General features: G+C 36.9%; 3 protein-coding genes and 1 long non-coding RNA gene across 5 annotated transcripts in view; 3 read left to right on the top strand and 1 right to left on the bottom strand.

The window, feature by feature from the left end:
• LOC148188768 (uncharacterized) overlaps positions 1 to 14,814 on the top strand; it is an 18,538-nt gene extending 3,724 nt beyond the window's left edge. Inside the window, exon 3 of the long non-coding RNA XR_015777343.1 lies at positions 14,287 to 14,814. This is a non-coding gene — a long non-coding RNA (uncharacterized LOC148188768). The remainder of the gene's footprint in view (positions 1 to 14,286) is intronic.
• A 17,834-nt stretch (positions 14,815 to 32,648) lies between these two features.
• Positions 32,649 to 92,691, top strand: ttll10 (tubulin tyrosine ligase-like family, member 10). Of its 2 annotated transcripts, XM_088082452.1 has the most exons (13): positions 32,649 to 32,983; positions 34,126 to 34,461; positions 34,627 to 34,783; positions 35,207 to 35,325; positions 35,583 to 35,703; positions 37,225 to 37,310; positions 39,055 to 39,241; positions 39,415 to 39,586; positions 40,460 to 40,600; positions 90,860 to 90,976; positions 91,054 to 91,147; positions 91,355 to 91,935; positions 92,479 to 92,691. In XM_088082452.1, the coding sequence occupies exons 2-12, from the start codon at positions 34,131 to 34,133 to the stop codon at positions 91,933 to 91,935; spliced, it is 2,106 nt and encodes a 701-aa protein (XP_087938578.1). In that variant the 5' UTR covers positions 32,649 to 32,983; positions 34,126 to 34,130; the 3' UTR covers positions 92,479 to 92,691. The 2 variants fall into 2 exon arrangements, with proteins under 2 accessions (XP_087938578.1, XP_087938577.1); XM_088082451.1 differs by lacking the exon at positions 32,649 to 32,983 and having other exon boundaries at positions 33,753 to 34,461.
• Positions 92,692 to 92,976: 285 nt separating this feature from the next.
• LOC121947098 (putative pleckstrin homology domain-containing family N member 1) lies at positions 92,977 to 103,457 on the top strand. Its single transcript, XM_042492000.2, has 11 exons — positions 92,977 to 93,449; positions 96,096 to 96,210; positions 97,627 to 97,773; positions 98,068 to 98,154; positions 99,351 to 99,438; positions 99,526 to 99,662; positions 99,765 to 99,911; positions 100,955 to 101,041; positions 101,322 to 101,397; positions 101,508 to 101,584; positions 102,933 to 103,457. The coding sequence occupies exons 1-11, from the start codon at positions 93,355 to 93,357 to the stop codon at positions 103,056 to 103,058; spliced, it is 1,182 nt and encodes a 393-aa protein (XP_042347934.1). The 5' UTR covers positions 92,977 to 93,354; the 3' UTR covers positions 103,059 to 103,457.
• Positions 103,458 to 103,459: 2 nt separating this feature from the next.
• Positions 103,460 to 141,894, bottom strand: arhgef19 (Rho guanine nucleotide exchange factor 19). The gene is made up of 16 exons (XM_042492001.2): positions 141,546 to 141,894; positions 114,801 to 115,503; positions 114,210 to 114,701; positions 113,313 to 113,445; positions 113,144 to 113,229; positions 112,799 to 113,055; positions 111,415 to 111,575; positions 111,171 to 111,323; positions 110,733 to 110,862; positions 110,478 to 110,552; positions 110,296 to 110,385; positions 110,032 to 110,195; positions 108,371 to 108,529; positions 108,199 to 108,278; positions 108,008 to 108,112; positions 103,460 to 106,324 (listed from the first exon to the last, which is right to left on the bottom strand). Exons 2-16 carry the CDS (start codon positions 115,480 to 115,482, stop codon positions 106,170 to 106,172), a joined length of 2,922 nt encoding a protein of 973 aa, XP_042347935.1. The 5' UTR covers positions 115,483 to 115,503; positions 141,546 to 141,894; the 3' UTR covers positions 103,460 to 106,169.
• Positions 141,895 to 144,179: the final 2,285 nt, after the last annotated feature.

Here is a 144,179-nt window from a genome sequence, read left to right as displayed (position 1 = left end):
CTTCAGGCAAAGACAGACTTTGACTTTCAATATCAGACAGGGATTTTCTCTTCACCTGCATGGTGAAACTTTGCTTCTACTGAATACCTGGACTTATTATTCCATGCATGGTAATTTTTCAACCATTACTCACCAAATTATTGTCCTAAATATGAAATAGTCATGTTGGGGGATCTGAACACCTATTAGCATTAAAACAGTAATGTTTGGATTGTCTTAGCATCATTTTAAGACATCCGCCTGCTGTGATATTACAATTAGTACTTGTGTAATGATTAAAATGGTTAACTAGTTTATCTGTTCTCTGACTTTACGGGTGCTACCGAGTCATTTCTTCTACTTCCTTGAAATCATGCATCAGCCAAACAGTGCAGCAAGTTCTTACTGAATGTTAGTTTGACTTCATGTCCGTCCAAAAACATAAGTCTTTTTTGTCACGGACATTACTGTAAAGGGAACATGAGTTTTTTTTGCCAACAAAAAAAGGTGAAGCTTAGTGACTTCTAGGAGCAATAATACATGCTATCCCAGCTCCAAAGCTGCAGTCCAGTGGTAACAGGCTATATATTGTTGAACACACGAAGAAATAAAAGTGCAAACATTAGACCATATGGTTTTATAAGTAGTAAGGTATTTAGGAGCCTTACCCCAACTGGAAAACTCTGGCAAAGTAGCTGTCAACAAATTTGGGTGGCTAGCAGGTCAAAGGTCCAAAAGTGTGCAGCCTATGTTGTCCACATTATTGAAGCCTTTTTTTGAAGCCTTTTTTTAAAAAAAATATTTTATATTTTATTGAAGCCACCCTTTTTGAAGCTAGGCATTTTGGCTGTCACCATCTTGTATTTTTTGAGCCAGAAGTGACACGCCATGACCATATTAAGCCGAATTATATCAAGAATTATAAATAAAGAATTCACTGCCTGTTGGCAACAGTTGTTGTGAATGGGGAAAACGTGTCCTCACAACCTCACAGTGTGGATTTATACTTAGGTAATTAATATGGAGCTTTCTGACTCCAAAATCCATGGTGCCGGTGAAAAACAACATCTTATTCTGGGCAGAGACTCTTACTACAGTTGAATCATTATAAATTAGCAATTAATTAGAGCATAAGTGTCATACGCTGTTACCTAGTGCCCACATGAATTAGTGTTTAACTATGTATGAGTGATTTAGGATTATGGTGGAATGGTAACTGTTTCATTCTCAGTGGGTATCTGAGCAATTAATATGATGAGGTGTTGGTTTGGTCTGGAGAGTGTGACAGATTTTTGAACTATAATATCTTTCCTAAATTTGTGTTGATAGAGGTTTCGAGGGAGGTGGTGGGGGTGGGGGTGGGGTTGTTGCTGTTGCTTTTGCTGGATGAGAAATTGGTTGTATGTTGAGATAGACTATAGTTCCACCTGTACAACAGCTTTTAAAACCTTCATCATCATTTTTACATGTTTATATATGATAAATGAACATGATATAGCCTGCCACTGAGGAAGTTACTTCCAGTGTTTGTGTTAAGTTAGACTAACATGTTCTGTGCACTGGACACACAGAGATGAAAGTGATATCTTCTGACGCAGGGCAGGACAACAAACATGGGTATTTCCCTAAAAGTTAGACTGTCCCTTTAAAGTGTGGAGCCTGTCTCAGGACCGGAAGAAACGCCTAGCAACACAGGGAACACTGTTGAGTGCTGTGTGTGTTACACACCTTCCATATAAATAATACATGGATGACATTATGTGAATAGGTCTGATTACTTGAATAATGTTTTATGACGATAACAGTTCTGACCTGTTGGGAGACATTACGTGCACACACACATTTGCACACACATCTTCCTTTGAAGTGTGTGTGTGTATGTTGGCGTGGTCTCTGTCTGCGGTTCCCCCCACATGAATAGAGCCGGGCCCTGTGCAGTCGACAGCTGTCTCCTTTGAACGCCCAAAGACAAAAGGCCCTAAATCCAGCGACCTCCTGCTTTCATGTGTTCATCTGATACCGCTCTTCCTCACCTTACTGTCACTGCGTTCAGCTCTGTGGCCCGAGGCTGCGGTGTGTTACCACATTCAACCTCTGGAGTCCGTGGGTTAATTTGCTGCCTTAGAATGTTTCCAAGAGAGAAAGAAAAAGAAAAAAAAAGAAGTTTTCATCAAGAACAAAGTATGGTTGTGTTAGAAATAAGCAATACTACAAAATGCCTCTTAGCTACTGGTGTTAAAGCTGGTGGATTTGGCGCTCTGTAGATATAAACTTTAACTAACCGTAATATCCACTCCAATACAAAAAACAGCTAATAAACAGACAGTCAAGGTGTCTGCTTTCTCGTGATGTAAAAAGATTATTTCCTTGACATATTTCCCTTTTTTTTCCTCAGAAAATTCATAAGAAAATTATGATCTTTTATATATTATACACAGGAAAAACACAATGGCAAGCATAAAGAATGGTTTGCTCTGCTTTTTAGTATATATTAGACATCTTGTTTTCAGTTTCTGTAAGTCAGAGTGAGTGGCTACATGTGGGCATGTGACCGACTGCACAGTGGTGATGGGTCATGGATGTATCATGAGAACTGAATACAGCGCTGGAAGCTGGAACATGCATTGCTATGAAAGTTGCTCAGTTGAAGCCAAAAACAGCTTGATGTCTGCAGTATGAAATGATCTGTGTCCTCTGCATCGTGGGGCCCATAGAGCCTGTGCATTATAGAATTACAGCTGATGAGCAGCTAACGTCCAGTTTAGCCCTCTGATAACTTGAATGGGGATAAAAATGATGATCTACATTTTATATCCAAAGGGTCAAAGGTCAATTTAACTGTGACATCAGTGTTCCGCAAAAAAAATTTTCAGGCCATTATTTAAGTCATATCTCATGGATAGAAGGGGAGAAATATATGAGTCAGATACTGAACTGGTGACACTCATGTTGGATTTCCATCTTAAAACTGTGCTGATTGCACATAGTTTCTGTGCTGCCGGAAGGGGAATGTGAACAAATTTTTGTCATGGGCCTCGTGACCGGTTCATCTGGCTCTGGCAGTGAGACTTTGTAATCGGTACAGTTTTTTTTCTTTTAGTTAAAGCACTGTTTCTTCAGCTGAATCTACTGAATTCCTCGGTGAAGATGAAGCAACTGGCAGTGAATGATTTAAAGAAAGTTTTTGTTTTGGCTCAAGCTACAAAGATACTCTGAAACAAATCTTCACCTCTCTTTGCCTCCCATACACCTCATGCCCTCTGAGGGAAAAAAAACATAGATGAAAGCTAAAAATAGTATATTCGAAAGAAGACCGGGGAGTCTAGGTGGTGTGTGTGATAACCCATGCGGCTGGCTCTCTGTGTGTCCAACTGCCTCCCATTCACTGAGGGTAATTAGAAAAACCTCAGGGCAGGATTGGCTGTGTGTGTGTGTGTGTGTGTGTGTGTGTGTGTGTGTGTGTGTGTGTGTGTGTGTGTGCGTGCGTGCGTGCGTGCGTGCGTGCGTGCGTGTGTGTTTGTGTGTGCGCGTGTGTGTGTATGTGTGTTTATCCTGTGCATAAGGAGGCTGAGGCCCAACACTGTACCAGGCAAAGGTTTCCACCGGCCTGTTCTTGCATAACTCAGTGAGTGATAACAACGGTGAATTCCTCTCAACACACATCACAGCTGCCAACATCTTTGCCTTTGGTTTTTTCCCCGAGTTCACGTTTAAATACAGTCTGTCCCTGAGCGGGAGAGTATAAGTTGCAGATTCTCTTGCAGTCTGCTTTGTCTTGAAGAGATGGAGAGATTGGGTTATCTTCCAGGGCGCAGGTCATGTTCATCAAGAGGTAGGTCAGGGGTTAAAGCTGAAGGTGTTCCCGCATCTATTGTGTCTTTACCCTTTAACCTGATGGAAAGCAGGCTGGAAATAGAGCTGGGGTGTTTGACTCGTGAGAAATGCAAAGGCAGTGGCTTTGCTGGCAAACTCTGCTCATATTTTATCTTCAAGGAGGTGGTATGAAGTGGAGTTGGAGGTATTATGAAGAGATAAAGATAGATTGCGTGAGTGCATTTGCTAAATTTAAGCTGTTTGTATGCAGCACTAGATGTGTCTTGTGCTCTTGTGGCTGCAGTCTTCTGGGATGTTGACTTAAAACCTTTTCAACACGTACATCTTCAGTGTACACTCTGCCAAAATGTCACCTCTACCTGCACCTTCAACACTTCGTTACCCATCACTTACCCGTCAACAGCTGGTCTCCATGGCTCCTGTTCTCCCATAGGCTCTCTCGGGACCGTGTCGCTCTTAGCTGCTTCTCTATGATTGGCTGGAAGGACCAGATGAACCTAATGTCTGGAGACTACAATGTTGACAGAGCGGCGCCCAAATCCAAAGGGTGTGTTTGGAGGGTTGTAAAACTGTGGCTGAGCTTTGAGACAGCCGCTGTGCTGAATGTGTTAATGTGTAGCTTTCTTACAGTGACAGTTCTGTGCAGCACAGAGACTCAGATAATGTTTAGGCCGGTGGACTTTGGCAGATTTCATTCTGTTGTATGAATCAAGAGGATATGCGTATCAGTCATTTACTTGCATACTGACCCGTATGATTTCAAAGCAGATTCCAGTAAGAGTCTGGGTCATTGCTGATGTGGGGATTTTTCAGACTGGGTTGCTTTTTGTTTTAACAGGATTTAGCTTCAGCCTTACTTCCACCTCCCCTCAATTATCTGTTTTATCTGTAGTTTATGACGAAAGCAAGCTTTTATCCATTTGGTGCACATTAAAGGTGCAGTATGTAATTCTAGAAAAAGTCGATTGTTGAGACTCATTCCCAGGTTGTCAAATACTAGGGGCATTGACTCGAGTCACATGACTTGGATGGCTTTAGACTTGATTTAAGAAAATCAAAAAAAGACATACAACTCTACTTGGATTTGATGACCAGTGACTGATGACTTCACTTAAATTTGAGCCTTTTGACCTGAAAATACCTTATACCTTCCCCCTAGCAAAATTATTCCACAAATCGATCAGTTCATTTTCTGAATCAAGTAAATCCGATTTCAAAGCAAGAATGGCGGACTCCAAACCATGACTTGGTCCCACCTCTGTCAAATGGCAACAATATGGGATGGTGGTTCGGTCCGACCATCGACCCAAGGTTGTTGACATTTGACGACCTGGGCATGAGACTCAGCAAACAAACATCTTCTCCAGAAGTGCATACTAAATCTTCAAACTCAGATCTGGTGCTCATCAGAATTCCGGTGACATAATTTCACAACAGAGTGTAATCAGTGTAGCGGCAAATTGAGATTCCTGTAAAATATCAACCCAACAACCTTTTTCACCATTTACAGTTGAGGAACCTGGACATGTTCGCATGAGGAACAAAGGCTACAGATGTGACCGAAGTCATTAACTTTATCTCCATAGATAAGACACGCAGCACGTTCACCTGAAGCGTTACATAAGCCAGTCAATAAGCAGCCAGTGACACTTTCATTTCAGAGTAACTTTCAGGTTTACCGTAATAACCTTAATAATTAAGAATCTTAACACTTCCTGCTTTTTAGAATCTCTTTTCTGATTATCTGTGTTGAATCAATGGGCAGGTTGGAGACCTTGGTATCTTCCTGCACACCTCACTGCTTATGTCAGATGTATATTTTGGCTGTGGACAGCATTACCGAGGACAATAAATTTCTCTGAGCTATAAATCTCTTTTAATTGCAACCTTTTTACATTGCTCTGCAGAAATTTACTGGCAAGAGACAGTGATGAGAAACAAAGCTTTCATGAAGGCTTTATATGCTGAGGTCCTGCAGAAACATAAAACACTTAGAACAGCAAACAGTAGTTTTGGGTAGAGTGTGATGAATGTACAGTGTGTTCCAACACACGCGAGTGTTTTCCCTGAACCAGAATTACAAAAAGGAAATAATTATTGTGGCATATAATCAGTAATAGACAAAAATCAACTACTGATATGCAGTGTGTAACGTGCTGTTAGCAGGATTAGCAAAAAGTTGCATGAAATTTGAGAAAAAAAGGCAACAAAAAAAGCAACAAAAGTAAAAGTAAAAAAAAACCCAAAAAACAAAACAAACAAATGGCCCACAGCTAACTTTCCTTGTCACCTTTTACAATTTTTTTATTGCATTTTCTGGACATTTCTTGTCAAGTTGCGTATAGCCTTTTTCCTGTTTTCAAAAGAAACCCAACCAGTTTTCTCAGGTTCCAGAGGTTTAAATGCTTGTGAATGGCATTTAAATGCAGCAAAACAAATCTGATGTCACTTTAGGTCCTCAACTGCTAACTACTATTGCAGAACATGGAGGTTGTAATGGGAGTTTCTCTGTGTAGCAAACTCACTAAAGAAGAGTTTTTTCTTACTTGGCCTTTTTTGTATGCTCTTTTTGGGGAGTGGATTGCTTTACAAAAAAAGGGATGTTGTTTTACAGTAAAAGGTTGCTGGAAAATTTGTTCTGACATGCTTGTTGATTTCCATTAAACAAATGATGCAGGAAGAGCTGGGTAGAGTTCTGGAAAATGCAGTCGTATGGAAATTACACTCAGGTATTGCTTTTTATTTGACAATGATGCATTGAGTTTTAAAACGCTACTCTCATGTTTAACTAGATTATATTTGTGTGACTTCAGGTTTTCTTAAGACACTTCTGCTATGGTCTTTCATTTAGTTTTTGTCTCGGCTGTCTCACCCTGACACACACAGAGGAGGTGGAGGAGGGCTGTGCCTCCACCTTGGTAACTGGTCCCAGTGGGCCACCTCCTTGCTGTACCTTCACCTGAACCCTTCCTCCCCAGGGAGCCTCCACATCACAAACACATCTTGCATCATTAGCAGGACCTGCTGTTATCCTGCAGCCAGACCCCCATGATACACTCTGTGGGAGAGATCAGTCAACGCTATATACACAGTGAATGTACTGTACATTTACAGAAGAGACGTAGCTGTGCATTGAAAGTAGTGACATTACGTTAGGAATTAACAGAAATGGTAATAACTGTATTAGAATGAGGTCAAATATTTATCATACTGAGGGTTACACTGATATTTACTCCCTATATGATTTAAATGGTGTTTGAGAGGATATTTAATGCTGACAAGAATACAAATGTGCCAAGATCACAGATTCACTTTTATTTTGAAAAATATTCAATTCGTCATATAACCCTTAAGGAATCCCATATCAATCCAGTCCAAACTTCTCATTCATGTTCTATTTCATGTCCCATTATGGAGTTTGCTCTGAAGATGGCCACCTCGTTCAAGTTTTCAGAATCTTCAGAATCACAAAAAAGTGGCTGAATTTGAAAATACAACCTCTCCTGCACCATGGAAATAAACATGCTTCATACAGTAACCCAGTCCTACCTATACATTGATTCATTTAATCCTATTTTATTGTACAGCTGTGTGCAGTGCATTTAGTCAGCCCCTCCTTGTCCTGCTCTTTCTCTCGGTATATCAGAGCACAAATAAGACAAGAGTTAGCTAGTTAGCTACACTACACACTCCATTTGCCTCACTCCTTGATGCTGTGAACTGCTTTCCTGGATGATAAGGGCAGCAGCTTTGAAGACGGACCCTTAGTCTGGGGCTGTACCAGATCAAAATCTGCCTTTGCAATCCCAGCTGTAGGTCAAAGCGGGCTGGCGGCAAGCAGCTGTGCCTCCTGTGTAACGGCAGCAGCATAAGTTTGCTGATCTGGTGGGGAGTTGGTGCGTACCGGTTCCCCTGATGCTGGCTGAATTGAAGCTTCTTTTGCTGCTCGCTATGAAGAACCAGCTTGTTTAAACTCGTTAAATACTGCCGCTTTCTTCTTGGCGTCCGCATGATATGCCTCTCGATGGCCTCACTGCTGCGCCAGCCTGATACGCGAATGGTCGGCGTCACCAGAGAACGCCTCATGTGCGCGTGATCAGCCTGTTTTCACTCTGAACTCATCTAATAGCACGGCTCTGCTTTCGGCATACAAGCGTGACGCCAAAAGCCACCTTCTGTGTCCAACTGGAACGTGGCTGGCAGCTGGCCAGAAGGAACAGATTTCTGGTCCCATTGTTTCCTAATTATATAACTCTATTACTTATAATTTAATGACTAAATTCACAAATGTACTATTTACCCGAGTGATTATCAGCTGTACAGCTTCAGAGAATGATGCTTCCCGTTCTGAATGATTTGAGGAGGCTCGTGCAATGAGCACTCACCTTCTGTTGGTGCCATTCAACATTTGTCATGCCCGGATGAATTTAACACATAAAGCATATTCCCAGCATGCTAATGCCTCAGTAAACACATTACACAGTGAGCTAATTACATAAGACCAAATAGAAAGTCTTTTGGAGGAAACAGGCAGGTGTGTTTGGAGATGGGACGCTATCATAGCACCTCATAATGCCTTCAAACTGAACACACACAAACCATTTAAAGCTTCGACAATGCCAAATGTTGCCACGAGGCAGACGAGGCTGACATGCTTTTTAAAGTAAAGCACAATGAATGATGACCTTGAGGTCAGCATTTACGCTCATTTCCTAAACAAACTTCAACGTCTCGACTGTGAATGAGTGAAACTTGAACCAGGCGGCAGCTCTGCAGCTGTGTTTGACAGGCAACAGTAGTCACACTTTAGAAGGTGTGTGAGCGTGTGAGTGACTGCATGTGTAGGTTAAAGACAGGAATCCATTTGGAGACCCTGAACTTAACCAACAAAAAACTGCCTCACATCGATTTGTACTGTGACAGTCATTGTAAAAAGAAGCTGTTTTAACTTAATAAAAACAAGTGTCCGGGCTGAGTTGAATTTTTAAGTTGGATGAATTTGAGAAGACAAGTTGAATCATTACAAAATAACTTCAATTGGTCTTTCTCAGAGTCAGTCTTATAGCAGCTTGGATACTCCCTTTTTACGAGGTAGAGCAACTAGTTTTATCATTGTATTTGTGCACTTTTCCAGGGAACATTATGGCTGAGTTTTTTTTTTTCTTTTTTACCTGCTACATGACGTCTATCTTTGTAGTGTGTGGTTGCCTCCAGCTTCACTGTGTGCTCATTGAGATTTGCCAAGTCATAATGCAGTTGGTTATAAAGGTTTGGATTGACCGTTATTGAATTTTTCATGAAAGGATGCATTGACTTTATTGATTAACTTAATTAATTTAAAAACACCAAAAAGGTTGCTCTGTTGCATGGCAATGCTTCTGGAGCAAAGTGGTATTCATGTGAATCCTTTTTACACAGATCTGTACTTTTCCATGATGGAGGGCTGCATAGATAAGTAGAAACAAAAAAATTATAGCAGACAGTGTTAAAAATTAACCAATCACCTACAGCCTACAAAAATGTAAAAAAAAACTGACTTTACACAAAGAAGTCTTTCTACTATATCTTGTCAAAAATAGCATAAAAAGTCATACAATACTATGTTGTCCAAAATGGCACAAAAAAATCATACCATGGCATGCCATCCAAAGTTGCATAAAAAATCCATAGTATAGTTTGTTGTCCAAATTGTCATATAGAAGTCATAATATAGTGTGTGGAACGGGCCCTAGTAGATTTTTTTCTGTACACAATCCTTTTGTGCAATTTCTTTAAATTGAGTTGTATTAAACAGCAGCTTCAAAGTAGTGTAACAGTGTGGAGACTGTATGGAGGTCTGGGTGATGGATAAGTGTTTGTCTTCAACAGCATCATCCTGAATCACATCCTGTTTAAAGATTAGGTGTCAGAGAGGATGTTTTTCTGAATCAACAAACTTATGACTAACTTTCCTTAAAGGGACAGTTAACCCCAGAATCAGAAACTATTTTTTTTCCCTCTTACCTGTCGTGCTATTATATGTATTTTTTTCTTTTTGAGTGAACTTTGTGGCATTTTATTGATCATGTATGGGTTTCATTTATCTTTTTCCTTGTCAACGATGTCAAACTGAATACAGCAGCAGTTTGTTTCTAAATCAGCAGATGAGCCAAACAGGTGTGTTGTGGAATAAGATGCACTAATAATTGGTATGCCTCACTCTGCTTCTCTATGGCAACTGCCCCATTGGAGATTATGGGATACAGCCGCGCCATCCACACACACCATCCCGCCCTAAATCCTTCGGGGCCAATTACCTGCTGCTGGTGGCAGGCCACAAGTCAGAGCACGGCTGTGGCTGCCAGACCGCGTGTGTGCACGCTGCTCCCTTGGTGATTCTCTGGCTTTATGAAAAGAATTGAAGCTTGTTTCTTCTCACAAAACAGGCAGGGATAAAAGTTCAGCATACAAATTTAAATATTGTAAAGCTGAAAAAGTCAAAAAGCTAAAAGAGTTATGTATTCGATATGTTCATTATTTACTTTAAAGTGGTGAGGGGGCTTTGCTGCCGGGGCGGACTGGAAGCTAATTGGCGAGAGACTTGGTAGAAATCAGTGGTTGAGTGCTGATCAGTGTAATGAGGGGCCTTTAAAAATCACACCTGGGCTAAGTCCTCCAATTTCCTCTAAGACAATGTAAATCTCTGTAATTATCCCATAGTCACCTGAGCAGCAGGCAGACCAAGGAGGCAGGTGGATAAAACAACAAAACCGACAGATGCTACATATGGAGTGATAAGGTCTCTAATTTCAGAAACCCTACAAGAGTTGCAGCTATTCTTGATTTTGAACTGTGTTTATGGCCATTCACACACTGTGGAAATATTGTCATTCATAATTCCTCTCTTATGAATGTGTTATAACGCACAGACTATTATTCGAGATCACTTTTATGGGCTGTGTGTTTGACTGTACAAGGCGCTTATTTACGACAACACTGGTGAAATGTTGGTTAAAGGGAGACACTACAGGTATAGGGTGAAACTTTTACCTACCAGATATCACCATACACCTTCCCAGCTGATTACTTAGACAGAGATAATTATTTGTATTTCAAATTTTCTAAAACTTTATTTTTAAATATGCAAATTAGGTATTATCTTATTTAATATGCAGACTTTTCCAACACAGAAATCTGAACTTTGGATGAAGCCAGTTTCAAAATTCTTGTTAAATTTTGCTGACATTTTAGAAGGTTTTATCAGGAATTTGGAATTTATCACTCCATAAATTAAACAGTCAGTAGCCATTAAAAAAAACAAAACAAAACATTTTTTGCAAGTTTTTAGACATAAAATGATATATAAATAAGGCTATGAATAGTATATATACAAACCCCTCTGTAAAAACCTTTAGAATATTAATATAAAACTGAAAAGTTTGGTATATATAATTGTTGCTACAGTAGAGATTTCTGGCTCAGAGTATAAGAAAAAACTGCCTTGTCATATGGCCTTTAAAGAATTCCATACATTTTTAGACAAAAAATAAGACACTGCAGGTGAAGAGGGTAAAACGTTTTAGCTTACAGATATCACCATAAAATTTCCCTGGATAACTGCTCACATTAATGCAAATTTATATATATTTTAAAATATTACTACGTTTTCTGACATGTTATGTTAAAATATGCAAAGTAGGCAATATGTAATCAAATATACATTTTTTAATACATTTTCAGAACAGAAATCTCAACAAAAATAAACACCTGTTTGTATTTATTGAAGCAACACCCCAAATCTCAAAATTCACAGGTGCCTGAATAAAATAATTTCCCCTGAAATGTCTTCCTGCTTATTTTTTTTTAAAATATTGCAATACATAAAATATTCCTGATACTATACCAGAGAGGTAGAAGTTGAAGCTACGGGTTATACGTGCCCAGCAGCAGTACGGCACGGTATTACTTAAGATCATTCTGGTCCTGAGACTTTTTTGTTTTTCTGTTATCTTTGATGTGTCTCTGTCCTGTGGGTGTTCTGCCTTAATTCAGACTTGTTTTTGTCTTGTGGATCTGAGTGTTCAGACTTATCGTGGACTCTAATTAACGGTGTCAGCGCAGTTAATAGGCAGGGTTTGTTGTGAACTATCACAAAAAAATGGAACATTACAATAGTGCAATATGCAAGCACATAGGGAGGTTTGTTGGTGACTGAAAAATTGAGCTGAATTTGAGATTAGCTCATGATGCTGTGTGCTACATGTTAACTTACAGATAAAGCCCTGGATGCTTTACATTACTGCCGACCAATATTTCAAATGATGCCTTCTGTTTTACGCATTTCCTCTCTTGCTGCACCGTCTCATTTTAGTTTTGTATGAAAATCATCTGACAGAGAGGTGTAACTTGCTTATATATAATATTTTTACTGTTGAGTGTGGATCAAAAACTCCATACTGTGGTAAATGAAGAATCTGGCACACTGTTAATCACTTGTAGTCACTTTAATGACAATGTTTTGGTACTCAGACCTTCATCAGGAATATGTGTGCTGTTTTCAGATGAAGGTCCAAAGTAATGAGCAGGTTATTTAGTTCCTTCTCTCTGATACTTCAGAAAGCACCGACTGACTTGAAAAGTCTTAACTTTGTCAGTTGAGTTAAATGATTAATTCATCACTGTTTGTTTTATGAGTAAGCTGCGCTCACTTAGACTCTCTTGTGCTTTACGAAGACTTATTGTGCCCTCCAAGGTCACCCCTTGTGTGTATTGTGATTTTCAGTTGGCTGAGCACCATAAAAGCTACATCATGGCATCAGTTAGAGGCCTGGGGGAAGATACACCACCTTGGATACTGAATGCAGATTAGCAAAGGCTACATGGAAATGGTCTGCAACAGCACACAAGGAAATATAAAACAAACATGAGTCATTGTTTTCATTTTCTCAGTTGACACGCTGTGGCAGTTATCCAGACTGTGAGACACACAACTGCTGTGCTGCTTTAGAGCAAGTGACGTTTTACTTCTTAGAGGTTTGTCTCATCGTTAAATCCCCATGATGTCTGATACTGTAGGAACATCCAGTACCCAGACCCATTTCTTATCACTGTGTATCTGTAAAGACATAAAGCCAAGAGCTAAAGCTGTGAGAGGTGAGTCAGGGAAAGGTCCATTAAACATCTCAGGCCAAATTACAAACTGGGACAGAAAGTATGCCTTTATAACAAAGGAACCTAAGAGCTTCAGAGGGGTATGAGTAGGTTTTTAAGGAGAAACAATCTATTATCCCCCCAGATTACCATTTGTATTTTAATTACCCACTCTGAGGTATGTTGCAGTGATGAGGAAAACTTAGTTTTTTGTGCATGCCTCTGTTGAACTCCAAAGAATCCAAAAAAAATGAAGAACATTCTTGATGAATCAAAGTCATAGGGGTCCACGATAAACAACAGCAAATCTATATCAAAACATTTGTTTACATACTCTCACACAACTTGTGCAGTATAATCCAAGTCACATTTATCCAGTCATATGGAAAGGCAGGTTTATTTATGTAGCACCTTTTAGACACAAGGCGCTTCAAAGTGCTTATGCTCAGTACTTCCCCAACAGACAGCCTTTTCTGACAGAACACTGAACTGAAAGTGAAAGTTCTATATGGTACATGTATGGACCTGCACTTGTATAGCACTTTTCTAGTCATTTTTTGTTCATTTAAAGTGCTTTCACACTACAAGTCACAGCAACACATTTATACACTGCTGGCCGAGTCTACTGTACAACATGTCACCTGCTACTCAGTTTCTTTCATACATTCACAACCATAAGGAGCAATTTGGGGTTTGGTATCGTGCACAAGGGTACTTCAACTTGTTGTCTGTAGGAGCTGGGGATTGAACCACCAACCCTCCAATAAGAGGATGACCTGCTCTACCACTGAGCCACAGCCACCCCCTTCAAAACCAGTCTTGAGTGGCAAAAACAGTATTTTGCATTGCTGAACATGAGAGCAGGTGAACAAGAGAGCAGCTGGCCTTCCTCTGCATTGAACAGTTAGCTTGTTTTTTTTTTTTGTGTGACTTTGGTGAATCCAAAGTAAACACCAAAATCGCTAAATAACACTAATGAACTTATTGAGGCAGCAGTAGATCAACAACTCCTGTGTTCAGAGGTTGAATGACTATTTTTGTCAATTGAGTCTGGGATTGCATAGAGTATAGGTTAAGTTTTACTTTTGGTTCAGTTCATGATTTTTCTGTTTTGGATTCTTCGTTCACTGACGGAATGGAAGAAAAATCAAGTTCCCTTAACATATTCAACATATCATAGAGTTGTGGGTTCTCAAACACAACTTGAGAGCACATAACAATGCTATGACGACAGCAGCCCATGCAGATGCAGCAAGCTTGTAACTCCTCAGAATCCTTGCTATATTTTTCTGTTTTTTTCAACACCATGGCCCCTTCTGCTGAAGCACAACTTTTCTTTGATAGAGAATTACTTATCAACATCGGGAAAGTTGTGTGGAGTTTGGATTGAATGCAGCAGACTGCGAGACCCCACCAACGGCACACGCTGAGCGGCCAGTCAGACCTGAGGGGTGAAACAAAACCGAAAGCGCCGGACGGTGAGGAGGAGGAGAGCCGGCATCAGGGTGAGGCTGACCCGACTTGGACCAGGGGCTGTTCCTCTACCAAGCCTTCTTCTGGCTAATGTCCGGTTGCAGGAGAATAAAGTGGATGAGATGTGATTGAGACTCACTCAGCAAAAGGAGATCAGAGATTGCTCTGCGCACATCTTCACGGAGACATGGGTCACCCCTAACATCCCAGATCAAGCTATTGCACTGGATAGACGGACCTTGTTGGGAGCCATTAGGATACAAGACATCACCAAGCAACCAGACGGAATCTTCATAGTAGCTGCTGATTTTAATCAACTCATCCCTCAGCTCCAAAGACGTAGCAGGATCAAAGTTTTTTGAACAGTTTAAAAAATGACTAATAAATCTACCTTCTACCTTCTTCTTCCACAAATTACTATATTGTGCACGCATATTATTTCCCCTCAATGACACCTGGCTGTGTAATTTTAAAGCGGTTATTACTTGCTCTGTGTTAGCAGGTGGGAGTTTGAGCATGTGCATGCAAGCAAATGTATTTGTCTCTGTGTGTTTGTTGTCTGAGGCTGTTGGGTCAGCGCTGCTGATGGATGTCCTTACATCCTGACTTGCGTGACTGGCCAGCCAGATAGCCATCAGTACCCAAATAAGTTCAGCTCAGGTCCCTGCGCTTCACTCCAAACCTCATTTGGTTTGCAAATTAAAGGCCCTAAACAAAGCAAACCTTTCAGAGTAGAGCAATTTACTAACTGCTCTCTTTGAAGTGACCGAGCTTCACTCAGGTGTGACATGGTGAAAGACAAAAAAAGAAAGAAAAAAAAAACAGCTAATGAGTTATATTTAATGCTTAAGTGCAGACTTTCTGTCTATTTTTTTAGCTTTTTTTCCTACACAGAATCAGCTCATGGCCCACATGACAGAACTGAGGGTTAAAACACAGAGCTTATTTGTATCTTAAAATGTAAGATGTTTGATTGTTGGATAATGAGTGATTTGATTGTAGTTTGGGTCAGTATTACATAGAATACTGCTTGTTTAACTCAAACAATTGCCTTCTTCCATCTTTGCCAGCGTAGTTCTGCAGCAACCTGCGCCACGCCCCTGCTGAAACAGGATACGGCTCTGGCATTGTCCTCATTGTTGAGAGACTAATCCCGACAATTACACTTCGAGACCGAAAGTGGCTGCCCTGCCCCGCATCCAGCCAAGCCAGGCTTTGGATCAGGCCCCTGTTTGCCCCTGGGGGCCAGGAGCCCCTCCAGCCCCCCGTTGTCACTGCTCCCCCATCTCCCACTCCTCAAACTGCTGGTGTGTCTTACTCCAGTTTTACTCACCTGCACTTTGTTCACCTGCTGCTCTCGCTGTAACTCAGCCGGCTTATTGTCGGGACAAAAAAAGGTGTGTGGACATAAAGAGAGGCATGAGAGCAAAGGGCAGGTATTTCAGGTTATGGCGGGCTTATGCAGCTGAGAAGTAGGCAAAGGTTTACGCATGTGATAATACCTCACAGATGCATGTTTTTGAATACCTGGCCTTTGCAGTGTGTCAGCCAGATGATTTATTTTCCCTGCTTTGGACAGGATGGGTGTGTTCGGCAGTTGAGGATGATGGTGGTTTATCTGTTGTCTGTCTGTTCTAATAGGAACAGAGGAGGTTGTTCCCACAGAAGCCTGAGCTGACATCATAAAAAACACACAACAAGGCACCTGGGGGCTGATGGGGAGGGCGGAGGTGAGCGAACCGGTGAGGTGGGAGTCGAGGGGGTTGGGGGGGGTTCATCATCTCTATCACCATTGGCTAAAGACAGCATGGCGGACACACCTGTGGGCGCCAGAGGCTAAAGAGATTGGCTGCGACCTGAAAATTACACCTGTGGGGGAAAAGGGGAGGAGGGGGGGTCAGGCTACATGTAAACCAAGCCCTTTACAAATTCAGCCTCTGTCTCCTCGAGGAGCTTAACCGCCTAACACCGCAGACGAGAGCTCCTGGAAAAAAAAAAAACAAGTTCTACTCGGGCAGCAGGAAGAGAGCTGACGCGCTTCAAACTGGTTGGTTTTGTTCCGGGGTTTGGCTCTTCCCTTCGACTCTACGGCTGCATCTACCTGAAAGGGACGGCTCTTTTTTTTTTTTTTTTTTTTCTTCTTCTTCTCTTCCTAACCGCCACTCCAGAGGTCGACTGTCCTTCACCAAGAGCAGGAAAGAGGAAGACTAGCCAACGGGGCGTCAAGAGCCCTCACACAATGATGCCTCTTGTCTTGGGTTTCTGGCTCGGTGACCACACCTGGGAAAGACTGGGTAAATTCACAAAGGTGATCTCTTCTTTGTCTTCCACCTTTAAGACTTGAACTGTCGTCACAACCTGTTGCTCAGCGACGGTAGAGTTAAAACTTTAAGGGACATTTGTTCAGCGGGCTCAGATCAGGAAATGTGCGGCAAACAAATTAGGTCATCATGCGAAGCCCTCCGCAATTGTGTGCCGACATAGGAGGGTCTAGGTAGTTTCGATGGGAAGCGAAAATAATGCGTATCGAATTCCAGCTCCTTTTAACCGGAGAGAAAGAGGAGGAAACAATAGAAGCCAACGCTCATTCCTAAACTGGATAGACCAGTTGGGGCAGGTAAAGGCAAACTGCCAGACTTGTCAAAGGATATGAAGACGGAGGCTGACTCCTTCATTTAGAGCATTAAAATGTGCTTTACAAGGACACATCCACGGTATGAAACTGCTTTACAAATTAATATTCAAATAGTTATACCTGATTAGTTTGTTTAGTGTTAACTTAAATGAGTTTACAACTCATTTGGCAACTTTTCTCTACAACCTGTTGAACTGTAAAGCCTCAGCTAATCTTTTAAGATACTCTCTAGAGTTTTCTTTGGCTTTTGCTTCTTTTATGGTGATTTAAGGTAGAGATATGGTAGAATAATGCTTGTTTCATCTGCTTTTGAAATGAAAAAAAAGGAAGTCATAGGAAGTGGCTGTGTATTGGACGTAAAATGTCTGCTCATCCATTTCCCTTACCATGAGGTTTGGTTAGGACACACGGCAGCACTGGACTTATCAGAGCAGATCATTTCAGCTAGATAAAAGGCATATATTATGAAGTTTTCTAGCTTTTAAGGTGTTTTTAAGTGGATAAGGACTGTTGCAGTCTGGGAAGGAGAGGGGAAAATGGAGGGAAAATGTCGACGGCATATTGTACAGCGGCGGCTGCAGCGCGAGGTGGAGGGTTGTGATTGGTTGGAAAGAGCAACATTTGTGCATTTCTTTCATGCACCTGAATAGCTGCGAGTCACATGAGTGCTGGTTGCTCTCTGCCAGTGTATGGCAGCAAGGCAGCAGGGCGGGAAGTACAGAGTTAGAGTTTCGACAGATTCACTGATATGGAAGACAGATGAAACGGTGGGCTGATTTTATGTTGTTTGGTCATGTTTAAATAACCGGTCTGAAATAGAAGCAGGCCTCATCACCTCATGGGGGTGAGAGGTTAGGTTAAAGCTGCAGTTTGATTAAGCTGACTCACTGCATTGTGAGTCAGGGCCATTTAATTTAAAGTTAATGCTGTGCTAATGTTTTTAGAATACTCAGGAGGCTAGGGTTTGGGTTAGGGTCAGGGTCAGGGCAACATTAAATCAATAATGTACATAATAGTAATATTATATTTTGTGCCTCCAGGGAGATGACAAATTATTTATAGCAGTATGAAAAACATTTTTTTTTTTTTACAGATTTGACTTTTATACTTATTTTGTTCATTAATATTTTATTGAACTTTTTTTTACTTAAACAGTGTCACCTATGGTTATTAAATCAGATGACTCATACATATAAATATAAAGCAATAAATCACAATATAATAATAATAATAACAATAATAATAAAAATAATGATAATATTAAAAATTACATAAAAATATACAAGCAATTAAAAAATAATAATCTAACAAAAAACCCTACAAAATAAATATATTCCTACATCCTTTTTATACTATATATATATATATATATATATATATATATATATATATATATATATATATTTAATAAACACAACCTACTTGCAAAAGTAACCTGTTAATAATAGGTAGGGGTAATCTAAATTAAGATATGTAAAAAGAACTGAGAAGAAAAGGAAAAGTCCCTTTTGATAATCAAATTTGTTGAATATTTTACTGCCTCATTTGAAATATTCAAAGCAGGAAGGTGAAAGTACACTCAACTTAAGGGAGGAGGAGTTACAAGCTCTAAAACGACAAATGTAAATCACTGACTATATATTTAGAAATGCAGCCAGGTAGCAGCAGTAGCACATGGATGATAACCAGATCGTGGCCTTAAACATCACGGTTACTAGGCCGCCCCCTCGGTAGTCTGAAGGCCCAATTAGGTGGCGCTGAGATAAGGCTCCGTAGTTAAATAAGGTTTTGGGTTTCCCCGCCATTGTTTTCTCACAAAGACAGCAACTATTGATTAAGGGCCAGGCCAGTTTACCTATCGGGCTGTTGACTTCACAGTGGAGTCACATTCCAGCACAGAGGGCAGAGTTACCTGATCACGCCTCACTTCCAACAGGCAGAAAGCGTGGGCAGCCGTAGGCAGTTAAGACTCCCACTGCACCTTGTACAACAACAGGGCAAAGCGGTTTTTAACCACAAGGCAACAGCAGAAGAAGCATTTTGACAAACTGAAGTTTGCTGGACGTAGCTGGTCAGATATTCAGAGAGGTAACACAGGAAACTCTGATCAGGTATTTTGACTACTTGTTTCTACCCCCTGAATTTTCTGGGCTAATCTTTTTTTCACTCTTTCTTTCTTTTTCTCTCTCTCTCTCTCTCTCTTTTGCTCTTTTCTTCCTCAGAGGGCCTGCAGCACTGGTTTATAATGGTGATGATTAACTAAATAGAGTCTGGGAGAGCAGGTCTGCTTGGCTTTCTCATTTCATGGGGGCCTGACTGACCGGGAGGAAGACGCAGCGTTCTCAGGCAGAGGGGTGGAAATTCAAGATCTTTTTCTCTCTCTTTCTTTCTTTTTTTTCAGCCCCCTCCCTCCAAACGCTTTCCTTTGGTTTTGTTACATTCTTTCCTTGGGGTGCCTTTCATGACGGTAAGGTTACAGGTGCATTCTCCATTTTCCTTCTCCACCTTCTTTCCCTGAACTTTTCCCCTCCCTTATACTCGTCCCCCCCCCCCACACTCTCTCTCCCTCTCGTGCTCTACTTTTGCATTGCTTGCAGGATGACTGGAAACCTGTTCTTTCTAAACACAATAATGTCTCATCCTTTCATTTGGGCTTCTGTTCTGAGAGAAATGTAGTCACTTTGCAAAAGATTTTTAAAAAAAATGGGCTGATTTACTTACAATCAAATCTTTGTTGAAAAAAAGGGGAACTCTCCAATGTAGTAGAAGTATGTTGTATAATGTGACAACATATAAAGTACAGTCACTATTTATTTCTAAATTATGGACTTAGATGTTTTTTTTTGGTTTAATTTCAAGACTAATGATGTTCTTTAAATTGTCAGTATGAGGTGTGAGGATTTCATGCGGTATACCTGTGAATGATCCACGTTATTCAGTAAACGAGGGCTGTTTCAGTGACCTTCCGCACACACGGCGTTGACTCAGGTCGAGCCGAGCAGCATTCCATCAGCCTTTCATCACTCAGCAAACACAAAGACAACGGCCTGAGAGGTCCACCAACGGAAAACAGAACAAAAAAAAAATTGGCTTTTCCTTTCTTCCATTCCATAAAACATCTGTTGAAACAGACTTGACAACGCGGCTTTATTAGAGACGGAAGAGTATGTTGCAATGTTAAAGAAAAAAAAACATTCTGCCAGGTTATGATGAAACAGAAACAGCTCCCCGAGGCTGACGTGCTTTTGACTTTGTAAGTGAATGTGTGCGAAGTGCAGTGTTTGAAATTAGTAACCGCTATGTATTGTGTGAAAAGCAGGCCTCCCAACCTTGCCGTGCCATAGATTTAGACTAGTCGGAACAGGTTTGGGCAATCATTAACAACTACTGTGGCCCAGTCTTCTGTGACAGCGAGTTAAAGCCACAACCATAATAAGGCTTTAGGAGTTATACTATGGAGGTGCTCTCGCCAAATATGGACTTCCCGACTCCTATTTACAATGCTATTTTTGGGTTATGCATGTCTCAGCTTTAGTTCCAACTAGACATTTTAGGCTATATTTTGTGTCATATACTTACTTATTTTGCGCTTACACATATATATATATTTACTTCAATAATTTAAGGTTAAGTTCCCCTTTTTCTTTTAAACAAAGGTATTACTGTTAACTACTTAATTTATTCATTCATTAACCTTTAATAACTGGCACTGATCTCACAATAACTAAAGATATCACAAACCCTGTATCAGTGTAGTAGTGAGATGTTGAGGTGATTATCTCCATCTTACGAGGCAGCATTGGATATCATCACTTTCTCTAATACTGCCTGGTAATGATGATGATAGTCATCTGCGGACTGCAAGCAGCTTTAGCAACATTAGCATCAACGTGCTCTGGGCCCGGGCCCTCGATCAGCTCAAGCAGCAGCAGAAATGGCTCTCAGGATCCATCTTACCTGACAGTGCTGGATTGTACTAATGTTGTTCTAACACTGTCTGGTAACGATGTTTCCCGGGGGACTCTGTGGTCTTCGGTGATAGTTGCTCATCAACCCCCAGAAAATGAGAATGACTGTTGTAAGACTCGTTAGATGTTAAAGGGTAAATAACCAGGGTTGGCTCTGTGTTCTGGGGTGGCTAAATATTTGTTTGGTATCTTACTCTGAAGGAAACTTACTGAGAAAGCTTACTTTTGTTTGCCAGACACCGGTCTTTGCAGATGCCTAAGGCTGCATGTATGTCAGTCACGAAAAAAAAAGGTCACAGATGATGTCAGACAAGGCATTAGTTTGAGTAAATATACCTTTTCATTCATGTCTGAGCCTTTTATTTTGAAAACAGCTTGAGATTGTTGAAGGAGAAATGAAAAAGAGGAGGTCTTTTATGCAGTAATGGCTCTAAAGGTCAGCTTTTATGTTTCTTTTTTTAACTTCTTTACCAACTTCCCTGTCCTTCTTTTTTTTTTTACTTTTATGGCAAACCCACCCCACCCAAGTTAAAGAATAGCAGTTGGTTGACGGTTCCACCGGTCCTGCAGGGCCCTATTTCCCTGTTCCCTCCCCTGAACAGCATTGGTCTTTGTGCTGTGTAGCAGTGATTGGTTCGACTAGCCTTACCTGCGTGGCACATCCTGAAACTGACACGAGCTCACCTGAGAGTGCTTTAATGCTAGAAAACAGAGCAGCAGACGATATGGCCTCCTCCCAGATTTTATCCACAAAAAGACAACCAAAACGAAATGAAGACTCTACAACAAATTATGATTATAAACTTTTTTACCGAACTAAAGACAGTTCTCATCAGTGTCAGAAATTCAATGTGAGTTTAATGGGTAAAGCTTTCAAACAGACTTGAGAAACAGGCAAATAATAGACATGGAGCAAGCAGAGACCTAGTGTTTGTTTAAGGAGGGAGAATTACCCCGCAAATATTGAGCCGCACCTTTATTTGCCCACCCAGCTCCATTATCCAAGCCACAGAAACATGAAATAGCTTTTTTTTTTTCCTTCTTTCTCTCTCAGGTTGTCCCTTTCCTTTGTGTTGGCGTCACATATTTGTGTATTCATGTAAAAAAAACCCACTGGAACAGAAAAAAATTTACCGAGCTTACTTTTGCTTCATGCCTCGGTCCATTTTCTCTATTCTTTTCTCTGCATGCTTGACTGATTTAATTGTATGAATGAATGTGTAAAATCTGTAATTGCAACAAAAAGAACTGCTCTTTTCAGCCCGTTTTCTGCTGCACTGCTCTGTTCCCTCCAGCTTTGCTCTTCCTCTTTGCACAGGTGAAAGCTCAGAGGTCATCCTTCCAGGCCTGTTGATAGGCGTCTTACCAGACATGGTTAGATGTAATTATTGGTGTCTAATACTGTCTGGTAATGCCGTCCATTAAATGGCATTACCTTCTGCTCTCTTACTCCCCCCTCTCTCGCTCTCGTGCATCTGGCATGCAGTGTATTATTGACAAAGGGCAGTTGCACATCATCATATTTATAGCTTTGACAGATGGGCTGAATGGTGATGACTATGGAACTATGATCCTTGCACTGGAAGATTGATTGATTTCTTGGGGTTTCTTCCACGTGACTTGAGTCAAAGTTTCTCCGATGAGCGGCAGTCCAGGATATTTCAGGTTTTCTTGATGAATGCTTTGCTGAAAATGAGTTTCTATGAGGAATGTTAATGTGAATGCCATGTATATAAAAAAAAAAAAAATTAAAGAAACTGCTGACTTTATCTGTTGAAAGATCTGCTTTCTTCCTCTTACCGCAATAACTGAATTCCTTCTGGGGACTTGGCTTTTTTCCAGGTACAGTGGAACAATGCACACAGTTTTTGAGACTTCATTATCTATGACACACTCTGTACATAATGTTAACTGTATGTACTGTGATATGATTTTAATCAAATGTAAAAGAAAAGAGTCAATAAAGTGGGATGAAATTGAAAATGTTTTTCTCGTCATTTGTTCATTTTAAGTACATCTTCAGAACCATTTTTTGAAAACATTTTATTCAGATCTCTGCTGTGCTGGCCCTTTGTAGCAGTTCCTCTGGTCATTGTAAACTCTTCCCTCGGCCAGACCGGAATGCCGAGCCCCAGTCAGGTGTGGATCAAGTTACTGCTGAACAGAGCTTCTTTTTAAATGCCTCAATTTACCCATGAGGTCCCCCCATCAGCTAAGCCCTCATTGTGTCCCAGTCTATGGCAGGACACAGTAGGCCTGCTTGATAAACTGAGAAGCACAAGGTGTGTTTTCACCACCAGGTCCTAGGTGACTTACAGTACGCTGCTTTTGCCTGCTGAAATCTATATGCTTAGTCTATATGGTCATTTACAGATTAACCGTCGAAGGCTTTATTTATATTTTAGCACTGTTTTCCCCATATCTCCTTCTCTCTCTCACACACACAGCCAATAGTATGGTGTTTAATTAGGCCTGTTAGCTCAGGGGTTCAGTTTGCCAGTTAAACGCAGCTCTGATTTTATCAGTTGGAACACAAACACAAAAACCATTTAGCCGTTTAACATAACCGGCCTCAGGCCTCATTGATCTCCCACGCTGGGGAGGCTCAGTCACATTCTTCCCTTTTCACAAAGAGTTTGAAATGAAATGTATTGTACTCCATGTTGTTGTGATTTCTTTTGATTTGTCAAGCACTTTATGGGAAATGTGTTCAGTAAAATCCAGCAATCTGTTCTTTAGCTACACCAAACATTATAGCCTATTAGCATTGTTTCATGCTAGTAGGCCATCAAATGACAAACAAACTCTACATGTTGTTAGCTATGTGGGGAAAATGGACTAAAGAAAATTTTAAGTTTGATATCTACCTTAAGTTGTAACAGATTGTGTCTTTCTCCTAAGTTTCCACTTGTCTTTAAACCATCAAGATTTCCAGGTGATTGAAATGGTTTTCTGTAACAGCCTATACCAATAAAAATCCAAATCCTGAGAGAAGGACAAAGGCCTACTTAATCATTAATCTCTAGCATTTCACAGCAAACTTTTGCAGTACTGTGATAAAAAGACACACAATAGCAACTATTTAAGGGAAACCACATTGCGGAGAAACATTATTTTGATTAATTATTCTGTATGTAGGCCTCTATAATGTGTATAATGTGTTTACAAGACCTTTTCCACCAAAGATATTTTCACGTCACCATTGAAAAAAAAAACAAAACAAAACCCTAAAAGACAAAAACCCAAAAAGCATTTAGTAACAGGATAGTTTTGTTGTTGTGCTGTCACGCTGTGATGGCCCGCTAGGATACTTGATTATAACAAAGCCATCATTAACACTAGTAGTAGCACCTGTGATTTCCCTTCTATAACAAGTGAAAATTCATGCATTGAAAAGGACATAAGTGAGTTTTACATTTTAGTATTTTTCCAGTACCGATAAAAGATGTATGTTATTGGGCCACAAACACCAGGTGGGCAGCCATCTTGAACATAGGTGATGTCTCCATGTGAAAAAAAGCACCAAACTATAGACTAATAATAAAAAGTTAAGAAAAAAAAGATTAAAAAAAAAAAGTAAAGTAAAAAACAGAATTAGTATAAATTAAATTTAAACAACTCTGAAATGTATGAATTTAATGATAATATGATTAAAACAGTAAAATAAGCAAAACTAAAAACAAACAAACAAACAAACAAAAAGGTTTATTCATCAGTGATCCTACGAACACTGGCTGGTAGGTATCACTAACTAGATGGCTTATTGTACTTAACTAGCATTAGATAACTAGATAACATAAGATAAGATGATCCTTTATTAGTCCGGCAGTGGGGAAATTCGCAATGTTACAGCAGCTATGAGGTACAGTATAAGCAGCAAAAGACCAATACAATAGTAAAAAAAAAATTTCCAAATATATATAATAAAAAACAAGGTGTCATATATATATATATATATATATATATATATATATATATATAAGAAAATATGTACAACAATTACAGATGGAGGTAATTGCACTCGAGAAATTGCACTATTGGTATAAGCATTGACTATTGCCAGGATGAACTGGCAACAGAATCAACTATCAACTAGAATCATTGCAAATTGTTATTTCAAACATTTCTTTTATTTTGACTATCCATAAATTAATTACCCTAAAAGTAACCTCTCAACCCTGGGTCTGGGTTGGTTCTCAGGTTGTTGTTTACTTTGTGATAAATGCGATTTTACTCTGCAGCAGAGAAAGACACTGAAGTTTAAACACAAATTTAAAATAAGCACTGTGCAGTAACAAGGACTGTTATTAGTTACTTCCCCCCTTGGTGACGTCACACCACTGAATCACATTCCTGACTGGCAGAGAGCCTGTAGAGGATTCCTGCACTGGTCTGTGCATGCTTAGTGCAGCCGGACCAGATTCCTGCACTGCTACCAGTTGTGGATGAGGAGATTCACTTTACTGGGCTTGCCACATGGGGTGGAACAGGAGCACAGCAGAAGCTAAACGGCTGTGATATACCCACAGTGCTGACGAACAGTACATCTGAGGAGCTGTCACATGCAGGGAGCTCCTTTAACAGTCAGTCATAGAGGAGTGGAGGTGAAGTTAGGGCTGAAGCTTTGCAGGTTTATTCATCCCACTGATATTTGTTTTCCATTGTATTCTTCTCATTCTGACTTTTTATGAGCAGTGGGTAGACACAGTGCAGCCCCCTTTACTAATACCTAAGTAACTAATACTTACTAATACTCTTGAAGCACAGCAAGAACCTGTCATGGTGCTATTATATGTCAGGGGATGGCCAGACGGCACCTGCTGCGTCACTTGAGAATGTGACTGGATGGAACCTGTTGTGTCAGCGTAAAAAATGGCAGGACAGCATCAGGTTGAAGCACAGCATGTAATATAAGGACTGCAAAGTTCCTGTAGGATGGTTGGTAGTGGCAGTGGATGAATCCAACAAACCACAGACTTCCATGCAGGAGTCCAGTGTTTGCTTCCTGTCTAAATATGATGCTTTTTTCTTCTTCTACACCTTACAATCTGCCTCCTTCCCCATATACTAACCATCTGTGACTTTGTTCCCTAAACGTAGCATCTACCATCCAACACAACACATCCAGCATGTGTGTTTGTTTTCATCCCGGTGTTGCCTTAACATAACCATGTGTAGCGTACTCCCACCACGTGCATGTGTTGACGTTACAGTAGCAGTGGCATCTCAGAATGTAAACAGCAAACACAGAAGGATACCTAGGGCGCAGACGTCCACTGCAATTTGTGACGAGAAGAATGTGTTGGGATGGCTGAGGGGACAGCTAGTCCCATAATCTGGGTTGTATAACTCATGTAACAAAGTTGTTGGCAGTTAGTAAGTTTTACGTTTCATTTTCACACACACAGAAATTATTCTGGTTAAATTTCAATTTCAATTTCAATTTTTTTGACCCTGTAACATGTAGTTAACTTGTCTACTTAAGCTATAAATTGCTTTACTTTACATTTAACTGGTAGCACTGGAATAATGGAAAATGCTAAACCACTTGATTAGACATGTCTTGCCAAATATAGTTTGACTTTCGTCCTCTGGCAAATTTGGTGCATTAGTTTTGTGTTATTATTAGATATAAAGACTGGCAGGGTGATATACTAAAGCTCCGCTAATGTACACAAACAAACACAGGAACATGTGAGGCATTTGCACTCTCAGCAGTATATTTCTAATATGCTCCTAATGTCATCTTAAACAGGTCTGTCTGCAGAGTTATGTGCTGGTAAATTTCCACAGCAGCTGAATGGATTCACCTCAGATACTCTGTTACACTCAGACACATAAGCACGGAAATGTCACTGCGTGGCTCTGATTGGTAGTTAAACAGAGAGTGAATGCATGGGAATGAACGAAGGCGTGCTCATGATGAATGATGGGTGAACTGATAAGGGTGGACTATTTGTGTCACTGATATTGATTCCTCTCCAACTCTGTACTGATATGTTAAGAATTTCACCTGACCGACTTGACTGATTTCTGAAGTACTGACTGGTGTAGGGGCCCCAGCACTTGTTGCACCAAGCGCTTCTTCCTTGGTTGGTTTATTTTAAGGCTTTGCAATCCTGGGGCAACTCTCTCTTTTCTGTTGTGCTCTTGCGTAAGTGTACTATTGATGAGTCATTTTCCACTTCAGAATCAGGTGGTATTCCTCATGTGTCTTTTCATAACTGTAGAGGGTGTAACCAACAAACAGAATGATTTTAATCCAGGAGGCTGCCATCTGTACGCATCACGTACATGTCTCCCAGAGTAACCGCAGAGGCTCAGCTGGGTGGAACTAAGGCAGCTTTTCTCCACAATCATCACCCAGTGATGAAAGTGCGAAATACCAATGCTTCATGGAGTACAGTCTTTATTTAGATTATTTTTACATTATGTATATCACATAAAACACATTTTTTCCACAATGTTAAGCAACTTGGAAGTGATTTTCATGTATAATTACAGCAGGGTTAAAATAATACTGTTCTCTTTTCATATCTGACCCTAAACAACTGTTTATCTGGTTACAGAAATTTGCGTATGGGATTTACATGTTCCCATGTTAAAGCCAGTCTCGGTGAAATCCGATGTCTTTGTGTCTCCATCTTGCATTTGTCACCAGTGGGAGTGAGTGAGTACAGACCCTGGGAACAAAATGTCGCCCCCAACTGCAACAGCCCCCTCTGCTTTCCCAGTGTAATTCTGTAAGGAAAATCATGAATAGCGGGCGAGAGAGAGACCCTATTGAGACGAGCCTTTCTTTACATCGAAACTTAACTCCGTTCCTTCCACTATAACACCTTGACAAGGAGAATCCCTCCAAATAATAGGTTGTGTAGGGACACCATTGCTGCAGGCTGCATCCCTGTAATTGCTGAGCACTTCCTGGTGCAGGGAGGCAGTTGAGATGACATGGGAATGGGCGAGTCTCCAAAGCCGAACACTATGGAGTAACCGCCCTGAGACAGACAGGCACATACACACGTACTTCTTGTCTAATGATATATTCGTTTTTATTAATAACATTTTCATGTAACTCAGTATGTATATTTTGTTTCTGATAGAACACATTACCCTGTTTGTGTAAATTCTTACATATATTTTTTCCCAATTGTCTTGGGAATTGGGATTTGGAGGATCGATATACTGTGCTATGCCATTTATTTTGTGTGTCAGCATTTTGTGTGCGGTTTGTTTAGAGTATATAGGAAAAGAATTGGCCTCTTAGAATGAGCAGTAGTAGTTGTCTTGGATGAACAGACAATGAGAAGAGCACCACCTGCAGAAACTCAAAGAAAACAAAAGGAAAGTTAATTTAACCCCTTAAAAACCTTGGCTTGATTTCTTTCAAAAACTTGGGGAGAAAGCAATAAGCAACAAAAGAAGAAATGACCACATAACTAAAAAATTGTAAATTTATAAATGTGGAAATAAATAAATCAGTAAATAAAATTTAAAAAAAGGTTGCACAAATTAGGTTTAAATTCTTGTGAAAGGTGTCTGAAAGCAGCAAAAGAAAAGTGATGCAGCTACAGTTTTCAAAGGGTTAAAAAGTGTCACACTTTGGCCGAGATCAAATCCAAAAAGCAAGTTATTAATTAACATTTTAATTGTGAAATACGTCACACAAAAAAGGGAACATTCATTCAAACATTCAAACCTTTGTTTGATCCTCAAACGTACAGATAGCAACCTAAAATACACAAGCATACACACATTATTCTCACACACGCACACAGCCTCTTGGCAGATGGTGAACCACGAGGTCGACAAGGCTGTAAAACAAGCCCGTTCTCTTTGTCCACCTACGCAACACTTTGCACAGTGTGTCTATCAGATGGCGGCTCTTTATCAAGGTGTGGCTGACACTGGCTCCACACAAAGCTCGGTTAAACAGGAATATGGGAGGCCCGTTTCTAATAACTGGGGTGCTGTGGCTGCACTGGCATCACTGCCGAGAAGCTCTCTCTTATCGCTGCCAGTGTGTGTAAATGACTTCACTGACTGTCTGCTGTCTGCTGCTTCCTTCTAGTAAATGTAGTCATGCGTGAAATGTGTAACAGCATACTGTGGGGTGTGATGTCATGTACAGTTTGCATAACTTTATTATGAACCATGTTGTTCATAGTTTTTTTTTTTTTTTGGGGATTGCGAAAGTTAAAATCTGACTGTTTGTGGTTGTACCAGTTCAATGCCTCAGGACATAAACACCATTTCCCCATCTTTTATAACTGTAGAGTTTGACTGACCTGCTTTAAACACATTCTAAATTGTCTTAATACACTCTAAATGTGCGCTCAGACTACAGGTGTTAAGTGTATGCGTCACTCCTGGTTACCCTACTGTGTGTATAATTATATGGTTGCATGGATGCCGGGTCTAAGATGCACCCGCCCCTGTCAATTATCAGACTGTTGGGAGGAAGAGAGGAGATTATGCATAATTGTCAACCATGGCTCGGCCTGGGTGTTTCCTCCTGAGTCAAATCACTGAGACCGAAAGGTGATAAGTGGATTTGCCATGTGAGCAGACAAACACTATGTTGCTCAACTGCATACCTGCCACTGGATATGGCTCTAGACAATATGATTTATGCTAATGACTGCAATTAAAAATAATTATTTCAAAAATTACTCAGATGGATGAATTAATGTTAAAAATGCTTTGGTGCTCACACAATGTAAAATCTGACAAGCTGATTTTACTTAATTCTACTTAAAAATGTAATAGTAAAATATAATATATCTGTTAAAAGTAATATATCTGCTAATCATTATTTAGATTTACTTTATGTGAATGAAATAGTAAAATTTACTCATTCATTTTGTTATAGTCACTTAATTTTGGGAAGTTGTTGCAACTTAAACATGAAAAGTTCAATTAAATCAATCTTTCTAAGTTTTAGCAACTTTAGTAATTATATATATATTATATATATAGTATATTGTGCTATATATCTGTATTCTGCTGGTTGCATACTAGTCAATCATATTTGTATATTCTGAAGCATTTTACCAAAACAGAACTTCAGATCTCCTCACTTCATCATTGGCAAAATCCTCCTTGTCATGACCAAGTTAAGTCAGATGAACATGGTTTACTTAAGATACTAAAACTTAGAACAAGTTAATTTCACTTGTCAATTTCAAGTTGCAGCAACTTCACAAAATTAAGTAAATACAGCTAGGTTTCTTAAACTTAATAATTATTATATTTATTTTCCTTTTTCGTGCAGTGGGGCTCCAAGACTATTTTATGTAAGGTCAACTTGTCAGATTTTACAGTGAAGTAAATAAAATATATAAAATAATGTCTGGAGGCTTTCGGTTTCATCAATGTTCAAGTTAAGTTACAGCTTCAACCTTGTCTCATTCCTTACGGGGCGTACCCACCAAACGCGATAAAAATTATTTCATTGCGCCTCAAATGAAATTGCGTCGCGCTGGACGCTCCAGTTTTGACGCTCGTACAAAAACCCCAAAATGGGACTCGACGCGCGACGAAATTGCACCGCGCGTCGAGCCCGCCCAAACAACAACATTTCTTCCGCCATTTCATTCTCTCGTTGACGATCGCTGCACTGCACCTGCTCTGGAGAAGTTCCCAGCGTCGTCTGCGGGCTAGGCGCCGACGTCGGTTTTGGGTGCATGCTACCCTACGGAGGCGGCGTGAGCTTGGCGAGTTCCACCGTCTCCTGCAACAAGGGACAGGAACTGTCGTACAGCTCTGGGTGAGCGGTGACGGCGACGATAAGCTGCTCCTCCATTGTTTCTGGCAGTTTGATTAGATTTTGCGAGGGAACACCAGGACGTCCATACGTCAGCACGTCGATGACGATCTCAACGCTGATAGGCTGTCGCGGCGCGTCTTCACGCGACGACGCCGCAAAAGTTCAATTATTTCAACTCGAGCGTCCAACGTGTCCAACGCGCCGCGCAATCGCGTCCATCGTGTCGCCCGGCAATGAGGCGTGAAATCGCGTCTTTGCATTGACTTTGTATGTAATCTTGAGGCGCGATCATTTTTAATCGCGTTTGGTGGGTACGCACCGTTAGTCTTTTAATACCCCTGCTTGATCAGTCAAACACGGACAAAACAGCTATCCATTGGAGGCGATTTTAAATGCCACCATTCAACAGCAAAATAGGAGCTCGAAAGTCTCTATTGTGCTGGCGGAAATGGCAATGGATGGATCCAACAAACACTGCACCTTCAACTGGGAGCCTGGTGTTTACTTACCGTATGAATGTCAAGCCGAATTTAGAGATTTTTTCTTAATGTAACCATGTGCTTTTGTTGCATAAACCTAATCATGTGCTTTTCTTGTGTAAACCTAATCACGTGTTTGTTGCATGAGGAAATAAATGTAAATAAAAGACGTTTTCTTAATGTTCTGTTTTTTTAAAAAAAAAAATTACACTGTATCCATCTTACAAGCAGAAACTGTACATTTCCTGTGAACATGGAGGTGTATTTTGAGAAGACCCAATACATTTAAAGGACAAATTGACATAGCAGCCCAGAACGTCAGCAATACAACACCCAGGGTACCTAGCGCGATATAACTATGTCAACAGTCAACAGAACATGCAGCAATATGTAACAAGTTGGATGTGAGAATATGTTCACAGCTCAACTTATTTTGTATATTAAAGGTTAGAAGGTAGAACTTATCTTGAGATCTACTTGTAATTGTATTCATAATCCAAAACTTTCTTATCCTAAATCGTTGTTACCGCAGTTTGTCACATTTTGCCACTTGGCATCTTCTGTGTGCATTGATTACATTTCAGGTATCCCTCTGCATCTGCTGTTTATGTTCCAGGATGGCACTTCCATTATGTCAACAAATGCACATGGCTGGTTGGACGGATGGTTATAATTAGACAACATAAGGACATGGCAACCAACGCTGGAACGTCAACACAGGAGGTTATGATTAGGCAGCTAGGACATGGATGATTAGGATTAGGGAAAGGAGGCACATGGTAAAGTGTAGAAAAAACCCCGTCACATTTAGACGGGAAGCAAACACCAGACCCCTGCATGAAAGTCCAGTGTTTGTTAGATCCATCCACTACCCCTCCCACCTGCCCTATAGGTGCCCTTTCGCTCCTTATATCAAGTCGTTACCGGCAGCGTTTCCACCTATGACGCTGCAAACTTATGCCAAAAGAACGATCAAAGCGACAGTATTGTAAGAGTACGGAATGAAAATGGGCTGAACAATCCATTCATTTTTTCAAATAATTATTACCCCCTGCTACATTTTTCCAACCAAATCTGAAAGAGAACATAACTTTTCTAGTTTGCATAGATTAATAACTGTTCAGGCTTCTGTGTTGGTGTGAAAATGGAACTTCAAATATGAGGCAACATAAGAAACAACCAGTATGAAATGTAAGGTGGATATCTTCTTTTACTTCTTCTCTTCTGTGTCAGGAAATAATACCCCTGAAAACTGGCAAATCCATTTTGATTGACAGTCTGCTCTCAAGTTACCATAGGGCTCACACAACAGAGGCTTACAGGCAATTAATATTGAATGAAGTTAAACTTAGACGTGGGGTAGGTGTGGGATACATAATCTTGAGTTTGTCTTGAGCTGCTGCTGTTGTAAGATTCAATCTACGAGCAGCAACTGTTGCTAAGGGTCCCATTACCCGAGTAACCGGTGATTGTTTACATTGATTTAGTGGCTTTTCTTACTTGCAGTGTGACAGACTATGGCTAATGTCAGTGGGCTGAACTGCTGACAGACCTTGTAAATTCACCTCTGTCTAGCCTGTGCTTCAGTCTGTGGGTTTGCTGTTTGTCTGGGCTTTGCCGTTGGACTACAAGGTTGAGCGCACATGGCAGGAGAAGAACAGGCTGAGTAGGTTTTCATGGAGTCTGGCTGTCCTTGTGTCTGACGCTGGAGTTGCAGGTAACCCCCCTTTTGCTTCTAAATATAGCTGAAAGTCATAGTTTGGCTTCTGTCCTCCAATAGAAAATGCTTCATTTGTTTCGAGATGTGCATTTTCTTCACACTTCAAAAACAAGGCTAAAGTCTCAAGCTGCTAAGAAGTGCAAGCTAGAGGAAAGGTCATTAAATTGAAATGGCACCATGAAGTAGGAAATTTTACAGCAGTTTTATTTTTTGATTGTGCAAGATTTCTACGTTTCAGTCTGATGGTATTGCGAGAGGAAAGGGAACACATCTGGGAACTAAAACTAGTGGCCAAAGGGATTGTCAAGTGCAAAGGTTGAACTGGGGGTGTTAGACAAAAGGTAATAGGGTCTCAATAATCATTAGCAAATTTCTCTACATTCATCTGCACATTTTCACAGCACTCGAGCCATCAGTCAACATATCTTTTTCACTGTAAGAAAGAATGGATTGACAGCTTGATTGATACCTAGGCCCTGCTAGAGTTGCAGAAATAATGTATTCCATATGATGCTTAGAATTCCAATAATCAGCATGTGTCTACACTGTGTGTGGCACCATGCTTACATGCTAAAAATGATGTTTAGCAGGTACATTTAATGTCTTTGCATACTAACATCTGCTAATTGGCCCAGTTCCGCAGACATTTCTTTGTGAACATTTGAGAAATTTTGATCCGATGGTGGTGCTAGATATTGTGCTATATTATCTACTACACATTGAGATATTTCACTAGATAGGTGGAAACACTGGCACAAGAGGAAAATCAGGGGATCATGAAAGTAATTAAGATTCATCTTGCAGGGACCATGAATGCCTGTAAGACATTTCATGGCAATCCATCCAATAGTTGTTGACATTCTTTAGTCTGAGCAAAAGTGGCGGACCGACTGATCAACAGACTAACAAAGCCATCCCTAGTGTTACAGTGTCAGCACTGATTATGAAAATGATATCATATGTATAGTATGTTTTCCTTTAAACCCCACCAAATTATCTGTGTACTCTGACTCAAAAAAAAGAAAAAAGAAAAAAGGAAAAAAAATAATAAAAAAAATCCTAGTCTCCATTTCTGACTCCAGTGTCACTGCAAACCAAATAACGAGTCCACCCGTCCTTCCATGTTGGAATGTCTGTAGCCATCATGAGCGATCTGCAGCAGCACAAGGTCATGTCATCTGCGTGCTGGGTGGAGCCCTGCGGCAATGGCAAGGCAGAGGAGACTGGACAGGAGAAGCAACAAGGGGAAGAAGTGGAGAAGGAGGAAGTGGTGGTTCCCTGTGAGGACAACCAGCCTTCGGCAGGCCAGAGACAGGAGGAGCCACGGCCTTCATCACCTGACCATAGTGGCATGCAGGAAGTGACATCAGAAGGTGGACTGGAGCAGGTCCAGAGGGAGGAGACGCAGACTCGAAAGAAGAGAAAGAGGTTTTCCCACATGACTGTCAACCAGGAAAGCCTGAAGAGAGGGTCAGGTGTGTGTAGGGAAGAGTGGATAATCAAGTGTGATATAATTTATTCTTTTCATATGCTGAGCCTTTACTGCAGTATAACAAAATACAGTTCATCAACATAATTTACATGTACACAGTGATAAAGCAAATGTGTTTGTGATTTCTGTGTGTTTGTGCATGTGAAAGTATCAGGTGCTGGCCCGGTGGAGCGATACCTCCGGAGGTCTTTCCCCAGGGGCTTGTCGACCTGCGCGTACCCAGTCAGGGACATGCAGCGGCAGGTAGAGGAGCCCCGGGGGCCTGGACCTTTCTACTTCTTTGGAGGAGCCAATGGGGCTGAAATGTAAGTAGAGAAATATAAAATAAAGGACATGAAAAGTATAAAATATATTTTGGATTTTGGGTTTTTAAAAAGATGTGATCATATCTGGAGTTAATTTATCTAATTGATAGATAGGAAGCTTAAAGGGATCAGGAATCAATCAAAAATACATATTTTACAGGACAAGTAAAAAGTAGTAAAAAGGGAAAATGCTTCTGCTTCTGTTTGGATCTTCTTGAGATGACTTTTTCCAACTACAAAAGCATTTTATTAGCCACATGATTTTACTGAATACATAATCTCCATTCAGTCCACTGATGTGTTGGCTTCCACCGCGGCATCCACTGTTTGAATGGATCCTCCGGCAAAAAGGGCATGTGACCACTGATTGTTGTGTCATTAGAGCAGCAGTGTGACTGATTTCCTTTGGGACTTTTCCTTTAGAGTGAGCGGTTACTGTGAGGGCAGAGGATGGAAGAGGATTTACAACAAGCACAGGGAGGATTTCAAACTCAAGTGGTGTGAGACCAAATCACCAGCCAACTACTGTAACTTCAAAGAAGGTCCAGTACTTCATTAATCACAAGACATAATCTGGGCACTGTATTCTACTTTAGTCTGTAACAATGTACCACAATGGTTCCTGTCCTAGGAAAATGCCATAGAAAATGAAGGAAAATCTGAAATCTGTATCTTAGAAAACATAATCAATGTTTAATTTCTTGTTTCATTTTGGTCCTCATTTTTCTTTCATTAGTTTTTTTTTGCCATCCAATCACAGAGAGAAAACCTAAAATCCTCATGTGCTGGTTTTTCCCAGGTGACCAGCTAGTGTACCAGATTCCCAACAACAAGGTGCTCACGACGAAGATCGGCCTCCTCAGCAGTCTGCGGGAGTACGAGCGAATCAGCAGCAAAGTCAACCATGGCCGAGGACTGAGGTTTTGTGTGTTAAAAGCAGACAGCTATAACAGCTATATCCTTTACAGGATTTATAGTTGTGTCTCAAATCTCTTAGCAACAATCTGGTGCCAACATGGAGGTTCAATAGAGGCCCAGCTCTGTAAATACTGATTGAAAGACACATCAGCCTGATACTATTTAATAAACACGGTCTAATGGCATAATCTGAAATCAGACCTTCAACCTGAATCACACAAGTGTGGTATTGAGCATTATTTATGTCATTTATGTAGACTATTTCAGTGGTTAATGATTGACAGTAAATGAGTACCTCTTGCATTATGATTCTTTTAATCAAAATATGAAATGTCTGGTAAAGATGAATAAATCTTGAATATAAAGGCTGTCCTTTTACGGGATGGGGTATACAAAGTACTATGTATATTGAAATATTTTAGGAAGAATATGCATTTAACATGTTTGTAAGGCTTCAAGGATGCACTGAATGTAAAAAAGGGGAAGAAAACTTCAGAATACAGTAGTAAGGAAAAAGGGAAAGGGGAAAAAAGAATGAGTGACAAATAATAAAACAAGATAAAAACATAGCAAAAATACAAATAAGATAAAATAATATAAAAGTTTTTATACCTTTTTTCTGATATAGGCACTGAATGTCCAGGATAGATATAATACACACACATAACAAATACCACAAAGCATTTGTGTATAGACTGTATGTTTATTTATATACATGCAGTACATACATATAGCTAATTTATACAGTATTCCAATGACAAGTAATGTTCCAGACATTGGATTTAATGTACTGTTAACAGTTTTCTCACACTGTGCAAGCAGGCATCACTTAAAATAGTTGATTAGCCCTCTACAGCAAGTTATTGAAATACCTGTTATGTTTATGTGATTATAAATATTTGAAGTTTGACTTATCTATGATTTCCTACAAAAATTTCCTATAGAAATTCTTATCCTTTGGTTAAAAAAAAGCTGAAAAATGTATTTTCATGTTAGATAAATATGCAATACATATAATGGACCATACTGGTAGAAATTAAATACTGTTTCAATTCATTTGCAACATGTTACTTTTTGGAATTTCCCAAATAATTGATTTTGATTCCTGATTGTGTTTGTTCTTTCATTCTTATGGAAAAGCTGTTTTCATAGATATAAAATCTGCTCGATGTCAGTTTCTCACGGTGAACATTATGACTGGGATTTAAAATTGATCTACATTAACAGTAAAAATGTTGTACCACTCAAGGACAACGCAAACATTAATCGCAAACATGATGACTAATGCATTGGGTAATCAAACTCAAATTAGTTCTCATACTGTAGTTTAATATAACATAGAAAAATATTTTTGTCTGAAAGGTACGCAATTACACATGTACAACCACAGATTGGGCATCAGGAATCTAGGATGTTCATTTTTAGAATACAAAATGTTATTTTCTCCGGCAGTTTCAATTTTCAGTGTGTGACACAGGCAAGTTCAAACAGCTGACAGCTTGATCTTGTGTTGTTCTTCACAGGAGGCTGAAAATGGAAGAGTTTATTCCTGCTACCTTCCGCATGGATGTGAGGGAAGAGAGGGAGGCTTTCTTTGCCCAGCAGGAAGGTAAAATACCCAAACATCTCAACTCCATTAACCTCTGACAGTAGTACTACATCAGCAGCATCAACACAATACTGGTTCAGCTGGATTTCTGTTTATTTAGAGGGTTAAGATAAGATCAATCAAACTTGACCTCTCATTCATTCAGTAATACAAAGAAACAATAGATTATGCTTGGTGGTGTTAAGACAACTGTTGCCTTGGCGACTGTTTAATCAAGAGGTTAAGGACGTTGGAAAAATAATGCACTTCACCTCCCATAAGGCCCTGATTAAATCACCAGGGGAACATGCTGTTACCATAGAGATGAGTCAGCAGAGGGCAGGGCTGAGACACAAACACGAGGAGAGACGCTCAGCAGGATCTGGATGTAGAACAACTGGACAGGACTGAGACAAATAAAACAACTTTGATATTAAAATTGATTAACATTTTTCCTCAATTTTAAGGACTGGAGATGAAACGATCCCAAGGTTTCTGTATTGTTTGAATTGATACAGATAGGTGGTGTGCAGGTTTTGACAAACATGGTTATCACAAAGTAAACAGGAGAAAGACACAGACAGCTGGCTGAGATCTCTGGGTGATGGACGAATCTGTGGAGAAAAGAGAAGAGAACGGATCAGAATACAGTTATAGGAGAATAAAAGAGTATTTTGAGCATCAACCACTTAATTGAATTCCTTTTGGTTTGGTTGTGCCTTTCTGCATCATTTTATGGTGTTAATGTCTTATATTTGGCCAAAATAAAAGTCTGATGCCACTTCCATGTTATTATTATTGGGAGAGACATATACACATATTCTAAATATTGTGGCGGACATGTCCTCCTCCTAAATCTACACCTTGGACGTGACATCAGTGGTAGACAAAATATTGAGACCCGCTAAGAGTTGTAATATTTCAAAGTGAGAATATTGCGTAACAAAATAAGTCAAGTACAGCTAGAGTACTCATCATACAGTAAAATATTTATATAATTTGATCGATAATAATGCAACGTATTTAATAGTTTGATCGATTTAAATGTTTATGTTCAAAGCAAGTATTAGCTACAGGCATCATATTAATGGAGTAATGTTTCTGTCCAAATTGTAGTAGGGCAGCATACAGTCGCAGAAAATGGAGATACTCAAATAAAGTACATAGGATTTGTAACACCCACAAATGTAATTACAGCCCACAACAATAATAAACCACATGTTATACAGATCTGCACCTTTAATGTAATAATCCAACAAATGTAAAAACAAATAGAAGTTTCCCACAAATGTAATAGCAGTTGCCAACTACAAACATAATATGTAAATTGTCCCAAAAAGACATGTATATGGCATCCAGAAAAGACATCTATTTGACACACAGAAATGACATGTATATGACATACAGAAAAGAAATCTGTATGTCGTCCGGAAAGGCCATGTATATTAGGTCCAGAGGAGAATTCTGACGTACAGAAAAGACATCTATATGACGTACAGAAAAGACATCATCAGTACGTCCTGAAAATACTTCTCTATACATCCTGAAAATACCTCTATACCAAAAAAACATCTTCACGATGTCCTGAAAACACCTTTATACCACATCCAGAAAAGACATTTATACTGTGTCATACTGTATGCCAGACACAACCCGAGAAATCAAATTCACTTAATCTCTAAACTAAGTAGGACAATTCTTTTCATACCTATATCTGTTATTAGTTTGTTGATGTACCTGACTATAACTTTACCACTGCTGCCAGGTGTGAGCAACGATGAGAGTCACATGTGGATCTGTAAGCCCACGGGTCTGAACCAGGGCAGAGGGATCTTTCTGCTGAAGAACCAGGAGGACGTAGCTGCTTTCAGACTGAAGCTGCAGCACAAGGAGGACAGCCACGCCAACAGGAAGATGCACCACCGCCAGCCTCAGGCTCGCATTGTCCAACAGTGGGTGAACATGTAATACTAATGGGTTGTTAAAATAATTATCATGACACATTTTTATGTCTCCAAAAAGGCAACATCTTCTTGTTGACATGTGAGAAAATTGCAATTTCTTAGAGGAACTTGAATGTTGCTATTAAAATTGTCTTGAAGGTAAACTGACATTTTTCCTTCAGTTACATCCAGAGTCCGCTGCTCCTGAGAGGGAAAAAGTTTGACGTGCGCTCTTACCTGCTGATCGCCTGCACTGCACCTTACATGGTCTTCTTTCGCCACGGATATGTGCGACTGACCTGTGACCTCTACGACCCCAGCTCCGACAACCTTTCTGCTCACTTGACCAATCAGGTACACCTAATACTGTACAGACACTGCCATATCCAGGGTTAAGTAAAAGGAAATGTTCAAGGGATAATTTCACAGTCTGTGAGACCTTTTTGCAACCCCTTGCCCTTATGAGCATTAGAACAGTTTTTGCTTGCTGTAATAACTCCCTGTTTTCATACTGTCTTTTAAAAGGTGACTTTCAAATTTTATATATGAAAGTTTTAGATCAGGACAGAAATCACTGTGTTTAAGGGGGGAGTTTAACCCTTTGAAACCTCGACATCAGTTTTCTCAGGCCAGCAACAAGGGCCACAGATACGCCTTTGCCTTTCATGACCATTTAAAACTTTTCATATACATGTATGTATGTATGTGTGTGTGTGTGTGTGTGTGTGTGTGTGTGTGTGTGTGTGTGTGTGTGTGTGTTTGTTTGTTTTTTTTACTTTTATTTATTTATTGATTTATCTTTTGGTGAATTCAAGGTTTTTTCTTCTAAGTTTTGGGTATTTTTTTGTTAAGTGGTTCATTGCCCTCTCCATGTTTTTTGATTAGCTTAGGTTTCGAAGGGTTTAAGTCTGTCATTCATTCACTAGCTTAAAACAAAGATTCAGATTTTGATACTTTAACTCTCATTAGAGAATATTTCATGAGCATGTTAATTGTTAAAGCTATTTAAAGGCACGTAACACGTGCCTGCGTAAACTCACATTTAACAAAAATTAAAAACAAAATCATTCATGATAATGTTTGACAGACATTTGCTTCCAAACCCTCTTTGCAATGAGTTGTTTCCAGAGAGGCTGAATAAGTCAAGCCTTAGCTTTAGCACTAACTGTCTCTCTGCTCTTGCTGACTGCTTCATGTGTCTCTGATCCCCCTGCTGTCTCTCTCCAGTACATGCAGAAGAAGAACCCTCTGTACAGCCAGTTAAAGGAAGATACTGTGTGGTCCATTGAGAGCTTCAACACCTACGTCAACGACAGGTTTCAGGTTGCCAAGGGTCTGCCCAGGGACTGGGTGCTGGGCGCCTTCGCAGTAAGTGCTGCTGTGTGTTGTAGCTCTTGGGGACCAATTACCATTATAATGATGATAGTTGGTGCTTGCAGCTAATTGAGACAGTGGTTAGGCTTGGATGATCTCATTCCTGTCTGAGGATACATTGTGTTATTATACTATATCTTTACCAATAGCACTATTTACAGTGTTTGCAAACTGTGAAATGTTCTTATTTGAATCATTTCTCAGTTGTATCTGTTTAAATCTTAAAAAAGGCCTTAAAATGTTAAAGTATCGTATGTAAAAGGCGATTCAAAGTCATGACATAGCATGTGGGAAAATATCATTAAAAATGTTAGTGTAGCATGAATAAACAACTACAAGAACAAAAAATAGTATACCATATCATAAAAACAGCATAGTATAGTATTACCAAAAAGGTGAAAGTTTAAATATTTAGAATAAAAGTCTTACCATAACATGCCAAAACAGTCATATATACTATGTTGAAAGATAGTAATATTATAACAGAAAAATTAATGAAAAAGTTATGCTATGAAAAAAAGTGTAAAAAAAAAAAAAAAGCCATAGTATATGATATGTCAAAAGGAAGTCATAACATACTGTGTGGAAAAAAATTTCAATTATTACATATTTAAAAAAATAATGATAATAGTCATAGTATATGTAGGTAGGGTAAAGTGTGTCTGTGTAGCATATCACGCTATAGCATGTTGTTTGAAATACCATAAAAAAATCTTAGTATCGTATGTCGTCCAAAATAGCATAAAAAAAACATAGTATGTTGTCCAATATCGCAAAAAAAGTAATAGTTTATTATATCCTCAACAATGGCATAAAAGACGTCAAGCGCAATATTTAATCTGAAATAGCAAGACAAAGTCATATTAAGAATGAATGTATCCTCATTTCAAATTTGTAAAAACAAAACATATTAAAGCAGACAAGCCTAACAGCAACTGTAATAAACAAATGAAAACAAAACAAAAAAACAGCCTTAAATACTAGATACTTAAACTTAAATATCACGTAGTTGAAAAGAAGAAGGAAAGGTTGAAAGAAGTGCACACTTGTTCATTCCTACCTGTATGTTTACATTCGCATTCTTCATACTCAAACCTATGAGCAACACCTATCCCAGTTTTATATACAATCCAATAGGGCTATCCTAGTTCTTTAAACTACCTTTTCCAATATAAACAGCTATCCTCTTTTTATACACCATACAAGATAAACACCAACATCAGCAAATAATTCCATTAGCAATTAAAGTGACAACGTTTAATCAGTTAGCTAGTCAGTTAAAAAGAAGAAGCAACAGGAGCAGGATCTTGGACATTTGTATTTAATGGTTTTAATAGTGGTAATGCCACCGCCCCTGTCCACCAGGTGGCTCTATAATCAACAAAATCTTTAGAAGTTATCCATGTATTTCTTGAGAAAAGTTTAATCATACATCTTTTTGAAGTGGATAATATTTGTATTCAGTTTTAGGTCCTTCTCCAAACTGTTCAGCCATTAGACTGATATGCACAATACTTATTCTTCATTGTTGTATGAATGCTGAGTTTTTAAAATTGTGCTCTCCTCTCAAATTATAACTTCCCTCTCTCTCTTGGAAAGTTTTGGATATTATATTATATATTATATTGCCAGCAAGTGAGATATTTCTTGCCTTAAACATTGTCTCTGTATTCTTAAATTTGACCCGATCCATACATTTCAAGGTTTGTGATTTTATAAACAGTGCGGAACTGTGGTCTTGATAGTGTACATTGTCAACTGATCTTATGGCTTGTTTCTGTAGTATGCATAAACAGGTCTACGAAAGGATGTAGTCTGAAATAGCATAAAAAAGTCATATTATCATATGTCTTCCAAAATAGCATGAAAATGTCAACCTTTATTATGTGAAAATGTTTAAATGGGGGGGGGGCGGGAAGCTGAAACAACTTATTGCACGAAGAGACATGCTATAGTATACAGTATTGAAAAGACATCTAAAAACTGTCAAAAAAAAAGAAAATAGAATGGTGAAAAAATGACCAAAATAGAATGCCAAAAATGTCAAATGTCCAAAAAACTGCTAAAAACCACTCAGTACAGGTGAGCGTGGCATGTTATAAAATACAGTGTTGAAAACACATCCAAAAACAGCCTAGAAACCCACAAAGTACGATGTAGAAGAACTGACCAAAAAAGCAGGGCTATAGTGGGGCAAAAATGTCAAAATTTGACATGTCCTACAAAGAGCTGAAAACCACTTAGTATAGCAGGTAGAGGCATGTTATAGTGCAGTGTTGAAAAAAAATCCCAAAAATGTCCGACAACCCATAAAATAGCAAGTTGACAAACTGACCAAAAAATCAAGGCAATAGTATGGCAAAAATGTCAAAATTTGACATGTCCTAAAAACAGTTGAAAACCACTTAGTATAGCAGGTAGAGGCATATTACAGTATTCAGTGTTGAAAAATAAAATCAAAAAAGGCCCAAAGACCTATAAAATGGCATATTGAAAAACTGACCAAAAAAGCAAGGCTATAGTATGGCAAGAATGTCAAAATTTGTCCTAAAATATATCGTAAAAACAGCTGAAAACCACTTAGTATAGCAGGTAAAAGCATGTTACAGTATTCAGTGTTGAAAAAACATCCAAAAACAGCGAAAAAACCCATTAAATAGCATGTTGAAAAACTGACCAAAAAAGCAAAAATGTCAAAATTTGACATGTCCTAAAAACAGTTGAAAACCACGTAGTATAGTAGGTAGAGGCATGTTATAGTATACAGTGTTGAAAAAATATCCAAAATCTGCCTAAAAACCCATTAAACAGTATGTTGAAAAACTGACCAAAAAAGCAAGGCTATAGTATGGCAAAAATGTCAAAATTTCACATGTCCTAAAACAGTTGAAAACCACTTAGTATAGCAGGTAGAGGCATATTACAGTATTCAGTCTTGAAAAAAAATCCAAAAAATGTCCGACAACCCATAAAATAGCATGTTGAAAAACTGACCAAAGAAACAAGACAATAGTATGGCAAAAATGTCAAAATTTGACATGCCCTAAAAACAGTTGAAAACCACTTAGTATAGCAGGAAGAGGCATGTTATAGTACACAGTGTTGAAAAAACATCCAAAAATGGCCCAAAAACCTATAAAATGGCATGTTGAAAAACTGGCCAAAAAAGCAAGGCTATAGTATGGCAAAAATGTCAAAATTTGACATGTCCTAAAAACAGTTGAAAACCACTTAATATAGAAAGTAGAGGCATGTTATAATATTCAGTGTTAAAAAAAACATCAAAGAAAGGCCCAAAAACCTATAAAATGGCATGTTGAAAAACTGACCAAAAAAGCAAGGCTATAGTATGGCAAAAATGTCAAAATTTGACATGCCCTAAAAACAGTTGAAAACCACTTAGTATAGCAGGAAGAGGCATGTTATAGTACACAGTGTTAAAAAAAACATCAAAGAAAGGCTCAAAAACCTATAAAATGGCATGTTGAAAAACTGACCAAAAAAGCAAGGCTATAGTATGGCAAAAATGTCAAAATTTGACATGTCCTCAAAACAGTTGAAAACCACTTAATATAGAAAGTAGAGGCATGTTATAGTATTCAGTGTTAAAAAAACATCAAAGAAAGGCCCAAAAACCTATAAAATGGCATGTTGAAAAACTGACCAAAAAAGCAAGGCTATAGTATGGCAAAAATGTCAAAATTTGACATGTCCTAAAAACAGTTGAAAACCACTTAATATAGAAAGGAGAGGCATGTTATAGTATTCAGTGTTAAAAAAACATCAAAGAAAGGCCCAAAAACCTATAAAATGGCATGTTGAAAAACTGACCAAAAAAGCAAGGCTATAGTATGGCAAAAATTTCAAAATTTGACATGTCCTAAAAACAGTTGAAAACCACTTAGTATAGAAAGTAGAGGCATATTATAGTACACAGTGTTAAAAAACATCCAAAAATGGACCAAAAACCTATAAAATGGCATGTTGAAAAACTGACCAAAAAAGCAAGGCTATAGTATGGCAAAAATGTCAAAATTTGACATGTCCTAAAAACAGTTGAAAACCACTTAATATAGAAAGTAGAGGCATGTTATAGTATTCAGTGTTAAAAAAACATCAAAGAAAGGCCCAAAAACCTATAAAATGGCATGTTGAAAAACTGACCAAAAAAGCAAGGCTATAGTATGGCAAAATGTCAAAATTTGACATGTCCTAAAACAGTTGAAAACCACTTAATATAGAAAGTAGAAGCATATTATAGAACACAGTGTAAAAAAAACATCAAAGAATGGCCACAAAACCTATAAAATGGCATGTTGAAAAACTGACCAAAAAAGCAAGGCTATAGTATGGCAAAAATGTCAAAATTTGACATGTCCTAAAAACAGTTGAAAACCACTTAATATAGAAAGTAGAGGCATGTTATAGTACACAGTGTTAAAAAAACATCCAAAAATGGCCCAAAAACCTATAAAATGGCATGTTGAAAAACTGACCAAAAAAGCAAGGCTATAGTATGGCAAAAATGTCAAAATTTGACATGTCCTAAAAACAGTTGAAAACCACGTAGTATAGTAGGTAGAGGCATGTTATAGTATACAGTGTTGAAAAAAAAACATCAAAAATGGCCTAAAACCTATAAAATGGCATGTTGAAAAACTGACCAAAAAAGCAAGGCTATAGTATGGCAAAAATGTCAAAATTTGACATGTCCTAAAACAGTTGAAAACCACTTAGTATAGAAAGTAGAGGCATATTACAGTATTCAGTCTTAAAAAACATCAAAAAAGGTCCAAAAACCCATAAAATAGCATGTTGAAAAACTGACCAAAGAAACAAAATTTTGGCAAAAATGTCAAAATTTGACATGCCCTAAAAACAGTTGAAAACCACTTAGTATAGCAGGAAGAGGCATGTTATAGTACACAGTGTTGAAAAACATCAAAGAAATGGCCCAAAAACCTATAAAATGGCATGTTGAAAAACTGACCAAAAAGCAAGGCTATAGTATGGCAAAAATGTCAAAATTTGACATGTCCTAAAAACAGTTGAAAACCACTTAATATAGAAAGTAGAGGCATGTTATAGTATTCAGTGTTAAAAAAACATCAAAGAAAGGCCCAAAAACCTATAAAATGGCATGTTGAAAAACTGACCAAAAAAGCAAGGCTATAGTATGGCAAAAATGTCAAAATTTGACATGCCCTAAAAACAGTTGAAAACCACTTAGTATAGCAGGAAGAGGCATGTTATAGTACACAGTGTTGAAAAAACATCCAAAAATGGCCCAAAAACCTATAAAATGGCATGTTGAAAAACTGACCAAAAAAGCAAGGCTATAGTATGGCAAAAATGTCAAAATTTGACATGTCCTAAAAACAGTTCAAAACCACTTAGTATAGCAGGAAGAGGCATGTTATAGTACACAGTGTTAAAAAACATCAAAAATGGCCCAAAACCTATAAAATGGCATGTTGAAAACTGACCAAAAAGCAAGGCTATAGTATGGCAAAAATGTCAAAATTTGACATGTCCTAAAAACAGTTGAAAACCACTTAGTATAGCAGGAAGAGGCATGTTATAGTACACAGTGTTGAAAAAACATCCAAAAATGGCCCAAAACCAAAAAATTGGCATGTTGAAAACTTGACCAAAAAGCAAGGCTATAGTATGGCAAAAATGTCAAAATTTGACATGTCCTAAAAACAGTTGAAAACCACTCAGTATAGAAAGTAGAGGCATATTATAGTATTCAGTGTCAAAAAAAAACATCAAAGAATGGCCCAAAAACCTATAAAATGGCATGGTGAAAAACTGACCAAAAAAGCAAGGCTATAGTATGGCAAAAATGTCAAAATTTGACATGTCCTAAAACCAGTTGAAAACCACTTAATATAGAAAGTAGAGGCATGTTATAGTATTCAGTGTTAAAAAACATCAAAGAAAGGCCCAAAACCTATAAAATGGCATGTTGAAAAACTGACCAAAAAAGCAAGGCTATAGTATGGCAAAAATGTCAAAATTTGACATGTCCTAAAAACAGTTGAAAACCACTTAGTATAGCAGGAAGAGGCATGTTATAGTACACAGTGTTGAAAAACATCAAAAATGGACCAAAAACCTATAAAATGGCATGGTGAAAAACTGACCAAAAAAGCAAAGCTATAGTATGGCAAAAATGTCAAAATTTGACATGTCCTAAAAACAGTTGAAAACCACTTAATATAGAAAGTAGAGGCATGTTATAGTATTCAGTGTTAAAAAAAACATCAAAGAAAGGCCCAAAAACCTATAAAATGGCATGTTGAAAAACTGACCAAAAAAGCAAGGCTATAGTATGGCAAAAATGTCAAAATTTGACATGCCCTAAAAACAGTTGAAAACCACTTAGTATAGCAGGAAGAGGCATGTTATAGTACACAGTGTTAAAAAAAACATCAAAGAATGGCCCCAAAACCTATAAAATGGCATGTTGAAAAACTGACCAAAAAAGCAAGGCTATAGTATGGCAAAAATGTCAAAATTTGACATGTCCTAAAAACAGTTGAAAACCACTTAGTATAGAAGGAAGGGGCATGTTATAGTACACAGTGTTGAAAAAACATCCAAAAATGGCCCAAAACCTATAAAATGGCATGTTGAAAAACTGACCAAAAAAGCAAGGCTATAGTATGGCAAAAATGTCAAAATTTGACATGTCCTAAAAACAGTTGAAAACCACTTAGTATAGAAAGTAGAGGCATATTATAGTACACAGTGTTAAAAAAAACATCAAAGAATGGCCCCAAAACCTATAAAATGGCATGTTGAAAAACTGACCAAAAAAGCAAGGCTATAGTATGGCAAAAATGTCAAAATTTGACATGTCCTAAAACAGTTGAAAACCACTTAATATAGAAAGTAGAGGCATGTTATAGTATTCAGTGTTAAAAAACATCAAAGAAAGGCCCAAAAACCTATAAAATGGCATGTTGAAAAACTGACCAAAAAAGCAAGGCTATAGTATGGCAAAAATGTCAAAATTTGACATGTCCTAAAAACAGTTGAAAACCACTTAGTATAGAAAGTAGAAGCATATTATAGTACACAGTGTTAAAAAAAAACATCAAAGAATGGCCCCAAAACCTATAAAATGGCATGGTGAAAAACTGACCAAAAAAGCAAGGCTATAGTATGGCAAAAATGTCAAAATTTGACATGTCCTAAAAACAGTTGAAAACCACTTAATATAGAAAGTAGAGGCATGTTATAGTATTCAGTGTTAAAAAAACATCAAAGAAAGGCCCAAAAACCTATAAAATGGCATGTTGAAAAACTGACCAAAAAAGCAAGGCTATAGTATGGCAAAAATGTCAAAATTTGACATGTCCTAAAAACAGTTGAAAACCACTTAGTATAGCAGGAAGAGGCATGTTATAGTACACAGTGTTTAAAAAACATCCAAAAATGGCCCAAAAACCTATAAAATGGCATGCTGAAAAACTGACCAAAAAGCAAGGCTATAGTATGGCAAAAATGTCAAAATTTGACATGTCCTAAAAACAGTTGAAAACCACTTAGTATAGCAGGAAGAGGCATGTTATAGTACACAGTGTTAAAAAACATCAAAGAATGGCCCAAAACCTATAAAATGGCATGTTGAAAAACTGACCAAAAAGCAAGGCTATAGTATGGCAAAAATGTCAAAATTTGACATGTCATAAAAACAGTTGAAAACCACTTAATATAGAAAGTAGAGGCATGTTATAGTATTCAGTGTTAAAAAAAACATCAAAGAAAGGCCCAAAAACCTATAAAATGGCATGTTGAAAAACTGACCAAAAAAGCAAGGCTATAGTATGGCAAAAATGTCAAAATTTGACATGTCCTAAAAACAGTTGAAAACCACTTAATATAGAAAGTAGAGGCATGTTATAGTATTCAGTGTTAAAAAAACATCAAATAATGGCACAAAGACCTATAAAATGGCATGTTGAAAAACTGACCAAAAAGCAAGGCTATAGTATGGCAAAATGTCAAAATTTGACATGTCCTAAAAACAGTTGAAAACCACTTAGTATAGAAAGTAGAGGCATGTTATAGTACACAGTGTTGAAAAAACATCAAAGAATGGCCCAAAACCTATAAAATGGCATGTTGAAAACTGACCAAAAAGCAAGGCTATAGTATGGCAAAATGTCAAAATTTGACATGTCCTAAAAACAGTTGAAAACCACTTAGTATAGAAAGTAGAGGCATATTATAGTACACAGTGTTAAAAAAACATCAAAGAAAGGCTCAAAACCTATAAAATGGCATGGTGAAAAACTGACCAAAAAAGCAAGGCTATAGTATGGCAAAAATGTCAAAATTTGACATGTCCTAAAAACAGTTGAAAACCACTTAATATAGAAAGTAGAGGCATGTTATAGTACACAGTGTTGAAAAAACATCCAAAAATGGCCCAAAAACCTATAAAATGGCATGTTGAAAAACTGACCAAAAAAGCAAGGCTATAGTATGGCAAAAATGTCAAAATTTGACATGTCCTAAAAACAGTTGAAAACCACTTAGTATAGAAGGAAGAGGCATGTTATAGTACACAGTGTTGAAAAAACATCAAAGAATGGCCCCAAAACCTATAAAATGGCATGTTGAAAAACTGACCAAAAAAGCAAGGCTATAGTATGGCAAAAATGTCAAAATTTGACATGTCCTAAAAACAGTTGAAAACCACTTAATATAGAAAGTAGAGGCATGTTATAGTATTCAGTGTTAAAAAAACATCAAAGAAAGGACAAAAAACCAAAAAAATGGCAGGTTGAAAAACTGACCAAAAAGCAAGGCTATAGTATGGCAAAATGTCAAAATTTGACATGTCCTAAAAACAGTTGAAAACCACTTAATATAGAAAGTAGAGGCATATTATAGTAATCAGTGTAAAAAAAACATCAAAGAAAGGCCCAAAAACCTATAAAATGGCATGTTGAAAAACTGACCAAAAAAGCAAGGCTATAGTATGGCAAAAATGTCAAAATTTGACATGTCCTAAAAACAGTTGAAAACCACTTAATATAGAAAGTAGAGGCATGTTATAGTATTCAGTGTTAAAAAAATATCAAAGAAAGGCCCAAAAACCTATAAAATGGCATGTTGAAAAACTGACCAAAAAAGCAAGGCTATAGTATGGCAAAAATGTCAAAATTTGACATGTCCTAAAAACAGTTGAAAACCACTTAGTATAGCAGGAAGAGGCATGTTATAGTACACAGTGTTGAAAAAACATCCAAAAATGGCCCAAAAACCTATAAAATGGCATGTTGAAAAACTGACCAAAAAAGCAAGGCTATAGTATGGCAAAAATGTCAAAATTTGACATGTCCTAAAAACAGTTGAAAACCACTTAGTATAGAAAGTAGAGGCATATTATAGTACACAGTGTTAAAAAAAACATCAAAGAATGGCCCCAAAACCTATAAAATGGCATGGTGAAAAACTGACCAAAAAAGCAAGGCTATAGTATGGCAAAAATGTCAAAATTTGACATGTCCTAAAAACAGTTGAAAACCACTTAGTATAGCAGGAAGAGGCATGTTATAGTACACAGTGTTGAAAAAACATCAAAAAATGGCCCAAAAACCTATAAAATGGCATGTTGAAAAACTGACCAAAAAAGCAAGGCTATAGTATGGCAAAAATGTCAAAATTTGACATGTCCTAAAAACAGTTGAAAACCACTTAATATAGAAAGTAGAGGCATATTATAGTATTCAGTGTTAAAAAAACATCAAAGAAAGGCCCAAAAACCTATAAAATGGCATGTTGAAAAACTGACCAAAAAAGCAAGGCTATAGTATGGCAAAAATGTCAAAATTTGACATGTCCTAAAAACAGTTGAAAACCACTTAATATAGAAAGTAGAGGCATGTTATAGTATTCAGTGTTAAAAAAACATCAAAGAAAGGCCCCAAAACCTATAAAATGGCATGTTGAAAAACTGACCAAAAAAGCAAGGCTATAGTATGGCAAAAATGTCAAAATTTGACATGTCCTAAAAACAGTTGAAAACCACTTAATATAGAAAGTAGAGGCATGTTATAGTATTCAGTGTTAAAAAAAACATCAAAGAAAGGCTAAAAAACCTATAAAATGGCATGTTGAAAAACTGACTAAAAAAAAGCAAGGCTATAGTATGGCAAAAATGTCAAAATTTGACATGTCCTAAAAACAGTTGAAAACCACTTAATATAGAAAGTAGAGGCATGTTATAGTATTCAGTGTTAAAAAACATCAAAGAAAGGCCCAAAACCTATAAAATGGCATGTTGAAAAACTGACCAAAAAAGCAAGGCTATAGTATGGCAAAAATGTCAAAATTTGACATGTCCTAAAAACAGTTGAAAACCACTTAATATAGAAAGTAGAGGCATGTTATAGTATTCAGTGTTAAAAAAACATCAAAGAAAGGCCCAAAAACCTATAAAATGGCATGTTGAAAAACTGACCAAAAAAGCAAGGCTATAGTATGGCAAAAATGTCAAAATTTGACATGTCCTAAAAACAGTTGAAAACCACTTAATATAGAAAGTAGAGGCATGTTATAGTATTCAGTGTTAAAAAACAACAAAGAAAGGCCCCAAAACCTATAAAATGGCATGTTGAAAAACTGACCAAAAAAGCAAGGCTATAGTATGGCAAAAATGTCAAAATTTGACATGTCCTAAAAACAGTTGAAAACCACTTAATATAGAAAGTAGAGGCATGTTATAGTATTCAGTGTTAAAAAAATATCAAAGAAAGGCCCAAAAACCTATAAAATGGCATGTTGAAAAACTGACCAAAAAAGCAAGGCTATAGTATGGCAAAAATGTCAAAATTTGACATGTCCTAAAAACAGTTGAAAACCACTTAGTATAGCAGGAAGAGGCATGTTATAGTATTCAGTGTTGAAAAAACATCAAAGAATGGCCCCAAAACCTATAAAATGGCATGTTGAAAAACTGACCAAAAAAGCAAGGCTATAGTATGGCAAAAATGTCAAAATTTGACATGTCCTAAAAACAGTTGAAAACCACTTAGTATAGCAGGTAGAGGCATGTTATAGTATTCAGTGTTAAAAAACATCAAAAATGGACCAAAACCTATAAAATGGCATGTTGAAAACTGACCAAAAAGCAAGGCTATAGTATGGCAAAAATGTCAAAATTTGACATGTCCTAAAAACAGTTGAAAACCACTTAATATAGAAAGTAGAGGCATGTTATAGTATTCAGTGTTAAAAACATCAAAGAAAGGCCCAAAACCTATAAAATGGCATGTTGAAAAACTGACCAAAAAAGCAAAGGCTATAGTATGGCAAAAATGTCAAAATTTGACATGTCCTAAAAACAGTTGAAAACCACTTAATATAGAAAGTAGAGGCATGTTATAGTATTCAGTGTTAAAAAACATCAAAGAAAGGCCCAAAAACCTATAAAATGGCATGTTGAAAAACTGACCAAAAAAGCAAGGCTATAGTATGGCAAAAATGTCAAAATTTGACATGTCCTAAAAACAGTTGAAAACCACTTAGTATAGCAGGAAGAGGCATGTTATAGTACACAGTGTTAAAAAAACATCCAAAAATGGCCCAAAAACCTATAAAATGGCATGTTGAAAAACTGACCAAAAAAGCAAGGCTATAGTATGGCAAAAATGTCAAAATTTGACATGTCCTAAAAACAGTTGAAAACCACTTAGTATAGCAGGAAGAGGCATGTTATAGTACACAGTGTTGAAAAAACATCCAAAAATGGCCCAAAAACCTATAAAATGGCATGTTGAAAAACTGACCAAAAAAGCAAGGCTATAGTATGGCAAAATGTCAAAATTTGACATGTCCTAAAAACAGTTGAAAACCACTTAATATAGAAAGTAGAGGCATGTTATAGTATTCAGTGTTAAAAAAACATCAAAGAAAGGCCCAAAAACCTATAAAATGGCATGTTGAAAAACTGACCAAAAAAGCAAGGCTATAGTATGGCAAAAATGTCAAAATTTGACATGTCCTAAAAACAGTTGAAAACCACTTAATATAGAAAGTAGAGGCATGTTATAGTATTCAGTGTTAAAAAAAACATCAAAGAAAGGCTCAAAAACCTATAAAATGGCATGTTGAAAAACTGACCAAAAAAGCAAGGCTATAGTATGGCAAAAATGTCAAAATTTGACATGTCCTAAAAACAGTTGAAAACCACTCAGTATAGCAGGAAGAGGCATGTTATAGTACACAGTGTTGAAAAAACATCCAAAAATGGCCCAAAAACCTATAAAATGGCATGTTGAAAAACTGACCAAAAAAGCAAGGCTATAGTATGGCAAAAATGTCAAAATTTGACATGTCCTAAAAACAGTTGAAAACCACTTAATATAGAAAGTAGAGGCATGTTATAGTATTCAGTGTTAAAAAAACATCAAAGAAAGGCCCAAAAACCTATAAAATGGCATGTTGAAAAACTGACCAAAAAAGCAAGGCTATAGTATGGCAAAAATGTCAAAATTTGACATGTCCTAAAAACAGTTGAAAACCACTTAATATAGAAAGTAGAGGCATGTTATAGTATTCAGTGTTAAAAAAACATCAAAGAAAGGCCCAAAAACCTATAAAATGGCATGTTGAAAAACTGACCAAAAAAGCAAGGCTATAGTATGGCAAAAATGTCAAAATTTGACATGTCCTAAAAACAGTTGAAAACCACTTAATATAGAAAGTAGAGGCATGTTATAGTATTCAGTGTTAAAAAAACATCAAAGAAAGGCCCAAAAACCTATAAAATGGCATGTTGAAAAACTGACCAAAAAAGCAAGGCTATAGTATGGCAAAAATGTCAAAATTTGACATGTCTTAAAAACAGTTGAAAACCACTCAGTATAGCAGGAAGAGGCATGTTATCGTACACAGTGTTGAAAAAAAAAACAAAAATGGACCAAAAACCTATAAAATGGCATGTTGAAAAACTGACCAAAAAAGCAAGGCTATAGTATGGCAAAAATGTCAAAATTTGACATGTCCTAAAAACAGTTGAAAACCACTCAGTATAGCAGGAAGAGGCATGTTATAGTACACAGTGTTGAAAAAACATCCAAAAATGGACCAAAAACCTATAAAATGGCATGTTGAAAAACTGACAAAAAAAAGCAAGGCTATAGTATGGCAAAAATTTCAAAATTTGACATGTCCTAAAAACAGTTGAAAACCACTTAATATAGAAAGTAGAGGCATGTTATAGTATTCAGTGTTAAAAAAACATCAAAGAAAGGCCCAAAAACCTATAAAATGGCATGTTGAAAAACTGACCAAAAAAGCAAGGCTATAGTATGGCAAAAATGTCAAAATTTGACATGTCCTAAAACAGTTGAAAACCACTTAATATAGAAAGTAGAGGCATGTTATAGTATTCAGTGTTAAAAAAATATCAAAGAAAGGCCCAAAAACCTATAAAATGGCATGTTGAAAAACTGACCAAAAAAGCAAGGCTATAGTATGGCAAAAATGTCAAAATTTGACATGTCCTAAAAACAGTTGAAAACCACTTAATATAGAAAGTAGAGGCATGTTATAGTATTCAGTGTTAAAAAAATATCAAAGAAAGGCCCAAAATCCTATAAAATGGCATGTTGAAAAACTGACCAAAAAAGCAAGGCTATAGTATGGCAAAAATGTCAAAATTTGACATGTCCTAAAAACAGTTGAAAACCACTTAATATAGAAAGTAGAGGCATGTTATAGTATTCAGTGTTAAAAAACACATCAAAGAAAGGCCCAAAAACCTATAAAATGGCATGTTGAAAAACTGACCAAAAAGCAAGGCTATAGTATGGCAAAAATGTCAAAATTTGACATGTCCTAAAAACAGTTGAAAACCACTTAATATAGAAAGTAGAGGCATGTTATAGTATTCAGTGTTAAAAAAACATCAAAGAAAGGCCCAAAAACCTATAAAATGGCATGTTGAAAAACTGACCAAAAAAGCAAGGCTATAGTATGGCAAAAATGTCAAAATTTGACATGTCCTAAAAACAGTTGAAAACCACTCAGTATAGCAGGAAGAGGCATGTTATAGTACACAGTGTTGAAAAAAAAACAAAAATGGACCAAAAACCTATAAAATGGCATGTTGAAAAACTGACCAAAAAAGCAAGGCTATAGTATGGCAAAAATGTCAAAATTTGACATGTCCTAAAAACAGTAGAAAACAACATAATATAGAAAGAAGAGGAATGTCATAGTATTCAGTGTTAAAAAACATCAAAGAAAGGCCCAAAACCTATAAAATAGCATGTTGAAAAACTGACCAAAAAGCAAGGCTATAGTATGGCAAAAATGTCAAAATTTGACATGTCCTAAAAACAGTTGAAAACCACTTAATATAGAAAGTAGAGGCATGTTATAGTATTCAGTGTTAAAAAAAATAACAAAGAAAGGCCCAAAAAACTAAAAAATGGCATGTTGAAAAACTGACCAAAAAAGCAAAGGCTATAGTATGGCAAAAATGTCAAAATTTGACATGTCCTAAAAACAGTTGAAAACCACTTAATATAGAAAGTAGAGGCATGTTATAGTATTCAGTGTTAAAAAAATACCAAAGAAAGGCCCAAAAACCTATAAAATGGCATGTTGAAAAACTGACCAAAAAAGCAAGGCTATAGTATGGCAAAAATGTCAAAATTTGACATGTCCTAAAAACAGTTGAAAACCACTTAGTATAGCAGGAAAAGGCATGTTAAAGTACACAGTGTTGAAAAAACATCCAAAAATGGCCCAAAACCTATAAAATGGCATGTTGAAAAACTGACCAAAAAAGCAAGGCTATAGTATGGCAAAAATGTCAAAATTTGACATGTCCTAAAAACAGTTGAAAACCACTTAGTATAGAAAGTAGAGGCATATTATAGTACACAGTGTTAAAAAAAAACATAAAAGAATGGCGAAAACCTATAAAATGGCATGTTGAAAAACTGACCAAAAAAGCAAGGTTATAGTATGGCAAAAATGTCAAAATTTGACATGTCCTAAAAACAGTTGAAAACCACTTAATATAGAAAGTAGAGGCATGTTATAGTATTCAGTGTTAAAAAACATCAAAGAAAGGCCAAAACCTATAAAATGGCATGTTGAAAAACTGACCAAAAAAGCAAGGCTATAGTATGGCAAAAATGTCAAAATTTGACATGTCCTAAAAACAGTTGAAAACCACTTAATATAGAAAGTAGAGGCATGTTATAGTATTCAGTGTTAAAAAAATATCAAAGAAAGGCCCAAAAACCTATAAAATGGCATGTTGAAAAACTGACCAAAAAAGCAAGGCTATAGTATGGCAAAAATGTCAAAATTTGACATGTCCTAAAAACAGTTGAAAACCACTTAGTATAGCAGGAAGAGGCATGTTATAGTACACAGTGTTGAAAAAACATCCAAAAATGGCCCAAAAACCTATAAAATGGCATGTTGAAAAACTGACCAAAAAAGCAAGGCTATAGTATGGCAAAAATGTCAAAATTTGACATGTCCTAAAAACAGTTGAAAACCACTTAGTATAGAAAGTAGAGGCATATTATAGTACACAGTGTTAAAAAAAAACATCAAAGAAAGGCCCCAAAACCTATAAAATGGCATGTTGAAAAACTGACCAAAAAAGCAAGGCTATAGTATGGCAAAAATGTCAAAATTTGACATGTCCTAAAAACAGTTGAAAACCACTTAATATAGAAAGTAGAGGCATGTTATAGTATTCAGTGTTAAAAAAAAACATCAAAGAAAGGCTCAAAAACCTATAAAATGGCATGTTGAAAAACTGACCAAAAAAGCAAGGCTATAGTATGGCAAAAATGTCAAAATTTGACATGTCCTAAAAACAGTTGAAAACCACTTAATATAGAAAGTAGAGGCATGTTATAGTATTCAGTGTTAAAAAAACATCAAAGAAAGGCCCAAAAACCTATAAAATGGCATGTTGAAAAACTGACCAAAAAAGCAAGGCTATAGTATGGCAAAAATGTCAAAATTTGACATGTCCTAAAAACAGTTGAAAACCACTTAGTATAGAAAGTAGAGGCATATTATAGTACACAGTGTTAAAAAAAACATCAAAGAATGGCCCCAAAACCTATAAAATGGCATGTTGAAAAACTGACCAAAAAAGCAAGGCTATAGTATGGCAAAAATGTCAAAATTTGACATGTCCTAAAAACAGTTGAAAACCACTTAATATAGAAAGTAGAGGCATGTTATAGTATTCAGTGTTAAAAAAAACATCAAAGAAAGGCTCAAAAACCTATAAAATGGCATGTTGAAAAACTGACCAAAAAAGCAAGGCTATAGTATGGCAAAAATGTCAAAATTTGACATGTCCTAAAAACAGTTGAAAACCACTCGGTATAGCAGGAAGAGGCATGTTATAGTACACAGTGTTGAAAAAACATCCAAAAATGGCCCAAAAACCTATAAAATGGCATGTTGAAAAACTGACCAAAAAAGAAAGGCTATAGTATGGCAAAAATGTCAAAATTTGACACGTCCTAAAAACAGTTGAAAACCACTTAATATAGAAAGTAGAGGCATGTTATAGTATTCAGTGTTAAAAAAAAACATCAAAGAAAGGCCCAAAACCTATAAAATGGCATGTTGAAAAACTGACCAAAAAAGCAAGGCTATAGTATGGCAAAAATGTCAAAATTTGACATGTCCTAAAAACAGTTGAAAACCACTTAATATAGAAAGTAGAGGCATGTTATAGTATTCAGTGTTAAAAAAACATCAAAGAAAGGCCCAAAAACCTATAAAATGGCGTGCTGAAAACCTCACCACAAAAGCAAGGCTATAGTATGGCAAAAATGTCAAAATTTGACATGTCCTAAAAACAGTTGAAAACCACTTAATATAGAAAGTAGAGGCATGTTATAGTACACAGTGTTGAAAAAACATCCAAAAATGGACCAAAACCTATAAAATGGCATGTTGAAAAACTGACCAAAAAAGCAAGGCTATAGTATGGCAAAAATTTCAAAATTTGACATGTCCTAAAAACAGTTGAAAACCACTTAGTATAGAAAGTAGAGGCATATTATAGTATTCAGTGTTAAAAAAACATCAAAGAAAGGCCAAAACCTATAAAATGGCATGTTGAAAAACTGACCAAAAAAGCAAGGCTATAGTATGGCAAAAATGTCAAAATTTGACATGTCCTAAAAACAGTTGAAAACCACTTAATATAGAAAGTAGAGGCATGTTATAGTATTCAGTGTTAAAAACACATCAAAGAAAGGCCCAAAAACCTATAAAATGGCATGTTGAAAAACTGACCAAAAAAGCAAGGCTATAGTATGGCGAAAATGTCAAAATTTGACATGTCCTAAAAACAGTTGAAAACCACTTAATATAGAAAGTAGAGGCATGTTATAGTATTCAGTGTTAAAAAAACATCAAAGAAAGGCCCAAAAACCTATAAAATGGCATGTTGAAAAACTGACCAAAAAAGCAAGGCTATAGTATGGCAAAATGTCAAAATTTGACATGTCCTAAAAACAGTTGAAAACCACTTAATATAGAAAGTAGAGGCATATTATAGTATTCAGTGTTAAAAAAACATCAAAGAAAGGCCCAAAACCTATAAAATGGCATGTTGAAAAACTGACCAAAAAAGCAAGGCTATAGTATGGCAAAAATGTCAAAATTTGACATGTCCTAAAACAGTTGAAAACCACTTAATATAGAAAGTAGAGGCATGTTATAGTATTCAGTGTTAAAAAAACATCAAAGAAAGGCCCCAAAACCTATAAAATGGCATGTTGAAAAACTGACCAAAAAAGCAAAGCTATAGTATGGCAAAAATGTCAAAATTTGACATGTCCTAAAACAGTTGAAAACCACTTAATATAGAAAGTAGAGGCATGTTATAGTATTCAGTGTTAAAAAACATCAAAGAAAGGCCCAAAACCTATAAAATGGCATGTTGAAAAACTGACCAAAAAAGCAAGGCTATAGTATGGCAAAAATGTCAAAATTTGACATGTCCTAAAAACAGTTGAAAACCACTTAATATAGAAAGTAGAGGCATGTTATAGTATTCAGTGTTAAAAAAAACATCAAAGAAAGGCCCAAAAACCTATAAAATAGCATGTTGAAAAACTGACCAAAAAAGCAAGGCTATAGTATGGCAAAAATGTCAAAATTTGACATGTCCTAAAAACAGTTGAAAACCACTTAATATAGAAAGTAGAGGCATGTTATAGTATTCAGTGTTAAAAAACATCAAAGAAAGGCCCAAAAACCTATAAAATGGCATGTTGAAAAACTGACCAAAAAAGCAAGGCTATAGTATGGCAAAAATGTCAAAATTTGACATGTCCTAAAAACAGTTGAAAACCACTTAATATAGAAAGTAGAGGCATGTTATAGTATTCAGTGTTAAAAAAATATCAAAGAAAGGCCCAAAAACCTATAAAATGGCATGTTGAAAAACTGACCAAAAAAGCAAGGCTATAGTATGGCAAAAATGTCAAAATTTGACATGTCCTAAAAACAGTTGAAAACCACTTAGTATAGCAGGAAGAGGCATGTTATAGTACACAGTGTTGAAAAAACATCCAAAAATGGCCCAAAAACCTATAAAATGGCATGTTGAAAAACTGACCAAAAAAGCAAGGCTATAGTATGGCAAAAATGTCAAAATTTGACATGTCCTAAAAACAGTTGAAAACCACTTAGTATAGAAAGTAGAGGCATATTATAGTACACAGTGTTAAAAAAAACATCAAAGAATGGCCCCAAAACCTATAAAATGGCATGTTGAAAAACTGACCAAAAAAGCAAGGCTATAGTATGGCAAAAATGTCAAAATTTGACATGTCCTAAAAACAGTTGAAAACCACTTAATATAGAAAGTAGAGGCATGTTATAGTATTCAGTGTTAAAAAAACATCAAAGAAAGGCCCAAAAACCTATAAAATGGCATGTTGAAAAACTGACCAAAAAAGCAAGGCTATAGTATGGCAAAAATGTCAAAATTTGACATGTCTTAAAAACAGTTGAAAACCACTCAGTATAGCAGGAAGAGGCATGTTATCGTACACAGTGTTGAAAAAAAAAACAAAAATGGACCAAAAACCTATAAAATGGCATGTTGAAAAACTGACCAAAAAAGCAAGGCTATAGTATGGCAAAAATGTCAAAATTTGACATGTCCTAAAAACAGTTGAAAACCACTTAAGATAGAAAGTAGAGGCATATTATAGTATTCAGTGTTAAAAAAAACATCAAAGAAAGGCCCAAAAACCTATAAAATGGCATGTTGAAAAACTGACCAAAAAAGCAAGGCTATAGTATGGCAAAAATGTCAAAATTTGACATTGCCTTAAAAACAGTTGAAAACCACTCAGTATAGCAGGAAGAGGCATGTTATAGTACACAGTGTTGAAAAAACATCCAAAAATGGCCCAAAACCTATAAAATGGTATGTTGAAAAACTGAGCAAAAAAGCAAGGCTATAGTATGGCAAAATGTCAAAATTTGACATGTCCTAAAAACAGTTGAAAACCACTTAGTATAGAAAGTAGAGGCATATTATAGTACACAGTGTTAAAAAAAACATCAAAGAATGGCCCCAAAACCTATAAAATGGCATGTTGAAAAACTGACCAAAAAAGCAAGGCTATAGTATGGCAAAAATGTCAAAATTTGACATGTCCTAAAAACAGTTGAAAACCACTTAATATAGAAAGTAGAGGCATGTTATAGTATTCAGTGTTAAAAAACATCAAAGAAAGGCCCAAAACCTATAAAATGGCATGTTGAAAAACTGACCAAAAAAGCAAGGCTATAGTATGGCAAAAATGTCAAAATTTGACATGTCCTAAAAACAGTTGAAAACCACTTAGTATAGAAAGTAGAGGCATATTATAGTACACAGTGTTAAAAAAAACATCAAAGAATGGCCCCAAAACCTATAAAATGGCATGTTGAAAAACTGACCAAAAAAGCAAGGCTATAGTATGGCAAAAATGTCAAAATTTGACATTGCCTTAAAAACAGTTGAAAACCACTCAGTATAGCAGGAAGAGGCATGTTATAGTACACAGTGTTGAAAAACATCAAAAATGGCCCAAAACCTATAAAATGGCATGTTGAAAAACTGACCAAAAAAGCAAAGGCTATAGTATGGCAAAATGTCAAAATTTGACATGTCCTAAAAACAGTTGAAAACCACTTAATATAGAAAGTAGAGGCATGTTATAGTATTCAGTGTTAAAAAATATCAAAGAAAGGCCCAAAACCTATAAAATGGCATGTTGAAAAACTGACCAAAAAGCAAGGCTATAGTATGGCAAAAATGTCAAAATTTGACATGTCCTAAAAACAGTTGAAAACCACTTAATATAGAAAGTAGAGGCATGTTATAGTATTCAGTGTTAAAAAACATCAAAGAAAGGCCCAAAACCTATAAAATGGCATGTTGAAAAACTGACCAAAAAAGCAAAGCTATAGTATGGCAAAAATGTCAAAATTTGACATGTCCTAAAAACAGTTGAAAACCACTTAATATAGAAAGTAGAGGCATGTTATAGTATTCAGTGTTAAAAAAACATCAAAGAAAGGCCCAAAAACCTATAAAATGGCATGTTGAAAAACTGAACAAAAAGCAAGGCTATAGTATGGCAAAATGTCAAAATTTGACATGTCCTAAAAACAGTTGAAAACCACTTAATATAGAAAGTAGAGGCATGTTATAGTATTCAGTGTTAAAAAACATCAAAGAAAGGCCCAAAACCTATAAAATAGCATGTTGAAAAACTGACCAAAAAAGCAAGGCTATAGTATGGCAAAAATGTCAAAATTTGACATGTCCTAAAAACAGTTGAAAACCACTTAATATAGAAAGTAGAGGCATGTTATAGTATTCAGTGTTAAAAAAAACATCAAAGAAAGGCCCAAAAACCTATAAAATGGCATGTTGAAAAACTGACCAAAAAAGCAAGGCAATAGAATAGCAAAAATGACAAAAATTGACATGTCCTAAAAACAGTTGAAAACCACTTAATATAGAAAGTAGAGGCATGTTATAGTATTCAGTGTTAAAAAAATATCAAAGAAAGGCCCAAAAACCTATAAAATGGCATGTTGAAAAACTGACCAAAAAAGCAAGGCTATAGTATGGCAAAAATGTCAAAATTTGACATGTCCTAAAAACAGTTGAAAACCACTTAGTATAGCAGGAAGAGGCATGTTATAGTACACAGTGTTGAAAAAACATCCAAAAATGGCCCAAAAACCTATAAAATGGCATGTTGAAAAACTGACCAAAAAGCAAGGCTATAGTATGGCAAAAATGTCAAAATTTGACATGTCCTAAAAACAGTTGAAAACCACTTAGTATAGAAAGTAGAGGCATATTATAGTACACAGTGTTAAAAAACATCAAAGAATATTTAAAACCTATAAAATGGCATGTTGAAAAACTGACCAAAAAAGCAAAGCTATAGTATGGCAAAAATGTCAAAATTTGACATGTCCTAAAAACAGTTGAAAACCACTTAATATAGAAAGTAGAGGCATGTTATAGTATTCAGTGTTAAAAAAACATCAAAGAAAGGCCCAAAAACCTATAAAATGGCATGTTGAAAAACTGACCAAAAAAGCAAGGCTATAGTATGGCAAAAATGTCAAAATTTGACATGTCTTAAAAACAGTTGAAAACCACTCAGTATAGCAGGAAGAGGCATGTTATCGTACACAGTGTTGAAAAAAAAAACAAAAATGGACCAAAAACCTATAAAATGGCATGTTGAAAAACTGACCAAAAAAGCAAGGCTATAGTATGGCAAAAATGTCAAAATTTGACATGTCCTAAAAACAGTTGAAAACCACTTAAGATAGAAAGTAGAGGCATATTATAGTATTCAGTGTTAAAAAAAACATCAAAGAAAGGCCCAAAAACCTATAAAATGGCATGTTGAAAAACTGACCAAAAAAGCAAGGCTATAGTATGGCAAAAATGTCAAAATTTGACATTGCCTTAAAAACAGTTGAAAACCACTCAGTATAGCAGGAAGAGGCATGTTATAGTACACAGTGTTGAAAAAACATCCAAAAATGGCCCAAAAACCTATAAAATGGTATGTTGAAAAACTGACCAAAAAAGCAAGGCTATAGTATGGCAAAAATGTCAAAATTTGACATGTCCTAAAAACAGTTGAAAACCACTTAGTATAGAAAGTAGAGGCATATTATAGTACACAGTGTTAAAAAAAACATCAAAGAATGGCCCCAAAACCTATAAAATGGCATGGTGAAAAACTGAGCAAAAAAGCAAGGCTATAGTATGGCAAAAATGTCAAAATTTGACATGTCCTAAAAACAGTTGAAAACCACTTAGTATAGAAAGTAGAGGCATATTATAGTACACAGTGTTAAAAAAAACATCAAAGAATGGCCCCAAAACCTATAAAATGGCATGTTGAAAAACTGACCAAAAAAGCAAGGCTATAGTATGGCAAAAATGTCAAAATTTGACATGTCCTAAAAACAGTTGAAAACCACTTAATATAGAAAGTAGAGGCATGTTATAGTATTCAGTGTTAAAAAAACATCAAAGAAAGGCCCAAAAACCTATAAAATGGCATGTTGAAAAACTGACCAAAAAAGCAAGGCTATAGTATGGCAAAAATGTCAAAATTTGACATGTCCTAAAAACAGTTGAAAACCACTTAGTATAGAAAGTAGAGGCATATTATAGTACACAGTGTTAAAAAAAAACATCAAAGAATGGCCCCAAAACCTATAAAATGGCATGTTGAAAAACTGACCAAAAAAGCAAGGCTATAGTATGGCAAAATGTCAAAATTTGACATGTCCTAAAAACAGTTGAAAACCACTCAGTATAGCAGGAAGAGGCATGTTATAGTACACAGTGTTGAAAAAACATCCAAAAATGGCCCAAAAACCTATAAAATGGCATGTTGAAAAACTGACCAAAAAAGCAAGGCTATAGTATGGCAAAAATGTCAAAATTTGACATGTCCTAAAAACAGTTGAAAACCACTTAATATAGAAAGTAGAGGCATGTTATAGTATTCAGTGTTAAAAAAAACATCAAAGAAAGGCTCAAAAACCTATAAAATGGCATGTTGAAAAACTGACCAAAAAAGCAAGGCTATAGTATGGCAAAAATGTCAAAATTTTACATGTCCTAAAAACAGTTGAAAACCACTCAGTATAGCAGGAAGAGGCATGTTATAGTACACAGTGTTGAAAAAACATCCAAAAATGGCCCAAAAACCTATAAAATGGCATGTTGAAAAACTGACCAAAAAAGCAAGGCTATAGTATGGCAAAAATGTCAAAATTTGACATGTCCTAAAAACAGTTGAAAACCACTTAATATAGAAAGTAGAGGCATGTTATAGTATTCAGTGTTAAAAAAACATCAAAGAAAGGCCCAAAAACCTATAAAATGGCATGTTGAAAAACTGACCAAAAAAGCAAGGCTATAGTATGGCAAAAATGTCAAAATTTGACATGTCCTAAAAACAGTTGAAAACCACTTAATATAGAAAGTAGAGGCATGTTATAGTATTCAGTGTTAAAAAAACATCAAAGAAAGGCCCAAAAACCTATAAAATGGCATGTTGAAAAACTGACCAAAAAAGCAAGGCTATAGTATGGCAAAAATGTCAAAATTTTACATGTACTAAAAACAGTTGAAAACCACTTAATATAGAAAGTAGAGGCATGTTATAGTATTCAGTGTTAAAAAAACATCAAAGAAAGGCCCAAAAACCTATAAAATGGCATGTTGAAAAACTGACCAAAAAAGCAAGGCTATAGTATGGCAAAAATGTCAAAATTTGACATGTCTTAAAAACAGTTGAAAACCACTCAGTATAGCAGGAAGAGGCATGTTATCGTACACAGTGTTGAAAAAAAAAACAAAAATGGACCAAAAACCTATAAAATGGCATGTTGAAAAACTGACCAAAAAAGCAAAGGCTATAGTATGGCAAAAATGTCAAAATTTGACATGTCCTAAAAACAGTTGAAAACCACTCAGTATAGCAGGAAGAGGCATGTTATAGTACACAGTGTTGAAAAAACATCCAAAAATGGACCAAAAACCTATAAAATGGCATGTTGAAAAACTGACCAAAAAAGCAAGGCTATAGTATGGCAAAAATGTCAAAATTTGACATTGCCTTAAAAACAGTTGAAAACCACTCAGTATAGCAGGAAGAGGCATGTTATAGTACACAGTGTTGAAAAAACATCCAAAAATGGCCCAAAAACCTAAAAAATTGTATGTTGAAAAACTGACCAAAAAAGCAAGGCTATAGTATGGCAAAAATGTCAAAATTTGACATGTCCTAAAAACAGTTGAAAACCACTTAATATAGAAAGTAGAGGCATGTTATAGTATTCAGTGTTAAAAAAACATCAAAGAAAGGCCCAAAAACCTATAAAATGGCATGTTGAAAAACTGACCAAAAAAGCAAGGCTATAGTATGGCAAAAATGTCAAAATTTGACATGTCCTAAAAACAGTTGAAAACCACTTAGTATAGAAAGTAGAGGCATATTATAGTACACAGTGTGAAAAAACATCAAAGAATGGCCCAAAACCTATAAAATGGCATGTTGAAAAACTGACCAAAAAAGCAAGGCTATAGTATGGCAAAAATGTCAAAATTTGACATGTCCTAAAAACAGTTGAAAACCACTTAATATAGAAAGTAGAGGCATGTTATAGTATTCAGTGTTAAAAAAACATCAAAGAAAGGCCCAAAAACCTATAAAATGGCATGTTGAAAAACTGACCAAAAAAGCAAGGCTATAGTATGGCAAAAATGTCAAAATTTGACATGTCTTAAAAACAGTTGAAAACCACTCAGTATAGCAGGAAGAGGCATGTTATCGTACACAGTGTTGAAAAAAAAAACAAAAATGGACCAAAAACCTATAAAATGACATGTTGAAAAACTGACCAAAAAAGCAAGGCTATAGTATGGCAAAAATGTCAAAATTTGACATGTCCTAAAAACAGTTGAAAACCACTTAAGATAGAAAGTAGAGGCATATTATAGTATTCAGTGTTAAAAAAAACATCAAAGAAAGGCCCAAAAACCTATAAAATGGCATGTTGAAAAACTGACCAAAAAAGCAAGGCTATAGTATGGCAAAAATGTCAAAATTTGACATTGCCTTAAAAACAGTTGAAAACCACTCAGTATAGCAGGAAGAGGCATGTTATAGTACACAGTGTTGAAAAAACATCCAAAAATGGCCCAAAAACCTATAAAATGGTATGTTGAAAAACTGACCAAAAAGCAAGGCTATAGTATGGCAAAAATGTCAAAATTTGACATGTCCTAAAAACAGTTGAAAACCACTTAGTATAGAAAGTAGAGGCATATTATAGTACACAGTGTTAAAAAACATCAAAGAAAGGCCCCAAAACCTATAAAATGGCATGGTGAAAAACTGAGCAAAAAAGCAAGGCTATAGTATGGCAAAAATGTCAAAATTTGACATGTCCTAAAAACAGTTGAAAACCACTTAGTATAGAAAGTAGAGGCATATTATAGTACACAGTGTTAAAAAAAAAATCAAAGAATGGCCCAAAAACCTATAAAATGGCATGTTGAAAAACTGACCAAAAAAGCAAGGCTATAGTATGGCAAAAATGTCAAAATTTGACATGTCCTAAAAACAGTTGAAAACCACTTAATATAGAAAGTAGAGGCATGTTATAGTATTCAGTGTTAAAAAAAACATCAAAGAAAGGCCCAAAAACCTATAAAATGGCATGTTGAAAAACTGACCAAAAAAGCAAGGCTATAGTATGGCAAAAATGTCAAAATTTGACATGTCCTAAAAACAGTTGAAAACCACTTAGTATAGAAAGTAGAGGCATATTATAGTACACAGTGTTAAAAAACATCAAAGAATGGCCCAAAACCTATAAAATGGCATGTTGAAAAACTGACCAAAAAAGCAAGGCTATAGTATGGCAAAAATGTCAAAATTTGACATGTCCTAAAACAGTTGAAAACCACTCAGTATAGCAGGAAGAGGCATGTTATAGTACACAGTGTTGAAAAAACATCCAAAAATGGCCCAAAAACCTATAAAATGGCATGTTGAAAAACTGACCAAAAAAGCAAGGCTATAGTATGGCAAAAATGTCAAAATTTGACATGTCCTAAAAACAGTTGAAAACCACTTAATATAGAAAGTAGAGGCATGTTATAGTATTCAGTGTTAAAAAAAACATCAAAGAAAGGCTCAAAAACCTATAAAATGGCATGTTGAAAAACTGACCAAAAAAGCAAGGCTATAGTATGGCAAAAATGTCAAAATTTGACATGTCCTAAAAACAGTTGAAAACCACTCAGTATAGCAGGAAGAGGCATGTTATAGTACACAGTGTTGAAAAAACATCCAAAAATGGCCCAAAAACCTATAAAATGGCATGTTGAAAAACTGACCAAAAAAGCAAGGCTATAGTATGGCAAAAATGTCAAAATTTGACATGTCCTAAAACAGTTGAAAACCACTTAATATAGAAAGTAGAGGCATGTTATAGTATTCAGTGTTAAAAAACATCAAAGAAAGGCCCAAAAACCTATAAAATGGCATGTTGAAAAACTGACCAAAAAAGCAAGGCTATAGTATGGCAAAAATGTCAAAATTTGACATGTCCTAAAAACAGTTGAAAACCACTTAATATAGAAAGTAGAGGCATGTTATAGTATTCAGTGTTAAAAAAACATCAAAGAAAGGCCCAAAAACCTATAAAATGGCATGTTGAAAAACTGACCAAAAAAGCAAGGCTATAGTATGGCAAAAATGTCAAAATTTGACATGTCCTAAAAACAGTTGAAAACCACTTAATATAGAAAGTAGAGGCATGTTATAGTATTCAGTGTTAAAAAAACATCAAAGAAAGGCCCAAAAACCTATAAAATGGCATGTTGAAAAACTGACCAAAAAAGCAAGGCTATAGTATGGCAAAAATGTCAAAATTTGACATGTCTTAAAAACAGTTGAAAACCACTCAGTATAGCAGGAAGAGGCATGTTATAGTACACAGTGTTGAAAAAACATCCAAAAATGGCCCAAAAACCTATAAAATGGCATGTTGAAAAACTGACCAAAAAAGCAAGGCTATAGTATGGCAAAAATGTCAAAATTTGACATGTCCTAAAAACAGTTGAAAACCACTTAAGAAAGAAAGTAGAGGCATAATATAGTATTCAGTGTTAAAAAACATCAAAGAAAGGCCCAAAACCTATAAAATGGCATGTTGAAAAACTGACCAAAAAAGCAAGGCTATAGTATGGCAAAAATGTCAAAATTTGACATGTCCTAAAAACAGTTGAAAACCACTCAGTATAGCAGGAAGAGGCATGTTATAGTACACAGTGTTGAAAAAACATCCAAAAATGGCCCAAAAACCTATAAAATGGTATGTTGAAAAACTGACCAAAAAAGCAAGGCTATAGTATGGCAAAAATGTCAAAATTTGACATGTCCTAAAAACAGTTGAAAACCACTTAGTATAGAAAGTAGAGGCATATTATAGTACACAGTGTTAAAAAAAACATCAAAGAATGGCCCCAAAACCTATAAAATGGCATGGTGAAAAACTGAGCAAAAAAGCAAGGCTATAGTATGGCAAAAATGTCAAAATTTGACATGTCCTAAAAACAGTTGAAAACCACTTAGTATAGAAAGTAGAGGCATATTATAGTACACAGTGTTAAAAAAAACATCAAAGAATGGCCCCAAAACCTATAAAATGGCATGTTGAAAAACTGACCAAAAAAGCAAGGCTATAGTATGGCAAAAATGTCAAAATTTGACATGTCCTAAAAACAGTTGAAAACCACTTAATATAGAAAGTAGAGGCATGTTATAGAATTCAGTTTTAAAAAAAAACATCAAAGAAAGGCCCAAAACCTATAAAATGGCATGTTGAAAAACTGACCAAAAAAGCAAGGCTATAGTATGGCAAAAATGTCAAAATTTGACATGTCTTTAAAACAGTTGAAAACCACTCAGTATAGCAGGAAGAGGCATGTTATCGTACACAGTGTTGAAAAAAAAAACAAAAATGGACCAAAAACCTATAAAATGGCATGTTGAAAAACTGACCAAAAAAGCAAGGCTATAGTATGGCAAAAATGTCAAAATTTGACATGTCCTAAAAACAGATGAAAACCACTTAGTATAGAAAGTAGAGGCATATTATAGTACACAGTGTTAAAAAAAACATCAAAGAATGGCCCCAAAACCTATAAAATGGCATGTTGAAAAACTGACCAAAAAAGCAAGGCTATAGTATGGCAAAAATGTCAAAATTTGACATGTCCTAAAAACAGTTGAAAACCACTTAATATAGAAAGTAGAGGCATGTTATAGTATTCAGTGTTAAAAAAACATCAAAGAAAGGCCCAAAACCTATAAAATGGCATGTTGAAAAACTGACCAAAAAGCAAGGCTATAGTATGGCAAAAATGTCAAAATTTGACATGTCTTAAAAACAGTTGAAAACCACTCAGTATAGCAGGAAGAGGCATGTTATCGTACACAGTGTTGAAAAAAAAAACAAAAATGGACCAAAAACCTATCAAATGGCATGTTGAAAAACTGACCAAAAAAGCAAGGCTATAGTATGGCAAAAATGTCAAAATTTGACATGTCCTAAAAACAGTTGAAAACCACTTAAGATAGAAAGTAGAGGCATATTATAGTATTCAGTGTTAAAAAAAAACATCAAAGAAAGGCCCAAAAACCTATAAAATGGCATGTTGAAAAACTGACCAAAAAAGCAAGGCTATAGTATGGCAAAAATGTCAAAATTTGACATTGCCTAAAAACAGTTGAAAACCACTCAGTATAGCAGGAAGAGGCATGTTATAGTACACAGTGTTGAAAAAACATCCAAAAATGGCCCAAAAACCTATAAAATGGTATGTTGAAAAACTGACCAAAAAAGCAAGGCTATAGTATGGCAAAAATGTCAAAATTTGACATGTCCTAAAAACAGTTGAAAACCACTTAGTATAGAAAGTAGAGGCATATTATAGTACACAGTGTTAAAAAAAACATCAAAGAATGGCCCCAAAACCTATAAAATGGCATGGTGAAAAACTGAGCAAAAAAGCAAGGCTATAGTATGGCAAAAATGTCAAAATTTGACATGTCCTAAAAACAGTTGAAAACCACTTAGTATAGAAAGTAGAGGCATATTATAGTATTCAGTGTTAAAAAAACATCAAAGAAAGGCCCAAAAACCTATAAAATGGCATGTTGAAAAACTGACCAAAAAAGCAAGGCTATAGTATGGCAAAAATGTCAAAATTTGACATGTCCTAAAAACAGTTGAAAACCACTTAATATAGAAAGTAGAGGCATATTATAGTACACAGTGTTAAAAAACATCAAAGAATGGCCCAAAACCTATAAAATGGCATGTTGAAAAACTGACCAAAAAAGCAAGGCTATAGTATGGCAAAATGTCAAAATTTGACATGTCCTAAAAACAGTTGAAAACCACTCAGTATAGCAGGAAGAGGCATGTTATAGTACACAGTGTTGAAAAAACATCCAAAAATGGCCCAAAAACCTATAAAATGGCATGTTGAAAAACTGACCAAAAAAGCAAGGCTATAGTATGGCAAAAATGTCAAAATTTGACATGTCCTAAAAACAGTTGAAAACCACTTAATATAGAAAGTAGAGGCATGTTATAGTATTCAGTGTTAAAAAAAACATCAAAGAAAGGCTCAAAAACCTATAAAATGGCATGTTGAAAAACTGACCAAAAAAGCAAGGCTATAGTATGGCAAAAATGTCAAAATTTGACATGTCCTAAAAACAGTTGAAAACCACTTAATATAGAAAGTAGAGGCATGTTATAGTATTCAGTGTTAAAAAAACATCAAAGAAAGGCCCAAAAACCTATAAAATGGCATGTTGAAAAACTGACCAAAAAAGCAAGGCTATAGTATGGCAAAAATGTCAAAATTTGACATGTCCTAAAAACAGTTGAAAACCACTTAATATAGAAAGTAGAGGCATGTTATAGTATTCAGTGTTAAAAAACATCAAAGAAAGGCCCAAAAACCTATAAAATGGCATGTTGAAAAACTGACCAAAAAAGCAAGGCTATAGTATGGCAAAAATGTCAAAATTTGACATGTCTTAAAAACAGTTGAAAACCACTCAGTATAGCAGGAAGAGGCATGTTATAGTACACAGTGTTGAAAAAACATCCAAAAATGGACCAAAAACCTATAAAATGGCATGTTGAAAAACTGACCAAAAAAGCAAGGCTATAGTATGGCAAAAATGTCAAAATTTGACATGTCCTAAAAACAGTTGAAAACCACTTAGTATAGAAAGTAGAGGCATATTATAGTACACAGTGTTAAAAAAAACATCAAAGAATGGCCCCAAAACCTATAAAATGGCATGTTGAAAAACTGACCAAAAAAGCAAGGCTATAGTATGGCAAAAATGTCAAAATTTGACATGTCCTAAAAACAGTTGAAAACCACTTAATATAGAAAGTAGAGGCATGTTATAGTATTCAGTGTTAAAAAAACATCAAAGAAAGGCCAAAAACCTATAAAATGGCATGTTGAAAAACTGACCAAAAAAGCAAGGCTATAGTATGGCAAAAATGTCAAAATTTGACATGTCCTAAAAACAGTTGAAAACCACTCAGTATAGCAGGAAGAGGCATGTTATAGTACACAGTGTTGAAAAAAAAAACAAAAATGGACCAAAAACCTATCAAATGGCATGTTGAAAAACTGACCAAAAAAGCAAGGCTATAGTATGGCAAAAATGTCAAAATTTGACATGTCCTAAAAACAGTTGAAAACCACTTAAGATAGAAAGTAGAGGCATATTATAGTATTCAGTGTTAAAAAAAAACATCAAAGAAAGGCCCAAAAACCTATAAAATGGCATGTTGAAAAACTGACCAAAAAAGCAAGGCTATAGTATGGCAAAAATGTCAAAATTTGACATTGCCTTAAAAACAGTTGAAAACCACTCAGTATAGCAGGAAGAGGCATGTTATAGTACACAGTGTTGAAAAAACATCCAAAAATGGCCCAAAAACCTATAAAATGGTATGTTGAAAAACTGACCAAAAAAGCAAGGCTATAGTATGGCAAAAATGTCAAAATTTGACATGTCCTAAAAACAGTTGAAAACCACTTAGTATAGAAAGTAGAGGCATATTATAGTACACAGTGTTAAAAAAAACATCAAAGAATGGCCCCAAAACCTATAAAATGGCATGTTGAAAAACTGACCAAAAAAGCAAGGCTATAGTATGGCAAAAATGTCAAAATTTGACATGTCCTAAAAACAGTTGAAAACCACTTAGTATAGAAAGTAGAGGCATATTATAGTACACAGTGTTAAAAAAAACATCAAAGAATGGCCCCAAAACCTATAAAATGGCATGTTGAAAAACTGACCAAAAAAGCAAGGCTATAGTATGGCAAAAATGTCAAAATTTGACATGTCCTAAAAACAGTTGAAAACCACTTAATATAGAAAGTAGAGGCATGTTATAGTATTCAGTGTTAAAAAAACATCAAAGAAAGGCCCAAAAACCTATAAAATGGCATGTTGAAAAACTGACCAAAAAAGCAAGGCTATAGTATGGCAAAAATGTCAAAATTTGACATGTCCTAAAAACAGTTGAAAACCACTTAGTATAGAAAGTAGAGGCATATTATAGTACACAGTGTTAAAAAAAACATCAAAGAATGGCCCCAAAACCTATAAAATGGCATGTTGAAAAACTGACCAAAAAAGCAAGGCTATAGTATGGCAAAAATGTCAAAATTTGACATGTCCTAAAAACAGTTGAAAACCACTCAGTATAGCAGGAAGAGGCATGTTATAGTACACAGTGTTGAAAAAAAATCCAAAAATGGACCAAAAACCTATAAAATGGCATGTTGAAAAACTGACCAAAAAAGCAAGGCTATAGTATGGCAAAAATGTCAAAATTTGACATGTCCTAAAAACAGTTGAAAACCACTTAATATAGAAAGTAGAGGCATGTTATAGTATTCAGTGTTAAAAAACATCAAAGAAAGGCTCAAAACCTATAAAATGGCATGTTGAAAAACTGACCAAAAAAGCAAGGCTATAGTATGGCAAAAATGTCAAAATTTGACATGTCCTAAAAACAGTTGAAAACCACTCGGTATAGCAGGAAGAGGCATGTTATAGTACACAGTGTTGAAAAAACATCCAAAAATGGCCCAAAAACCTATAAAATGGCATGTTGAAAAACTGACCAAAAAAGCAAGGCTATAGTATGGCAAAAATGTCAAAATTTGACATGTCCTAAAAACAGTTGAAAACCACTTAATATAGAAAGTAGAGGCATGTTATAGTATTCAGTGTTAAAAAAACATCAAAGAAAGGCCCAAAAACCTATAAAATGGCATGTTGAAAAACTGACCAAAAAAGCAAGGCTATAGTATGGCAAAAATGTCAAAATTTGACATGTCCTAAAAACAGTTGAAAACCACTTAATATAGAAAGTAGAGGCATGTTATAGTATTCAGTGTTAAAAAACATCAAAGAAAGGCCCAAAAACCTATAAAATGGCATGTTGAAAAACTGACCAAAAAAGCAAGGCTATAGTATGGCAAAAATGTCAAAATTTGACATGTCCTAAAAACAGTTGAAAACCACTTAATATAGAAAGTAGAGGCATGTTATAGTATTCAGTGTTAAAAAACATCAAAGAAAGGCCCAAAACCTATAAAATGGCATGTTGAAAAACTGACCAAAAAGCAAGGCTATAGTATGGCAAAAATGTCAAAATTTGACATGTCCTAAAACAGTTGAAAACCACTCAGTATAGCAGGAAGAGGCATGTTATCGTACACAGTGTTGAAAAAAAAAACAAAAATGGACCAAAAACCTATAAAATGGCATGTTGAAAAACTGACCAAAAAAGCAAGGCTATAGTATGGCAAAAATGTCAAAATTTGACATGTCCTAAAAACAGTTGAAAACCACTCAGTATAGCAGGAAGAGGCATGTTATAGTACACAGTGTTGAAAAAACATCCAAAAATGGACCAAAAACCTATAAAATGGCATGTTGAAAAACTGACCAAAAAAGCAAGGCTATAGTATGGCAAAAATGTCAAAATTTGACATGTCCTAAAAACAGTTGAAAACCACTTAATATAGAAAGTAGAGGCATGTTATAGTATTCAGTGTTAAAAAAACATCAAAGAAAGGCCCAAAAACCTATAAAATGGCATGTTGAAAAACTGACCAAAAAAGCAAGGCTATAGTATGGCAAAAATGTCAAAATTTGACATGTCCTAAAAACAGTTGAAAACCACTTAATATAGAAAGTAGAGGCATGTTATAGTATTCAGTGTTAAAAAAACATCAAAGAAAGGCCCAAAAACCTATAAAATGGCATGTTGAAAAACTGACCAAAAAAGCAAGGCTATAGTATGGCAAAAATGTCAAAATTTGACATGTCCTAAAAACAGTTGAAAACCACTTAATATAGAAAGTAGAGGCATGTTATAGTATTCAGTGTTAAAAAAACATCAAAGAAAGGCCCAAAAACCTATAAAATGGCATGTTGAAAAACTGACCAAAAAAGCAAGGCTATAGTATGGCAAAAATGTCAAAATTTGACATGTCCTAAAAACAGTTGAAAACCACTTAGTATAGCAGGAAGAGGCATGTTATAGTACACAGTGTTGAAAAAACATCCAAAAATGGCCCAAAAACCTATAAAATGGCATGTTGAAAAACTGACCAAAAAAGCAAGGCTATAGTATGGCAAAAATGTCAAAATTTGACATGTCCTAAAAACAGTTGAAAACCACTTAGTATAGAAAGTAGAGGCATATTATAGTACACAGTGTTAAAAAAAACATCAAAGAATGGCCCCAAAACCTATAAAATGGCATGTTGAAAAACTGACCAAAAAAGCAAGGCTATAGTATGGCAAAAATGTCAAAATTTGACATGTCCTAAAAACAGTTGAAAACCACTTAATATAGAAAGTAGAGGCATGTTATAGTATTCAGTGTTAAAAAAAACATCAAAGAAAGGCCCAAAAACCTATAAAATGGCATGTTGAAAAACTGACCAAAAAAGCAAGGCTATAGTATGGCAAAAATGTCAAAATTTGACATGTCCTAAAAACAGTTTAAAACAACTCAGTATAGCAGGAAGAGGAATGTTATAGTAGAAAGTGTTGAAAAAAAATCCAAAATGGCCCAAAAACCTATAAAATGGTATGTTGAAAAACTGACCAAAAAAGCAAGGCTATAGTATGGCAAAAATGTCAAAATTTGACATGTCCTAAAAACAGTTGAAAACCACTTAGTATAGAAAGTAGAGGCATATTATAGTACACAGTGTTAAAAAAAACATCAAAGAATGGCCCAAAAACCTATAAAATGGCATGTTGAAAAACTGACCAAAAAAGCAAGGCTATAGTATGGCAAAAATGTCAAAATTTGACATGTCCTAAAAACAGTTGAAAACCACTTAGTATAGAAAGTAGAGGCATATTATAGTACACAGTGTTAAAAAAAACATCAAAGAATGGCCCCAAAACCTATAAAATGGCATGTTGAAAAACTGACCAAAAAAGCAAGGCTATAGTATGGCAAAAATGTCAAAATTTGACATGTCCTAAAAACAGTTGAAAACCACTTAATATAGAAAGTAGAGGCATGTTATAGTATTCAGTGTTAAAAAAACATCAAAGAAAGGCCCAAAAACCTATAAAATGGCATGTTGAAAAACTGACCAAAAAAGCAAGGCTATAGTATGGCAAAAATGTCAAAATTTGACATGTCCTAAAAACAGTTGAAAACCACTCAGTATAGCAGGAAGAGGCATGTTATAGTACACAGTGTTGAAAAAACATCAAAATGGACCAAAACCTATAAAATGGCATGTTGAAAAACTGACCAAAAAAGCAAGGCTATAGTATGGCAAAAATGTCAAAATTTGACATGTCCTAAAAACAGTTGAAAACCACTCAGTATAGAAAGTAGAGGCATGTTATAGTACACAGTGTTAAAAAACATCAAAGAATGGACCAAAAACCTATAAAATGGCATGTTGAAAAACTGACCAAAAAAGCAAGGCTATAGTATGGCAAAAATGTCAAAATTTGACATGTCCTAAAAACAGTTGAAAACCACTTAATATAGAAAGTAGAGGCATGTTATAGTATTCAGTGTTAAAAAACATCAAAGAAAGGCCCAAAACCTATAAAATGGCATGTTGAAAAACTGACCAAAAAAGCAAGGCTATAGTATGGCAAAAATGTCAAAATTTGACATGTCCTAAAAACAGTTGAAAACCACTTAATATAGAAAGTAGAGGCATGTTATAGTATTCAGTGTTAAAAAAACATCAAAGAAAGGCCCAAAAACCTATAAAATGGCATGTTGAAAAACTGACCAAAAAGCAAGGCTATAGTATGGCAAAAATGTCAAAATTTGACATGTCCTAAAAACAGTTGAAAACCACTTAATATAGAAAGTAGAGGCATGTTATAGTATTCAGTGTTAAAAAACATCAAAGAATGGCCCAAAACCTATAAAATGGCATGTTGAAAAACTGACCAAAAAGCAAGGCTATAGTATGGCAAAATGTCAAAATTTGACATGTCCTAAAAACAGTTGAAAACCACTTAATATAGAAAGTAGAGGCATGTTATAGTATTCAGTGTTAAAAAAACATCAAAGAAAGGCCCAAAACCTATAAAATGGCATGTTGAAAAACTGACCAAAAAAGCAAGGCTATAGTATGGCAAAATGTCAAAATTTGACATGTCCTAAAAACAGTTGAAAACCACTTAGTATAGAAAGTAGAGGCATGTTATAGTACACAGTGTTAAAAAACATCAAAGAATGGCCCAAAACCTATAAAATGGCATGTTGAAAAACTGACCAAAAAAAGCAAGGCTATAGTATGGCAAAATGTCAAAATTTGACATGTCCTAAAAACAGTTGAAAACCACTTAATATAGAAAGTAGAGGCATGTTATAGTATTCAGTGTTAAAAAACATCAAAGAAAGGCCCAAAAACCTATAAAATGGCATGTTGAAAAACTGACCAAAAAAGCAAGGCTATAGTATGGCAAAAATGTCAAAATTTGACATGTCTTAAAAACAGTTGAAAACCACTCAGTATAGCAGGAAGAGGCATGTTATCGTACACAGTGTTGAAAAAAAAAACAAAAATGGCCCAAAAACCTATAAAATGGCATGTTGAAAAACTGACCAAAAAAGCAAGGCTATAGTATGGCAAAAATGTCAAAATTTGACATGTCCTAAAACAGTTGAAAACCACTTAGTATAGCAGGAAGAGGCATGTTATAGTACACAGTGTTGAAAAAACATCAAAAATGGACCAAAACCTATAAAATGGCATGTTGAAAAACTGACCAAAAAAGCAAGGCTATAGTATGGCAAAAATGTCAAAATTTGACATGTCCTAAAAACAGTTGACAACCACTTAATATAGAAAGTAGAGGCATATTATAGTATTCAGTGTTAAAAAAACATCAAAGAAAGGCCCAAAAACCTATAAAATGGCATGTTGAAAAACTGACCAAAAAAGCAAGGCTATAGTATGGCAAAAATGTCAAAATTTGACATGTCCTAAAACAGTTGAAAACCACTTAATATAGAAAGTAGAGGCATGTTATAGTATTCAGTGTTGAAAAAACATCAAAGAAAGGCCCAAAAACCTATAAAATGGCATGTTGAAAAACTGACCAAAAAAGCAAGGCTATAGTATGGCAAAAATGTCAAAATTTGACATGTCCTAAAAACAGTTGAAAACCACTTAATATAGAAAGTAGAGGCATGTTATAGTATTCAGTGTTAAAAAAAAACATCAAAGAAAGGCCCAAAACCTATAAAATGGCATGTTGAAAAACTGACCAAAAAAGCAAGGCTATAGTATGGCAAAAATGTCAAAATTTGACATGTCCTAAAAACAGTTGAAAACCACTTAGTATAGCAGGAAGAGGCATGTTATAGTACACAGTGTTGAAAAAACATCAAAAAATGGCCCAAAAACCTATAAAATGGCATGTTGAAAAACTGACCAAAAAAGCAAGGCTATAGTATGGCAAAAATGTCAAAATTTGACATGTCCTAAAAACAGTTGAAAACCACTTAGTATAGAAAGTAGAGGCATATTATAGTACACAGTGTTAAAAAAAACATCAAAGAATGGCCCAAAACCTATAAAATGGCATGTTGAAAAACTGACCAAAAAGCAAGGCTATAGTATGGCAAAAATGTCAAAATTTGACATGTCCTAAAAACAGTTGAAAACCACTTAATATAGAAAGTAGAGGCATGTTATAGTATTCAGTGTTAAAAAACATCAAAGAAAGGCCCAAAACCTATAAAATGGCATGTTGAAAAACTGACCAAAAAAGCAAGGCTATAGTATGGCAAAAATGTCAAAATTTGACATGTCCTAAAAACAGTTGAAAACCACTTAATATAGAAAGTAGAGGCATGTTATAGTATTCAGTGTTAAAAAAACATCAAAGAAAGGCCCAAAAACCTATAAAATGGCATGTTGAAAAACTGACCAAAAAAGCAAGGCTATAGTATGGCAAAAATGTCAAAATTTGACATGTCCTAAAAACAGTTGAAAACCACTTAATATAGAAAGTAGAGGCATGTTATAGTACACAGTGTTAAAAAAAACATCAAAGAATGGCCCAAAAACCTATAAAATGGCATGTTGAAAAACTGACCAAAAAAGCAAGGCTATAGTATGGCAAAAATGTCAAAATTTGACATGTCCTAAAACAGTTGAAAACCACTTAATATAGAAAGTAGAGGCATGTTATAGTATTCAGTGTTAAAAAACATCAAAGAAAGGCCCAAAACCTATAAAATGGCATGTTGAAAAACTGACCAAAAAGCAAGGCTATAGTATGGCAAAAATGTCAAAATTTGACATGTCCTAAAAACAGTTGAAAACCACTTAGTATAGCAGGAAGAGGCATGTTATAGTACACAGTGTTGAAAAACATCCAAAAATGGACCAAAAACCTATAAAATGGCATGTTGAAAAACTGACCAAAAAAGCAAGGCTATAGTATGGCAAAAATGTCAAAATTTGACATGTCCTAAAAACAGTTGAAAACCACTTAGTATAGAAAGTAGAGGCATGTTATAGTACACAGTGTTAAAAAAAAACATCAAAGAATGGCCCCAAAACCTATAAAATGGCATGTTGAAAAACTGACCAAAAAAGCAAGGCTATAGTATGGCAAAAATGTCAAAATTTGACATGTCCTAAAAACAGTTGAAAACCACTTAATATAGAAAGTAGAGGCATGTTATAGTATTCAGTGTTAAAAAAAACATCAAAGAAAGGCCCAAAACCTATAAAATGGCATGTTGAAAAACTGACCAAAAAAGCAAGGCTATAGTATGGCAAAAATGTCAAAATTTGACATGTCCTAAAAACAGTTGAAAACCACTCAGTATAGCAGGAAGAGGCATGTTATAGTACACAGTGTTGAAAAAACATCAAAGAAAGGCCCAAAAACCTATAAAATGGCATGTTGAAAAACTGACCAAAAAGCAAGGCTATAGTATGGCAAAAATTTCAAAATTTGACATGTCCTAAAAACAGTTGAAAACCACTTAGTATAGCAGGAAGAGGCATGTTATAGTACACAGTGTTGAAAAAACATCCAAAAATGGCCCAAAAACCTATAAAATGGCATGTTGAAAAACTGACCAAAAAAGCAAGGCTATAGTATGGCAAAAATGTCAAAATTTGACATGTCCTAAAAACAGTTGAAAACCACTTAATATAGAAAGTAGAGGAATGTTATACCATTCAGTGTTAAAAAAATATCAAAGAAAGGCCCCAAAACCTATAAAATGGCATGTTGAAAAACTGACCAAAAAAGCAAGGCTATAGTATGGCAAAAATGTCAAAATTTGACATGTCCTAAAAACAGTTGAAAACCACTTAATATAGAAAGTAGAGGCATGTTATAGTATTCAGTGTTAAAAAACATCAAAGAAAGGCCCAAAACCTATAAAATGGCATGTTGAAAAACTGACCAAAAAAGCAAGGCTATAGTATGGCAAAATGTCAAAATTTGACATGTCCTAAAAACAGTTGAAAACCACTTAATATAGAAAGTAGAGGCATGTTATAGTATTCAGTGTTAAAAAACATCAAAGAAAGGCCCAAAACCTATAAAAAGGCATGTTGAAAAACTGACCAAAAAAGCAAGGCTATAGTATGGCAAAAATGTCAAAATTTGACATGTCCTAAAAACAGTTGAAAACCACTTAGTATAGCAGGAAGAGGCATGTTATAGTACACAGTGTTGAAAAAACATCCAAAAATGGCCCAAAAACCTATAAAATGGCATGTTGAAAAACTGACCAAAAAAGCAAGGCTATAGTATGGCAAAAATGTCAAAATTTGACATGTCCTAAAAACAGTTGAAAACCACTTAGTATAGAAAGTAGAGGCATATTATAGTATTCAGTGTTAAAAAACATCAAAGAATGGCCCAAAACCTATAAAATAGCATGTTGAAAAACTGACCAAAAAAGCAAGGCTATAGTATGGCAAAAATGTCAAAATTTGACATGTCCTAAAAACAGTTGAAAACCACTTAATATAGAAAGTAGAGGCATGTTATAGTATTCAGTGTTAAAAAAAACATCAAAGAAAGGCTCAAAAACCTATAAAATGGCATGTTGAAAAACTGACCAAAAAGCAAGGCTATAGTATGGCAAAAATGTCAAAATTTGACATGTCCTAAAAACAGTTGAAAACCACTTAGTATAGAAAGAAGAGGCATGTTATAGTACACAGTGTTGAAAAAACATCAAAGAATGGCCCAAAAACCTATAAAATGGCATGTTGAAAACTGACCAAAAAGCAAGGCTATAGTATGGCAAAAATGTCAAAATTTGACATGTCCTAAAAACAGTTGAAAACCACTTAATATAGAAAGTAGAGGCATGTTATACCATTCAGTGTTAAAAAAATATCAAAGAAAGGCCCCAAAACCTATAAAATGGCATGTTGAAAAACTGACCAAAAAAGCAAGGCTATAGTATGGCAAAAATGTCAAAATTTGACATGTCCTAAAACAGTTGAAAACCACTTAATATAGAAAGTAGAGGCATGTTATAGTATTCAGTGTTAAAAAACATCAAAGAAAGGCCCAAAAACCTATAAAATGGCATGTTGAAAAACTGACCAAAAAGCAAGGCTATAGTATGGCAAAAATGTCAAAATTTGACATGTCCTAAAAACAGTTGAAAACCACTTAATATAGAAAGTAGAGGCATGTTATAGTATTCAGTGTTAAAAAAACATCAAAGAAAGGCCCAAAAACCTATAAAATGGCATGTTGAAAAACTGACCAAAAAAGCAAGGCTATAGTATGGCAAAATGTCAAAATTTGACATGTCCTAAAAACAGTTGAAAACCACTTAGTATAGCAGGAAGAGGCATGTTATAGTACACAGTGTTGAAAAAACATCAAAAAATGGCCCAAAACCTATAAAATGGCATGTTGAAAAACTGACCAAAAAAGCAAGGCTATAGTATGGCAAAAATGTCAAAATTTGACATGTCCTAAAAACAGTTGAAAACCACTTAGTATAGAAAGTAGAGGCATATTATAGTACACAGTGTTAAAAAAAACATCAAAGAATGGCCCCAAAACCTATAAAATGGCATGTTGAAAAACTGACCAAAAAAGCAAGGCTATAGTATGGCAAAAATGTCAAAATTTGACATGTCCTAAAACAGTTGAAAACCACTTAATATAGAAAGTAGAGGCATGTTATAGTATTCAGTGTTAAAAAAACATCAAAGAAAGGCCCAAAAACCTATAAAATGGCATGTTGAAAAACTGACCAAAAAAGCAAGGCTATAGTATGGCAAAAATGTCAAAATTTGACATGTCCTAAAAACAGTTGAAAACCACTTAGTATAGCAGGAAGAGGCATGTTATAGTACACAGTGTTGAAAAAACATCCAAAAATGGCCCAAAAACCTATAAAATGGCATGTTGAAAAACTGACCAAAAAAGCAAGGCTATAGTATGGCAAAAATGTCAAAATTTGACATGTCCTAAAAACAGTTGAAAACCACTTAGTATAGAAAGTAGAGGCATATTATAGTACGCAGTGTTAAAAAACAAATCAAAGAAAGGCCCAAAACCTAAAAAATGGCATGTTGAAAAACTGACCAAAAAAGCAAGGCTATAGTATGGCAAAAATGTCAAAATTTGACATGTCCTAAAAACAGTTGAAAACCACTTAATATAGAAAGTAGAGGCATGTTATAGTATTCAGTGTTAAAAAAACATCAAAGAAAGGCCCAAAAACCTATAAAATGGCATGTTGAAAAACTGACCAAAAAAGCAAGGCTATAGTATGGCAAAAATGTCAAAATTTGACATGTCCTAAAAACAGTTGAAAACCACTTAGTATAGCAGGAAGAGGCATGTTATAGTACACAGTGTTGAAAAAACATCCAAAAATGGCCCAAAAACCTATAAAATGGCATGTTGAAAAACTGACCAAAAAAGCAAGGCTATAGTATGGCAAAAATGTTAAAATTTGACATGTCCTAAAAACAGTTGAAAACCACTCAGTATAGCAGGTAGAGGCATGTTATAATACTCAGTGTTGAAAAAACATCAAAGAATGGCCCAAAAACCTATAAAATGGCATGTTGAAAAACTGACCAAAAAAGCAAGGCTATAGTATGGCAAAAATGTCAAAATTTGACATGTCCTAAAAACAGTTGAAAACCACTTAATATAGAAAGTAGAGGCATGTTATAGTATTCAGTGTTAAAAAAATATCAAACAAAGGCCCAAAAACCTATAAAATGGCATGTTGAAAAACTGACCAAAAAAGCAAGGCTATAGTATGGCAAAAATGTCAAAATTTGACATGTCCTAAAAACAGTTGAAAACCACTTAATATAGAAAGTAGAGGCATGTTATAGTATTCAGTGTTAAAAAAAAACACCAAAGAAGGGCCCAAAACCTATAAAATGGCATGTTGAAAAACTGACCAAAAAAGCAAGGCTATAGTATGGCAAAAATGTCAAAATTTGACATGTCCTAAAAACAGTTGAAAACCACTTAAGATAGAAAGTAGAGGCATATTATAGTATTCAGTGTTAAAAAAAAACATCAAAGAAAGGCCCAAAAACCTATAAAATGGCATGTTGAAAAACTGACCAAAAAAGCAAGGCTATAGTATGGCAAAAATGTCAAAATTTGACATGCCCTAAAAACAGTTGAAAACCACTTAGTATAGCAGGAAGAGGCATGTTATAGTACACAGTGTTTACAAAACATCCAAAAATGGCCCAAAAACCTATAAAATGGCATGTTGAAAAACTGACCAAAAAAGCAAGGCTATAGTATGGCAAAAATGTCAAAATTTGACATGTCCTAAAAACAGTTGAAAACCGCTCAGTATAGCAGGAAGAGGCATGTTATAGTACACAGTGTTAAAAAAAACATCAAAGAATGGCCCAAAAACCTATAAAATGGCATGTTGAAAAACTGACCAAAAAGCAAGGCTATAGTATGGCAAAAATGTCAAAATTTGATATGTCCTAAAAACAGTTGAAAACCACTTAATATAGAAAGTAGAGGCATGTTATAGTATTCAGTGTTAAAAAAATATCAAAGAAAGGCCCAAAAACCTATAAAATGGCATGTTGAAAAACTGACCAAAAAAGCAAGGCTATAGTATGGCAAAAATGTCAAAATTTGACATGTCCTAAAAACAGTTGAAAACCACTTAGTATAGCAGGAAGAGGCATGTTATAGTACACAGTGTTGAAAAAACATCCAAAAATGGCCCAAAAACCTATAAAATGGCATGTTGAAAAACTGACCAAAAAAGCAAGGCTATAGTATGGCAAAAATGTCAAAATTTGACATGTCCTAAAAACAGTTGAAAACCACTTAATATAGAAAGTAGAGGCATGTTATAGTATTCAGTGTTAAAAAACATCAAAGAAAGGCCCAAAACCTATAAAATGGCATGTTGAAAAACTGACCAAAAAGCAAGGCTATAGTATGGCAAAAATGTCAAAATTTGACATGTCCTAAAAACAGTTGAAAAACACTTAATATAGAAAGTAGAGGCATGTTATAGTATTCAGTGTTAAAAAAAACATCAAAGAAAGGCCCCAAAACCTATAAAATGGCATGTTGAAAAACTGACCAAAAAAGCAAGGCTATAGTATGGCAAAAATGTCAAAATTTGACATGTCCTAAAAACAGTTGAAAACCACTTAGTATAGAAAGTAGAGGCATATTATAGTACACAGTGTAAAAAAAAAACATCAAAGAAAGGCCCAAAAACATATAATGGCATGTTGAAAAACTGACCAAAAAAGCAAGGCTATAGTATGGCAAAAATGTCAAAATTTGACATGTCCTAAAAACAGTTGAAAACCACTTAATATAGAAAGTAGAGGCATGTTATAGTATTCAGTGTTAAAAAAAACATCAAAGAAAGGCCCCAAAACCTATAAAATGGCATGTTGAAAAACTGACCAAAAAGCAAGGCTATAGTATGGCAAAAATGTCAAAATTTGACATGTCCTAAAAACAGTTGAAAACCACTTAGTATAGAAAGTAGAGGCATATTATAGTATTCAGTGTTAAAAAAACATCAAAGAAAGGCCCAAAAACCTATAAAATGGCATGTTGAAAAACTGACCAAAAAAGCAAGGCTATAGTATGGCAAAAATGTCAAAATTTGACATGTCCTAAAAACAGTTGAAAACCACTCAGTATAGCAGGTAGAGGCATGTTATAATACTCAGTGTTGAAAAAACATCAAAGATTGGCCCAAAAACCTATAAAATGGCATGTTGAAAAACTGACCAAAAAAGCAAGGCTATAGTATGGCAAAAATGTCAAAATTTGACATGTCCTAAAAACAGTTGAAAACCACTCAGTATAGCAGGAAGAGGCATGTGATAGTACACAGTGTTGAAAAAACATCCAAAAATGGACCAAAAACCTATAAAATGGCATGTTGAAAAACTGACCAAAAAAGCAAGGCTATAGTATGGCAAAAATGTCAAAATTTGACATGTCCTAAAAACAGTTGAAAACCACTTAATATAGAAAGTAGAGGCATGGTATACCATTCAGTGTTAAAAAAACATCAAAGAAAGGCCCCAAAACCTATAAAATGGCATGTTGAAAAACTGACCAAAAAAGCAAGGCTATAGTATGGCAAAAATGTCAAAATTTGACATGTCCTAAAAACAGTTGAAAACCACTTTGTATAGAAAGTAGAGGCATATTATAGTACGCAGTGTTAAAAAAAACATCAAAGAATGGCCCAAAAACATATAAAATGGCATGGTGAAAAACTGACCAAAAAAGCAAGGCTATAGTATGGCAAAAATGTCAAAATTTGACATGTCCTAAAAACAGTTGAAAACCACTTAATATAGAAAGTAGAGGCATGTTATAGTACACAGTGTTGAAAAAACATCCAAAAATGGCCCAAAAACCTATAAAATGGCATGTTGAAAAACTGACCAAAAAAGCAAGGCTATAGTATGGCAAAAATGTTAAAATTTGACATGTCCTAAAAACAGTTGAAAACCACTCAGTATAGCAGGTAGAGGCATGTTATAATACTCAGTGTTGAAAAAACATCAAAGAATGGCCCAAAAACCTATAAAATGGCATGTTGAAAAACTGACCAAAAAAGCAAGGCTATAGTATGGCAAAAATGTCAAAATTTGACATGTCCTAAAAACAGTTGAAAACCACTTAATATAGAAAGTAGAGGCATGTTATAGTATTCAGTGTTAAAAAAATATCAAAGAAAGGCCCAAAAACCTATAAAATGGCATGTTGAAAAACTGACCAAAAAAGCAAGGCTATAGTATGGCAAAAATGTCAAAATTTGACACGTCCTAAAAACAGTTGAAAACCACTTAATATAGAAAGTAGAGGCATGTTATAGTATTCAGTGTTAAAAAAAAACATCAAAGAAAGGCCCCAAACCTATAAAATGGCATGTTGAAAAACTGACCAAAAAAGCAAGGCTATAGTATGGCAAAAATGTCAAAATTTGACATGTCCTAAAAACAGTTGAAAACCACTTAAGATAGAAAGTAGAGGCATATTATAGTATTCAGTGTTAAAAAAAAACATCAAAGAAAGGCCCAAAAACCTATAAAATGGCATGTTGAAAAACTGACCAAAAAAGCAAGGCTATAGTATGGCAAAAATGTCAAAATTTGACATGTCCTAAAAACAGTTGAAAACCACTTAGTATAGCAGGAAGAGGCATGTTATAGTACACAGTGTTGAAAAAACATCCAAAAATGGCCCAAAAACCTATAAAATGGCATGTTGAAAAACTGACCAAAAAAGCAAGGCTATAGTATGGCAAAAATGTCAAAATTTGACATGTCCTAAAAACAGTTGAAAACCACTTTGTATAGAAAGTAGAGGCATATTATAGTACGCAGTGTTAAAAAAAACATCAAAGAATGGCCCAAAAACCTATAAAATGGCATGGTGAAAAACTGACCAAAAAAGCAAGGCTATAGTATGGCAAAAATGTCAAAATTTGACATGTCCTAAAAACAGTTGAAAACCACTTAATATAGAAAGTAGAGGCATGTTATAGTACACAGTGTTGAAAAACATCAAAATGGCCCAAAAACCTATAAAATGGCATGTTGAAAAACTGACCAAAAAAGCAAGGCTATAGTATGGCAAAAATGTTAAAATTTGACATGTCCTAAAAACAGTTGAAAACCACTCAGTATAGCAGGTAGAGGCATGTTATAATACTCAGTGTTGAAAAAACATCAAAGAATGGCCCAAAAACCTTTAAAATGGCATGTTGAAAAACTGACCAAAAAAGCAAGGCTATAGTATGGCAAAAATGTCAAAATTTGACATGTCCTAAAAACAGTTGAAAACCACTTAATATAGAAAGTAGGGGCATGTTATAGTATTCAGTGTTAAAAAAATATCAAAGAAAGGCCCAAAAACCTATAAAATGGCATGTTGAAAAACTGACCAAAAAAGCAAGGCTATAGTATGGCAAAAATGTCAAAATTTGACACGTCCTAAAAACAGTTGAAAACCACTTAATATAGAAAGTAGAGGCATGTTATAGTATTCAGTGTTAAAAAAAAAACATCAAAGAAAGGCCCAAAACCTATAAAATGGCATGTTGAAAAACTGACCAAAAAAGCAAGGCTATAGTATGGCAAAAATGTCAAAATTTGACATGTCCTAAAAACAGTTGAAAACCACTTAAGATAGAAAGTAGAGGCATATTATAGTATTCAGTGTTAAAAAAAAACATCAAAGAAAGGCCCAAAAACCTATAAAATGGCATGTTGAAAAACTGACCAAAAAAGCAAGGCTATAGTATGGCAAAAATGTCAAAATTTGACATGTCCTAAAAACAGTTGAAAACCACTCAGTATAGAAAGTAGAGGCATATTATAGTATTCAGTGTCAAAAAAAACATCAAAGAATGGCCCAAAAACCTATAAAATGGCATGGTGAAAAACTGACCAAAAAAGCAAGGCTATAGTATGGCAAAAATGTCAAAATTTGACATGTCCTAAAAACAGTTGAAAACCACTCAGTATAGCAGGAAGAGGCATGTTATAGTACACAGTGTTGAAAAAACATCCAAAAATGGACCAAAAACCTATAAAATGGCATGTTGAAAAACTGACCAAAAAAGCAAAGCTATAGTATGGCAAAAATGTCAAAATTTGACATGTCCTAAAAACAGTTGAAAACCACTTAATATAGAAAGTAGAGGCATGTTATAGAAATCAGTGTTAAAAAAACATCAAAGAAAGGCCCAAAACCTATAAAATGGCATGTTGAAAACTGACCAAAAAGCAAGGCTATAGTATGGCAAAAATGTCAAAATTTGACATGTCCTAAAAACAGTTGAAAACCACTCAGTATAGCAAGAAGAGGCATGTTATAGTACACAGTGTTGAAAAAACATCCAAAAATGGACCAAAAACCTATAAAATGGCATGGTGAAAAACTGACCAAAAAAGCAAAGCTATAGTATGGCAAAAATGTCAAAATTTGACATGTCCTAAAAACAGTTGACAACCACTTAATATAGAAAGTAGAGGCATATTATAGTATTCAGTGTTAAAAAAACATCAAAGAAAGGCCCAAAAACCTATAAAATGGCATGTTGAAAAACTGACCAAAAAAGCAAGGCTATAGTATGGCAAAAATGTCAAAATTTGACATGTCCTAAAAACAGTTGAAAACCACTTAATATAGAAAGTAGAGGCATATTATAGTATTCAGTGTTAAAAAAAACATCAAAGAAAGGCCCAAAAACCTATAAAATGGCATGTTGAAAAACTGACCAAAAAAGCAAGGCTATAGTATGGCAAAAATGTCAAAATTTGACACTGCCTTAAAAACAGTTGAAAACCACTTAGTATAGCAGGAAGAGGCATGTTATAGTACACAGTGTTGAAAAAACATCCAAAAATGGCCCAAAAACCTATAAAATGGTATGTTGAAAAACTGACCAAAAAAGCAAGGCTATAGTATGGCAAAAATGTCAAAATTTGACATGTCCTAAAAACAGTTGACAACCACTTAATATAGAAAGTAGAGGCATATTATAGTATTCAGTGTTAAAAAAAACATCAAAGAAAGGCCCAAAAACCTATAAAATGGCATGTTGAAAAACTGACCAAAAAAGCAAGGCAAGGTATGGCAAAAATGTCAAAATTTGACATGTCCTAAAAACAGCTGAAAACCACTTAATATAGAAAGTAGAGGCATATTATAGTATTCAGTGTTAAAAAAAACATCAAAGAAAGGCCCAAAAACCTATAAAATGGCATGTTGAAAAACTGACCAAAAAAGCAAGGCTATAGTATGGCAAAAATGTCAAAATTTGACACTGCCTTAAAAACAGTTGAAAACCACTTAGTATAGCAGGAAGAGGCATGTTATAGTACACAGTGTTGAAAAAACATCCAAAAATGGCCCAAAAACCTATAAAATGGCATGTTGAAAAACTGACCAAAAAAGCAAGGCTATAGTATGGCAAAAATGTCAAAATTTGACATGTCCTAAAAACAGTTGAAAACCACTTAATGTAGGAAGTAGAGGCATATTATAGTATTCAGTGTTGAAAAAACATCAAAGAAAGGCCCAAAAACCTATAAAATGGCATGTTGAAAAACTGACCAAAAAGCAAGGCAAGGTATGGCAAAAATGTCAAAATTTGACATGTCCTAAAAACAGTTCAAAACCACTTAGCATCGCACAAACAGACATGTCACAGTATTCAGTTTTGAAAAAACATCCAAAAACGGCCAAAAATCAATTAAATAGCATGTTAAAAAACTGACCAAAAAAGCAAGGCAAAAATGTCAAAGTTTGACATGCCCTAAAAACAGTTGAAAACCACTTAGTATAGCATGTAGTGGCATATTAAAGTATACAGTGTTGAAAAAACATTCAAAAACGTCCTCAAAACCCATAAAATAGCATGTTGAAAAACTGACCAAGTAAGTAAGGCTATAACTAGGCAAAATTTTCAAAGTTTATCATTTCCTAAAAACAGCTGAAAACCTTTAAGTGTAGCACTTAAGGGCATTTTATCGAATATAGAGTTGAAAAAACATTCAAAATTGGCAGAAAAACCCATTAAATAGCTTGTTAAATTAAAAAAAGCGAGGCTATAGAATGGAGACACTGTTACAATTCGACAAGCCCAAAAAACAGCTGAAAATGCCATAAAATAGCATATTGAGACATGTCATACTATATAATGTCAAAAAAAGACAGAAAACGTCACAGTACAGTATGCCAAAAAATGTAATGAAGTATTTCTTTAAAAAATGATTAAAAAAAAGCCATACTGAATAATGTCATCTGAATTAGTATTAAAAAGGTCAGCATAGAGTTCGTCATCTCAAATGGCATTAAACAGTCATACTAAAGCATGTCATCTAAAATCGCATCAAAAAACACTCATAGTATGATTACCAAAGTGGCATAAAAACTTCATACTATAGCATGTCTTCTGAAAAAAAAGTACTAGTATAGTATGTTTTCCAAAACTGTATAAAAAGGGTTAGTCATCCAAAATGCATCTATAATTTGGCGTCCAACATACAATAACAAAATCATACTAAAGTAAGCAATTGAGAACAGTACTGAAAAAAATCATAGTATAGGATTTTATCACAAATGGCATGAATAGTCAAAATCTCTTCAGTCATCAATTCAATTCAATATTTTTATAAACCCTTTTATCACAAAACACAGTTTGCCTCTGAGGGCTTTACAGCATAAGACATCCCTCTGTCCTTAGACACTCCCATTGCCTTCGGAAAAAGTCCCAGAAAAACCAACCTGTAACAGGGGGAAAAAATGGAAGAAACCTCAGGAGGAACAGCTGAGGAGGAATCCCTCTTCCAGGATGGACAGGCGTGCTATATATGCCGTATATAACAATTAAATGATAACGCAAAGCAAAGAGAAAGAGAGAGGGGAAGAGAGGTGGGAAGAGAGAGGGAGAGAGTGGGAGAGATGCACAGCAATAATGGTAACAATAGCATGTCATATTACACTGTTGACCGGTGTAAAATTACTAAATACTTTCTATGATAGCAAGTGGTGTTACATGCAAATATTGTGGGTGTTGATAAGTGTCCCATGCATATATACTGAAAGTTTTGGTTGTTTTTTAAATAAAAACATACTCTAGCATGTCATCTAAAAAAGCATCAAAACATCATACTATAGCGTGCCATTTAAACGGTACATAAAAAATCTAAAAAGATAATCAAAATTTGTGTCAACAAGTCATACTATGCTTTTTCATCAAAAATAGCATAAAAACTGTTAAGGTAGATCATCACCATATATCACAGAATAGTATATCATACAAAATAGCATTAAACATCATTCTACTGTATAAACATTTCATAGTATAGTATGTCCCCCAAAATTGTGTCAAAAATTGATGCTACAGTATGGCATCCAAAATAGCAGAAATACATTTTTAGCAGGCTGCTAAACATCTACTGTACACTCCCCGCCTGAGCCTCTGCTCTTTACTGATTGTTTTTTTTTTTTCCATTCTATGCATCAGAAGCGCATGCAGCAGATCATGATGCAATGTTTCTCAGCAGTGAAGTCCAAGTTAGATCGTCGCCTGGGCTTATTCGATTTGATTGGCTGCGACTTCATGGTTGATGAGGACTTCAAGGTAGGTGAGATATGGCTCGAATATCTGTTTAAAACGTGTGTGATTCAGACTGATCTTGTCTTGTATGTTTGTAATAGGTATGGCTGCTGGAGATGAATTGTAATCCAGCTCTGCATACAAACTGTGAAGTGCTGAAGGAGGTGATACCCGGCACTGTTGTGGAGGCACTGGGTGAGGGCACGCTGTTACTGCCGCTCAAATTTATACAAACAGAAAAAAAAGTTACAAGTACTTAGTACAAGTACGTTATTTCACTGCATGGTGCACTCATAGTTCTATGTATAAAATGTGTTACTTTACTCATTTGTTTGCTGAACGGGCCGATGTGTGATAACACCCAAACATGTTTTTATCTGCTGTCACATCTCCACACTCTAGAGTTAACTCTGGAGATCTTCAACAAGTCTCGTCTCAAGCAGAGGATTCTTCCTTTGGCCAGTCAGAGGGACTTTGTACTGCTTTACAACGGAGTTTTCCCCCCTAATCCAGTTCTGGTCTGGAGCAAAAGGCACTTAAACAGTGAATTCAACCAAAAAATCACCAAAAGGACTGAACACAGGGGATGTAAGTCATGGATGGAGGGCAAAATTGCACCCCTTGATAATGGAAATGTCTCAGTTAGTGGGGACGGAAGGGATAGTTCAAAGTCTAACCAGCACCTCACCACCATCTCACCTCTCCATCAGGGACCTTCACATTTACACAGCAGCACACAGACTGTTAGGAACAAAAACCTCAGACCTCGGGTGGAATTCAAGCCAAGCAAATGTACTTTGCTTCATCATTTGAAAGCTGCAGATGACGTGGAGCACTCTTCGGCACAGCAGGAGACGAGGATCATCATGTCGCTGTCGACCGTCCGTGGCTCTCCAGAGGCAAGCATACCACCCCGTCCTCGTGCTGAACCTCCAGTGTGTGGGAACAAACATGAAGAAGACCTTAGAGAGGACACAGCTTAGGTGAGGAGAAGAGAGAGGAACTGTGAGACATTGGGTACAAACAGCTGAGATCTAAAGAGCTTTGTTTGGGAAAAAAACAGCCATTATAATACCCATCTTCATTCAACTGTGGATTTTAAGGACTCTGATTTAAAGAGCACCTTTAACACCTGGATTGACATTAGTTTTCTTGTGCTGCATTTAGACACCTTTCACCAGCATTTTACCCACTGACAGCTAACAAAATGATTTAATTTTGAACATAATGAGCAACTTGGCAAGAAATGTTCCTCAAACTGCAAACAATTAAGAAAAGGTGACAAGGAAATGATGGGGGGGGGGGTTTCTATACTTATTATACCTTTTAATTATATATTCAAAATTATATTACAGAGGCTTTCAGCTTTCAAATGATTCATTTCAATTTAGGTAGCTTTTTATTCAAATAACGGCAGACTTGGAGGGATGTGTGTAGACTGCCATACTCAAAGCACAATTCAAAAGCCGATGCAAATGTAAAATATACCCATCAGTTTTCTTACATCAAGTTTCATCACTTTACAGAAATAGCCTCTGGCCCGTGGAAATCCAGAAACCCTCAGACATGATTGTGTACAACCCTCCCACCGTCTTACTGTAATTCCAACCAGGAAGATCAACACACGGCTCCACTCGACAGTTGTTGTGGCTTGTTGTTTTGACTGCATCCCTTTACCTCTCTGTTTCATAACTCGTAATTATCTTCCTTGCCAATTCATATTCAGACTCTCTGCCTGCAAACACAGGCAGGCATGGCCCCATGTTTCAAAACAGGATGCTTGCTTCATTCTCATGCTTCTTAAAAAGGAGGCCAGGAGCATCAGAGAGCTGGACAAAGAGGTGTAACATCTACAGGAACTGCAGTTTTTTTTTTTCATATCAACAAATGGTAAGCTTTGAATGACAATAGAGGCAGTTCTTGTTTGTCATGCTGTTATGTGTCAGTGGTTCCCGGTGTGAGTTCAGAGTGTTAAAAAAAACAAAAAAACTGAGGAAGCAGCTCAGTTCTCTGCAGACAGCCAACTGACAGGAAGGAAGGAGCAACTACTACACCGCGGCTCGACACAAACTTTTATCTTCGATTCCTCTTCAAAAGCTGCGACACCTTTCGTTCTCGTGGCTGGCTGTATGGAAACGTACATGCTGACAAAAAAAGGGGGAACTAGAGCTTAGCAGCACCCAACCCCCCTCCCTCCTCTTCTTCAGTGCACAATATCCTCTTTTGGATGCAGCCAGCCCCCGTTTTTGTGTTATCTCTTTGGTTTTAGCGTGGCACACACACACACACACACACACACACACACACACACACACAGTGGGGATGATCGTCTGGGCAGATGGTGCTCAGTATGTGGAGTAGAAGCTGAGACGAGGCACAGAGGGACAGACTCCTCGTCCGTCATGGGATGCTGCAGTGTGACCCAGAGGCATACTGGAGTGGACGAGGTGGGCCCTGATGAGATCGAGCTCCTGGAACTCTCTGGAGACAATTTAGGGTAAGACAAGGACACCAGTTTACAAATTAGAGCAAAAACAGAAAAGCAGTTTTGTGGAATTTACACAGTTATGACTGGATCTTGAGACTTAATGTTACCAGCTTTACCTCATCAACAATGTGTAATGAGTCTTCTATATTGTGCTTATCATTAGAGTGAGTGCCTTTTCAGCTTGTTTAAATGTGGTTTTGGTGTATTGGGGAGTTCTGGAGGAGGAAACGGTGACATTCTGTGAAGTGAAAAAAAGCACTTTAGCAGCTTTTAAACCTCTGTGGTTTTCTTTGGCATATGCTATGCAGCACATTTTGGAGCTGAACATATAAGAAACAAGAGACAAGAGACAAGAGAGGAGATAGCCTATGCATAACAATTGAAAGCTGCAGAGTGTTCGATTCAATGATATTATTTCCAGGATGTACACACTGCATGCTAACAGCATGTGCTTTTACACAGAAAACTTCCAGGTCATGCAGAGGAGAAATAATGATAAGAAAACACCTGCAGAACAACACAATACATCCATATGATTTCCACTCAGCAGCAACCAGCCAGCAGAACAAGGCAGGAGATCTAATTGGCTCCTATTTACTAAACATGAACTTGGGAAGCCGGCGATGCTGCACTGATGTGATTAGCAGATTACTATAAGACAATAGCTGAAGCATGGAAGGGTTTAATGCAGAGTCTGGGCGGGACAAATCCCCGCTCGTTCCTAGACTGGGAGATTAGCAGAGGCTAATCACAACAGTAAATACCAGTCCTTATGTGTGGCTGATTAATAATTACTTCCCACTACAACCCAAACAAAGATGTTTGTTACAAAGACACACGCTCATATAGTCTGTCACTGCATAGATATTAGATATTTACTAAAGGCCAAAATCTATTGATTCTGACTCTTTTGATAAATGAGAAATTAACGTACTTGTGCTGGAAGGAAATGATGCAATATGTGCACAGATCCACGATGTTTAAATGGCAAATGCACTTGCACTTGTATAGCACCTTTCTAGTCTTCCAACCACTCAAAGCCCTTTTACACTACAGTCACATTCACACACTGGTGGCAGAGGCTACCATACCAGGTGCCACCTGCTATTCAGTTTAAAAAAGAAAAAGAAAAAACAATCACAAACCGGTAAAGTCATCTAAAAGCAATTCAGGGTTCTGTATTTTGTCCAAGGACAATTTGACACATGCCAAGTGGAGGAACTAGGACTCCAAAAGCAAATCCTCTGATCGGTGGATGGCCAAATCTACATCCAGAGCCACAGTCTCCATAAACATCTATTTCAAATGGGACTGCTACTTAAACTTTGCAAAGATAAAGACCAATGGATTTCCAAAGTATGGGTTAGGGTTAGCTCACCCTAATCCTAACCCATGCTTTGGAATACATGGTGCTTTATCTTCGGAAGTTTAATTAGTAGTAATAAGCAGCATTAGTAATTTGCAGCATTAAATATACAATTCACAAAACGTAAGATCATCATATGTGCTCACATGACTGATAATCCTTAAAAAAGTGTTTCAATCAGAGTTTAAATGGATCCAAATCTGCAATCTGTTTTAAGTTTTCTTTGACACTCCACGTATTGGAGACTGACATCTGTCCAAAGGGGATTTACCAAAGCATGGGCGTAGATTTCTGGAGCAAGGAATGGGGGGGGGGCACAGTGGAAACAACGTCACCCATAAAATTAAGAATGTGTGCATTTGGCTATTTTTTTTTCACCATAAATTGATGCAGCAAAGGCAAAAATTGGTGCAGAAGTATTTGACACTCAGATTTTCCTGAGGGAGGACCCAAATTGACCCATCTGAAACAAAACATATGACCTTGTATCAAAGAGTACCTAACAGTTACTGAGTCTGAAACACTGAGAGGTGTACTGCTAGGCATTTATGGATGCGCGTCATATTTATCAGCTCTAATGAAATGATTAAACATTACCAGTATTTAGTTTCTCAGAAATATGGCAGTGGTGGAATCTTATCTGCTTCCCATTCAAGATTTTAAGATTACAGTTATAGGTATTTTATCAGTCTGACGACAATATCATCTTTTGAGTAGCTCCTTTGCTCCCTTTGTGCATTGTATTGTGTGACAGTAATTAACATCAACATTAGACCACTTTTGTATGCATACCAATTTTTTTGTATGTTTTTTGTATCAGTATGTGGGACACAAACTACGAAATATGGCAGTAAAAGGGCAGCAGGTCAGTCTGAATATACTGTAATCTGATTATGTCTGGCTGCTGCTGGGGGGGTCAACACAAGTAATTTATATTGTAATATGCTCCATTGCCTCAATTTCTATTTTCTCTTAGGCTCACAAGGGCTTAAGCAAGTCCAGGCATGCACAATGAGGAAACACACACAAGCAGGAGCCCACAATCACAGTTTTGAGAAACTTTCAAGTATCCGTGTCTGCCTGACTCATGTGTCTTTGAACTGCAGGACAGAACCAAACAGAACATGCACTTTAACATTTACACTGCGCAGACATGACCAGAACCCACATCCGTGCTACAATGAGGCCACAAAGATAACCACTGTGCCGCTAGCATCGACTGCTATGTGAGAACGCTGTCTGATGAGATGTGCTAACACATGAACATTTGATGAAATGTGTTTATTCAGGGTGTGGAGTCTGGCAGAGACCAGACTGCAGCTGTCAGTGAGGAACAGCCGAGATGAGCAGGAGCCTCCACCACCACCACCACGCTACCCTTCAGTACGACACCTAGAGCAAGAGGTCACTATGTTTATGATGTGTGTGTGTGTGTGGGGGGGGGGCAAAGACACAAGTGGAAACTTCATCGTGCACTTTTTACACTAAGAACAGGGTGTGCTCAGGCAGAGTGTGGTGAGATGTGCCACAAATGAATATCAACTGTTTCCACTCGCTGCTGTTATTTGTGTTTAGGGCAGACGCACTCTGTTTACACACTGTGGGAATTTCCATGACAAAAGTAAGAGATTCTGCATTCCCTCTTTGGCGTGATTCAAACTTTACAGGAAATAAAGGAGGGAGGAAACACTGCCACACAAATGTCTTTCCACTTAAATGATAGATAGTCTTAAAAGGACAGTTCTTCCCAAATCAAAAAAATACAAATTTGTTCCTCTGACCTGCAGTGGTCTTGATTGTTTTGGTGTGAGCTGCAGAGTGTTGGAGATACCGGCCGTGGAGATATTGTCCTTCTCTTGAATATAATGGAACTAGATGGCACTCAGCTTATGGTGCTAAAAGTGCCAGGAAAAGCACATTTGAAAACTCAACAGCAATGTCTCTTTCCATCATGACCTGATTAATCAAGATAATCCACAGAGCTTGTTGTGGGCTGTCATGTAGGGACTATTTTCTTTCTATTGACCTATGCCAGCGAACTATATCACTGCGCAGAGGAAAGCATTCATTGTTAGCTCACCTAGCACCACTGAACAAGTTTAAGTTACAGCTCTGATGAGGAGGACATCATAAATGTTTATATATTGTGTTTTCATTAGCAAGAGCCTCTCCAAACGCAGATGTCACTTCCCTCTTCGCTGTAATAGCAGTGGTAGGTGTAGTTCGGTAGAAAGACAATAGTTCCCACATGAAACTGCTAGTGACAAGGTCTTTTGATTGTCCAACTGAGTCATAATTTCTGAAAAGTGACATTGCTGTCAAGTTGTTTTTTTCTTTCTTTTTTTTTTTTTTTTAGTCCTTTGAGCTCCACAAGCCAAGTGCAATCTAGTTCCATTATTTTTCAGAGAATTATCTCCAACACTGCAACACACAACAATCTGGACTGATAAACAACACTACAGGAAGGAGGAATATATATATATTTATATTTTTGATTTTGTGGTGTGTTTTAATTTTAGATACAGAAAAATTCCCCTGAACTGCCAAACAATAATGACTATGCGCTTGCAACAGAGAAACAAACTCTAATTTGCTGTGTAATGCATGACTCACTGCTCTTTGAACTGTGGCCACATGTAAACACTGATGGGGGAGTTTGAAAAAACAGCCTTTAGCATCATTTAGTATGCAGACTTTTTGCATTTTTAACTAGGAATGGCAACACTAAAGAAAATGTCCACCATCCAGAGATGCTACAAAATATTTTGATCTACAAACCATCATCAACAGACATGGGCTGATGCAGTTTTGTGTCTGTAGGTGGTGCTGTGGGGCAGGAGCAGAGATGAGTTGCACCACAGGATTTACTCCCACCAGCCAATCAGGGAGTGGGAGGGACAACCTGCCCACATGTATGGAGAGATCATCCACTCCTCTTTGGTGTCTCTCTATAACAGCTACACTCAGGTAACACATGGGAGTCAGCTGGGAGTTATGAGGTGTAGCTCCATTAGTACATCATCCAAAAGGGGCCGTATTCTAAAACTCTTTTTAAAAATAAGTTTTGTTTGTGAGTTTATTCCATAGACTTTTATCTAGCATGCAACCTTAATTGAAAAATAGCTAACCAGGTCATTAAATGGAGCCTCTGACACTAAGAGCCACTAGATTCTTTATCGTGAGACAATATTGCATGATGTTTGGGTTTTGGTATTTATTTTGTGTTGAACTTTTGTAACGTCTTCACTTTGTCTCCCATAGGAAACCAGTGAACACTTCTTAGTGTTGTTTTCTTTCCACCTGCTGATTCTCTCCCTGGACCACTCTCGACAAGAATTCATTTATGAGGTATTCTTTGTGCATTTTACTTGAAAATGAAACATGTCTTCAAAGAGTCACATTAAAGCGTCAACGATCAGTGGTTTTTTTTTTCTACAAAAGACCAAATGGTTATAGCACAAATGGGAATAGCACAAATCTGATCTTTTCAATTCTAATTTAGGCTGCTTTCATATGTGGTTCTAAATCAGATACGGGTGTTATTTTTGCAATACAACCTCAGTCTGAACAGTCATATTGGAATTCCTTTTTAGGCCCACACACGCCAAACTTACATCAAAGTACTAGTGGTGACAAAAGCCAACTATTGCGTCACCTAACATCACAACTCATGTCTCAGCCAAAAAGTTGACATGACCAAATCACAAAAACGACAACCAGTGGCCAACCGGCATGTTTGCTTGGTGCCAGCCTGAGATGTAATAACTGTCAACTTGGACAACAGATGCTCACAGACAGCCCAACACTGACTGCTGGCTGACTGTTGGTTTGTCAGGGCCTTCATGTCATAAATTGTTTTATATTAGCTATTTACATCACAGTCCAACCGCTCCTGGCTGTAACATTACATCCATAAACACCTCTGCACAGAAGAAGAAGACATTGCTCCACAAAAACCCATGGTCATCCCTGTCCTCGTTACCATCTCCTTTGGAATTTGCGGGCTTTAACTGCACATCATCTTAAAAATGAAAACATGAATGCTGACTTCAGTGACCTTCATGTTTACTTTTATACAACGTGCTTTATGTAAAGTCTCTGTTACTGTTTTTTGTTTGCATGTGTGGTTCAATTCAGGATCATGACCAACTCACACTGGAATCTGATATTGGCCACAATTTCAAAAAAACAAACAAAAATGCATACGACCGAGAAAAAAAAATCAAATCTGATCAAAAAATTCATATCAAGCAGTAAGAATTGCAGTGTAAATGTAGCCTATGTCTGCAGAGCTGTAATGAATCCATTACCTCCAGCAGCAACAGGCAGCTGTTTTCAGTGAAAGGTCTGATAAACCAACTGTTATCTACCTGCTTAGCACCAAACAGAAAACTGACAAAAGTTAGCAACAAGCTGATGGCCACATGTGGACATTTTAGAAGCCAAACAGCAAGATATATTGAGCTGTAACAGCTTTTTAGGGCGCCTGCAATATGATAGACATGACTTTTTTTTCTCTCACTGTGTGTTCTCTTACCTTGCAGGGCATCCTTCCTCTTTCTGGACTTTCCTCGCAAGCCGTCTCCCTGGACCCTGACACGTCACATTCACCACACATGTTTGAGATCAGCGGTGAGTCAGTGGAAATTACCAAGTTCAGCTGAGACATGGCAACACGATATTTTCAGCATGATTTATGGTGTTCCCTCTTTTGTCCAGGTCCCATGGTGGACTCTAAGGTCTTCATATGCGCCAGTGCTGCAGAGTTACAAAAATGGATGCAACACATAGAAGACAGGAGATACAAGTCAACGGCACAACCCATGAGTCCCTCACACTGCGCTCTCTCCTATCTTGTAATGACTAACTTCTACACATGTGATTACAGCTCTACATGAAAAGGCAGCCTGCTTAAGTTGTAATTAATAATCTGATCACATAGTATATTTCCTCCCTAGTTACCCTGTGATGAACACTGGAAAAGAGAAGAACTAAAAAAGTACTTATTTCAAGCTCCCATATGGGAGTGGGAGGGCGCACCGATACAGCACATGGGTCAGCCTGGATACATGTCTATCGTCCATATCATCAACACTCAGAGACAGGTAATAAATACACTTACACACTGTATAAGAATGTAAATTCGCACAAATTAAATAATTTAAGAACAAGAATTACTCATTTGCCAGTGTGAAAACAAATTTATATCTGGATATAATAGACTCCGCAGAAAACGAAACGCTAAAATATAGAATTGTGTTTACATGTGTCCATATGTCCAATTCATACTTACCATTGACATCAGATAAACTCCCACTTACAAGAATACTTCTTTTTGTCACAGTACAAAAATTAAGACCACATTTCCCACAAGCCCAGCTCCCATCTGTTGCAAAGAGATTTTATCTTACAGGGACAGATCTTGCCAAAATCAAAAATACATATTTTTCATCTTCCCTGTAGTGTTATTTATCACTCTAAATTGTTTTGGCATTAGCTGCTGAGTGCAGGAGATATCAGCCGTATGTCTGCCTTCTCTCCAATATAATGGAACCAGATGGCACTCAGCAAGTCAGGTTTTTATGTTAAATTTGACTTGATGGTACAGGATATGAAATGCTATAGAAGCTGCTCTCAGTGATGGTTTTATTATTTAACAGAAATATTGCTAGTGTCTAAAATCAACATGGAAATAATTCATTTATGTTCAGTTATAATTCAGGTTTACCACAATGTGAGTTTTTCATGATTTGACCATCTTCTATTGTTAATGATAACACTGTACATTAAGTTTACTGCTTATATGTCCAAAACAAAGTCCAATGAGGCCAAATATGTTTTGCTTCTTTTCGTGCTCCCTCTGACTTCAAAGAAACATAGCTACTTCAGCATATTTCAGCAATTAACTTAGAGTGACTTAGAGAGTACAGTGTTATTATCAGTAATAGAAACAATGGACAAAAATACAAAATAAAGTTACGAAAAACTGCAATAGTTCTTTAAAATGCTATTTTTATCACACCATAAGTGTCCATACTTTATTATAGGGAACATTAGTTCAAGTGTCACTGTGTTTTGTCAGTGATATTATCTGTTTCAGATTGCTAACAGAACTGCGACACTGACTCTGCTGGCTTTGTTATTTCAGGGACTCCAAGAAAGACTGATGGTTCTCTTCCCTCAAGACGTCCTGCTACTGTCAGTTGACAACAAGCGTCTGAATATAACATATGAGGTAGTGTAAAATGACTCTATGAGAAAAATCCATAATAATACCTTCCCAACCACTGTGGCATAACTGCGTATCTCGGTCATCTTTACACAACGCTTGTTCTTTTGACACATGACAGATAGCATGGGTGGAACATTTTGTAACTCACACCTGCTGCCTGCATACACTTCAGTCAGTGCATTTAAGTCAGGACTAGGTTCTTCATTTACAATTAGAATATATAGTTGTATGCAAAATCACGGCACGGTTTGAAGCATTTCTTTTTCTGTTATGTCTCTAACAGGGCAGGTTACCCCGACACAGCATCAAAGCAGTAGAGAGGTCAGCTCTGCCCGGACGGCTGGAGTTTGAGCTAATAGGTATACTGTGCAAACATTAAGAGTTTTTTTAAGATAAATGAAGAATTGTATTATAGTAAAATATGTGCTGCAAGGAATACAGTAATTTCATATAATCTGTTGTGCTTTAGGTGAGCTGGTGGAGCCCCTGCAGGTCTCTTGTACCTGTCTGGAGGATTATCGCAACTGGATGTTTCAATTACAACAGGTTAGACAGTGCTGTCTGACATCTTTACAGCAATATAAAATGGTTAAGTATAATGACTGGACTGTAAACAACTGCTTAAAAGAGGCTAAAACTGTAATTTGTGAATTTGTTACTACTTTGTCTCTTGAGAACATAATGTAGCACTTAGCAGCTGAGGAGCCAGATCTTTCCCTCAGCAGTTGAGACAAAAGAGAGACAAAAACAGAGCTAAAAGAGAGTGGGCATTAGATTTACATTCATCACCCAAATAAATGCTAATGTGGCTGATAGTAAACTAGGGCTCAAGAGGAAGAGCGGTGATCCATTAATTACAAGGTTTGCAGGTGAATGAAGCGTGTTGGTCAACTGTCCTTGAGCTACACATTAAGCTTTGGTTTAGTTTAGTTTAGTTTAGTATGAAAACCAACTTCTACTAACTTGTTTGAGGTCAAAAGCATTCTGGTGTATGTTTTGTCAATTTCATTCTGTGGTTGTTCTGTGGAAATGCGACTGAAAGCACAGATAATTCCAACATATATTCAGACAACAATTTGAATGACATCTAACAAAATTGTGCCCCATTATTGACATTACGCACCTAACGTCAAGTTACTTACGGATTGTTAGGTTACATATTTAACGTTAAGTTACCTAAGTTTAGGAAAGTGAGGTTACGTTGGTTAGGTTTAGGAAAAAAAACAAATAATGTAATGGTGTACCTTAAAATAACTCAAAGTTTACTAGATCTAACACGGGACACAAACACCTGTTCCTGGGGGAAAGTCCTGTGTTAGTTTGACCCATCCACCCTGACCTGCATCTTACGTGGACATTCAATCTTTTTAACACTTTGTTCTTTGCTCACGTCATCACATTGGTCACATAAATTCAGCCTTCCCTATAACACAGTTTTTAAACAAATTGCTGACCAATGATTAAATCGCCAATATACCAATTCTGGTTCATCACTTTTCGTGTCTATATGCATGAACAGTATGCAAATTTGCAGATGCTTGGATGGCGAAGAAATGGCTTACTTACTCTGCCTCTGATTGGCTCACCCTTACAATAATGAATCCGACTCCTCTTGCCAAAACAAATCCAATCCCAACCCATTAAGGCAATGAGTATTAGCCATTTGTAGGGTGGGTCATTCCTTCATCATTCTCACTATTTGCAAATTTTACCATTTTTATGTGTAACAATCATTAGAATGTGACAAAATATTTGTTTTTGTTTTTAGTTTGCTGATTCTGGGGGGAAAAAAAACTCTTGTGTGCAAGAAATATTCAGGTGTGCCAGTGTGATGTTGAATACCTTAAATGTGAAGCAACTTTGCATCAGTGAGATTTTTCTCTTTGTCCTGCAGCCGGATAGAAACAATCTCGTGAGTCATGCTGCACCTCCAGTCATGCCAAAGCTGCGGAGGAGCAGGAAGGAGTCCCGGGAACCGATGATAACAGCCGACCAATGTCACATCAACGGACGCAGCTGACTCGTCTGAATGTGGAAAAACTCGACTGCAAGTTTAAATCTGAGAGAATGTGTAGATAGTATGTACATATTACTTTATGTCCAATTGTGCCACAAAATGGAGATACAGCAGTTAGGAGGCTCTGGTATTTTTTTGCCCTATTTTTATACATTTGGGTGATTTTGTCACTCAGAGGGACTGGAAAGATACTTACAGTTTCCTTTCATGTGGGGACAAACAGACACAGGGTCATGACCCAGTTCAAGGCCAGATCACAGCCGAGGACATGTTAGGCGTAGAGACTGTAGAGCTGTAAAGGTTACTGAAGAAACTGTACATATTTAGCTTGATGTCTTTACCATAAAACACGTTTGACTTTTTTCACAATAAAAACTCTAAAGAGTCATTTATTCAACACAACATTGAAACATGGAAGTTTCTGTATTTATTTCAATGGTTAAACATTTACAGTAGTGTGCAGAGATCCAGTGTATTACAGTATTTATATTTATTATGGTATTAGAAATGAATCAGAAAAGTTTATAGTTACGGAATGTAATAATATTTGTCAAATCTTTGTTCATATAAATTACAGTCGTGATAGAAAATGAACCATTTTCTACTCTTTACACATGAAGCCATCTACAATAAAGTACATTTACATCAGAATCTCCTTAGAGAACGACCAGCTAGAGGAGTATAAATACACATGCTGCAAAAGCAACCACATAAATTACAACTAACAACGCATATATAGAAAAAAAGGGGGTTATAAACATTACATGTGCCACTGGAGGAGTTTACATTTGAATGTTGATTATAGTGGTTCATTAATAACAGGTCTCAGCTCAGTTACACTGTGCTTTCGGTCATTTTTACACTTAATAGGGGGCACAATGTAGATGATGTAGGCCTAAATGTAATTCAGTGCTTCCTGTGTGACAATATTTGGAATTATATAATTAGTGTTATATAACTAGCTTATACTTAACTGGGGGTAATGTTTAAAATTCAGTACATGTGAAGCAAAACTTTTAATCGCATTGATGGTCAATGGAATGTAATAGAATGTCAGTGTGTCCTGAGGTGAACTTTGTAGGTGTCCATTTTCTGGTTTCTTAAGGACAATTATTTTATATTTTTCTTACTGTCAACAAATGCCACAAATTGAACAAAACCAACAATGTCCAACATCTGTCTGCAGCACTCGGCTACAAAAGCCTAATTTGTTCCTACTCAAGACAAGGAAAAAGAGGCCTAAATCATTCCAGAAAACAGCTGGTCACTGTAGTTTTTAACAAACACTACTCAAACAGGAGTAAATAGTGTATTTGTTGGGGTCTAGTTTCAGGATGAATACACATTTGGTGCTGTAGTCAGTAGTTACATCAGCCGGATGGTGTATGTGGGATTAACACAAAATCAACTGGAGCGTTTGCGTTCATGGTAGTGAAGGAAAACGTCCCCGCTGGAACAGTCTGGCTCACTGATGTGCTTTTCATTTGAACCTATTATGCCTTTCCTTATTTTTTTGTCATAATGTGTTGATGGATGTTTTAATGTGGTCATCTGCTCGTGGCACACGACATACACGGCGACATGTAGCTATGTGCTAACATCAGGGAAATCTTAATATTTTGATGTTATGTTTTCAAGATAATATTTCTGCCGGAACATGTCCTGTTATGAAGTTTTGGTTTAGAAGCTTTTACGGGATATATTTCACTGTACAAAGTGCAGCTATTTTCTGTTACAGTCACCCTCCCAAATGCAATGAAGGTGTAGAGAACTGACATACAGAAGATTATGAAACACTGAGCAAACTGGCCTTTTTCGACAGGTGGTAAAACTGAGTGTTAAACAGGTGTTCCACAACAGACAGTATGAGAAAAACAAAGTGTCTTTTGTTCTAAAAGACACCTAAAACACGAGTCTTAAACTTAAAATGAGTGAAGTAGGTCTCTTTCAGTTTTTTTAAACAATGGAGCTTTATGGGACAAAGGAATAAGATCTATCAGGCTTTTGCAACAAATACAGTAACCTTTGTTAGGATAAAATCATTGTTGGTTTTGGTCTATTCGTCGGAAGTTTTGACAGTAATAAAAATATCAAATACAGTCTAACCCTTTAATCAGATTAGAACTTGAGCAGAAAAGTATTTGTGTAGCCTTGTTAAGAGGGTAGTCTGTCCTTCATTTATGTTACAGTAGAATAGTGAAATTATCTTCAAAAAAGTAAACCATCATTCTGCTGTTGCTTTGTTTGGACAACTTTTGGAGTTCATGTGGTCCAAATTGCTGCAGAGCTTTTACAGTGTGTACAGAGAGGGTGTCATCCTCTTTGATAAAGAGGAAAGGTTGTTTTATCAACTACATCTTTTAACACATGGATGGAAATTATGCACTGTAGTGTCATCAGATACTCGAAGGACATAAGCCGGAAAAAAAACACATCTGGCATTTGCTTCTTTTTCTAACCAGATTGCAATTTTGTCAAATAAATGCACTACATAGCAGGGCAAATTTTGATTTGCTTTCTGAATGAAAGCAGCACTCAATGTGAACAAAGATGAAGATTAAAGGCCTTTAAAGAGTCCTAATGCAGCTAAGTAGAAAAATCTGCCTTGAGCAACTTCCTAATGTTGTGACATTACATGAATGAATCTCCTGCACTGCACAGAGCTCAGCTGACTGCCTGAAACAGAAGAAAAATGTAGTGACAGCCTCCTCTAAAATGAGCCAAAAAATGTAAACATTTACTTTTGGATTTGAGTACATTTGCAGCCTGTGCTGATAAATGCCTGTGCCTATGTGTCTCAGACTTTAATGCATTCACTCAAAGCATGCATAAAGTCACTGCTCCTTTTAAAACTTCAGTGTGGCTTAAGTGTTAAAAATGTCAACAGACTCTTATTGCATTGTCTTTACAACTAAAAATGTACAGGAGCAATAAATGTTTTCGCAGCTAGCGTGCTAAAGGAAAATGCTGATACACACTTAAAAACGTTGGCTTGTTTTAGAACCTGCATGCTACAGGTAGGTCCCACATCCATCTAAAATTAAAACAACGATCCACCCGCTCAAAAATGTAATTAGCAACTCAAATGCACCCGACAAGTTGCAGTTAAGGTGGTTAGTCTTCCCCCTCCAGTTTCTGTGTGACACATTTGATGCGGATATTTTCTCTGAGGTTGCGGAGGCGAGCGCTGCGACTTGTGATTTCCTCCACGTAGGTTTTGGGGAACCAGCCCCGTTCCCCGTCAGATAGCCGGATGCCTTCTACCCAGCCTGGTGAAAAACAACATCCCTTAGACATCAATTAAAGTATGTTTGTGTAAATATGTAAGTATGCTTTAATACTTGTCTAATATATATATATCCCCCTCACACATAAAAAATTTAAGAAAAACAAATTATCATGCCACATTAATGCATTATCACCATACCACATCCACCACCGCTTCTTGTGCCAGGTTGATCGGTGAAAGAAAAGTGCACGTCATGGTGGCTCGTATTAGCATTAAAGGAAATAACAGAGAGATATAGCCATACATTTTTGAGGCTCAGGGGCTGATTACATGGCAACAGTCTTGCATGAAACATTAAACTTTTGTTGTGATTTGGCCTTTCATTCACATACTTTTGAAAGCGGGTTTCAGAGTGTAATCTTTCAAAAACGCAACCCCTTCTGTCACTGTGTAAACTCTGATGTGTCATTTCAAACTTACACTGCAAAATACATGCCTGGCATGCATACTACAGCATTTTCCACTGGCCCCAAAACACTGACAGATCACTGGCAGTATGAAACTAACATCCAAAACATGTTGTACTCAGTGGTTTCTGTGACATGAAAAAGACTTTCAAAATAAGTAAAGTCACGAGGAGCAGCTGTTCATCACCCCTTAAAACCTGGATTGAAAGCTTTCTTGTGCTGTGTTGAGATGCCTTTCACAAATTATGTAACCCTTGAAACCTATGCAAATTTCTTTGATTTCTTCCGAAAACAGGAAGAAAAAAGCAATGAGAAACTCGGCAAAAAAATGTCCCGCAAATTGTATAGTGACTGGAAAACTAGTTTAAAAAAAGACGAAAAATTGAAAACATGTCTAGAAAACTATATGTATAATTATTATAAACCATATATCTAAAATTATGTCATAGAAAAACTGAAAACATATATTTTTCTAAACTTTTTTGGGATTTGTTTTTTGTTTGTTTTATTTTTGGGGAGGAGTTGTTGTTTGTTTTTGTGCTTTACTTATTTTGCTTATTTTCAAGTTATTTTCTAATAACTATTAAAAAAAAACTAATTTCCTGGTAAATTTTGGGCCATGTCTTGTTAAGTTGCTGATGGCTTTCTTTTTTATGTTTTTGAAAGAAGTCAGACTTATTTACTTAGGTTTTAAAGGGTTAAAGCAGCATTTTTGTTGGGAAATTGCATCTCTGGGACTCATTGATTGTGTGTTTATTGCGTCGTTTCAGATTTTAATGCATCAGGGAGGCAGGACATATACTTAGCAACATCAATGAAAGAGTCCCCCCTGTGCGGGAGGTTTTAGGTTTTCTTTGGCAACAATGTGCCAAAATCTGTTTCCCTGTCAACATGTGTTTACTTTATAAGACAGCAATTGGCTTTCGTGTCCGTGATGTACCTAATCTAACTTGCCCGGTGCATGTTTGAATCTTAGATATTAGTGCAGAGACATCACTCCCTCCTGTAGAGGAATGTGAAAATACCTCTCGAGGAACAAACTTTGTACAAGATATGAATCAGTGCAGTCAAGGTCAGACATTTTTGGAGTTCACTAAAATAGTATGTTTTTCTCAGGTTAATATCCCTTAAATATCGGACAACCAGTGGGACGCACAAACCTTATTTTTTATGGGCACAAGTTACGTTTTAGATGTAAGTGCAGGTTGACATTTGAATGCAGTTTATCTAAAAGAGGACATTGCTTGAGTTCTTACCATCACTTGTTATGGTCTTAGCATGAAGGATGTCGGCCTTCTCCAGAGTTAACTCATCGTGCTCTTGGGCCTGATAGCTTTTGATGCACTGAACCTGGGATATATCTAAGAGGGAAAGACAAGAGAAAGATGAATGAGAGGATTAAAAAGGTTTACACTGATTCGCAGTGCACCTAAAGCTCTTCACTGACCATCATTCTCACTGGCCTGCTCGATGTCTTCCAGCGGATCAGACGGAAACATCGCTGTGATCCATCTCTGCTTCCCACTCCTTGGTAGACAAGCAAAAGAGAGAAGTTACAGCCCGGTCTGCAAACCAAGTTTGGACTGAAGCAGAAGTATTGCTGAAGTGTTGTTACTCACTCAGTGTGTGACTTGAGCAGAATCTGGTGTTTGAGCTGCTGGCCTTCACACAGCTGCAGGTGGAAGATGAAGCCTGAAATACCTTGAAGCTTCTGACTGAGGTCCTTCACTTTAAGCTCTCCGATCTTGGCGTGTACAAACACCATGAATTTCCATGCACTGCAAAGAAGATTGCTTTATTGTTAATATATTTACCAGCTGGGGACTCTTTGAAGCTTCTGTGTGTAGACTTTGATGGTGCTTGTAGCATCTTTCTTTTTGTTTTTTGATGTTTGGAGAAAAGTGAGACAGTCCTGGCATAAAATGCAGCAGTCTATGTGTTGTTTTCAGACCATTAATCTTAGATCCATGGAGGTGGTAGTGGTGTACATCATAGTTTTCTACTGATACTGTCAATGTCAACTGTCAATCATTTTTGCTTTAATCAATGAATTCTCTCTTTAAAGAATAACTCAACAGTTTGGAAAAAATATATTCTTGCTGAGAACCAAATGAAAAGTTTAATACCACTCTAATGTCTGTGCTCCAAATATAGAGCTTGAGCAGGTAAGCATTCAGCTTAGCTTAGTTGGAGTTGTTGTGATGACAAGACTCGAAATCAAAATGCGTAACATAGTGAAATATACATAAATATGTAGACCCACTCAAAACCACACCTTTTTTGCTGTTACACTTTGATGCATCATGTTACCACTACATCATTTTGGCCTATTAGATATGCATGTGAATTCTTGTCATATTAAGCATTTAAATTCTTGAGTTATGGTCAAAAACATGTTTTCTGAGGCCACAGTGACCTTGACCTTTGACCACCAAATCCAAATCAGTTCAGTCTTGGGTCAAAGTAGATGTTTCTGCTGAATTTGAGTAAATTCCCTCAGGCTCTTCTTGAAATATGGCGATCATGACAATGAGACAGACACAGGGTCACCATAACCTTAACCTTTTACCACTAACATTGAATCAATTCAAGCTGAAATTTGTGTCCAATTTGTAAATATTCCATCACAGGGTTCATGAGATATTGCACTCACAATAATAAGATAGATCAGGCAATGGTGACCTTGACCTTTGCCCTAAAACAACCAAAATCTAATCAGTAAATCATTGAGTCTCAGTCGACATTTGTACCTATTTTGAAGAAATTCCTCAAAAACATTGAGGTGTTTTTGAGGTACTGCGTTCAGGACACTGGCATGTATGTATGATCAGAAACCCGAAAATATAATGACACCGGCCATGTCTGTCCAAGAAACTAAACAATAAGAGGAGTCCTTTTTTCATGCCCAGTACAAATTGTCTCAGGGTCTTGGGAGTGTGCTGAAGGAGCCCGGTGATTCTAAAATTCTTCTTTAGAATGCATTTTGACACAAAATTAAAACTGTGGATTTGTTTTCCCATTCATAGTGTTGTTGTAATGGGATGGGATTGCTGGAATGATTACAGCGACCATTATTCTTTCAGCTTACATATATGATTGAGCGTTGTGTTCAGAAAGAGTTATCCTTTATCTAACACTCAACACATTTTATACAGTAAATGTCCCTTGTTGCATATCATGAGTCAAGTCCCCTCAGGGATCAGTAAAGCATTCCTGATTCTGATGAGTCAGTGCAATATTTTAGTAAATGATTCCTTTGTGTCGACTGCATATTACTCACTCCTTCCTCCTGGACAGCAGGAGGCAGTCGTTGAACAGGTGGAGGTACACGGGCTTGGTGGGCAACTTGAGCTTTGATCCAGAAATACTCATCATCTGAGTGTCCACCTCCAGGAGTTCACCGTGTTTCACCAGCCAGCGGGACTGAGAGATCAGAGGAAAGATCTACAAACAAAGGACACAAGTTCCTGAATAAGAAAGGACCGCAAAAGTCTACAACAATGCAGATAAAAAAAGACAGACCATTAACAAAGCCTTTACTCACCTTGCCCTCAAAATTGATTTTCTTATTGAGGTGAATAAGTTCCTCCATTCTCTTCATTGACTGCACACTGGAGTTACATTCTTTGATGATCTAAGAAGACAAAACATGGTTATTACTGTTGTGCCTCACCAGTGATAATACTGGTTCTTATCCAACTGGCTATTAGAGATGATAATCACCACCTTTTTTAGCTCATTGAAAGCTTTCGTGGCAGTGTCCTCATCTCGGGAGCCCGGTGTTGTCCTCTTTAAGATGTTCTGAAAAGTAAAGATGTTTTTGAAGACAAGCCAAAAGCGAAACAATACTCTTGTTATGCTCTGTTGGGGGAAAGAACCTGCTGCGGCAAAAGTGCTTAGCCGGTCCAAATATTACCCCATTTAGAATAATTGGGTTTCAAGTGCGAACATGAATTCGGCAGTGAATGTTTAATCGTGTACCTCAACCAGCATTTTAAGCCGCGTGATCCTCTGAAACGGCAGGATTAGAAACGAGGTCAGAGGAAGTCTTTGGCAGATGGGGTCCTCTTCCAAACGTGCCAGGATGCCTGGGAAACGAGGGTTCTCATGCCTGCAAGGACAAGACAGGGGAATTTAGAAAAAACACTTTAATGACTTTTAGGAAAAATGGGTGCGAATACCAGCATGCTTTTTCACCCTGAAAAAAAATGTTCGGTCTCCTCTAGATCTAACCATCTGCAAGTTAAGTCATGCAGGTGTAAAATAACACCTGAACACTCTTAGAGGAAATTATGGACATAACGCATGAAACAATTGGGTTTTATGCACTACAGAGAGAAATCACCTAGATGCATTTACATACATTTTTAGATTTCAAACAGCCGATATGTCTTACACGTGATGATGGCAAGTGCTTACAGTAAACGCTGGTATGTCTGCTCCTGGTATGCCTGGTTGGTTACATAAGGTAAATAAACCCTTCGCAGATCCGGGCAGTGATCCAGCACAATGTCACACACATCAAACCGCAGAATGTCCTCCTCCAGCCTGTGTTCCAAGTCCTCAAGAAACCTACAAGTGAGTAAAAAATAAACGATGCATGAGATGTTAAACTAAGGACCTGAGGGGGCATCACAGGCAATACAGCAGCATGTTACTTCACCTCTCACTGACACCTTTGACTTCAGGCAGCTTGGAGAACAGCCACTGCTTGTCCTGAGCTCCGAGACACTCAGCGAGCTCCTGGGACAGCATGAAGTGGTCCACTGCAATCGTCAAACTACGTATGTACGACGCCTCAGACGTCACCAGCTCAAACTTTGCCTGAGTTGCAGAAGACACAGTATGTTATTTACAGCAGTGATTCTCACAAACCCTTCTCCACCAAATTAGCTCCAAACTGTCTAGGATTCCTTGAACCTCTGTGCTACTGAGCAAACCAGCCAGGATGTGCCATCAATGCAGGGCGTTGCAGAATTCACAACAGAAGTAAACACCCAAAGCAACATTGCGGATCACATTGTGTACCTGTGAACTCTTGTTGTGTTATTACAAATATTTGTCCAACAAGCAAGCATGAACCAACTATTAATGAGACTTCTGCACGCTCTTTTTTTTGTCAGACGACTTCTTACTTGACTGCTGCCATCCTCTCTTTCCAATTTGTAGAGTGTGACACAACCACTATAGAGTTTCCCACACATTCATTTATTTGTGGCGCCCATCCCAAATAAGTGACTCAAACTCCATAAACTGCTGCTGAGGAAAAAGAGATCTCATGAGCCGCATTCATGGATCTGCAAAAACTTAAACTATATTTAGAGATGGGAAACAAGATGATTACAAAGGACACAGGCCATGAAACAAAAGAACCATCACCTACCACCACACATAAGATTGTAATTCTGTGGGAAACACGGCACTGATGTCATCACAGTTTGCATTTCAGGTTAAGAAAAACCTGCTTTTTTTTGGTTCCAGCTGAGAAGCAATTTTCCCGGTTCTGAAGCAATTTATTTTTGGTAAATATGTTCTGAATGGTTCATAATGAAACATGTATGAACTGAAATAGAACTCATTCCATGGTGGTGGAAAAAGAGTAAAAGTGGGGTCCTGGATCCCCTGGAGGTCCATGGCACTTTGCGGGGGGTCCTTGAAAAGTTTTCATATTTATCTAATTATATTGATAGAAAAGCTATTATTTATTTATTTTTATTTATTTTTATAAAAGGCATTGCAAAACAAATATTTGTTTTTAAATGAACGCTTTTTAAAGAATGAAAAGAAGTTCATAGATTACTTTGCAATCTAACAAATCTATCCTCTTGTGTCATTTTGTTCATATATTCAAGACTATAGAAGTGTGAAAAATATGGGTGATGTCAAATTACTACAAAGGATGTACATCCCCAGGATGTTCTCTGTCTTTTAAGATAGATAGGTCCTTGGCTGAAAAAAGATTAAGTGCCTCTCTTCTACAGAACATGAACCAGCAGACAGCTGTTGCGGTCCAAAAGAGAAATAAAAATCTGCAATGTTTCATTCACCTCCTGTAATTTCCGTTCCTCATTGCTGAAGTTGTCGAGCTGGCCACTGGTTCGAACATCTGGGATGTCCTGCCACAGTGCAAAAGCAGAGCCTCGTGATGAGCGGAAGGAGCTGGATGGAGACAGATTAGAAGGAGACGGGGTCCCGTCTGACCCCCCGTCCCTGAGCCCCTCCTCCTCTGTGCCCGGCTCCTTCCCTTGCTGCCTCTGGATCTCTCTGTTGATGGCCACGTCACTGTATTCCTGGTACAGAATCGCTGCAGGGAAGTGACAAAAATGATGTTACAGGAAATTCTCAATTTAACAGGTGCAATAGTTAAATGGTTTTGAAAAGGGGAAACTTACAGCTGGGCAAAAACCGTGATAAGCGGTTGGAACTGGCGACAGTTGGGAGTGTGCAGACGTCCTCCTCTATGGATTTCTTACGCATTCTGTCAAAAAAAACAAACATGAACTGAATCAATACATCTCCTTTCGTCTTTGCAGTTCATGTGTGGAAATATTCTGTATTTACCCAAGTTTTGAGCTCCACCGATGCAAAGGCATGCCATTGTCAGTGTTTGGCAGAGTGGGTGCAGGTCCAACAGGACTGTGAGGTGCACTATCACTAGAGCCTCCTGAGCTGCGCTGCTTGGAGCTGGACTTACCTAAAGAGAATAAAAAGCAGACAGCGCAGATGTGAGGTACAAGGAATAAGTAATTAACCTTTATAAAGACCGTTCATTGATATATTCAGCATATTAAACCCAAAATAATTATTTTTATTTACGATAAATCTGTTTAGAATTGTTTCAGTTATTAAAATAAATGAATTAGTTCCACACAGTTACACCTCGAAAGACAAATTTCAGTGTTTTTCAATCTGAAAGCTATTTCCCCATTATTTTAAGTCTAAATGACTAATGGAGATAACAGTTTATGAAGTTGATTTAAGATTGAGAGAGACTGCTACAGCTGCCGACAGTGAAACAGGCTGTAGTGTATCAAATCAAATTCACACTGTCATGTGAAAAAGCTACAGCTTCTCTGTAGGATTCTTTGCCCATAGGAATTACATTGCAGCCTGTTTTGTGGCTGCAGCAGTCTGTCTCAATACTGAACCGATTTCAAAACTTGTTGTTTCCATCAGTCATTTAGACAGAAAAAAAAACTCAGGAGACCAGACTGAGCACAACAAGTTAATGGCTAGTTTTAGTTCATACAACAGCACAAATGGTTGAGGTTGAGTGATGCGTGCGCACACTGAAGACACATTAAGGTAGTTTTTCCTTCAACATGTCACTAATCTTTTTCAATCACTGTTTGTAGTATGTGGTATTTATCTGTGTTTTTATACTGCTCTTGGCTGTTTATAGTGATACACTATTTTGACCACCTTTAACCTGTGACCCTGTTTTTTGTCTCTACTCACAGTCAGAGTTGAGGCTAATGCTGTTGGAGCTCTGTCGGTCCCTGGAAGCGACCCGTGCAGACAGCGACTTCCCCAGCTTCAAGGTGAAGGAGTTCTTCCTCTGAGACAGCTGCAGTCTGGATATCAGTTCTGAAGCTGAGAAGCGCCGCCGCTCATGATCGCCCTGACGGCCACGCGGCAAAAAGCTCCCCCCTGTGGCACTTGATGTCTCTACACTTGTGCTGTCCTCCCCCAGGCCCGGCAATGAGTCCTCTATTATGTGCAGTGGCTCTGCAGGCAAATTAAAAATGTCATCCTGACTGAGGTTTGGGAGATCTGAAACACCGTCTGTGGATGAAGGGCTTGAAATGGCCTCTAGAGAAGATAATCCACTGAGGTCTTCCTCCAGGAAAGATGCAAAAGGTCCTGGGAAGATATAGTCTGCGTCCAGGATGGGGCTGCTGAGAGATTCCTCGCTCTGGCTGTCTGGTGAATAAACCTGCATCTTTCGCCCTGGAAACAAAAAATAATTGTATTACATTGGAGAGAAGCATGTAAAGAGCTCTTAATTTATGTCAACTTTGTCCATGTTGAAAAATGCTGCACACTCACGGATAGACTTCTCTTTCAGTGAACCCTGTGACGTCCTCCTCTGCGGCTGATAGGAGTCAGGACTCTGAAACCCAGGACCTTCAGGTGAGGATGGAGAGCAAGGTAACTGAGACTCCCAAGAGTCTCTGTTTGTGTATAGAGAGGACAGAGGGAAAGGCAGAGGGAGACTAAGAGCTGCGTGGAGAGGACGACACACTGTTGTGACAGAACGAGGTTTTTCTGTCTGCTCCTGTAAAGAAGTCCTGATGCCATTATGGCATTCAAGCTCATTTGAAGGTGTGTGAGAGTTCAAATTCACTGTTGTTTCATGCTCATTGTCTGTCCTGTGGCAGCTGCTCTGCATGTCATTCAGTTCATTAAGTGTGTGTTTGAAACCGTTTAGGGGCAGGGAGTGTGTCGTGCATTGTGCCTCTGGAATAGCAGTTGGCCTTGGAGAGCCAAGACCGTTTAGTTTAGGAGTCACTGGTGGTTGCAGCTCAATAAAAGCCAATGTCTCCTGCTGGCACACGGCGACATGCTTGTGGTGGCACGGGTGGAGGAGAGGCCTGTCCTCCTGGGCCTCGCTCAGAGCCGGGGACTCCCCTGAGCCAGGGATCCACATGCTGGGACTCTCTCTGCAGCGAAAAGCGTGAAGGTGGGGTTGGAAATCAGGAAAAGGTGAGAATCCATACCCAGGAAGCATGGCTGAACAGGAGCATGGAAGCTGCAAAAGAAGAGAAAGAGAAGAATTATTTAATATAGTTAACCAAGAACACTTTTTTTTCTCAGGGCACTATTCCAAGATAATTTTATCATTTTTATTGCCTTTATTAATTCTTCATTTAAATGCACATTTAGGAAATCAAATAATTATTTTAAACGTATCAGTATATTACTTGACAATACCTTCATATAGGGAACTGAATAAAAGTACGAATGTAGTAAGTGGGGTTGACCCTCCTCACAATTTTTTTTGGACCCTCGCTTGACTTAGAAAAAAACGGTAATACCCTCAAACTAATATCTCAAAATACTGCTAATAACAGTATTGGTACAACTCAATTATGGCCTGATATCACCAGGCCAGATCAAAAGTAAGAATTAGTCAGAAACCTCTCCGTTTTTACCAATTTCTATCAACAGCCATAGATCAAAATCCCTCATGACGCATTTGGATAGACCTACAATCAATCAGAGCAACAAAACATGTGATATAGCGCTGAGAGATGGACAAATGTAAACAGATTGCAGCATGCAGAGAAGAGCTGTGATGGTGTGGCATCAATATATCAGTGAATGAGTGTTGCATTTCTGCTATCAGAATTTGCTGCAGCCATCTTGGTTGTTTTCAAAAATACCTCAATGGCGCACCTCTTTGCTAAGCTAAGTCAAAGCTTGCCAGTGTCCTCGAGCCAGAAATGACGTGATCGTATTTTGCATTGAGTGCAAAGGCTCCAAAAGCAGTCAATCATCACCTGTAACCTGCCCTGTATCAAACGAACGGTTGGGACTGGCCTGACCAGGGCTAAGTCGGTTGAAGAAACATGAGCTTACAGATTCATCTGAAACAGGCTAATGTAATTCATCAGTAAAACTAAAACAGGCAAGGCATAAATACTTTAAGATGATGCACCCTTACCTCAATTTTTTATCTTAATACTGTTTGTTAATGGAATTATAATTTCAGGATTTTCATCTTTTTACAAAAAAAAATATTAAATTCATACAGTCTCTAATGAAACACTGTAAAGAATTATAATTATTCTTGTGGTGCTCTTCAGGCTTCATAGTTAAGCGATTATAAGTAGTTGAAGCAAGAATTTATGAGATACAGGGGAATAAATCTGCTCACTTAACATATCTGTGTAGGTGTGAATAATGGACACAAATTACCAAAGCAGCATGTATTTTATACACTTTCCCGACCCAAACAAAAAATCCATTAAAAAGACATTAGTCAAAATAGACTGACATTATGCAGGCAGGTGGTGGAGGACATGTTTTTAATGTTTTTAAAGTTTACTTTATGACGTGTGGACTCTCATCTGTGAATACCAATATGGGTGCAGTACAATTTCTGGTCTGTAAGATATAAATAAAGAAATTAGGAGTACTTCTAAGGAGTACCACATAAATATTATGATAGATTAAAAAAATGCTTTTCTTGTTATCTATAAAGAATTTCGAAGCTTTTCATGTGGAAAATGTGTTAATTGAACAATTTAATTATATAAAGCAAACAGTAGAGCAAAGGGGAGAAAGAACTGGAAAGTTTCTTTAAATAAAATAAACTGGCCTGTTTGTCTAAACAAGTAAATCAATACACCACTTATCCAGCGACCAAGCGTGGGTGACTGGACACATTTCAGCGTTAGCAACTCGGCTCAGTGTCGCCAGAGGATTCCACTGACTCCACTGAGTGTTACGCAGTAAATTCACTTATAATGAACAGTAGGTTCCGTCAGCTATTCGGTCTGTGGATGTTTAATTTATGGAGTTGGTGGAGAATAACTTTTTAAAAACCACGTGTACATTTTTGGGGATTCACGCAACCTTATTTAGGATGTTTTAATACACAGACGCATGTATGCACATGTGCGCAGAATAAGCAAGATGGACCCTGAAACTATTGACGTGCGCAGGATGTCCCAGATGCATGCACACACACACACACACACACACACACACACACACACACACACACACACACACACACACACTTAAGTCTAGTGTAGTGTGTCTCCTGAGCCGTGTCTTCCTGCTCTAATTAAAGACCTCTCTCCACACACCACTCAGCCCCTGTACTTAACATCTAGACACACACACATACACGCACACGCACACGCGCGCGCGCACACGCACACGCGCGCGCGCGCGCACACACATACATGCGAACATGAATAATAGGGGACTATCTAAGTGTACTATCCAAGAGGGAACCTTTATTAGCAGTCATTTTAAAAATACAAAACTAGAATTGAAAATTTACTTTTGAGGTCTTCTTTCACAATATTACTGCAAATGTGATTTTTACAATTTTTAAAGAAATTGCCAAGAGAGGGACCTGAAGCCTTGGCTGACGTCTGCCTATCAAAGGGGGGACATCCATATACTGCAGTCAAACTGGTTTATCCTGGTTCTCTCACCTATAGAGTGCTTCTTTTTCACTAAAACTTCATTTGTATCTTTAAAAATGGGTATGTAAACTTTATTGCTTGCAATATATCAACATTTTGTGATAATAAATATTACAGAAATAATATAAGCAAAAGCAAAGTATATCTTTTAAAGAAGGCTCCCATAATCCTGTGAATTCAGTTTTATCTTACTATTTACTGTTAATAACTTTATTGTTGTCTTTGTTTTATATATGTATATATATATATATATATATATATATATATATATATATATATATATGTATGTATATTTAGACCAGACCAATTGTAACTACCAATGTATCACAAAAATTCAGAAAAATAAATCTATAAGCAGAGTAACATTATACATAAAATGATCAGCAATATAATTACTTATTTTAATAAATAATATATTTATTTTAATTAGTTAATCACTATAAAATGATTTAACACAAGTCTGTGACTAATCCTTAAAAGCTGTTTTGCTTCAAAAGAAAAATCAAACTTTGTGACATGACAGATGAGCTCAGGTCCAGAGAAGTCAGTGGCGTTCTGGATTTTGTTGAATCTGGCTTTCACTTAGCATAGTAGAGTCTTAAATTGCATTTATAGATGCAGTGATGAACTGTGTTCACTGTCAGTGGTTTTCAGTGTCCCCAAGCTCATTTTGTAATATCATGTTGGTATTTAATGCAGTGCAGCTTTATGGGTCAAAGGTCATGGCCATTCATTTTTGGTTTTAGCCTTGTCCCTTTTATGCAGAGATTTCTCAAGGTTCTCTAAATCTTTTCATGCTATTATGGCAGATAGTTAATGGATTTGAACAGCAAATATCTTGTTTTGTAATGTATTCCTTTGTGTTCACAATAGTTTTTCAGTGATGGATGAAACACCTGTGTTTGTTAGTGTATTTTAGCATTATCTAATCTAGACCCCATTCAAAGATGTTTGTTTTTTTAATGACTACAGTCTGTAACACATACTACACACACTGGCATGCAGCATTGTCACAGTGCACAGAGAGTGTGCGTGAAGTGAAAGGCACATAATAAATGTTACGATAAGTTCACAATGACACTCAGCTTTACAGGACTTTACATTCCAGTATTGTAAACTGAAACTTTTCTTTAGCACTTAAAGTTTAACTGGTATGTTAGTGTTTTGATGGGCATTGAAATGGTGATGAGCCACCAACAACTCATCTCAAAACCATCACAACAGGATACACATCTATGAATGGGCCTTCATAAGTCGACTTCTGTTTGTACTCTTTGAACTTTGCACTCTAAAAGAAAAAAAATGTCCACTCCATTTCCTTTTGTAAGAAAACTAAAAAAGGAGTTTAAATTAAAATTATGTAACATCAAACTTTGACTTGACCTTTAAAATTGTTCAATTTCAAAATACTTACCTGAACCAGTTTCACAAGTAGTGAATGTCAATCAAGTTTTCAATATACTTGTGTTCTCAGTCTGTACTTAAAGAAATGCAACTTGTTTGTTGGGTGCACATTACAGAAGAAGGTCCACCTTGAGTAGGATATAATGACATGAGTCCACTGTTGGCTGGTACATAATGTCACAAGTTCCTTCTTAGATAGCACGGAGTGACATTCACACTCAACCATGTAAAGCACATACAAACATATTTAATAATACTTGTGAAAAAAAATCTCATCTGAATAATGTTACATTTCTTCTTCAAATATGATTTGTTAGTATGTTTGTGTAACAGAATAAAAGGCTCAACTTTAGTGGCTGGCTTAACCTTTTATGGCTTGATACTGTATTAATGGGAAATTATGCCCATTTCTAAAATACATACATATTATTTCTATGATCCTAAAGGCAGTCTAAAAACATTAGTAAACATGGGCAACTCGCTCCCATATCCAAAACTGGAGTGCTTGTGATGTCATGTGATATAAAAGTGTAGAGTTGCTCCATTGATATGAAATTGTGAAAGATTTTCTAGATGACACTGAGAACAGCCAGAACAATGTTATAAGTATATGGGAACATTTTCTGTTACAGAACTGACAACACCAATATAATAAAGTTCATTTGGGTTTAAGGGATAACAAACATTCTGTTGGTCCCCAAAATTAGGCTCTCGATGAGCAGAAGGAGCAGCTCAGACTTTATACTTCATGACATTACAAGTCTGAGACTTTTTTTTTTCTCTAGTGTCTAGATCAGAGATATCACACATACTGGCTGATCCCTTGGCCATGGAAAAAACATACTGGAATTCCTACTTTAGATATTTCACCTTTACAATGAAGGGTTTCCCAGAAAGGACCAAAAGCGATATAAGGTCAGCAACAGTATTTGCTGATTAATCATAAAAATAGATTTATTATCAGACTTTTACTGGAAATTCCCATTAAGAGTTATTACAAGCACAGGATCTCTTTTACAATGTATGCGTGCTTTCAATTTATATGCATAAGAATGCATTTTCTTTGTTGATCAACATTACAGAAAAAAGGGCCACACATATAGAATAAAGCGACGGTGGTCCCAAGTTGGCTGGTACATAATGACACAAGTTCCCTTTTGGATGGGACAGAGTGATATTCACACTCCACCATAGATTAATGAAAAAGAAATAGAAAGGTGCATTTGTAAAGAAAATTATCTAATACAAAAATGTATCTATTCAGTAAAAGCTTCTCATTGTTTAGTAAATTGGCACAGAAATGTTGCCATTGTAGCTTTTTAAAATAAAGGCTATAATGTGAACACAATTATAACTTGTCTTAATATTCACTGTGGCGTGACAGATGAGCTCAGGTCCGGGGAAGTTGGCAGTGTTTCTGGATTTTGCTGATATCTGGCTTTCACTTTGCATAGTTAAGTCTTAATTTGCATTTATAGATACAGTGATAAACTGTGTCCACTGTCAGTGGTTTTAGTGTCCCCGAGCTCATTTTGTGATATCCTTCAGTCATGTTGGTATTTAATGCAGTGCAGCTTTATGGGTCAAAGGTCATGGCCATTCATTTTGGTTTTAGCCTTGTCTCTTTTATGTATTTCTCAAGGCTCCTTTTCATGCTATTATGATAGGTAATGGATTTGAACACCAAATATCTTGTTTTGTAATGTGTTCCATTGTATTTCAAAATGAATAGTTTTTAGTGATGGATGAAACACCTGTGTTTGTAAGTGTATTTTAGCATTACCTAATCTAGCCCCCAGCCAAAGATGTTTGTTTTTTAATCACTCCAGTCTATAACATACACTACACACACTGGCATGCAGCATTGTCACAGTGCACAAAGAGTGTGCATGAAGTGAAGAGCACATAATAAATAATATAATAATACGATAAGTTCACAATGACACTCAGCTTTACAGGACTTTAAATTCCAGTATTGTGAACTAAAACCTTTCTTTTAGCATAAGTTTAACTGGTATGTTAGTGTTTTGATGGGCATTGAAATGGTGATGAGCCACCAACACCTCATCTCAAAACCATCACAGCAGGATACACATCTATGAATGGGCCTTCACTAGTTATCTTCTGTTGACCCCATTCAAAGAGGTTTGTTGCAACCCAGAACTAAGTTTTTATTATTGTTATATCTATTTTTTGGTTGTTTTTGATAACTATAGTTGGTAACACATAGAGTTGTAAATTAGTTAGCAAATACAGGGCTGGTATACAACATTGTCACTCTTGACACAGAGAGTGTGCATGAAGGCATGTGAGATTGCTAAAATAAGTTTACATTGACACTCAGCTTTACAGGTCTTTACATTCCAGTGTTGTCAACTGAAACAACTCTTTAGCACTTAAGTTTAACTAATGTTAATGTGTTTCTGATGGCCATTGCATTAAAATTCAGACAAACAGAGCCACTGAGAGCCAAGATGCCCTACTGCTTTAGAGGGGCCACTTAATAAATAATTACCTTTCAATTATTTCAGTGATATTACATACATGTGGTTATTATATGTCACTTCCCAGCAGATGTTTCTTCATGTGAAAACATGTTTTAACTCCTTTTTGAATAGCTTGTAGTCAATTGTGCAATTGGCGACAAATGTAAATTCTGCTTGTATTTCTACTCTTTACAGTTTAACATTATCTTACCCAACATCCACTTGTTTAACACAGGAAGAGGAAAAAGCCATGTTTCAGTCAGATACAACATCTAGGATATGAAAATAAGCAACCCTGAAGCCCAATGTGTAATGTCCTCACGACCATAACGACCATCGTCAGCTAGAAGAAACCATCCCCCGCACTGCAGGGAATCAAGGCCTGACAGATTTTCACAGGCTGACTTGCAGAGAATCAAACCCCTCACCCACTGCAGGTCACTCACTTCTCAGTGGCAGCAGTCTCCACTGTTCAACACTCAAAGTTAGGATCTGAGAATCATATGGGTGCTGGTCACTCCACCTCTTCAGTGTAGAAGAAATTACATATTTTGTCCACTTCATCAACTGAAGGCCAAGTAAATATAAAAATATATCTATAAAACTGTGTGTGAATGTAATAAAGACAGATTGCTTTCTAAAAAAGAATGCACAAAGCCATTGAATCAAATGTACATAGATCATACAGAGATGAATAACATTTTTTCACACATATGAATACTCAGCCTCTTTTAGGGATGCATCTTACTCCATAAATGTGGTAATTTTACGTGTGGTATCATCTTTCTGAAGCTGGCAATACTGTATTATAGGCATCATTAATAATTTGTTAACTGACTGTTAATTATACTTTTGTCAATACTCCTTGATAACCAATGAAGAAATGATAACTAGATGCTTTACCCATTATAAGTAATGTTATAGATTGTTATTTTATTAGTCAAATACCAAGACTTATACAGTCTTGTATAAATACATAAACTAAGTATTAATGGTTTCCAACTAATTTGTAAACCTTTGTAAAAACAAAAAAAATAAATTATACAATATAAATATCTCTTGGATAGATATAGACCAAATATTTATAACACTTTGTTAACTATTAATAGTTGGTTTGAAAACTGTTTATAAACATTGTTTGGATGGTTTCTATAAAGTTGCAACTGCTAATGGTAATAAACTGTTAAACTGTTAACAAATACCATGTAGCAGATCTTGAAATACTATTTGGAAGACCATTATAAAGTTGCAGTTGCTATTTAAATCTTTTGAGTCACTTAATAAATAATGTCTTTCTAAGAACTTTTAAAGGTATACATACATGTTTGCCCTTCATTAAATTTTAATAGGTTACAAAAGTTGCAAAACAACAATAACCCACTACATTTATCTTTGGCTCAAAGTTGCATGTCAACATTGACTTTCTGTTCATATATGTGTTTAAAATGATAATCACACAATCAGGACACAAACATGTACTCTTTATGTAGCTCACCTATAAAACATTTAAAAAGGGCCAAATTAGTTTTTACTCCATACAATCAATAACCATTGACAACATTTAACTATCTAAATAATGTTTGTAGATGCTTTACAGAGTATCTAATTCTGTAGTATTGTTTTACCTCTTTAGTTAAAACAGAACCTTTTAATTATAATTAGAATAATGAAATGTAAACTTGAGGCAATAACCTGTGCAACATCAAAATGGTATGTCATGAAATAACAGATGTAATCATTAGGTAACTGAATATGTTCAACTACATAAATATCCATAATAGTACAAGTTTTGAAAAAAAAACAACCAGTATTTAAAATGGGAATTAAAGTGGAGAATTGTATGCCTACTCCGTACAATTTCAGGGTGTTCTTCCCAATAATCCAGGGATGTTGTACTAACCAAGATAAGCAGTGTGTGCTACTTGTTAAACCCAGGATGGGGGAATAAGCCACGTTTCAGTCAGTCTAAATCAGATACAGCATCTTGGATATGAAAGTTAGCAACACCTTAGCTCAATGTGTCATGTGCTAACGACCATCGTCAGCTAGAAGAAACCATCCCCGCACTGCAGGAATCAAGGCCTGACAGATTTTCACAGACTCACTTGCACAGAGTCAAACCCCTCACCCACTGCAGGTCACTCACTTCTCAGTGGCAGCAGTCTCCACTGTTCAACATTCAAAGTTAGGATCACAGAATCATATGGGTGCTGGTCACTCCACCTCTTCAGTGTAGAGGAAATTACATATTTTTGTCAGCTTCATCAACTGAAGGCTCATAAATCTAACAATATATCTATAACACCATGTGATTGCTTACTTAATAATGCAGAGCACCACTGAATCAAATGTTTAACATCTTAGAGAGATGAACAACATTTTTTTCACAAACAAATGAATATTTAACCTCCTTTAGGGATGCATTTCGCTCCATAAATGTGCTGGTAATTTTACATGTCAGTGTCATCTTTCCTAAGCTGGCTGTTAACAGACTGTTAATTTCACTTTTGTCAATACTACTTGATAACTAATAAATAAATTGCAACTACTGATGGTAATGCAGCTGATACATGATACACTACTGATGGTATATTGTTAAACTGTTAAAAATACCATGTAGTGGATCTTGACTTATAATATTTGGGAGGCCATTTTAAAGTTGCATTTGCTGTTTTAAATCTTACAGTCACTTAAAAAATGCTTTGTTTCTCAGCGCTGTGTTAAGCATGCATACGTTTGCCCCATTAAATGTTTTATAGGTTAGAAAACTATTTATTTTCATATATAAGTTCAAACTGATTTATTAAAACCTTTTAAATTTATATCACTGCAGCTCAAATGAAAAGGGTTCAGGAGGTGAAAAATGGACTACATAAATTCAACATTACAGATCCAATAACAAAACCTATGTTACAAAACTACAATAATCCACCATGTTTTTCTTTGGCTCAATGTTGCATTCTGACATTTTATTTCTGTTTCCTGAATATGTTTAACATGATGATCAGACGATCACTCTTACTCTTTAGTTTTGTTTTACTCCTATAGTTGAAACCAAACCTTTTATTATGATTAGAACAATTAAATGTTAACTTGGCACAATAAACTATGTAACATCACAATGGTTTGCCGTGAAATTCATGTAATTATTAGGTGATTAAATATGTTCAAATATTTAACTATCCAGTAAAAAAAGTACTACTTTTGTATCAGTATTCAAGCTAGTGGGAATTTGAGTGGAGAATTATATGCCCAATCTGTGAACTTTTAGGATGTTCTTCCCAATAATCCAGAGATGTTGTACCAGCTAAAATAAGCACTGTGTGTCACTTGCCCAACCCAGGACAGGGACAGACCCATGTCTCAGGCAGTCAGAGTTGGATGTAACATTCTAGCTAATATAAATTAGCATCTCTGAAGCTTAATGTGGAATGGCCTATTGACCATCGTCAACAACAAAGAAACCAACCCCACACTGCAGAGAATCAAGGCCTGGCACAGAGCTGCACACGCTGACCCCTCACCCTCTCCAAGTCACTCATTTCTCAGAGGCAACCTTAAAAGGCACATGGGTGCTGGACACTCCACTCAGTCAATGTGGAGGATTGTTTAATGCTTACATCATAAACTAAAAACCCTTTAAGGCATTTGAAATTCTTCATATAAACCAAAACTGTGTTGAATAATAATAAGTCCCTCTGGTCACTGCAGCATGCACACAGAGAGATGGCAAATCATTTAATCAATACAAAATGAGTAGTCAGCCTCTGTTAAAGACTACAATCCATAAATGTGCTGGTAATTTTGCATGCCAGTACACCCATTTAAAAACTCTCAGTTCCCTCTCCTACAACAGAAGACTTTAAAGGTCGTACACAGCAGACAATCCAATCCAAATCTCTCAGCGTTATTTTTTTATTTTACTTGAAAGTGAATCCTATTTTGATCCTAGTTCTGCAGTTTTTGTATTGTTGGCTGTTTTATATTTCTTTAATTGTTTTAGTAGTTGTAGTTGTTTTGGTTTTCTTGAGATCTAGTAATGTGTATATACAATTTTGTCTGTCCTAATGCAGATTTAAGATTAATTTAAAACATTGGAGAAAATATAAAACAAAACAAAACAAAACAAAACAAGTGTCATTTTGTACAGGCCAGAGGGACAAGTGTGGACTGACTTTCCTTTTTAAATTTAAAGTTAAAGTACAGCCAAAGTACAGCCAAAAACCTATAGAATTTGAAATAGTTCATCTCAGCAGTTGAACAGAGAGGTTTCAGAGGTTAATCATTCCTCTAACAGCTTATCCTGTAACTGAGACAAACTGATTGCTCTAAAACCTCCCATATTATAAATACCATTAAAAGGTGCTCTAGTCATTTATATCATGATGGGTTTGTCAATGTGTTTTCAACACAAGGTAAAAAGGAGCACACTCTTAAACAGCAACTCAAAAACTTATTCAGGTGCACGATTCAAAAAGCAATGTGAAAAAAACTAAAATGATATTTCTATCTCAATTTCCTAAAAAAATAAATAATTTTATTATTACATTTTGTAAGATTATTTTCTTTGAACAATAATGCATCTAACTTCTTTTTTTTTCCTATTCTTTGTCATTTATCCATGTTGAAATGGAATGTCACTCTATACTATATATCTAGATGGAACTTGTGTCATTATATACCAGCCAACAGTGGACTCATGTCACTTTATACAACTCAAGTGTGGACCTCTTTTCTGTAATGTGGGCGACAAATAAAATGGATTCCTATAGATGGGCACACATACATTGGATTTCAACCATAACAATAAATGCCAAATTCAGCTGATTCCTGTGAATTCTGGGAGACCCTGCAATTTTGTCAAATCACTGCAACTATACAGAATTCTTAACTATTTAAACCGGTTAAAATCTGATTTTCACTGTATGTCTGCCCACAACTAATCCACTCAGTTCCTCAGTTGCCCTCTAAGTATTTCTGAGTGGCTCTGATGTTTTACAAAAGAAGACTTTGGACCAGCAAAGCTATTTTTAAATTATTTGCTTCATTTTATGCAAATATTGGCTCTGAAAAGGCATCATTCAATGATGATGAAACTTTATTCCTTTTTTAAAAAAAAAAATAACATTTTTGTTTTAATATTCTTTTCCCAATAGAAAAAAACTTTAAATCCTCAAAATAAAACCTAAAACTTGCATGGCATTTTTTGCTTGTAAAAACTGTTAAATGGAAGTTTTAGTACGTCCATCCATATTCTCAAGTGATGCTAGCCACTAAGATGTATGCAGATGTGCCTCGTGCTGTCTGGCTGTCTACTGGCGTATAATAACAATGCCGCTGGCTCTGTCCGGCTATGTTCTCATCTCACATCATCCTGCCATGATCCAGATTGATGCAGGTATGCCAAAAGCACTGACAGAGGAATGTATTTGAAAAGTTAACAATGAGAATGGACTGGGGTAGCTCCCTTTTTAAACACAGTGTCAAGCTATAAAATGGTAAAGACATCCACAACGGCTGAGCCTTTATATTCAGTTACAAAAATACATACAGATCCTTTTAGAAGCAAAAAAAAATTACATGATTTAGTTTAGATATATTTACAAGTAACTTGTGTCATTATGTACCAGCCAACTGTGGACCCCTGTTGCTTTATACTACACAAGTGTGGACCTCTTTTGCCTGTAGAGTAGGTCAGCAAATAAATGCATTCCTGTGATTATAGAGAAAAAAAACATATGTACATTGTAAGATTGACAGAAATCTAGTGCTTCTAGTGCATCTAAAAACTCAAAGGGAGTTTTGGAGGATTGAGCTAATCTCAAGGTTAAGTTAAATTCTGATAATAAACTAATTTAAGCAATTCATTAAAATTAGTAAAGATCTTGCTGGTATTTTCTCTCCACATTTTCTTCCTACCCTTATTATTATTATTATTTATTATTGTTGTTATTATTTCTCCTTTCTTTAGATTTAAAATATTTCCTTGCCCTCTGGGGAAGCTGTATTGTAAAACAGTGTCAAGCTAGATGGTTAAGCCATCCACTAAAACTGAGCCTTTATAGTTTGTTATAAAATATTAGTTATAATTATAATAATCACAGTCATTGTAATCATAGTTGAGGAATAATTTTTGAATTATTTAGGTGAGATTCTTTTTATTAAGTCTTATCTATCTCATTTTATTTATTCTTTACATGGTGGAGTGTGAGCGTCACTCCATACTATCCAAGAGGAACTAATTGTCATTATGTACCAGCCAACAGTGGACTCATGTTGCATTATCCTATGTTTGGACATGTTTTTCTATAATGTACCACAAACAAATTACATTTCTATGCGTACAGACTGAGAGTGTATATTGAAGTATATTAAAAAACTTGATTGACATTCAGTGCTCGTGAAAACTGGTCAGGTCAGTATCGTCAGGGACTGAACAACTTTAAAAGGTCTAGTCAAAGGTCTGATGTTACATCATTTACATAATTAAACCTAAAAAGAAAAAAATCTTACTGCTGATCATTTTATGTAAGGTTTATTCTGCTTGGATTATAGTTTTCTTGCTTTTTTAAGGCTCTAAAATACGGATTTCTCTCCTGCCTTCTAGGTAGCCCTTTATTTTAATACAGTATAGAGCTTAAAACTTATGAAATCACCTAAAAGCCAAGCCTTGAATTTTAATGCAAGACTAATAACAAATCACTTTTCAGGAGACTGGTGTCTTTATTAACCTTATCATGCTATTTGTATCATATTTTGATACATTACATTCTAATAGCCTTCATGTCACCCACATTAACATTACTAAAGCCTGTTTAACGGCCCATCTGCAGTCTGAAAGGCTGCTGGGGAGAGGAGTGTTAAAAGCGACGTGTGTGAATGGGTCGTTCAAATACCAGCTCCAACCAGGAGGGAGAGCTCTGAATATGGATATAAACACTCACACACACTTTGGTCCCCTCTTGGCAAAATCTGAAAAATTTCACCAGAGGCCATAACACATGATTTTATGATGATTTAGACCATGTCAAGTGGGGACTTAAAAATGTCCCCTATTAGTTTGCCGTTCCCTGTTGGTGACTGTGTAACGATGAGTATGTTCCCTGTTATATATATGCGCGAGTGCACACACACACACACACACACACACACACACACACACACACACACGAGCTCCAGACAGAATAACCAACCACAACAGACAGCAGACAAGACAGACGGAGGAAGAGGGCACATCTTCAGCACTCTCACCTTTCACCTGAGATCTATACTCATCCGTCACTCTGGTTGTTGTCGTCCCACATTAGCTGGCAGGCACCTTTTCTGATTGAATATTCACAGTGAGCGTCTGGTTTAAACCCAGCAGCGGGTCATAAAGTTTGCTCTGCTGACAGGTTGTTAAAACACACACTTGTGAGGCTCTGTCGTTTCTTCCCCTCCTGCTTCCTGAGCAGGTAATCCTCAACGTCTGACTTAAACACCAGGTAAAAGGGACTGATGCTCACATACAACACATACAGCCTTGTATGAACTGTATGTACAGACAGATGCAGAGGTGCACTGATTTTACTCGGTCACTTGTCTCGATAGTCACAGGCCAACAGTGTTTTGTTCCTTTGATTTCAAATAACAATAAAAAAGTGGCACTGTATAACCAAAGGAAGTTACAGTAGGCTATTTGTAAGTGATAATATTGTAAATTATTATGTCAGGCCAAGCAGCTATAACATGTCTGCTCCCAGTTAATTTGAGTTTATATGAAAAGGGAATCTGCAAGCCAAGAGGCTATTTTTCATCTGTAGTCTCCTGGCTAAGATGTTATAAAAGGGTTCCTAAAATACAACAAAGCATAAAAACAAAGACACAGGGCATAAAAAGACATTAAAGACTTTGGAAAACACATGAAAGAAAGAAACAAACAAAAAACAAGAACAGGGCATGCAGGTCAAAGACAGGCAAGAAACCTACAAATTTTACAAGTACTAGAAGCAGAGGGGACATATAGAACAGCATTGCTATTTATAGGTCATATAAATAGCAACAGAGTTTAAGGTTATGTGTCTTAAACATTTGTGTTTTCTTGAAGCAGTATTTACTGTAGCATTTAGCCTATCAATTAGCCTTGCAAGCAAAGCCACAATAACTACTCTCAGAGCTGATTTCCTGTCTGAATGCCAGTTGTGAACTGTGTATCTCTTTTTTTCTATTTGTTCAAAGGAAACACAGCCAGCACACTCAAACACACAAAGGCGTGCAACTGTCTCACATCTAGCCATCACTCCACGGCACATTCGCTTAGCCACATTAGCTTAGAAAAGTGTCTACTGTGTCTCAATGCATACAGCGCAGCAGAGATTGAGACCGAGTTTGATATGCAAATCTCACCACAAGTTCGTCAGCAGCTGTTCTGATACTTTTTGTACATTACAAGTTATTCAGGTGTCATGGAATTGTTTACATTCCCATTTCTTTCTTAGCATGTTAACTTCTTGTCCATGTTGGCCTAAGAAAAAAAATGATTTTAACATTTTGTTCTAAAATCCATATTGTAATAGAACAATGACTGACTTAATGCTGGTTTCAAACTTAAAAAACAACTTTATGCATGTCTTTATTTCAATTTATTTTATTGTCGGGCCTTTTTAAGAACACCTCAGCCAGCCGTTTTTGATCATAATATAATCTTGAAACCCGAAATGAGTATCCTTTAAAGCAGGGACACTCAACTTGCTTTGCCTGCTGGACACTTTTGAAAACTGACAGGTGGCCAGAGGCTGGTTAATAAACAAACAGTAATAATGTTTTTCCCTTTCAACATTTGCTGTCCTCACTCTGGTCTGCAGGAGTTAAATCCATTCACAGCAACCCCATACATATGAGATGTACGCAGTGGTGTTTCTAGGATTTGAGCATTCAGGGCTTAGCTGGGTCTGGCGTTACGCCCCCCTCTTTGTTTTTTTTAAACAAACAAGGTCAATTTTGATTTTTTTTTTTCTCTCCAAAATTCACTCTGGCATCTATTTACATTTAAATGACAAAAAAAAGTAATTATAATCAAACATTTTCCTTTTGTTTGTTTGTAAGATAAATGATACCCTCCAGTAACAGATATATATTTGTAATTTTGAGTTTAATTATCACACTGGCACACACAGTAAATCTTTATGAAATATTTACATTGTAGCAAGTATAACATTAAACTGTACACCTGTAATTTACAAGAATATAGGAGAGGCATAAATGAATGCTTTTCCCAAAAGTATAACTTTGTTTATAATAGTGTTTGTTTGCCTGCAAAATCACAGAGTGGAAATAATAGTTTACCTTCCTTTTTATACAGCGCACATGTGCTGTGAATATGAGGCTGCTGAAAAGCCACACCTGCTCTTGTGGCAACGGCAGGCAGCCCGGGTCAATGCTATCTCTCTCTGTTTCTCTCCTCACACACACATACGCTTGCATGCACGCACACAAACAGGAGTGCACACACACACATACACGCACACAAAGTAGTGCAGGCACAAATGGTTACCTGTTCCCTGCTGCAGACAAAGGCAGCCTTTGTCTGTGTGCCTGGGCCAGGCTGCCCTGAGCACAGGACACCTGAGAGGGTGTGGGAACTGCTTATACTGATCCACTCATATAGTGCAGCCACTGAGCCATATAAACATATCCAGAGCACTGCTGCATAATGACACAAGCTCATTGGTGTCTGCATGCGATTACTGGCTGGTTATACTGTAATCCTGCTGTAGATGTTGAGTATTAACCAAACTTAAGTCACCTCTATCTGCAGTCTGTCACATCAGATTAAGTATTATTCATTATCTAGCCTACAGTATATTGTTAAGAACACCTATGTCTCAATGTCATGATCATCTTATCTGTCAATACTATCCTAATGGATGAATGTTCATAATCCTCCACCAACAGCCGAGTCGACATAAATCATCACACTCTCTGTAGAAAATTAGCTATCTGCACATTTGATCACGAAACCTCAAAGATCCCATAAACTGACAATAAGCTTCACCGCCACATTTATCAAAACATGAAAGCATCCGATTACAAGGGCTGCACATTCCTCACACTGATACAATTATATCTCGCTATTAAAATTTCAATTCCAAAGACGTGTAATTTCCCTTGTCACAGCAGGGTGTTATTTGTGACTGTTATGGACTTTGCTGCCAGTGTCTCCCCCTGTAATTTCACTAGGCTTCCCTAAGACGCCATGTCTGCATGTAGCAGTTAATGAATGGCACTCTGGCATGCTTTTAATGCCAGCAGCCATACAAGGAGCATTTTTGATTGTGATTTTTTTTCATCTTTTAGGCCTCAGAATAATCCTTTAATGGCGTGTATCGCATGAATATGAATATAAATCCATTGCTGATTCAGCTTCACGACGAAGCCAAATGTTGTGTAATCACATAATTAAAGTTTGTTTGACGTTAGCCAAGGGGGAGATGAGAGTGTTAAAACAAATGGATTCACTGCTGAAGTTGTTGGTGGTTCATCGAGATGAAGAAATTCACTTCTGCACTGTTTACTTTTCTAATGTTAGGGAGTATGATGGTAACACTTCTTTAAAGCTGAACTGTGGAGGAGGCTTCAGAGAGGAAAATGATCATAATATATCTGCACCTGGTGTTTAAGAGTTTAAGAGTGTTTAAGTGTGTGTGGAATTTGGGTTTCACGGTCGATAAATGACTCATCACGTTTTCATCTATCTGATGACATATTGCAGTCTGAAAACAGCAATCTACTTTGTTTGGCTCAGTGCAGGCCATTCTCATTCACTGTATGCACTTTTACCTATGAAAAGTTCTGCACTGTAATTTGTATGTAACCCATGTTATCAAGGCTGTGATCTATGCACTACAGGCTGTCATCCCTCATGTGATGGGAGTGGAGAAAGTTGGGTGACTTAGTATAAACAACAACAAAGTCTGCGTAGTGAGGAAGGCCTGCATGCTGGATGGGTCAAACAAACACAGGACTTTGACCCAGGAGTCCGCTGTTCATACCCTTATGAAAAAACAAAGGTCAGTATAGAATCACTTTAAGTTATGTATGTACGTCAAATCACATCCCATCATCAGGTCACATTATTTCTTTTTCTTAACACAATCTAAATTTGTGAGACATCATACAAACTCCTGTATGAGAATACATTGGTCAGTGTGGTCCTGCAAAGTTGGTTACACTGTACAGAAAAACATTTTAACTTTTAACTAAAAAGTTGGTGCCCTGGCTGCCTTAAAATTTTAAGTTGACTGAATTCGAGAAGACTTGTTGAGGTAATTTTGTAATGATTCGAAATGAGTCAAATTAAAATTGAGGCAGCCCAGACAATAACTTTTTTAAGATAAAACAAATTTTTTTTACACTAAGCATTTGCATCAGTCTGACATCACTTCAAGTTGGTCACATCAACATATCATTCAAACATCAGAATAAACCTTCCCTGTATGACACCACAATTTCAGACTGTGACTTGCACACTTTTCACATCATCAGGTTGTGTTTTTTCCACAAGTAGGTACAGCATGATTTAAACAAAAATTGCTGACCCAACTATAAACATGCTGTAGTTTAATTTAGTTTATACATTAAATGTCACCCTGTAATAAAGACTCAAATACACCAGCAAATGTGTATAAACCTGCAGCTGAAAGTAGTCCCTCAGAAAATGCAATATTTACCTACCTACCTAAATATACCTAAAAATGGAACTATACATTTGTGACCAAATTCAAAAGATCTTATCTTCAGCAGGAACCAGACACTCTTGGGCTCAGTGCCACAGTCAGAATAGTGAGGTCACGTATCATGTGTATGGAACACGTGTGTATACATGTGAGACTGCAGTCTCAAAAGAAAAAAAATAACAAACACAAAAGTTTGTTTGGTAGCAAATTGGATGTAACCACAAACCTGTGATGTCTCTTCCCTCATCACAGGTTGTTACTTGAGTTTTTTTCTGGAACAAACTTCCTAAAGTTTGCTGATCTGAATACACAGATTCTCTGTGGATGTTTATCCAGCTGAAACTTAGCTTATGCGATTACTGTAAGTCAGGGTTTGCCAGGACAGAGACTCTCCCTACTCATATTTTGTGTGATATGGCACAAGAATTCTGAAACTGTTGAAGTTTTGAGACATTTCCAACGTCCCTTTTTTCAGCTGCTCAAACATGGAAGTTGCTTTGACCAGGTACCCTGGATGTAACCCATATAAGTTTAAAATTTATATTCATATTTATTTTTCCAGTAGTTTACACGGTGATAAACAAAAACCAGGTTTCAAACTGACTGAACTTTGCATGCAGGATTGAGGTTACAGTTGGTAACTCTTGTGAAAAATTGTCACTATTTTCTGAAAGAAGTACCTGAGACAGATTATTTGTTAAAAAACACAATAAAAACATGTCCCTCCTCCTATTTCTGCTGCTGCCTGGTATTTGCTTGAGTCTACCACAGGGCACCAAAAAGAACCAATCAGAGCCTAGGAGTCTCAAAAGCAGCTGCCAATATTGTCGATCGATGCTCTTGAACTGCTGTCAAACTGTCAAACTAGGCAAGACTGATCACTTGTGAATCATTATACATAATATTATTGTACTATTTTACTGTACTGTTTAGCTGTAAAATGAGAAAGTTTGTGACCTGGCCACCATGTTGGAAATAGTTGACTAAAGTACAAAGCAGAACCCAGTGGCCAAACCAACTTTCTCATTTTACAGCCAAACACTTAAGTAAAAAAAGTTTGTGAAAACATGTGAGGTGATAAATAGGCAACACAATAACAGAAACTACATTAACATTTGATCAGCCCTGCATAGTTTAACTGAAGCTGATCAGTGATCCACAAGAATGACAGCTGTGTCAGAGATCGGACCTGATTGGTTGTTTGCATGGATATGCAGTAAGGCTATTGGGACACAGAGGCAATAGAGTTGACAGGGGGATATGATGTTTTTCACAATTTTTCTGTCCAATTTAATTCCGTGCCAATGTAGTGTAAGTTTCAGCACACGTGAGCAAAGTTTTTCTTTTTAATAGAAGTTACCAACTACAGGTTTGGAGGGTGGGGGGGCATCTTCTTTTTGTGCCAGAGTCAAAAAAAAAGCTCCATTGCCTTGTTGTAAGTCAAGTTAAACAAAAAAAAACTTGCTATTAATTAGTTAGAGTGATACCAAATTAAATTAACCCCCTGCTGGAAATGGCTAGCAAGAATGTGATGTCAGGCTAAATGTACCATAACTTTGCTATGTTGATGTAAAAGTAGTACTATCTACTGGTCACAGATGGAGGTCACTAAACAACATACTGGAGGGTCATTTTAAGTTGTTGCAGTGTTAATCTGGACATCAATCCAACTTATATTTTATTTAACCCTGATCAGACTGTGGAAACTTCACAGCGTCTGTCCCTTCCCCCAGCACACAGCTTCTCTCCATGAGTGTAAGTCCAGTGTGTTTGGTCAGACAGACTGGAGTGTCCTGACAGTGTGGTGTGACCAGCTCATGTGTGTGTGTGAGATCGCAGTTTAACTCGGTCACATCAGACCACTAATTGCAAGGCAGTAGACTAAAGAGCTCTGCATTGTCTGCCGGGACAAGACGTGACATCATTTAGCGTCACTTCTGGAAAAACCACCCTCATGGTCTCTTGAGAGTTTTTGTTCCATTTTCTATCAACACTGGCAAAGATGCGACTCTGTTAACATGGCAATAGGAAGAACTTTTTTTTTAACCTAAAAGTGGTGTGCAGTGTCAAGTTATTAGTGTTCATGCTACATTTTAGCACAGAATATGTTGATATTTGCTTGTGATAGGCTGGTGTGGATCTAAAAAAGCTTTTCAAAATAAAAACCTCAAATCATCACTACACCTTTTTGCAGTCTTGTGTGCCAGTTTTACATCCAATTATCTGCATGCAAATGATGCTGTGTTGACGTAAAAACAATTAAAGGCAACTGGGAACTTGTTGATAAAATTCAGACATTATGCAATAAGTTTTTATGCTCGTTTGAGGTAGGCAGGGTTTTGTCAATAAACAATGTGGCTTTCCATTTTCTGAAATGGTAAAATTTTATCTCCAATGTGTCTCGCCTTGTGGTGAGATGATTGTGAGTTGCCAAGTTATTTGCTCAACCCAGCTGATGGGAGCAGCATTCCAAATGTACGTCTAAAACACCTGGATGGGAAATCAGGCCATGTCTTCTTGGTATTTTAATTGGTTTCATTTAAATCTCAATCAAAACAAACTCCTCAGCGAGACTTGAATTCCAATCAGAGGACGCGCAGCAGATGTCAAGGTGACGCACTAAGCTGCATGTTTTTAGGAAGATCAGACGCCCAAATGGTGTGAGAATGGCTGAGTGAATTCAGGTCACGGAGTTTCTTGGTATTTGTTCCTCTTCTCCTCCACCCACTGAGACAGGTGAGCACCCCAGAGGCTATGGAGGAGGCGGGCGGTTGCAGGGGGGGGTGCCCAAATGTTTACACATGGTGTGGGACCTCCTAATCTGCCTCTGCAGCCTCAGGCAACTTTACTCACGACCTTCTGAGACACTATGAAGATGCACACTGGCTCACACTCACACACAGCTACAACACACACCTGAATGTGAGTGTGTGCTTGAGATGCAATTTGTCTTTGATTGAAAGCGACAAGACGTAGAGAGGCCTTTTCTGACCTTGTCTCACCCGACAGGATTCCCGCTGACTGAGACGGACAAACAGCAATCTCTCATTTAAAAGGCTGAAAAAAATGGCGACCATCTCACATGTAAACGGCAAGACTTTTGGACCTTTAACCTCCCCTTCCCCGCCAGTTTCCTCTGCCACCATAACAACTGCAGTCACAGATGAGCTGACACGCAGGAGACACGCAGCCAGGATACTAAAGACACAAAGGAGCTATTGACAAACTTATGGAAATAACCTGCTCTAATTATGGTGCTTTGTCATAAGTCGCAAAAGCTACCAAGTCGATGGAGGGCCAAGCATCCAACGCGCAGTAAATCCAGAAAAGCTCATAATCAGTACCTTCTGACAAAGATGGTTATCTGTATGAGTTGAGATTCTAAGAAAAAGAGTGCTGATTTAGGATGTTTTGTCAGGTTACACGGACATATGAAAAATGAAATACAACACATTTGGGGAAAAAAACATAGTAGTGTACTCTCTGTTCAAAACACCACCTGACTGGTAGTGTTTTGAAAGTGGTTTAACAAATAGCTCAAAAACTATTTTATGTTTGACAGCTATTAAAAATGTTTTTTTCAATAACAGATATTGTGCTGCGTGAAAAAGTTATAAGTTATGCAATGACGTGACCCATCTTAACGGTTTAAATTCTGCAACTAATGGTAATACTCATTATCCAATAACCTGTGGATTAGAAAAATGTGTTTTTGATTAACTGTTTAGTCTTGTGAATGAAATGTGAAATGTCAGAAAATAAACAGAAGTCCAAAACCAAAATACATGTATTTCCAATTACACAAAACAAATATATGTATAAAAAAATCCTGAGTAACAAACAATATTTTAGGTTGATAAACAATTGGAAATAGAAAAGTGTTTTCACTTTAACTTATTGTGAAGTAACTGTTGATTGCATATTCAATAAAGCACCAAATGTGGATTAATCCACCACTGAAAATAGTTCTTCAGCAGTAAGGCTTGCTAAGAACTGCAATTTTTGGCAGTTCAAGGAAACTATTTAACCAGAAAATTTGTTTGTGACACACTTTTTAAAGATTTATGTCTTCAGTAGTAAACAATGAGAAATGGGGCTAAGAGTCAAAGACGGGGCAGGGAGGGAGGACAGTACTGATGGACAGTCTAATGCATTGTTGGTTTTGGTCTTTTTATGGGACTTGCTGCCAGTAAGAAAATATGAAATATCACCAGCATTATCCTTAACAGTCTTAGACAAGCCTTATCCTTTAATCCATCCCCAAACTAACTGGTAATTCATTTTCTGGTCCATTTATCAGCACTAGAAGCTTTGCAGTACCCGAGTAACATCAAAAGAAGGAGTGCCATTCATGTGTCTGCTGCAGTTTTAATTTGTGTTTTTATTATTCTAGTGTGAATTTCACTGAAAGGATGCGTCTTGGTTTGCTGTACTCAAACTGTCAATCAGAGCACTTTGATTCCAATCTGATCCTTTGCCACTGAGCTCTCAAGAGGCTGACCTACTTTACAGCAAATTGCTGATGCATCTCCCGCATTCATCTGCTCCTGTGTTTACTTGCGCTCTCTTCCTTTCGGTTTTCTAGCTCTCTGCTCCACTTCCGCCCCCCCTACCAGCTGAGCACTAGCAGTTTGTTCACCCACCCCCTCCTTCACCCAACTTCTTGCTTTTATTATGTGGACAGGTATGGACAAGCCATCCACTAGGCCGCCTGTTGTTTTGAAATGTGATCAGGTAAAAGTGGAACACACATAACGAGCTGACCATCCAGAAACGATTCCACTTCAGCCCAGAGCTACAGCAATAAACTATTCAGAGCCAAACTCTGAATACCAGCAGTGTCATCAGGATTAAAGGGATGAACTGAAACGAGAGTGAAACGCCCTTGAAGAAAAAGAAGAGTTGCTGCTGTCAAACACCTGGTCTGGGTTTTTTTTTTTTTTTTTCCCAGGAGAGCAACGAGGCACAAAAAAACAAAACATTTCAGCAAACTCCTCCAGAGCCGGAAAAGCATTATCTTGCACGAGTACAAATGTAAAACACACACAGTGACTTACTGGGTCACAATGTGAAATAACTCAAGGGCTACAGTGCAAGACAGGTGTGCAGCCGGGGTTGTGCTCTGCACACATTGCCTCTGGGCTCGAGTTTCTGTCTGTCATAACCTTCGTGCATGGGCCAAATATTCTCTGACACAGAGATTAACTAATAAATGACAGAGTCTGTGCACTGAGCAAGGAGTCACAGCTCTTTGTTTGCTTTAGAAAACTCAACTTTTCTGCTAATTAATCAAACCCATCACATCACTGAATTATGATTAAGTGAATGCACAGAGTTTGACGCAGTAGGTGGTCTCTTTTTAAAGTCCAGGTTTGCAGACAAGTTCAAGTCCATCTTTGTAGGCGCTCAACCCCCAGATGAGACCCTCTGACACACAGAGACACTTTTCCACATTCCCTGGATGACTCGGCAGGCTCATTCCTCTGAAATTGACCACTAAACCGAGGCGGGAGACAAACAAAGCAGCTCAGCTGTACACGTGCAGGAGCAAGAGCTGCTATTATGGGCTATTAAGGCCACTGCTATTTAGGCCACAAGCCAAAAAAGCTGAAAAAGTTGACAGGACCTGGTAAAAAATATTGGTGTCACTGAAGGGCAGGTTGCTTTCAGTCAATAATGATTTTAGCCTAGTTTTTAAAGAAAAACATGTCAGTGCAAAACAGAGCAGAGTCACGTTTGGGTTAGCAGCCAAGTGTGTGCACGTGAATTTAAACGAGGAGCACAGGTAGCATTTGCATGTGAGGCTAACTTGGGGGAGGTACGGGGGAGACGGAGGGTGAGGTGTGGCATCCTGGAACGCTTCCCCACGCTCAGACAGCCACTGTCTGAGTGGCAGGTGATGGGGCAGGTGCTCTCCAGACATAGAGTTGTGGAGGGGGGAAAGGAAGTGGGTAGAGGGAGGGGCCCTGTGGTGATTTATAAATTTGCGTGTGATATGAGCAGGCATGCAGAGGGAACTCGTGTGTGAAATGTACGGTAGCGTGCTCATAGGCTAGAAATCCAATAGCAAGGAAATCACTCATCCAAAATGTTTTTTTTCTCCCTATGTGATGACTATTCAAGAAAACTGTTATCAGACATCTGCCATCACACGGGATCTCCAGCCTGTAATAAAGTAGCAGTAAAATGGTTCAAGGTCCTGATTTATGCTTTGTGGTGGTACACGTCTGCCCAATGTGCAGGTGCTGTGTTCCAGTCCAGACATACCGTAGTTAATCAGATAATCTAAAAAAACACCCATAGCTATCTATTTGCACTCAAGCCAAAATATGTACCTCTAGACTATCCGTACACTCAGACGCACAGCAGCAGCAGCAGCAGCAGCAGCCAACTAACATGACAATACACTTAGTCATCAGGACGGCAGACAGAAGAGACAGCCATCACCACAGCACGCCCTCTCACTGATTGGAAAAAGTCTTAAAGGTGTTTGACATGTAGGTCACAACTGATTCACTGAGAAGATGCTTCCTGAGAACATAAAATGTCATAAATGTGTTAAATGCTCCTGAAGCTGTGTAAACAATCAGTCAGAGGCTCCACATTAGTAAACAAAAACACAGCGAGAAAGGGCAAAAGAAAACCTTTAACCATTGTGCTCTGCCTTTGGGAAACATATATGTACATTAACCCTTTGAGACCTGGATCAACATAAGTTTTCTTATGCTGCGTTCAGACACCTTTCACAAGCATTTAAACCGTTGAAACTTGAGAAAATTGATTTGACATGGGGAAAAAGGCAGTAAGAAACGTAAGAAACTAAAAGATGACAAGAAAATGACCTGAAATTAGCTTATAATTAAATAAATAAATGATTGGAAAATTAGGGAAAATATCAGGAAAACCATATTTATTAATTAATTATTAAAATATCATAATAAATATTTTTCAAATTGCTATTATTATTATTATTATTATTATTATTATTATTATTATTATTATTATTGGTAGTAGTAGTAGTAGTAGTAGTAGCAGCAGTAGTAGTAGTATAAATTAATCTATTTTGGCCCTTCCCTAAGGTCAACTCTAGGGTTTTTTTCTGTTTTTTTTTTTGTTTGTTTGTTTTAAATCAGCTAATTTTCAGGTTATTTTCTTGTAACTTATTTTGCCAATTTTGGGGTAATTTTTTTATCAGTTGCCTTCTTTCAGTGTTTTTGAAAGAAATCAATCCTCAGGTTTCAAAGGCTCAAAGCGTTCACACGTTTACGAGCACACACAGATGTATGTACTCAGTTAACTTCCAGTGCACGGATGTGTCTTCACCTGAAGCGACAGGCAGAGAAGGTGTGTGAGTATTATGCTAAAATGTCCCACAAAGGAGAACAGAGAAGTCTTAGCCGCATACAGTTTTTAACAACCCCTCATCCGACATACTCCAGACATGCACTTACCTGCCCCGCTCTGCAACAGCTCACTGCTGCACTGTTACCATCACATTCACCTCACTCTGCACTGCCTTGGGAGCTGCTGGAAACATTATCAATGCAAGCGGCAACTTCTTCCAAGAGAATAAATGAATAGTGAAGTTAACGATCCCACTGGCAGGATTTATGCATCTGCTTGTGCTAGATATTTGGCAGATCTGCAACTATTGTGTCAGAGAAGAGTGAAAACAAGGGTGAAACTGTCAGATTTCAGTCTGTATTCCACTGCAATGCATGTGCATATGTTGGGATAGTTTATTTAAACAGCTGGTTTTGTTAGTTGAGGCAAAATTTCCTGGCTAACAGGAGTCCTGATAATTCGTCTCATGCCCGTGTTGTTTCCTGTACCCGCATAGAAACAGTATCTAGCTTTGTTTTCAGAACATATATGCTGTCAGATAAATGCACCTGACAAGCTGCACAGCAGTGACACACAAAGCGGATAACACAGCTCAACTTTCACTCAGCAGCAAAAATCTCCCACTTAGAGCAAAATGGAATGTGAGTGCTTTGTTAAATTAAAAGTTTTTCAGTACTGTACCTCATTGGTGTTAGCTGCCTAGTGTGTGTGCTGGACGGCAGCCAGCAGCTGTGTGTGAATCCATGCCATCCCAGGGTCAGGCTGAGCCACTCTGCTATCCATTGCTGCCTTGTGTTCCTCCCGGCTTCTCTCCCCCTCTTCTCCTCTTTCAGTTTCTTTCTCCTTTTAGCAGCTCAGACTTTTTAAATCTGCGCTCCTCTGCCTGGTTCTTCTCCTTCTCCTTGTTCGCCGCCTCCTCGGGAAAACAAAAACAGGTTGAAAAACAGCCACCACTTGCTGCTCTCAGAGCTACTTACAATGCAGATCCCCTCTCTAAGCTCCTCTGCTCTCCCTTCCCTCTCGCTCCTTTTCCCTCCCTCCCTCTCCCTCTCTCTGTGCTACTGTTGGGGAAGTGCTCTCTCATTTTCTCTCATTCTCCTCCCCCTCTCTCGCCCTTCCTCTAACTCTAATAGTTATTTAGTGTCTCATTTCAGCACCTGCTTTGAGACAGAAAGAGACACAGTGAGGAGGAAGCACACAGACTTGGGGAGAAAAATGTTCCTTGGTGGAAGCGTGTACAGTGTGCATGTTATCGGCTGAAGCGTGTGCATTGTGTGTGTTCAACCACTGTGTTATATGAATGTGATGTGTGCGTTCACAATAAGTAGAAGCACTTACATGAAAAAGTGCACATTTGCATAGTTTTTGTGCATATTTGCATCAGTGTGTGTGCAGCTCCATCGTTAGAAATGCCTGTGGCTGTGTGTGTGTGTGTGTGTGTGTGCCTTCGTGCAGCTTTCACTAAACGTCAAACGTGTGAGTTGGTGACAGAGAGAAAGCTGCTACAGCATGCTTGAGCTCCCTCATCTCTCTCTGTGTTCCCTGCTTGCTGCTGTATCAACTATGTTCACTAATCAAACATGAAAAGAATGATGGCGGGGGGTGGTGGTGGGAGTGGGTTACCTCGGGACACGAGTTTACTCAGCAGTGGTTGACGTCTAATTGTCCCCATTTTTGTGAGAGCAAAACAGGTCACTACAGGCTTTAGAGCTGATTGTGATTTTGCTTTGCATCACTATTCTCACTGAGAGTTTATTTAAGCAGCAACATTAATTTCATTTAAATCATTCTGGTTTTTATGATTAATTATGATTTCAGATTAGTTTAATGAGTAACATGGTGCAGATTGGATTGACACTGCTATTTTAACCCCTAACATAGATTTTGCTTCGGTTCTCCAGTAGCTTTTTAGCTGTAGCTGGTAACATTTTTTTATAAATAAAATAACCGTTTCTTTTATATTTGCTTAAAATGTCGCTATAATTACACAGCACTAAATGAGACAGATAATCTGCGAAAAGAAAATCATACTCCTTTGCCAACTCGATCACTTTGTAGCGCTTCTTTCGGCTTTATTGCACATGAACTTAAGTGGCTAATCAGAGGTGAGGAGTCTCTGAAGCAGCTGTCAGTCACTGCTTGTGGACGGTGGTCAAACTGTCAAACTGATCAAATATGACGATTGATATTATCAAGATTCTGTTACTGAGTTGTCTACTTCTCACCTCAAATGGTTTCATGATCATATTTTAGTGCACTGTTTAGCTGTAAAATGAGAGAGGTGGTCAGTCCAGTGGGTGCTGCATGATTCTTTAGTCAACTGTTTCCAACATGGTGGCCAGGTCAGAAACTTTCTTATTTTACAGCTAAACAGTGCACTAATACCTGTTTATGAAAACATCTGAGGTGAGCAATAGACAATAACATGACAGACTCATTATATCTATTAGATCAACGCTGCCTAGTTTTACAGTTTGACCACAGATTAAGAACAGTGATTGACAAAATTGACAGCTGCTTTAGAGATTCCACAGCTCTGGTTGTTTTTGGTGTACAGTGGATTTTAGCAAATGCCATTAGAGGCAGCAGAAAGAGGAGGAAGAACATGATTTTTTTTTTCACAGTCTATCTGTCTCATCTACTTCTTGCAGAATAAAGTGGCAGTTTCAGCAAATATGACACAAAGTTATTCTCATAAAAGTTACCAACTACAGTATTAAAACTGTACTAATGAACATTTTGTATAAACAATGTATAAAATGATGATGTGATGATGTAAGCAGACAAATTTGATCACTTTGGGATCTCTGCTAGAATTTAAAATAAAATGTGGGTTTGAACGTTTCACTGCAAATGAGTTAATAGTGACCTCAGTGAGGATATTAAGAGAGTTAAAATATTAATACAAACTGTTTTTTTGTTTTATTATTAATGTTCAATATCAAATCTGCATATGGATAAGCTATAATTACAAATAACGATCAGCATTTAGAGGAATTGCATCCCAATTAAGTTATCATATTGCGTAATGTAGGATTTTTCTGACATGATGCATACAAATAAAAGCAAAAGATTGCATCAGTTTGATTCTTGTATTTGATTTTGTATAATATTGCAATGCACATATCAATATGGCAACATATTCTGAATAATATAGGATATTGATTTCACACATATCACCCAGCTGTACAGTATCTGTATCATGCTCAACATCTGAAATGCATCAGCCTTGTCAGAAATGCAGTGTAGTGTAATAGTAGTAGCTGTAGTGTGTTGTGTGCTGCATTGTTACCTTGTTGCTGATTTGGAGCTTTG

The sequence above is a fragment of the Plectropomus leopardus genome, chromosome 9, assembly GCF_026936395.1.
Source record: "Plectropomus leopardus strain MGB_pleo_1.0 chromosome 9, ASM2693639v1, whole genome shotgun sequence".
Lineage (NCBI taxonomy): Eukaryota > Metazoa > Chordata > Actinopteri > Perciformes > Serranidae > Plectropomus > Plectropomus leopardus.
Note: the sequence above shows the minus strand (reverse complement) of the source record. Positions and strands in the feature narration are given on the sequence as shown.

What these genes read in the sequence shown, in the direction of transcription:
- ttll10 (XM_088082451.1), top strand. Translation starts at nt 34,116, where the DNA reads ATGTCTGTAGCCATCATGAGCGATCTGCAGCAGCACAAGGTCATGTCA. An exon ending in CTACTGTAACTTCAAAGAAG is followed by an intron (nt 35,326 to 35,582) that starts GTCCAGTACTTC and finishes GGTTTTTCCCAG; the next exon opens with GTGACCAGCTAGTGTACCAG. An exon ending in TGGTTGATGAGGACTTCAAG is followed by an intron (nt 90,977 to 91,053) that starts GTAGGTGAGATA and finishes TGTTTGTAATAG; the next exon opens with GTATGGCTGCTGGAGATGAA.
- LOC121947098 (XM_042492000.2), top strand. Translation starts at nt 93,355, where the DNA reads ATGGGATGCTGCAGTGTGACCCAGAGGCATACTGGAGTGGACGAGGTG. An exon ending in GTCTGAATATAACATATGAG is followed by an intron (nt 101,042 to 101,321) that starts GTAGTGTAAAAT and finishes TGTCTCTAACAG; the next exon opens with GGCAGGTTACCCCGACACAG. An exon ending in GCTGGAGTTTGAGCTAATAG is followed by an intron (nt 101,398 to 101,507) that starts GTATACTGTGCA and finishes GTTGTGCTTTAG; the next exon opens with GTGAGCTGGTGGAGCCCCTG.
- arhgef19 (XM_042492001.2), bottom strand. Translation starts at nt 115,482, where the DNA reads ATGCTTCCTGGGTATGGATTCTCACCTTTTCCTGATTTCCAACCCCAC. An exon ending in ATCACGGTTTTTGCCCAGCT is followed by an intron (nt 113,056 to 113,143) that starts GTAAGTTTCCCC and finishes ACTTCCCTGCAG; the next exon opens with CGATTCTGTACCAGGAATAC. An exon ending in GTCAAAGGTGTCAGTGAGAG is followed by an intron (nt 111,324 to 111,414) that starts GTGAAGTAACAT and finishes ACTCACTTGTAG; the next exon opens with GTTTCTTGAGGACTTGGAAC.